Here is a 144,179-nt window from a genome sequence, read left to right as displayed (position 1 = left end):
ACAAATAATGAGACCTAGAAAAATGTGGAATGAACTTAGAAAGCAGTAGATTTCCCCTTCTTAAAGGTTTTCAAGGAAAGACTGAGTGACCACTTGCTGTGAAGAGGATTTTTTTTTCAAATACAGGTTGTACCAGCTAATTACTGGGATCTCTTCCAGTTTAAAATTTGATGATTCTTCAAATTTTCTGGCAGAAATAAATCTGCTTTTATCAAATCCTGTTGATATCATGATTATTTGTGTATCTGATTATAGCTATATAAAGGTATAGATAGCATATCTATATCATGTGTATCTATCTATAGCTCTATATGTCTATCTATATCTATATCTATCTAGCTATATACATATAGAGAAAAAGAGAGAGACAGAAAGAGAAAGAAAAGAGAGAGAGAGAGAGAGAGAGAGAGAGAGAGAGAGAGAGAGAGAGAGAGAGAGAGAGAGAGAGAGAGAGAGAGAGATTGTAAATTCATTCAGGGCAAGAACTACATCTTGGTTTAGAGTGCTCAGGTACGAATAGGTACATGATATGCTACTTGAATTGAATTGAATATTTCCTCTTTATACTTCCTTTCTCTTACCCCATTAAAGTACATCTATTTTATCTTTGAATCTTTTCATCTTTATGTATTCCTTGATGACTTTAAGGTCATATTCAACATCATTTTTATATAGAAATCTACAGGCTATAGTCTCTATGCATGACTATTGTTTAAAGACAATAGAAAGGAAAGCATGATTATCTAAAAAAAAATTTTTTTAAAGGACAATAACAACATTAGGTTGCACCCTTTCTCTTCTTGTATTCTCTTTTTACCTTGTAGATACTCAAGTTTTCTTCCCTTCCTATCTCAGGAAGAATTCTCCTTCCCTTTTAAGGTTAACAATATCTGACAGATGTGAATTCAATGAATTATTAATATTCAGTGTTAGATTCTGCTGGGTGGGAAGAAAATTTGTTGTAATGGAAAAAACATTGGATGTGGAATTAAAAAACCTAGATTTGAATCCCAGCTCAGTCTGGAGTTCATGTATGTGACCTTTGATGGCCATTTAACCTTTGTAGTCCCAAGTTTCTTCATCTGTAAATACAAAGGAATTAGACTAAATTATTTACAAGCTCTCTTATGTCTCTAAAACCCAGAATCAAAAAATACTTACTTCTCTAACATCGTAGAATGATTTCCAAAGTGCAAGATTTCATTCCTGTTAACAAAGACACCTGAGTGCCTCAGAATTCAGAGTAAAACTCATCTATTTTCTAGATGTTTTCATGGGTATCAGTGAAGATGGTTTAGAAGGATGACCCAGTTTAGAAGTAGAAGGAATTTTCTGACCAACTTTGTTACTTACAAAGATAGGTACAGGCTTAGCTTTGCCCAAGGTGGGCATTTGTATAACTTCCAGCATTAAAAAGCAGTTTGCATGCTTCTTTGTGTCATATTCATTTGCTGTTCTAATGATATCACAGTAAAAACTATATCTATTAAAAGCCATATGTATCTAACACAAAGTGTAAATGAAGAATTCTATTTTTTAAATGTAAGATAAAGCCATATATATATCCTTAGCAACGTGGATTACTAATTAACTGTGAGTCTTGCATTATGAATAGAATTGTATTTCATCTACTAGGAACCCTAAAAGTTCAAGTGTAAATAGTTGGATTCTTAGAATTGTAGAAGCTGAATTTTGCACTCTCCGGCCATCAATCATCTTTCTCTCTCCCTTGGAACACCATTCCAACAATGTTCTCAGTCTCTCTAGTACATCTAAGCTGGCACATCTGCTACTGGGTGTTCCAAGAGAAGAAAGAAGCATGTATTAGTGCACTCTGAGTGTCCTGAGGGAGGAATATAGAGTGCAGATATTTCTGAAAAGAACTTTGCTATATGTCATCTTCTATCTTCCAGAGGGTCAAAGTTCATTACTATTGGTCTCCATACCATTTTCAATACCAGGACACTTTATCTCCCAAGTTCATTCAGATTCAGGGCTTACGATCCATTCATTTAATCATATACTGACTTTCACCATCTCTTGTAAGGTATGTAGTTCAGCAAGAGAACATATCCTTTGCATGTATAGGGACCCCCAGTGAGATACCTGGCATTTCTAGCTTACATTGTTATCTTGCTTGTAACTTATACATGCTTATCTTCCCCAACTCAAGAGCTGTGCTTTCTAGTATCTTCTGTAGCCCACCTGTATATCATCTATCAAGTGGTGGGAGTTGGGGTGAAATCAGGGAAACAAGCACACAAGAAATATTTGCCAAGTGCAGAAAAGCATCCCAAGATAACCAGCTATGAAGTGCTAATAAAACTTTATTGTATCCAGAGTTAAAGCCACAACTAAGAATTTGAGAAGTATGTTTTTCTCCACAAATGGCAGGGGGATGAGAAGGATACCCATAATGCATTTTAGAGTAACTACCTCTATGATATAGGAGAAGGGGAGGAGAGAGTGAGAGAGAGAGACAGAGACAGAGATACAGAGAGACACAGAGACAGAGAGAGATAGAGACAGAGAAAGAAACATAGAGATACAGAGACAGAGAAAGAGAAAGACAGACAGATAATAGAGAGGCAGAGACAGAGGGAGAGAGAGACAGATGGGAGAGAAAAGAGACAGAGATACACAAAGAGAGACAGACAGAAAGAGAGAGACAGAGAAACAGAGAGGCTTCATTACAAAGACAAATCAGCTCATTGACAAATCATTGGAGAAATTTTTGTGGAAGATACCCCACCATCCCATTTCAGTTTCCTGAAGTTCCTCAAAGACTGGTAGTGTGTTTAGAGCAGGTTGAAAGACAACTGTCATCTTGGATAGCTAATGAGATGTACCACTGTTTTTAAGCTCCATTTGCTTGTTTTCTCAAGTCCAACTCGGATATAAGCCAAAACCATCTTTTTGGGAAACTTGAGGATAAGCTCACATATAAGGATTCACTTGCATGGTGTCCCTCTCATTTATTTTCATTGTAATTCACTGAGTTTTCATTTTTTTTTCAGCAGTCATGGGTGAGAAAAGGATCTGGACAAAACATATGGGGAAAACGGGTAGCCAAAAGGTTGAATGACTCCTCCATCCAATTAAGATTTACCACATTATTCCTTCAAGGATCACCTCAAGTGATAGAGGTTCTCTGAATATTTAGTAGTTAGTGCTCTACAAACTTTTTTCTGAAAATTATTCTCTATGTAAGCATAAATGTACATGTATATGTGTGTGGGTATGAGTATATGCATGTATATATGTTTTGTATTAATATAGCTATATTATATATATATATATATATATATATATATATATATATATATATGTATGTATATATGTATATTGTAATCTCCTTAAGGTCAAACACTTTTATTTTCATCTTTTTGTACCTCCTGTGCCTAGCACAGTATCTGGCACATAATGAATTGCTCATTTGAATTGAATTATCAAAATCTCTATTTTCAGTTCATCAAGCCAGGTTTTTTTTCCTTTTAAAAAAGTATGTATATTAGAGAATCAACACAGCTGAATTTCACCTAACTACAGTAGCACCTCATGGGTTTCCTTATAGTAGGATTAAAGTAAATTAAGAAGGGAGGAAGATGAAGGATCTACTTTGGAATAGGAGCTACTGATACCCAAAAGATTTGATCAGGAAGAATAAGAGGTGGGAAATGAAGAAAGGTATTTTGAGAATAGAGCCCTTCATCTTGTCTTGATTCAGCTCTCTTCACTCAAAGTTTCTAGAACCAACAGTGAAAAAATTTGTCCCTATAAAGAACAAGACCAAAGGATTGAATGTTAATTATGAAGCTCTAATAGAGAATCCAGCAGTATGTGAATGATCATTTTAAAGGCATTAACAGACTTTTTTTGCATTTAATTGCATTATATTATTTAACCAACTATAATTAGATGATAACCAGGGTAATTTAAGTATATTTAATGTGTTATTTTAAAATTCTTAAGCATTGTGTTAAGAATAATGTTATTATCAATTAAATTAGCATCCTTACCAATTTTGTTATGAATGACAATAACTTTTCAGACTTTCCCAGACATCACCTAGTATTCTCATAAGCCTATCATGAACAAACACGCAGCATGACTATCCCTTCAATTCGTTTAAGAGCCCTCTAAATTAAATGAGTAATAGCTGTTCCTTTTGGTCCTCAGTGTCTTGTCACTATCTTTCTTCTGGAAGTTACCCCCCCTTTTTCTCCTCCATTTCTGCTCATTATGTTTTCCTCCACAGACTCTCTCAGCTCTTAGTATTGTTTCACAAATGGTTTTTCTTCTTGTGATCCCCTCCACCCCGCCTACCCCAATCTGTTCTGTCTTCTTGATTTCAGATCCTTATTAAATGTTGCTTTTCAAATGTTTTTTTCCTAGCTATTCTAAATCGCTTCTTGCAGTCTTTCATTTCTCACTGAGCCAGTTGTCCCTGCTTTTTGTTCTGGTCCTGTTGACCTTTCCTTCTTCCTTTAGCATTTCCCTTTCATCTCTTACTCAAGTTCTTTACTTTCAATCTAGCTCTACTTTACCATACTTTCTTTCTTTACTGAGCAGTCCCCCATATCACCTCATCTTCATTTAGATCCAAGAAAATCCCAGTCTATTTTCTACAGGATCGTGTGTGTGTGCGCGCGTGTGTGCGAGTGTCTGTGTGTTTAATCTCCCTCCATCTTTATTTTAAGGGAAAATGCAGTAATGATAGCATTGCAGAAACTTCCTGTAGCATTAGAACTGTCAATATAAAAAAAGCTCTTGCTTTATTATGAATTTTAATGTGTTTATTCTTTTCCAAATATCCTTCTTATTCAGCTCTTTTGTTACTGGCAAATGAAACTTTTTAAAAGAAGCTACCCAAACTCTCTTGACATAGATCACAAAACTCTATGTCTTTGGAACAAGCAACCTACTTGTTAGTTAAACGTAATTCCCAGAGGAAAATTCTTTCTTTGTGCTCATCTAATGGGGCCATTTTTCCCCCTTGGTGATGCTGTCATCATTTGAGATACTTTTGTTTCATCACTAAATAAAGCACCTGTGTCAGATGCCTATGATTTGGTTCGATTAAAGGGCAAGAAAAAGAAAAGGTCAAGATGAAATCTGTTTTATCCAAATTGGTTTATCTGATTGGTTGTTCTTCTAAATGTCCAGATATGAGACATCCAAACCATTTTTCTGGTGTCATTGTTTGTATTTTTCCCCCTCTAAGTTATATTGATGTCTTTTGATTTTTCTATCTTACTCTCAAATTCAACTAGTATCTTTCCCACTAATTCTTCTATGTAAAAAAGAGCTTAATCAAACCAACTAACAATCTACTGATAATTCCTCACCCATAGTTTTTCCCTTCTTCAATAAAAAGCAAGGGGTTTATTTTCTCATCTTTTCTATGGTATATTAATGTCAGTATTAGAATCCATTATGTAAATATGATTATGTAGTACATACAGTGCATACAGCTAACACCCTAACAGGGATCTGATAAGTTAGTACAAACAAGAATCTAGAACTTAATATTTAATTACATAAGACACATTTAAGAAAAGCTTAATGTAAATTGATTTTTTGAAAATCAAATCCTATTTCAAATGTAATTCAGAACTGCCTTATGATAAATCCTTAGCTTATATCAAAAGTTACCCCTAATCTATCTGTTTAGTCATTTTTATTTTTCACATATCAGATTTGCTTTAAAGTAGCATTGCATCTGTAATAATAATAATCATAGAAACAAAAATATTTATAACTCAATGTTTTACCTTCAGAGAAGGTTGGATTTATAGAGAAGAATTTCTTGTTCATGAGAACCCAGAGCCATTAATGTTGATCTTCCCCCACCCCTTTCTCAGTTTTTTACGAATACAGAAATGGAAGCATAGAAAAGATGACTTTCCTATAGTCAAATAGGTGGTAAGTGTCATAGCTGAAATTTGAACTCTAATTTTCTAATTCCAAATCCAATGTTCTTTCCAAGTAAGTAGAAGTGGTTCACAAACTCGTTTGGTCACCTATCAAGCCTCAGTTACCTTATTGTTATTGTTGTTAACAAGCAGAACTGATTTTAAAAAGACAGCTAAATATTAATTATGATAAAAATTCTATACTATGATAGAAAGAGAATTGGGCTAGCAATCAGGAGACCTGGATTCTATCCCTGCATCTATTTCTAATTGGCTATATGGCCTCAGCTAAGTTTAATGAGTCTTTTCTTCCTGTGTAAAATGGGAGAATAGTTCAAATATCAAATGGAATAATCTACATGAAAAAATACCTAAGTGCCACACAACTGAGACACAATTGACTCACACAGACTAAATCTTACAAGGATGATTTGTGACTTTATGTAAATATCTTCCACTATAGGATTTTCTTCCAGCAATACAAAGCTGACTTGGTAGATTTGTTGTAGAGAGTTTCTTAGGAGCACTAAAAAAAAAGTTAACTATCCATCTAGAGTCACACAACTAATAAGTACCAGGAAAAAGATTTTAACTCAGATCTTCCTGATTCCCAGCTCCTTCTTCTAGGCACTATACCATGGGGACCCTAGAGTCAATAATTTTTAGAAAGGATTGGGGATTGAGGGTTGTGGTGGTATTTAGTTCTATCAATCATTGATATCAAAAACTCCCAGTGTGAAAAAAAAATCCTGCACTGATATAGCTCAATTCTTGCCACTGAAGGTCATAGAAAATTGCCTGTGAGTCACTGAAAACTTAAGCAATTTTCATATAATCATATGTGTCTGAGGTAGAACTCAAATTTGGCATTTGTTGACTTCTCTGCCCATTATGCTAGACTATCTCTCAGATTCAATCATACCATGAGTTAAATCATGTCTTGCATGTACACATGGTGGTATAGTGCATTTTCTCTTATTGCTATCATTGTCTTCTAATTCAAATGTTATAAAAAAATTTTACAGAGCTGAACTAATAACCTCAGTTTTACAAGGGACCAAGTTTAATTAGTTTTTCTTAACTTTCAAAATGTTAATAGCTACTTTTACAACAGTGTCGAATCATTGACCTTTGAAAATACCTTGTTATTAGTTTTATTAAGTCCATGCCTGTAAAATATATTATTTAAATGAGGGGGGAGACAATTTAAATCACAGGCATTACAAAGGAACAGAGCCTTGGATTTTCAGTAAGAAAACCTAGTTTTCTCCCACTGCACCAATATCTACTAGTGAGTTACTTAAGCTGAGGAATTTATAATCTCTCTGACTTCAGTTTCTTCATCTATAATCTTGAGATGATACTTTCATTCCCTACTGCATGTGATATCTTTGAGGAAAACACTTAGTAAACTATTAAGTGTCTCATCACACAAATGTGGCTTTTGATTTTGTTTTAATATTTCTTGTTGCCTCATGCAGTATGAGGCTTCTATGTGGACCATTCTAATTTTTAGGGAGTTTGTTGCTTGGGTCAAGTTCTTATGCCCAATAAAATTGAAAAACTGTGCATATTCTTTGATTCAGCAGTGTTCTACTGTGTCTATATCCCAAAGAGATCATAAAAGAAGGAAAGGGACCTACATGTGCAAAAATATTTGTATCAGTCCTTTTTGTAGTGTCAAGGAACTGGAAATTGAGTAGATCTCCATCAATTAGGGAATGAATGATTAAATTATAGTAAATGAAGATCATGGAATATTATTGTTCTATAAAAATGATGAGCGGCTAAATCACTAATGATCAGAGAAATGCAAATTAAGACAACTTTGAGACCACTATACACTTCTCAGATTGGTTAAGATGACAAGAAGAGATAATGACGAATATTGGAGGGGATGTGGGAAAACTGGGACACCGATACATTGTTGGTAGAACTGTGAATGGATCCAACCATTCTGGAGAGCAATTTGGAATTATGCTCAAAAAATTTGGAACTATCAAACTGTTCATACCCTTTGATCCAGCAGAGTTACTACTGGGCTTATATCCCAAAGAGATCTTAAAGGAGGGAAAGGGACCCACATGTGCAAAAATGTTTGTGGCAGCCCTCTTTGTAATGGTCAGAAACTGGAAACTGAGTGGATGCCCATTAGTTGGAGAATGGCTGAATAAGTGATGGTATAGGAATGTTATGGAATATTATTGTTCTGTAAGAAACAATTAGCAGGATGATTTCAGAGAGGTCTGAAGAGACTTACATGAACTGATGCTAAGTGAATAGAACTAAGAGATCATTGTACAGGACAACATCAATATTATAGGATGATCAATTCTGATGGACGTGGCTCTTTCCAACAATGAGATGATTGATATCACTTCCAAAGAACTTGTAATAAAGAGAGCCATCTACACTCAGAGAGAGGACTTTAGGAACTGAATGTGGATCACAATATAACATTCTCACTCTTTTTGTTGTTGTTCATTTGCATATTGTTTTCTTATTCATTTTCTTTCCTTTTTGATCTGATCTTTCTTTTGCAGTAAGATAATTGTACAAATATGTATATATATATGTGTATATATACATACATACATATTGGATTTAACATATATTTTAACATGTATAACATATATTGGATTACTTGCCATCTAGGGGAGGGGATGGGGGGAAGGAGGGGAAAATTAGGAACACAAGGCTATGCAAGGATCAATGTTGAAAAATTATCCACGCATACGTTTTAAAAATAAAAAGCTTTAATAATAAAAAAGAAAAAAAGAAATGATGAGTAGACTGATTTTAGAAAATCCTGGAAAGACTTACATGAACTGATAGCGAGTGAAGTGAGCAGAACTAAGAGAACATCGTACAATAAGATTACATGATGATCAATTGTGATGGACTTGACTCTTTTCAACAGTGATTCAAGGCAATTCCAATAGATTTGTGATGAAAAATGCCATCCACATCCACAGAGAAGACTATGGAGACTGAATGTGAATCAGCATAAGAATTTTCACTTTTGTCATTATTTGTTTGCTTGTTGCTTTTTTCTTTCTCGTTTTTTTTTTCTCTTTTTGATCTGATTTTTTTTTTTTTTACTCAGCATGATTAATATGGAAATAGGTTTAGAAGAATTGTACACATTTAACCTATTGCTTGCTGTTTTGGGCGAAGGGAGGAAGGAGAGGGAGAAAAATCTGGAACATAAGGTTTTGTAAAGATGAATATTGAAAACTATCTTTGCATGTATTCAGAAAGATAAAATACCATTAAAAGTGAAAAAAAAATAAAGACAGCAGAATAGTGGTACCTTCAATAGAACCAGGTCTGGAGACTGAAGGACCTGATCAAGGTTACACATCAATTTGTGATGAAATCACTGAACTCAATCAACTATACTTTCTCTTGTACTGCCTATAGTATTTATAGATAGAATAGCATTTTTCATTAATCTAGTAAACTAGCAATTTCAACAAGGCTTTAATTGATATTTTTAAAAGACAATTTGATAGTAGAAAGATCTTGTTCTATGTAATTCCTCTATCTAAAAATAAAGAATTTTAACTATTTCCTTTAAAAAAAAAAAAAAAAAAAAAAAGAGTTCTATTTCTCAGCAAGCAAAACAGCTGGATAAGAAGGGGATTTGGAAAGGAATAAACAAATTAAAACTTAAAATAAAACAAGACAGTTTTCCTGATATTGACAGTTGATGTCACAGGAAGTTTCTGCAGTGCTATCATTACCACATTTTCTCTTTAAATAAAGTTGGAGGCAGGGGGAGAGATAGAAAAACAAAACAAACCTACCAGAGATTCCCTAGAAAATAAATCGGATTTTCTTATATCTGAATAATAATGAGACAGTAAGGGAGAATTCCCATTTTAGAGATGGAAAAACTGAAATCAGGATTATTTGGGGGCAGTATGATGGTATAATCAATAGAATGTTAGGACTAGAGTCAGGAACAATTATTTCCCTGAGTTAAAATCTGGCTACAGACACTTTCTAGCTGGGAAAATCTCTTAACTCTGCCTCAGTTTTTTCATCTGGAAAAGGAACAGAAAAAGAAAATGATAAACTACTCCAGTATCTTTGCCAAGAAAACCCCAAATGAGGTGACGAAAAATCAAACATGACTGAATAACAACAAAACCCAATTGCCCAATTTTATTAGGTTCATACCTATTAGTAATAATGATAGCAGATATGTAGTGATTGAAGATTTGTAAAACACTTGACGTACTATTTTATTTGCTCCTCACAATAACCCTGTGTGGTAGTTGCTATAATTATACCCATTTTACAGATGGGGAAACTGAGGAGAAATTATATAATGGTTCCAAGGTCATACAACCAATGTGTTCTGAGGCAAGAATTAAAATCAAATCTTCCTTAACACAGCAAAGCCCCAACTCAAGACAAGACCACATGATTCCCAGCCCAGTATGATTTCCACTGTTCCATTTTCCTTCCAAAAATGGTTTCTTGCTTGCCTTTGTATTTCACTCAACACAGGGATATCCATGGGTCTGAAAGGCGCCCCGTAGGACTATGTTGAAATGTTGAATTGGGAAATGTCAGCAGATGTTCAAATTAATGCAAAGCATTTTCACTTTACACTTAGTGAATGTCCTGATAAAAGTCCGGAAGGTAATCAAGCCAAATCCCCTATAGCTTCTTACTATCCAACGAGACTTTCAGCCTGGAATTGATTCATTAATAATAATTATAATTAATAATAATAATAATAATAATGATATTAATAATGTGTGTATTTGTTGTTATTCAGTCATGTCCGACTCTGTGACCCTTTTTGGGATTTTCTTGGCAAAGCTTCAGAACATTCCCATTTCCAGCTTATTTCATAGATGAGGAAACAGAGATAAACAGGGTTAAATGACTAACTCAGGGTCACACAGCTAGGAAAGATTTGAGACTAGATTTGAATTCAAACTTTCTGATTCCAGGACTAGCATTCTGATCCACCACATTACTTAACTGCCCCAGTTTTTACATAACACTTACTCTGTGCAGATAGTTTGAAATTGGTGTAACAACAATAACAATAATAGCATTTATAGAACATACTAACAACTGCTAGGTACTATGCTAAGTACTTACAAATATTATTTCATTTGATCCTCCCAACAGTCCTATAGCAGAGGAGAGATAAAAGTTATTATTATCAGCATCCCCATTTTACAGATGAAGAAACTGAGGCAAAGAGCATGAAATATCTTGTTCAGGGTCTCACAGCTGGTAATTGTCTGAAGCTAAATTTGAACTCGACTCTTACTAACTCCAAGCCTGACACTCTACCCACTGTACCACCTTATAAAATGACTATTCCATATTGTCTTGAATTAAGGTCTATTCACAATCCCATGAATTCCTCTTTTATATCCCCCGTCTCTTTTTCTTTTCTCTTTCTCACTCTTTCTTTCCCTCTTTTCTTCTCCTTCCTCTCTCTCTCTCTCTCTCTCTCTCTCTCTCTCTCTCTCTCTCCTTTTCTCTTCTATTGTTCCAACTCTTCCTCTTTTCTCCTCTTGTTTTCTCTCTTCTCTCCCTCTTTCTTTATCTCCCATTCTCTTCTTCTTTTCTTCTTATCTCTCTTCCTCTATCTTTCCTTTTTCACTGTCTTTTCCTTTCCCCTCTATCTTTATCCATCTTTTCTTTACCCATCTCTTTTTCTTTTCCTCCTTCCTCTTTTCCTTCTCTCTATTCTTTCTTCCCTCTCCTCATCATTCTGCCTCTCCCTCTCTCTTAGATCTCTCTCTTCCTTTTCATGTTCTCTCCCCTTCCCTCCTTTCTCTCACTTGTGCTCAAAATGTTACATAATACTAATTCCTTTTACTTATTTACCACTTTATTTTGAAGATTTGAATCCTTTACAACCAAGCAATGTTTTCTTTTGATGGCAAATAAAACAACAGCAGAGAAATTGTGACTTGTCTAAAGTCAATTTGTGAGGGATAGAGTTGAAGGGAAAAAATACTCCATCTTTTAGAATACAAAGACAATTTTCACTTACAACAAAAGCATCTGAAGTGAATGCAGTAATATATTAAACACACACACACACACACACACACACACACACACACATACACACACACACATACAACTTCCCGCAGTTGTGAAGGAAAAGGAAGGAAATGAGTGTGTTCTTAATCACCGCTCCCCTCTGGGTAGAGTTTCCTGACCCTTCTTCCTCCCTGTACTCTCCAAGAATTGCAGGAAATTAGGCCTCTAATATGGAAAAAATAACACTTAGCAAAGAAAATTGTAAACATTTCCACTGGGGTTCCATTTTCTGAGAACACATCGATTAGCTTTTCGGGGATGAAATCTCTTGAGAAAAAGCAGAATTAAACCTATTAAACACAAAGCCCTCTAGATCCCTCTGGTTATTCCAGAATTAAGGAAGAGGAGGTTGTCTTGATTTGAAATCAAATTAAATGTGTGAATGAATTTCAGAATATCAAAAAGAATGGAGTAAAAGGAGATAGATTCCTAAAGCATTTAGGAACTTCTAGCATTCCCTGCTCCTACAACCAATGGATGTCACAAGTCACCAAGGAAACAGTTCTTGAAATGATGGGCCCTATTTACATTATTAGACTCCAGATCTAAGAAAATCCTTATGGGATACTAAATAGAATCATAGAACCTAAGTTTCAATTCTGGCTCTGCCTTTTCCTACAAATGAGATTTTGCAAGTTTTAATTTTTCTGTGCCTCAGTTTCTCCATAAATGCATTGAAAAGATTGAACTAGAAGACATCTAAGGTCTTTTCCAAATTTACATCGCTGCTTCTATGATCCTAAATGTCTAAAAGAAGAAATGTTACTCAAGCATAACTTTTTCATGCTATGGATTATATCTTCTCACCTCCCAGAGATTTTATATTATTACAATTTGAACATAATGGAGGTACCTCATTATGGTAGAATTAGCTCTGTCCTGAGAAACAAACATCTGGATTCCAGGGTTCCTTCCTAAATCACACCTTCACTGTTAACTAGTTGTAGGCTATTGGGCAAATTATTTAACTTCCCAGGGCTTCATTTGTCTTATCTGTCAAACATGAAAAAGGGATGCCTAATTGGCCTGAAGGCCAAAGGCCTGAACCAAATGATGCACTGAATTTTCTTCCAGCTCTGAGTTTTTTGAGTTTGACCATATCACCTGGTAATGAAGTGGAAAGAATGACAGACTTAGGGGTGAATGTCCTGCATTCAAATTTTGATCCCAATACTAGTTGTTTCATTGTGAACAAATCACTTTACCTTTCTGAGTCCCAGTTTCTTCACTTACAAACTGGGGATTATAATTTATTATCTATATGACTGGATTTCTAGTGAGTAAAATATTGATAAACTTTAAAGGATTATAGAGATGTGAACTACCATCATCATCATCATCATCATTGTGATTATGATTATGATTACTGAAAAGATCCATGGAGTGATTGATAGGAGAATTTTTATTTGGACTCTGATTTCATTTGTAACTAAAGGAGTTTTGTGACAAGATGTCAGCCATATAATTTATTTCTTCTTCTTTAAAAGATACTCTCACCACAAGACATTACAAAGTGATCCATTACAGGGTGATTCTTCCATTTGCTATCTGTGAGACCTTGAACAAATATTTCACTTAGCTCCTCTGAGTCTCAATTAATGAAGGAGTTGGACTACATGACCTCTAAAGTATTCCTAAATTTATACTCTTAAGATTGAAGACTATTTCTCAGGTTGGCAGGTCAGAGTGCCCAGAGTTTGTATTTAGACAAGCCTGCCAATTTGGGAAATGACTTCTGCCAAGCTGGTTCAGTACCACGAATATTATAAACATCAATAAAAAGAACTTATCTCAGGAGGGCTCCAACCAAGCCTGTGAATTCCATGCCTGAGATTATTCAGTAGGCCTAAAATATTCTGAAGCCTTAAAAAAGATGCACTATTATTAAAAAGAATTGAGTTTTTCTATGAAATCCATTAGAATCAAAGCTGCTCATACATCTCAAATTTCCTATTTCAAGAGTGTGTCACTTTTTATGAACTACTTTCTTCACAGAAATTCCTTATTTCTAAAAAAGAATACCTGGCAGCAGGTAGTAAACTTATGACAGGTAGCACACTTTAGAAAGAAGGGACAAGATGACCTGAGTCCTGAGAAAGTTGGTCAGGATGACAAGGGGGCTTGAAGCTATATCACAGGTGTAATGGTTGAAAGAACCAAGGATATGGAGTGTAGAGGAGATTAAAAGGAGATGATAGAGATGCCTTTAGTTACTTGAAGGATTTGTCATATGGGAGAGAGATTATTTTAACTTGGCCCTTGAGAACAAGATCACAAGACATTACAGAAAGGCAGATTTTGGCTCAATATAAGAAACTTAAGAATCTAAGCTTCCCTAAAAATGGACTATCACTAAGGGAAAAAGTTGCTTTGTTCATTTGGAGGAAAGAATGCTAGATATATAATCAGAAGAACAGTTTCAATTCATATTTTTCTATTTATTATCTTGCATCTTATCTTCCTTGAGCCTCTTGTTCATCATCTATAAAAATAAGTTAAAATGGGCTAGATGATCTCTTCTAAATCGTACCCAAATAGTGAATGGGAAGTAGGAAGTAAGTTTTCTATCACTGAAAATGTTCAAGCAAAGGCTGGAAGATTTGACCCTATGTAATTAATTTTGTAGAGAGAATTCGTTATTTTGGCAGCAATTTGGACTAGATGACCTTGGAGTTCCTTGCCAATTCTAAAAGTTTATATAGATAGATTTTTAAATATACAATGTTATCCCCATCCTACATATGAAAAATCTAAGGATAGGAGAAATTAAATGATGTGTGCAAAATTGTATTCAGAGTTAGAATTTGGATCCTTGTACCAAATCTAGTTCTATTTACAGGTAACTATACCATCTCCCTGGGTTATAAGTTAGTGTTAAAAATCTAAGACCCAGAGAGGTTAATCAGCTTGTCTAGAGATTCCCCTGGTAGAGCCAGGTCTAAAAGTGAGGTCTCCTGATTTCCCTGTTCTATGCCCTTTCCACTAGCCCAGCTACCCCATTAAATAAGGGAGTCTTGGGGGGGGGGGAGAAGGGGAGAGTGTTGTTATGGAAAATTTTTCTTTGTAATTGGTTATAAGGGAATTTTGACCACTTAACTGATATTTCTGCCTTCTCCTTTTAGTTTGGTTTTCATAAGTATCTTCAAGAAGATAATTAAATGGATCTTCTAAACTTTGTGATATGAGGAATAGAAAGAAGCTTGAATGAGTAATAACAATTAACATGTACATAATGTTTTCAAGCTTCAATGTGCTTTACATATATTCCAAGAATGTCTTGTTTTACTGCACTTCATTTTATTTTGCTTTGCAGATTTTACAGAATTCTTACAAACTGAAGGTTTGTGCCAACCCTGCACCAAGGAAGCCTATCAACACCATGTTTTCCAACAACATTGTGATACTGTGTCACATTTTGTGCAATATTTCAAACTTCTTCATTATCATTATATCTGTAAGAAATATTGCAAACATCTTCATTATGATGATCTCTGGTCAGTGATCTTTGATATTATTGTTTTGGGGCACCATGAATTTCACCCATATAAAATGGTTAACTTAATCAATAAATATTGTATGTGTTCTGATTGTTCTACTGACCAATCATCCCTGTCTTTCTCCCTGTCCTTGGACCTCTATATTTCCTGAGACACTAACAATATTGAAATTAGATCAATTAACAATACTACAATGGGGAAGAGTCAATCTGGCAAACTTCATAGTTGTTATATTTTTTTTGTTTTGTTTTTTTTTGTTTTTTTACATTTTTTATTGAAGTCTTTTTTTCTTTTCTTTTTTTTTTTATTATATATATATATATATATATATATTTTATAATATTATCCCTTGTATTCATTTTTCCAAATTACCCCCCCTCCCTTATTCCCTCCCCCCGACGACAGGCAATACCATACATTTTACATGTGTTACAATATAGTCTAAGTACAATACATGTGTGTGAATATCATTTTCTTGTTGCACAATAAACATTAGAATCCGAAGGTACATGCAACCTGGGCAGACAGATATTAGTGCTAACAATTTACATTCCCCTCCCAGTGTTTCTTCTCTGGGTGTATCTACCTCTGTCCATCATTGATCAACTGGAAGTGAGTTGGATCTTCTTTATGTTGAAGATTTCCACTTCCATCAGAATACATCCTCATACAGTATCGTTGTTGAAGTATACAGTGATCTTCTGGTTCTGCTCATTTCACTCAGCATCAGTTGATTTAAGTCTCTCCAACCCTCTCTGTATTCCTCCTGCTGGTCATTTCTTACTGAGCAATAATATTCCATAACTTTCATATACCACAATTTACCCAACCATTCTCCAACTGATGGACATCCATTCATCTTCCAGTTTCTAGCTACAACAAAAAGAGCTGCCACAAACATTTTGGCACATATATGTCTCTTTCCGTTCTTTAGTATTTCTTTGGGATATAATCCCAGTAGTAGCGCTGCTGGGTCAAAGGGTATGCACAGTTTGATAACTTTTTGGGCATAATTCCAGATTGCTCTCCAGAATGGCTGGATTCTTTCACAACTCCACCAGCAATGTATTAGTGTCCCAATTTCCCCACATCCCCTCCAACATTTGTCATTATTTGTTCCTGTCATCTTAGCCAATCTGACAGGTGTGTAGTGGTATCTCAGAGTGGTCTTAATTTGCATTTCTCTGATCAGTAGTGATTTGGAACACTCTTTCATGTGAGTGGATATAGTTTCAATTTCTTCCTCTGAGAATTGTCTGTTCATATCCTTTGACCATTTATCAATTGGAGAATGGTTTGGTTTCTTATAAATTAGGGTCAGTTCTCTATATATTTTGGAAATGAGACCTTTGTCAGAACGTTTGTTTTTAAAAATATTTTCCCAATTTGTTACTTCCCTTCTAATCTTGTTTGCATTAGTATTATTTGTACAGAAACTTTTTAGTTTGATGTAATCAAAATCTTCTATTTTGTGATCAATAATGATCTCTAGTTCTCCTCTGGTCATAAATTCCTTCCTCCTCCACAAGTCTGAGAGGTAGATTATCCTCTGTTCCTCTAATCTATTTATTATCTCCCTCTTTATGCCTAAATCATGGACCCATTTTGATCTTATCTTGGTATATGGTGTTAAGTGTGGATCCATATCTAATTTCTGCCATACTAATTTCCAGTTTTCCCAACAGTTTTTTCCGAATAATGAATTTTTATCCCTAATGTTGGAATCTTTGGGTTTGTCAAAGATTAGATTGCTATAGATGTACCCTTTTTTGTCCTTTGTATCTAATCTGTTCCACTGATCTACCGGTCTATTTCTTAGCCAATACCAAATGGTTTTGGTGACTGCTGCTATATAATATAGCTTTAGATCAGGTACACTTAGACCACCTTCCTCTGAGTTTTTTTTCATTAGTTCCCTTGCAATTCTTGACCTTTTATTCTTCCATATGAATTTTGTTGTTATTTTTTCTAGGTCATTAAAATAGTTTCTTGGGAGTCTGATTGGTATAGCACTAAATAAATAGATTAGTTTGGGGAGTATTGTCATCTTTATTATATTCGCTCGGCCTATCCAAGAGCACTGAATGTCTTTCCAATTATTTAAATCTGATTTTATTTTTGTGGCAAGTGTTTTGTAATTTTTCTCATATAATTCCTGACTTTTCTTTGGTAGATGGATTCCCAAATATTTTATACTATCAACATTTGTTTGGAATGGAATTTCTCTTTGTATCTCTTGCTGTTGCATTTTGTTAGTGATATATAAAAATGCCGAGGATTTATGTGGATTTATTTTGTATCCTGCCACTTTGCTGAAATTTTGAATTATTTCTAGTAGCTTTTTAGCAGAGTCTTTGGGGTTCTCTAAGTATACCATCATGTCATCTGCAAAAAGTGATAGTTTAATTTCCTCATTTCCTACTCTAATTCCTTGAATCTCTTTCTCGGCTCTTATTGCCGAGGCTAGCGTTTCTAGTACTATATTGAATAGTAATGGTGATAGTGGGCAACCTTGTTTCACTCCTGATCTTACTGGGAAAGGTTGCAGTTTATTTCTATTGCATATTATGCTTACTGACGGTCTTAAATATATACTCCTGATTATTCTAAGGAATAATCCATTTATTCCTATACTCTCAAGAGTTTTTAGTAGGAATGGATGTTGGATTTTGTCAAATGCTTTTTCTGCATCTATTGAGATGATCATATGGTTCTTATTAATTTGATTATTAATATGGTCAATTATATTAATAGTTTTCCTAATATTAAACCAGCCCTGCATTCCTGGAATAAATCCTACTTGATCATAGTGTATTATCTTGGAGATGATTTTCTGAAGTCTTTTTGCTAATATCTTATTTAAGATTTTAGCATCAATATTCATTAAGGAGATTGGTCTATAATTTTCTTTCTCAGTTTTCGATCTACCAGGTTTAGGTATCAGTACCATGTCTGTGTCATAAAAGGAATTTGGTAGGACTCCTTCATCCCCTATTTTTTCAAATAATTTATATAACATTGGGGCTAATTGTTCTTTAAATGTTTGGTAGAATTCACATGTGAATCCATCTGGCCCTGGGGATTTTTTCCTGGGGAGTTGATTAATAGCTTGTTCTATTTCTTTTTCTGAAATGGGACTATTTAAGCAATTTATCTCCTCCTCTGTTAATCTAGGGAGCCTATATTTTTGGAGGAAGTCATCCATTTCACTTAAGTTATCAAATTTATTGGCATAAAGTTGGGCAAAGTAACTCCTTATTATTTCTCTAATTTCCTCTTCATTGGTGGAAAGATCCCCCTTTTCATTTGTAAGACTATCAATTTGATTTTCCTCTTTCTTTTTTTTGATCAAATTTACCAAAGGTTTATCTATTTTATTGGCTTTTTCATAAAACCAACTCTTGGTTTTATTTATTAATTCAATAGTTTTTTTACTTTCAATTTTATTGGTTTCTCCTTTTAATTTTTGTATTTCGAGTTTAATTTTTGGTTGGGGGTTTATAATTTGGTCTTTTTCTAGCCTTTTAAGTTGTAAGCCCAATTCGTTAATCTTCTCTTTCTCAATTTTCTTCAAATAAGCCTCTAAAGATATAAAATTTCCCCTTATTACCGCTTTAGCTGCATCCCAAAGATTTTGATATGATGTCTCATCATTATCATTATCTTGGGTGAAATTGTTAATTGTTTCTATAATTTGCTCTTTCACCCAGTCATTCTTTAAGATGAGATTATTCAGTTTCCAATTACTTTTTGGTCTATTTACCCCTAACTTTTTACTGAATGTAGCTTTTATTGCATTGTGATCTGAGAAGAAGGCATTTATTATTTCTGCCTTCCTACATTTAATTTTGAGATCTTTATGTCCTAGTATATGGTCAATTTTTGTATAGGATCCATGAACTGCTGAGAAGAAAGTATATTCCTTCCTATTGCCATTCAGTTTTCTCCAAAGGTCTATCATACCTAGTTTTTCTAATGTTCTATTTACTTTTTTAATTTCTTTCTTGTTTGTTTTGTGGTTTGATTTGTCTAAATCTGAGAGTGCAAGGTTGAGATCTCCCACTATTATAGTTTTACTGTCTATTTCTTCTTGCAGTTCTCCTAACTTTTCCTTTAGAAAGTTAGATGCTATACCACTTGGTGCATATATGTTTAGTATTGATATGGCTTCATTATTTATGCTACCTTTCAGCAGGATATAGTTTCCTTCCTTATCTTTTTTAACGAGATCTACTTCTGCTTTTGCTTGATCTGAGATAAGGATAGCTACCCCTGCTTTTTTGGCTTTACCTGAAGCATAATAGGCTCTGTTCCAACCTTTTACCTTTACTCTGTATGTATCTCCCTGCTTTAAGTGTGTTTCCTGTAGGCAACATATTGTAGGGTTCTGCTTTTTGATCCAATCTACTATCCGTCTCCGTTTGATGGGATCGTTCATCCCATTTACATTTACAGTTAAAATTACTAATTCTGTATTTCCTGCCATCGTATTATCCCCAGATTATGCTTTTTTCCCTTGACCCCCCTGATCCCCCTCCCCGATATTTAATTTACAGACCCCCCTTGTGACGCGCAACCCTCCCTCTTTTTTTTTTTTTTTTTTTTTAATTAGGATCCCTCCCCCCTCCCTCCAAGTCCCTTCACTTATTCCCCTTTTCCTTTTCCCTTTTCCTCTCCCCCCTTTTAATGAGGTGAGAGAAAATTCTCTGAAAAACAAATATGTTAATTATTTACTCTTTGAGCCTCTTCTGATGAGAGTAAGATTCACACAATGATTCTCCCCCTCACTAAGTTCCCTCAGATATGGTGTATTTTCTATGTCTCTTCCTGGGATGTAGTTTCCCTCTTTTTATCACTCCTTCCCCTTTTTCTGAACCGACCTCCTTCCCTTTACTACACCCCCCTTTTTTTCTTTTATATCAGTAAAATCAAATTATCCTTGAGTATTTTTTATATACCCACAACAGAGTTACAGTTCTCAAGGGTTCTGTGTACCTTTTTCTGTTTCTCTTCAGTCTTGTGGATGTAGATCAAATTTTTTGTTTAAGTCTGGTTTTTTTCTTAGAAACATATAGAATTCCTCTGTTTCATTGAATGACCATCTTCTTCCGTGGAAAAAGATGCTAAACTTAGCTGGGTAGTTCATTCTTGGTTGCAGTCCTTGATCTTTTGCCTTACGGAATATCAGGTTCCAGGCCCTTCTATCTTTTAATGTGGAGGCAGCCAGATCTTGGGTGACCCTTATTGTGGCACCTTGGTATTTAAATTGTTTTTTTCTAGCTGCTTGCAGGATTTTCTCCTTTGTGTGGTAATTCTGCAGCTTAGCCACAATATTCCGTGGTGTTCTTTTTTTAGGGTCTATTTCAGAAGGAGTTCGATGAATTCTTTCCACATCTACTTTCCCTTCTGTTTCTATTATCTCTGGACAGTTCTCTTTGATAATTTCCTGTAAAATAGAATCTAGGCTCTTTTTTTGGTCATAGTTTTCTGGAAGTCCAATAATCCGCAGATTATCTCTCCTAGATCTATTTTCCAGGTCTATAGATTTTCCCAGTAAGTATTTGACGTTGTTCTCCAGCTTCTCATTTTTTTTGTTTTGTTTGACTGATTCTTGGGTTCTCTGTGAATCATTCATTTCTATTTGTTCCATCCTGACTTTTAAGGAGTTATTTTCTTCTTTCACAGTTTTTAGTTCTTTTTGTAAATGCCCAATTTCGTTTTTAAATGAATTATTTTGCTCTATTGAATTTTTTTCCATTTCCCTAATTTTTTTTTTTTGAGAATTATTTTCTTTTTCCAATTCAGAAATTCTATTTTCTTGAGACTTTTTTATCTTTTCCAATTCAGAAATCCTACTTTCCTGTGTTTTTTTAACCTTTTCTAATTCACTAATTTTGTTTCCCTGCATCTCCTGTGAATTCTTTATTTTTTCCAACTCCAATTTCAGGACGTTGTTATTCTCTATCATAGCTTCCCTTTCCTTGCCCCATTTTTCTTCGATCTCCCTCAATTTCTTAAGAGCTTCTTCTAGGAGAGAGTTATGTGATGGGGGGCAGGAATCGTTCCCCTTTAGGTTGTTATCTTCTGAATCTTTGCTGTTAACTTCCTCGGGGTTGGATACCCGCTCTTTCTCTGTATAGAAGGAATCTATAGTTTTTCTAGCTTTTTTGCTCATACTTAAAAAATGTTTTGGGGTCTGTCCCTGGGGTAGGAAATTATTTACTTCTTTACCAGCTTCCTCCCAGACCGGATGGATGCAGCGGCCCCTGCGCCCGCGCTAAGAGAGAGCTCTGGGAGAGAGTTCCCCACCCCCTCCCTGGAAGTGCCTCAGAGGTGATTAGCACTGCTGTGCTTTGAGGGCGTAGAATAGTGAAGACAGCAAGAAGCTCAGCCTATGTGTCCGGGTGGGGAGTGGGTGTCTGCAGCAGGTGACGTGAGAAGCCCCTGCGCTCAAACTGGAAGTGTCTGCCAGAAACCGAGGTCCCTAGTTCAAAGGTTCTGCTTCTCTGGGACTTCCTGGAGCTGAGTTCCACTCCCTCCAGCTAAGCTAGGCCGTGTGTGTTGCCTTGGGCCGTATCCACCCACTTGTCAGTCTCTTAACTATTCTCAGGAGGTAGCTGAGGCCACACCCCCTGGTGCCGAGTCTGCCGAGTCACCCCCAGGGTGGGGGGGGGGAAATCTAATCTGAGTTTTAAAATATTTTGGCTTTCTCTTCTGAACTGCTAAATAATTAGCAGAGAAGAGCTAACAGCCTGTGCCAGATTCCTTTACCTCAGTGGCTTCTCTGATCTCAGAGCCCCTCCCAGCGCAATGGGCGCAGCGTGCCCCTACCCCACCGTCTGTGCTGGTCTTTCTTATTCCTCCCCTGAGAACTGACCTTTCCTGTTGAAACTCCAGATTCTCTTCAGCTGGTAAGTCGTGCTTTCAGTCCTTGTGGTATCTATCAGTCCTGAGCTAATTTTGAGACTTAATTTATCTAATTGGTTGTGAGGGAGTGAGGACGTTCACTGAGTAGTGTGTTTCTTCTCCGCCATCTATAGTTGTTATATTTTAAGAAATTGCCACAGCTATGCCAAACTTCAGCAGTCAACTAAACTAGTAGTCATTAACATCAAGGAAGATCCTCCAACAACAACAACAACAAAAAAAAGAGTAAGATTTATTGAAGGCTCAGATGATGGCTAGTATATTTTAGTAATAAAGAACTTTTAATTAAAGAATATGCAATTTAGGGACAGCTAGATAGCAGAGTGAATAGAGCATCAGCCTTAGAGTCAAGAGGACCTGAATTCAAATCTGACCTCAGAGAGTTAGCATTTACTAACTGTGTGATTCTGGACAAGTCACTTAATCCTGATTGCCTCATAGAAAAAGAGAGACAGAAGGAAGAGGAGGAGGAGAAAGAAGAGGAGAAAAAAATTTAAAAATAATATATACATTGTTTTAGATAAAGTATATACATTGTTTTAGATATAATACTATGGCACATTTAATAGACTATAATATAATGTAAATATAACTTTTATATGCACTGGGAAACCAAAACATTCATGTGACTGAGTTTACTGTGATATTTGCTTTATTAAAATGGTCTGGAACCCACAATATCTCTGAGGTGTGCCTGTATTTCACTTATGCTTCACAACTATCACCAGAGGGAAGTAATAAAGTCATTATTATGGTGATTTTATAAATGAGAGAACAGAGATTTGTTGAAGCAATTATGGCCCACTGGAATCAAACAGCTAGTAAGTGATTTCAAATCCACTTCACAAGCTAGTAACACTGGTTAGTGACTTCAGTGTGAAGTGTTTTGGTGAAAGGGGTACATCTCATATGGATTTTAGGACATCACTAGCATGGTTATCTAAAACAATCTCCTCTTTGAGAAACATGGCCCAGACATGAAAGGGCATAAATGATATAGTTCCCTGGAGGAATGTGTATCTTCAAAGGAAGAAGCAGACAGGCTATGCTCAACTTAAAATGGGCAGGTAAATTAATGCCAGGGAGAGGAAGAAAATTATTTGTTGTATAACCATGGGAAAATAAAATTATCTCCTAAGGAAATAGGAAAGGGGAGCAGAGATGAATTAGAGCTGGAGTATAAATATGCAGGACTTTAGTTTACAAAGTCCTTTCTTTAGTAACAACTCGGTGAGATAGGTAATATAGGTATCACCCCCAATTTAGATGATGAAACTCAAACTGAGAGCTTGCTTAAGTGTTTGATCAAGGCCACACGACTGACTACTAAGTGAAAAAGTTGAAATCCAAAACCAAGCCTAATTGACTCCTCCATCTATAAGGAAACATCACCCCCCCCCCCCCCCCCAGGATTGAAGCAGGGAATTTCAGAATTTATCTAATACTTTAACTGGAAATCAAAATAGTACAGCAAAGAAAGAAAATGGAAGCACAGAGAGGTAAGGTGACGATGGCTGCCTTCCAGATATCCTTTTGGGTTACAGCCCAAGCTGATTTGATTTCTACACCCAAGAAACTGATTGCCTCATACTGATTGCATCAAAGTGAAGAAAGGTTGGGAACTGTCCAATCACACTGAGTATAAATCAGATTCCAGGCATTTAAGACTGAACATTCATTAAGAGTCAATTAACACACCTGCTTTGGTTTTAGGTCAAAGCAGGATTTTTAAAAAGATGTTTGCTTTATGTGTTTATGCTTTGAGGGGATTTTTTTTCTCACTAAATGGTTCAGCAATAAATCACCACTTCCTCTTTAGTCAACAATAGGGCAACTGAGTCACCATTTGCATTATAGTTTTATTTTTTTAAATTTGCTCTGCTTGTCTACTCCATGTCATTTTCAGAGCTGAGGGAAAACAGTAACCAGTATATATCCATCCCATCTTCCATAGTGACTGATCACTGGACTGAGCTGCATGTAAGGCTAGACATTTCCCTCTTCCTTGAGAATATTTATTTGAGAAACAGGGAAGCAATGAAATAATGGTTCCAAACTTCTTCCCCATTTTAGGACTGACTCTAGGCTTTTCTGTGTGCATTCAAAGGTGATGTCTTGGGAGCAATGTATTCATTAGAGACATTGGGAGAAAAAGTCAAAAGTCTCTGAGACCTCATCTCACCTCTATCAGCCCTTGTTCATACGAGAGAAATAAATTCCAACAATATATTCGGTAAACATTTACCACAAAACAAGATTTTGTTATATTGATTGCTGGATATCTGCTTCATCCTCCCCTTTCCAAATTAGCTCAGATTTACAGCACTTCTCTGCATATACCTTGAGCTAACTATATCATCCTTCCAAGGCTTCAGGGTCAAAGGAAGGAGAAAAGCAGAAATCTGTATCAGAGTATCTTGGAGGAAAGCTTTCACTATCATTTTGAAAATTTCTCTTTTATGCATTTTTTTTCGTCCTGGTTGGCTTTCCACAGCCCTATTTTTAGAGCTCCTGTCTCAGAATATAGATGTGTCCATATTCTCCTGCTGTCTGACCTTTGTTCTATCTTCTACTTTGGCTAGAATAAAATCTAAGGCTGAAAGTAGGGTTGGCCCAAGGCAAAACAGGTCAGTATCACCATGGTACCGTCTAGCTAACTTGCAGACCCAGAAATCATCTGCTCACAAGCTGATCTTCAATAGCCAAGCTATGATAAATACAACAGACAATTTAAAGAACAAATTTAATTGTGTTCTAATAAAAGATATTATTATCTTATATTTTGTCTAATAAATAATGTTATCAAAGCCTAAATATTAGGAAAGAGGACAGGAATAGAAGTCAGGAGTCCTAGGTTCAAAACTTGCCTCTGATTCTTGTTGGCTATATGAATATAGGCAAGTCACTTAACCTCTAGGAAACTCAGTTTCCTCATCTTTAAAAAAAAAAGGAAAATTTATACTCTTTAAAGTATACAGAATTATCGTGAGAATCATAAAGGATAGAAAAGGGTCTATGCTTATGGTTTCTATCTACTATACCACTCCTGAAAGATGGGATGAAAATATACCAATAACTCTTTTCCCCCAGCTCTGAAAATGGCATGGAATAGGCAAACAGAGCAAATTTTTAAATAATACTATAATGCAAATCATGACTCAGTTGCCCTATTGTTGACTAAAAGGGAAGTGGTGATTTATTGCTGAATCATTTAGTGAGAAAAAAACCTCAAAGTATAAGCAAGATGGTATGAACCTTAAGAGTGTATGTATATGTATATATTTGTGTATTTTTGTTGTTGTGCCTACCTTATGCTTTCATTAGTTTAATAAACACCTTCTGCCAATGCAGATGAGCAACTCTCTGCAGTTATAGTTTAAGGAAAGACCTGGGCTACTGAGTGATTAAGTGCTTTGCTCATGGCTCCTATAGATGGTATGTCTCAAAGGCCAAATTTGTGAACCTATCTATATCTTTCTGACCTCTAGAATAAGTATTCCATCCATTACATCCCCTGCCTGTTGTGTATATTTGTGAGCATGTATGTGTATGTACAATATGGAAACAAAGGCAGGGGAAAGAGAACATTGCATAAAAGTTGCATAATCCCCAGTGCTAAATATAATGAAGCTGATAATGATGAATTTAAAAAAAAAAAAAAAAAGCTCTTTAGCTAGATATGTTGGAGGGAGGAGGAAGATGAAAAAAGATGGATGAGCTGATAAGAGATAGCTGAGTAAAAGCAAAACTACATAATTCCAATTTTAATGACATTTTTTTCTTTTAAAGAAAATGATCTTTGGACTGTGGAGAATAGACTATTGAGTTGACAAAAAAATGAGGGAAGAGATGAGATAAGAGAGCATCTAGCTGTTCTTGTTAACAACTCACCATACTCATACAGACTCTTAAGTTAAGGAGATGTCATTTGCAAACCACTGTTCAAGATATTTTTAAAAACATGGAGAACAGGACAAACTGCAGGATCAAAGTTAATGTTTCGATTTTCAAAATAAGGAAGTAGATAGAATATCACACTATTGATCAATGTAGTGTAGCAGGGGTTCTTTAAGTGTCCTTCCTCCTCAAACCCCCCACACCATCACTACCTTAAGATCATGCTCAGTCATCATTTTTACTGACTACTTAGGAGCTTGCTGAGAAGGCTAGGGAGAAGGCAGCTTCTGATTCATTACTAGATCAAGCTTTTATGATTGAAATCATCACTGAAATTTGCAACTGATACAAAATTTTTTAGATTTACTAAAGGGTTAATCTACCTTTTGATCATTTCTTTTTTCTTATGACTTAAAAACCTGAGGATCACTCTTTGAGATGACTGGAGAGTAGGATTGCTAAATACTCTTCTCCCTCATCCCCAACCTCAAGCTACAGGCACATCCTGCCTATGGAAGCTTGTATCTGAGTGGGGACTGTAACCTTTTATGTATTTTGTTGTGTGGGCACAGGGCCTTGAGGAAACTCAAAACACCTAGACATGTCCAATTACAATGGCAGCTTTTCTCCCTGACAAGATAGCATCTCTCCTGAAGGGACAGTGACTGATAAAAGAAGGGAGGGAGTGGGCAATTTGACTACCTGTAGGAGAGAATGTCTAAAGCTTACCTGGAGTGGGCTGGCTCCAAGGAGGGAATTAAGTTTGGCCTTTTGATCAGATAATGCCAACTGAAGAGATAAAATATGAAATGGCTATTGAGTGGATCTGGATAAATTATTCTATGTCTCAAGGAAGTTTGAATGTTGGGCTCCCAGATGACCAAGTTTGTATTAATGAGTAAACTACTGAATTCCGTTATGATCAGTCTGTACAGCACACTCTGATTCTCTTGTGCTAACCACAACCATATTTAAGTGGCAATAAATCAACTCCTCTACACAATTCAAATTTGTACACTGAGTACCTCTTGTACTTTCCCCCTATTTAGGGAAACCCTAGACTAAAGCTAAAAATAAAATTGTCCTCAGCGTCGCTAAGGTGAAGGTGATGAGTCAGTGAATGTGAGACCAGGGAGCCCATTCCCCAAAGGAGACTCCTAGAGTTAAACCCACAAAAGTAAATAAAAGGATAGGGAATGGCATATATTGCTGACCCTGGAGTTTCAGCTAAATTATTGCCTCTAATCACTGTTAGACTGAATCCCAGTATTCAAGGGATGATTTGTGCTAATTAAAAAAGGAAAATAATGATCACTAAGAAGCAGCATGGCTTTATCAAGAATGGCTTATCTCATTTCACTTTTTGACAGGATTATTAGATTGGTAAAGTACATTGAGGTATACATATACTTTACTTAGTGTCTCAGTTTTCAAGGAAGCTTTAAAGGATGTCATTTAGAGAAAAGATGCAGAGGCTTCTATATCATTCAGGAATTCTCTATACCCATGAAATTACATTCCTAGCCTCTATCTAAATACTTAGATTTTAGGGAATCATTTGACCAGATCTCTCCTCCTTTGAACAAGTTGGATAAATTAGGTTAGATGACAGTACAGTTGGGTAAATTTAGAACTGGATGAATGGGCTGATCCATGCAGAAGGCACAAATGGGTCAGGGTCACTTTGGGAAGAAATCTCCAATGGTATTTCTTTGAGCTCTGTCCTTGGCTCTACGCCCTTTGATATTTCATTAGTGAACTTAATGACATGTTATCAAATCTACAGATAATCCAAAACAGAGAGGTTAAATCTTATGTGATGAAACCTGACAGATAAATGTCAAGTTCCATACTTGGGTTCAAAAAACTAATCTCACAAGTACAAAGAAGAAATATAACTAGACAATGGTTCAGGAAGATAAAAAGATCTTATAGTTTTAGTCATTTGATAGGTATTTGCAAAAGGGTGAATGTGGTAACCAAAAACTCAGTATTACTTTACTTAGACCTTATCAAGAGAGGCATCATGACCAGAACAACAGAGCTAATACTCTCTCTGTACTACATGTGCTCCTTCCATATCAAAAAGTATTATGTTACATTTGGAATGCCATATTTTTAGTAACACATTGACAAATTAGTCCAAGGAGGAAAACTAGAATGAACTGAATTCAGACTATTCTATCTGAGAATCTCTCAAAGGAGATAAGGATGCTTTTCTTGGACTAGAGAACCTTAGAGGATCATGATAGCTATCTTTAAGTCATTTAGAAGAAAGCTAGATTGTTCTTATTATGCCAGAAGATAACTAGAAACAAAGAATAGAAGTTGCAGGAAGGTAGATTTTGGCTCAGTGTGAGGAAAAGTTTCTTAATAATAGTGATCTATCCTAAAGGAGAATGCACTGCTTCACAAGGCAATGAGATGCCAGTCCGAATAGGTTTTCAATAACAGGGTGAATGACCAAATATTTGAGGTGTTGTAGAAGACAATCTGTTCAGATACAGGTCCCCTTCAACTCCACATTTTTGTAATTTAAAAAAAAAAAAAAAAACTTAAAAAAAATCTCCCCCTATAACTTTTAAAATATGATTTCTTTAGAGAGAGGAATGGGACCTATGATTCCATATTTATATAGACCTCCCAAGTGGATCAGCTCTTTCTACCAGTGCAGTTTGGTATTTCTCTGCAACCTAAGAGTCTTAACAGAATTTCCCAGAGCATTGAGGTTAAGTGCCTTGTCCAGGGTCACACAATTAGTATATATCAAAGGTGGGGCTGCCTCAGTTTAATTTTGAAGATAGCTCTCAATCCATTATGGCACATCGCTTCTCATGATGTTTTTTAGATATAACATTACCCAAACAAATCTATTTTGCAAAGAAAGGCTAACCTCTAGTTATAGTGAATGAATTGTGTTGAATGAACTATTTGGGGAATTATCTAAGTGTTTTTCTTGTCATAGCTCTTCCTAGTACTTAGTATGCAAATAGTTATTCTTTGCAAGTATGCACAGTAGTTGTTTGTTAAGCAGTCAAATGTGTGTGTGAAAAGTTAAGGTGGTTTCATGACACATTGGCATTTTTAATCCTGTCTCTAAATGATAAGAATATCAGCTTGTGCCTAAGAGCCTCAGGAAAACCAACTACTACTCAGTATTTTCAATCTTAGATGTATCTGGAAGCAGATAGGTCAAAAGTGGAATCAAGAGACATACATGGTGGCCTCCCACCTCCCAGGAGTGTGGGGAGAGAGAGAAAGTGAGACAGACAGACAGAATAACAGAGACAGATGGTCACAGAGATGAAGTCAGAAATAGACACAAAAATATAGAAATAGAAACAGAGAAAAGAGAGAAAAGGGAGAAGTGGAATGACCAAAAATAAAAATAAGAAGAGATACACAGAGAGATGCTCTAAGAGAAAGTGAGTAAATGGATACTAGATTGATGAGTAGGTTGAACTGTTCTAGGAGCTAGGGCTAAAGCTGACTAGTAGAAAAAGGGAATATAGGGAAATGGTGAAATGAGAAAATAAAAGGGAATAAAAGAGAGGGAGAACAGATAGGAGAAATAAATACATAGATGTCAGGGCAGATTATAACATCCTTAGTAAAGTTTCCAGGGTCAAAATATATTGTTTTCATTTTCTATCTGGACAATATTGGATGATATTGTGAGTATATTGTGAGCCATTAGCACCAATATAGCATATTATAAATATAGAGTCATAAATAATTGTTTCTGACATGTAAAATAATTTTGCAACAAAATTCACAAGCTCATCTGTTTGAGGTAGTACCTGTGATAAATCTCTTGACATATTCATAGGAATGCAACATAATTTACTAGTAACATTAGTTTATCAATATTAGTTATGATATGACCCAAATATATGTAAGCAATTGTAGGAACCTAGGTGAGTAGGGGGTGATGATGGAGGAATCTGTGAATATATACCTTTGAAGTTAAAAAAAAAACAAAACAAACAAATAGTAGTTCCAGAGAAGAACTTATGTGAATGACCATGTCCTGAGAGGGTCCAAAAAGAAATGTAGACTGCATCCTGGATTGTTAGACTTCAGGAAAATGACAAACTTCAAAGCTGTGGCTCCGCCAAGGCATCCATCTTGACATGATTAAGTATACTGGAAAAATTGTCACAAATGTCCCTGATGACTCAGATGAGTGAATGTACCTACTGTTATAAAGAGACCATTTGCTTCCTGCTTACTGGCAAGATTAGAGCTCAAGAAATTATTGCTTTACACACAGAAATAGGCCGAGTCACCATGGATCTGTGATTGATCCATTGATCTGCCATTGACCTGTTTGTCAGCATCTCACATAACTAAAGGCCATCCATTAAGGCTAGTGGCTGTTTTCCCTATGGAATCTTGCAGAATCAAGCTGTTATCCTTTTGATCATACAGATGACTTTGCTTGCAGTCAATACAAAATACTGTTTCAAATCATATTCTTCAGGAAATTCTGTGGTAACTGAGTAGTGGGAGATCAAAGTTCTTTTCTAATGTTCTATGATTCACTGAGTTTAATTGCCACAATCTCTACAGGCAAAATTATATCAGAAAAGGCAGCAGAGATTCTTATCTGATCACCATGCCCCAAGAAAACTGATTATCTAAGGCATGATCATGGAATAAAGAGGTTTGTTACCTTTTCTTCCTACCTGTGCCTTTCCTATGACATATTTTCTTTTCCAAGTGCTTTCTACCTTCCCACTTACATTCAGAAAAGCAGGTGATAATCTCATTCATGAGAGGCAGTTTAAGAAGTGGGCCTAAAGAGATGACTTTGGAGTCAGGAAGTAAGAAAAACTGGACTGTTTCCAATATACATTGTAAATCTTCAGCAAGTCATCTAAGTTTCCACTGAAATTTTAATTTATAAAGAAGGAAAAAGGAAGGTCTTCACTGAGAGGTCTCAATTATGATAAAACTCTTGGTTGTTTTTTTGTTTTTTTTTTAATAGTCTAATTTATGCTAAAGGGAAAGGGACTGATAAGGCACACCTTTTCTAGGCGTATTGACCTTTTCATAGTAAAGGGAAAAAGAGGTCAAAGAAGCTTATTCTTACTGGTATAATTTTAAGAATAAGGAAACCTATGGGAAAAATAGATTATTGGTTTTGGGTTTAGGGTTGGTTGTTTTGGTTTGGTATTTTGTTTGTTTGAACCCTAAATTTTGTTAGTTACTTCAAAGATTAACATTTACTCTTGAAATAATTCTATAAACACTTTGTGTAAGGAAGTGCTATTGCTTAATTATTTTGAGAGAGGTGTGGTGAAATGGGTAGGGAAATATAGTCAGAAAGTCTCATCTTCCTGAGTTCAAATCTGACCTCAGATACTTTCTAGCTGTGTGATACTGGGCAAGGTACTTAATCCTCCGTTTGCCTTAGTTTCCTTATCTGTAAAATGAACTGGAAAAGGAAATGGCAAACTTCTTCAGTATCTTTGTCAAGAAAAACCCCAAAGGGATCATAAAATCAGACTAAAAAACACCCAAACCAAAAAAAAAACAAAAACAAACAAAAAACCAACCTCATACTAATTCAATGCCTAATCTCAGTAATTTATGCTCAATGCTCCATTTATTCTGGTGTTGGGTAGTAGTAACCATCCAAGATAGTCATTCCCTTAGAGATAAATGTGTCCCTTGGAAAGGTAAAACAGTGACAAAAATTATATACTTACTTCTATTATATGCAATATTATTTCTCCTTCTGCCAAAAGTGTTCTGATACCTTTGGAATAGTACAGTATGGCATGGTATGGTATGGTATCTTTATCATGGTACCAAAAGAATCAAATTAGCATTTATTACATCTTTTCATTGATATAACAAAAGATACCCAATCTGGAACTCAGAACAACCTCCCCCTTCCTTCCCCACCCGATTTAAATCCCAAGGAAAACCATGTAGACTAAAAAACAAAACAAAACATGAAGATCTATATAAAAATGTCATACCTAGTAAAAGCCTAATGGGAAAAGATGAGTGGGGGAGACATGATATATTCCAGCAGATTGTTTATAGTGACCTGGTTTATAGATATATAAAAGCATATAGTCAACTTTCAATGATGTAGTCAGTGATTTATCCAATACCTTCAGTTTTTTTTCCCCTCTGGGTACCTTCCTTATGGTCATTTCCTTACTCATGAGTACCTTCAGCAGGAAAATAGATTATGTTCAAATCAGATTTGTTTTCTTTTTTCTATTTGTTTATAAACTCTGGCATGTTTGTTGCCAGGACCATCTAAGTGCTTAGGATAATCTCTGACCCATAGTAAGCACTTAATAAGTGCTTGTTCTTTTCCATCTTTAGGAAAATCTAAAATCAAATTTTGTTAGACATTTACTAGCAGTATGATCCTATATAAGGCAAGTGCCTACCATCTTCAATTTCAGCATTCTCATCTATAAAATGGGTACAATCATAACATCTGCTTCAGATGGTTGTTAAAATCAAATGAAATAAATATATGTGAAGCACATTGAAATCTTAAAATGCTATGTTAGCTATTACATACTCAAACTTCCTCTGTCCCCTTTCCACATATCCTTGCAATCTAGCATCTCCCATCATCTTTCTATTCAAATATTTTCTCAAAGTCACCAGATAAATCCTAACTACCAAATTCAATGACCTTTTTACTATTATCCTCTTTGACCTTTTTCCACATTGATATACTTTTTGATTTACCTCCTCTCTCCCTACACAACCACCTTTATTTGATTTTCCCTCTCAGTTAACTCTTTTTTTTTTCCTTCCTAATTTGTCCCACTCTTTTTCCACTTCCCTCACTTCTTTACATCCTTCTTCTCTTCCCCATACCTAGATATGAGTGTTCCTAAAATCGGTGTTTGGCTCACTTATCTTCTTTATATAATGGATAATGAGATCTAGAGCAGGGAAGAAACTTAGCTATTATCTTGCCCAACCCTTCCATTTGAAGATAAGGAAACCGTGGCTAGGGAGATAGGGCTTGCCCAAGGTCACACAATTATCAGATCACTCTGAACTAGAACTGAGATTCAAACTAAAGTTCTTTGACTTGCAAATCAATGCTTCTTTTTATTATAATAATAGTTCTCTAAGTAAGATCTGGAGACCCCAAGAGTCCCTCAGAAGTCAAAAGTTTTTTCACCATAACATTAACATGTTTTAATTTCTAATATGGTAAATATTAATAGATATAACTCATATGAACAAAAGCTCTTTGGGGAAAGTGTCTTCAATAATTTTTGTATAAAAGGGTCTTGAGAACAAAAACTTTGAGAATCATTTCCCTGCTTCATTTCCTTCAGGGAAATGGGAGTCCCCTTCAGAGTAGGGTCAATTAGCTTAGAAGGTGTATAAAATAGAATTTGCTGACTCAACAAATGGGTGATTCCCTTCATAAATGCCCTTTGTTAAATAGTAAGGGGTGAATACTGCTTGGAGCTGACGTACTAACAAGTTATAGCTGACAATGAGGAAAATAGTAGAGATCCAGGCAACGTAGGGTCATTTAGTACTGGCAAAAACAGCTCCACACCCTTCAATAATCCCTAAGGTCCTCACTCTATTACAATGTAGTTTAACAAGTGATCTTTATAATGATGACCTAAAGTCACAGAAAAATTAGTCAATTATGTTCATATTCTTACATCAGTAAGACAAGCAAACTTTAGGGAAATAATGAAAAAACAAAATTTCAGTAATTTGAAGCTTTTTAAAAACATATATATATATAAATATATATATACACACACATATACACACATAGAAACACTTTTACTCTAACACCAAATCTAGCTTTCTTCCATTCTATTCTCTAAATCCTCTAAAGGATTATTTCATTTTATCCAATTCTAGGCAAAAGAGTATTTCTGTTTATCAGAAAAGTTAAATGACTTATCCAGTGTCTTACAATTAGTTAGGAACAGCAAAGCACAAATCCCATGCTTCTAACTCCTAGTTAGTCAAGCTTTCCCACAGGTAGTTCAGTCATTTCTTAACCTGTAATACTTTCAACTCACATGTTTAATTAGCTTCAGGAGATATTTCAGGTAAAATTAACTTTTCTAGAAACAACTTCTTCCCAAATTTGGCTTTGTCTATTCGATAAGTACAAAGCTTTGGGATTTCTCTTCTATAACTATTTCCCTACTATGCTTCCTTACCTGAGAAAGGGGTGTAGCTTTTGACACCACCCCTGTAATTATAGCCTTTCATGCAATCCTATTCACCTTTCCCTTCTTTCAAGATACTACCTTGATTGTGAATCAAAGTCCAAGGCTTCATTCATTCCCTTTAGTCATTTGCTTCTGATTTAATTCTTCCTTATGAGCCCAGCAGGTAATGATTTGGTCATGTTACCTCCCTTATGGAAAACAATTCATTTCAGATTTAAGTGGAAGTAGAATTCTACCTGCTTTGGAGAAGCAAGTATTAAGGAAAAGGTGCAGAGAATAAAACTGTATACTTCATATTTCTTAATTTAACCCTCCCCTCTAGAAACAGGATAATTCTCGAATTTGTTTTAGGGCTTCATCTTTCCCTAGCCTATAGTCTTTCATTTCTAACACCTACTCATTGTTTTCTCCTTCCCTTATTTCTGAGGTTGATGCCTACTTTTGTATCCCTGTTTTATGATAATAAATCTTTAAGGGGCTGTCGTCTCTGACAGCCCCTCTCCATGTCCCTTCATAATAAGCATAACTTCTATAAACTTTTTCCCTACCTAATCAAGCTACCTTTTCTAAATCTCCCTTCCTCCTTCCATTTAGTCTGGCTCCTTTAATTACCTCCAGAGTGAATAGCCTCCTACCTCCTGTCCCTAAAAGAAACTGCTTCAAGCAAGTCTCCCCAGTCCCCTCAAATAAATAGCTTTCTATAATCTGAGTCAGCCTAAAATACTGCCTTTCAAAACCTCTACTCATTCTTCCTTCCCTCACAGGCAGGAGCTTTTTCCCACCCTCCTTATCTGAGTTTTGAATGATCTCATTGGAACTGATTTTTTTTTAAACTCTCAAAGTAAAAAGACCTAATGTAACCTCTTCTGGTCCCTTTCTGTCCTGGAGAAAAAACTATAGCATGAAGTATATAATATCTCACTTGTGCTTCTATGATTGTTTTTCTTCTAATAAAATGAGAAGGAGGATACGCTGAGCCATTCCCAGGCCAAACACATTCTACTGTTTATTACACATATTACATTCTTAAATAAAAATGCGTCACATAACATTTTTTGCATAGATATCTTACAATATACCAATTTAAAAAAGAATTATGAAACAGACCAGTAACAAAAATAAATTTTTTCTTCATTAATAATTTTGTAACATTAACATACCACCATCATATAATACAAATAATATTTTTAAATCTTAAGACTTTTGTACAGCAAAAAAACTTGACAAAGTAATATATTTATATATATATATATATATATATAAAAAGCTTAAAAAAAATAAAATGTCAAAAAAAGGCAGAACTGAGGGCTATAAGACTAGGTACTTCTGTGATATATTATAAATACCAGAGAAGGCCTGAGAGAATGTGACTGTGGGGTTGAAGGGTGGGTCTCTCCAAATACACTTGTTAGAAATCTGGCAAAAGAAATGATATAGTGCAAAAAACAAATTCCTTCAAGCAGTATCTTAAAAAAAAAAAAAAAAAAAAAAAAAAAAAGGAGGATCAGATGCAATTTAAAAGCAAATAAGTTTGTGCGTGGAGGATTATGGGAGTGAGAAAGGAACTTTGGGGTAGTTTTGATGGTGAAGATGGTGAAGAGGGAAGGACTAGGAAAACCACTAAACATTTATTTTGCCTTAAGTGTTGTTAGGGGAGATCTGGGTGATAATAAGTGGTTGTTTTGTTTTGACCCCTTCTTGGTCATGAAATACAAACGCAGACTTAAAAGAAAAAACAAAACAAAACAAAAAAACAAAACAAAACTCTAGTTTGAGCCTGTATTCAGAGAGCAAATGCATGCTAGAAAAAATAAATAAATCCAAGCCAAGGACCAGCCCATAAGCCAGAAAGCCTTCCTGGGTCTATGCGATTGCAATTATTCTACCTCGAGCCCAAAGGCGTCACAGTTAAAATGTCCCCTCATTGTGTTCTCCTCCCAGCGTTGACTAATTTTAATATACTGGCAACTGTAAGCATGCTTTCCCTCCAAAGAAGATAATAGGCACTGGTGGCTATTCCACTTATAATATTCGCAGCCCAACTATTTCCTTCGGTGAAAGTACTGCACACACATACATGTGTGAATTCCACCCTCAGAATTTTGATGTGGGGCTCATTTTATGGCAGTATACAAAAGCTGGAGTGAAATAAATTGAAGCTTACAGTTGAAAAAAAAATTGTAAAAACAATCCCAATGAAGAATGCATCCACCTTCCCTCACAGTCACTAAGAAGCCCTGTTTGGGGAGGGGGGAGTAGGGACAAAAAAAAAAAAAAAAATTGAAAATACCAAGGTCTCTAGCTTAGGATAGTTGGAGATTGAGGATTTTAGGTGATTCAGATAGCAGTGTTGGGATTTGAAGGATGAATACAGTCAATGATAGATTTTCTGTGATCTTCCAGGAGATCCAGCAAAGGAAGATTTGAGAGAGAATATTTTAATAGCAAGAGAAAACCCTGGAGTCTTAGGCTGTTAGCCACATGGTATTTACAAGCAGGTTTTTGTTGTTGTTGTTGTTTTTTGATGTTGTTGTTTGCTCTGACACTTTTTGTTGCTTCCTCATCTCCAGGGATCCAGAAGACTCTTGGATAAAGGATCCAAGAGGTTAGTCTAGTCTCTATTCCCAGATATTTTAAAAGTTCAAAATAAGGTACCCCACCACATCCATACAGGTGAATCACAACCTCCCAGAACTTGTTCTCCTGCCCTCTCTACATGACAGTCAGTTACTTCTGGGAAATGCAAGCTGGAAAGTTTCAGCTGGTGCATTTCAATCAGATTCTAATTTCTGAAATTTTATTTTATTTTGACAAAGATCTGGGGGCAGGATAACAGCCAGAAAAACTGGCTGTCAGAACAGAGAGTTTAAAAAAAAAAAAAAAAAGCATCTGATTTTCCAGGTGGCATGATTAAATGCTTTGTATTCCTATACATTTTTCCTTCCTGCTTTCTCCTTCGTCCCAAAGGGCAAATAGTGGGAAATGGAAATGGTAAATATTACCCATACCATGAATTTTTAAGGGATGACTTTCACAGAGGGGAAAATTTTTCAAAAATATATTTGAGCCATTAAAGGTAGTTCTCTTGTTTAAATGTCTTGTTAATGGCAAGGAGTTAATATCCTTCTGTTTAGCTTAGCTTTTGCAATGGCATAGCAATATTGATGTCCTTAATATATTGAATATACACATCTGAAGGTTCAATTTATTTCCCCCCTTCAGTGCAAAAACTCCACATGGCTTTCCTGAAAGTTGGGCCAAAGTGATACCCTTCTTTTAAAATCTCATTTGCCTTTTAGGCTTGTAGAGGAATCAGTGCAATTAAACATGCATATGAGTTTCATTTTATCTCCTCAGAATCAAGCCATCCAAAAAAGGCAGGAAGATATGGCAGAGAGGGAGTGAAAGATGAGGGTGAAAGTAAGGGGGCAGTCTCCAGTAGAATCAGGATGAAGTGCTGAAATCAGGAAGATTTGTTATGATCTTTGCTGGGGAAAGCACAAAGGAAAGGGGAGAATAATTGGTTTATGAGATTCAATCTGAGCCTGGGAATATTTTGTAAGATGCTACTATGTCATGGAATTCAGATACCTATTTTCCTGGACATAATACCCTTCACTAGCAGGCCAATGGGCCGTGCCAATTAGTCATTCAAAGGGCAGGAGGTTCTGTGGGATTTGTACACAATGACTGAGAGGCTAATAGCCATGAGCTGCATTATGATTTAGGGGTACCTTGTCTTAGACTTATATTCAGGTGGCAGGGGGAAAAGACACATAAGTAGAAGAGAAAAAGAATCAGCAATATTTTCCATTCTGCAAAGTTAATTGTGGGCTAAGAGCAAAGTGCGTTTGAAAGGTCTCTTACATGAAATAACATGCTGGCACTCTCCTTACATGGTTGGGATTTCCCAACATGTTAGAAGATACTAATTTAAGTGAAGTATTAGAAGAAATTGTTGTTCCAATAGGAACAACTCAGAAAATACTGCTCTGAATACCCAATCTTATTTAATTTCCTTCTCTCTCTCATTTAAATATGTGTATATATGCATATATACATACATATACATAGGCATATATGTGCCCTAGATCTACATATATGTATATGCATCTACATATATGTATATATGTACACACTGAGATTGGTTCCTTAGGTAGGCCCTTAAAAATCATCCTTGAACTTTCTTACCAGCTGGTAAGAAAGGCCTTTTTCAGCAGATATTTTATCTCAAGTTGTTTCTCCCAAACAATAGCATCTAGTTCCCGGTGCCAATTGGGGCTGGTTGAAATTCACAGCTGAGACTTCAGCTTAAAGGAATATAGCTTTAAAATAACATTACATCGCAACTATCAAGTTCTTCAGCAATTCTAATGTTCCAACAAATGAATCAGGAATAAGAGAGTGCCACCACCAAATATCAATGAGTCCAGCTCTGGGAGAGGTCAAGAACAAATTAATTAAGAGTCTCACTGGTACAAGGAAAGATAGAAGAATTACCAAAACATTTCAGACATTCTATGAGTACCAAAGGGCCCTTGTTCTGCCACATTTAAATGAGAACCTGACAAAACCACAAATGACAAAAGGAAGTAAATAATTAATGATTACTCTTTATAAAAAAAAAATGTTATGGGTGTTATCTTTTTTAAGAGCCTTGCATTGAATTGTCAGTTTAAAATTTAAGTTGCCTTGTAGACCCTTAATAATAGTAGCATTTCAAGAGGCAAGAGCAGCTATTGCTCAGGAGAGGACCCTTATGATGTTGGCAGCCCAAGGCCTATTACCGCGAGTGATGTGATGTGTCCATGCACTCATGCTGAAGGCCGCAAACAGAAATGAGATTTTAGGGTGTCTACATTTTCATGTAACGCACTGGCTGGATGCGCTGCAGAGGAATACAGCTGAGGTTCAAGTACACTCACACTCCCAGCTATCACCCGGAAAGGATGCTCCACACATTCAAATGCAATCCCATGGAACTCCGGATGGAATGGCCAAAAAAGTATTCAAATGTAGAAGTAGAGAACTACAGGATTGTCAGCAAGCAGTGCTCCAGGAATTGTTTCTAACTTGTGTTAAGTTTTACATCTTTGGAATAAAATTAATTTTTTTTCTTAAAAAATACCCTCCGACTAATGTTTATATCATTGCCTCCAGCAGATGGGTAGAATTTCTGTGTGTGTGTTGATTTTTTTTTTTCTATTGTAGAGTTTTTACTTGTTTTGGTCCACATCTTAAAAGAAATTCTATGGGCCAGACCTCAAAATCCCTCCCCCTACCCCCCAAACGTCCAAATGGCAAGCCCACAGCATTTGGCTAAAGAGGCTCATTTACTCACAGTGGAGGAATTTCAACATCTCAATGAAATCAAAAGTTACAGAAAGCTGAGGAAAATCAGGTGCCAAAGATCTTGATGACTACTCATGGTGTTTATGTTTAATTATTATTATTATTATTATTAATTATTATTTTAAAGAGAGTTCAGTTTTGCATCCCAAATATGTCTGGGGTGACATTTTAACAGTCAATGAGTCAAAACAGTCAAAAGGAGGGCAGGAGGGTAGCCGGCTGGTATGAAGGAACAGCAACCATTGGTGGACCAAATGACATTTTTGTTTTCTAGATGTGTCTTGAAGGGATGGTCCAAGAATATACAAAATATACAACCTGTCCTAGTGACCACCCCACCTGCTTGCATAGGCCATTTAATGGCCCTAAAGGCAGTCTTTGGAGTTGAGGCCAGTGCCAACTAGCTAGAGATACAGGTATATCGATATCAATTTGTACGTGTGTGATGAAAAAGTGAGGAATCTAAATCTCCTTTGAGCTCCAAAGGTCAAATTTAGCAATGGGCAGGATTTAGCTTGGAGAATAACTGGAGGGCCTCTGCTAGTCCTGGATGCTCTAAGTCCCAGGTCATGCTGGGCCCGCTGCCTGAAATGAGCAATACTTCTCTCCCTTAGACAGAAAAACCCCAACACTTTGCATAAATGCCAGCCCTTCATTCCCACAATGGACTCGGAAAGTGTATTTTTTTTTCCCTTTTAAGCAAGCAGGATAATGTGAGCTCAGTGGAAATGAGAAAGAAGGATTGACTGATGCTGTGTGAAGACTCTGGACTTGGGAGGCATCCTCATTTTTCCCTCCACTCCTGGACGGAGGGATATTTTTGGCTTTTTTTTTTTTTTTTTAAATCAGGTCATAACCCAAAGTTAGGTTAAAGACACAGATGCCCGTTGAGGCTAGAGACATCTATGCTGTAACTGGTTAGTAGGGTCGCAATAATAACACACAACACAATTGGTTGATCACCATGGGCTGAGGCCAGCAACGCCCCCAAGGAGGATATAAGAAGTGTGATGTCGCATCTGATTGGCCACTCCGGGATTCGGGGATCCAGGTGACGAGATAGTCCTAGAGGTTTTAGTCCATGGAGAAAAGATAAAACATTTAAGCTTCCAAATAAGCTTTTCAAGTTTTCATTAGCAAAATCAGAGAGATTAAAAAGAAAAAATCTAGCTATGGCAATAAGGTGAGGCCAAAGGTATACACTGTGATTTTTTTTTTTTCAAGGGTTTTATTCTCTTGGCCACTTTGTAGTCATGCTAGAAGTTTCCAGAATCCCTAGTGCATATGGTGTGCAAAAAGTAAGAAAACAAAATTCCTCCTTCACGAAGTCTACAGAACGCAGGCCAGAAAGTGTAAGGTGTCATTCCACAGTCTACTGCCGTTAAGGCCATTGGTACGGACTTGAAAAGATCTCAATAGCTCAGTCCTATGAAGAACCAAAACAGATCAAAAAGTCTGTGAGGAAGTCTGATGTTTTGAATATTGGGATTTTTTTTTTTCTGACACAAAGGACAAATGAACCGAGAGGTTAATTTTGGCTACCAAACTGGGATTTGGTTTTCTAGGTCATTTTTTTCCCCAACCATTTAAAAAGAAGACAAGTTAGTGCTACAAGTATGCAACTTTAAGATGATGTATTCTCCTATCAAGTTGCATTGAGAAGCAAGTTAAATAAGCCCCTCTTACTGCTGCTGTCCACCTGCAGAGAAGTCACATCCATTTTCTTTGAATTCCATTGCCAACAGCAGGATGCAATTCTGATAGCGCTGAAGTAGGCAGCCTTTCTGCCTTGCTGAGAGTTCACCCGGTTTCTTCATCATCTTCTACCATCTGGCTAGAGCAAGGCATAAAGAACAGACGTAGATATCTTGAGTACAGTTGAGTGCATGACAGAGTGTGTGTGTGTGTGTATGTGTGTGTGTGTGTGTATGTGTGTGTACACAGAGGTTTATACGTGAGAACTCTCTCTCTCTCTTCCACAAGGCAGCAAGTTCTGACCAAATTCCAGCCCCCGTCTAAAGATTCTTCCTTTAGACATTAGCCGGTGCCATGAAGCTCCTCTGGTTATTAGGTTATTTAGATATGTCTCTTCATATGGAGGGCAAGGTGATCAGACCTGGAAAAACACCTAAGGAAATTAAAAAAAAAAAAAATACAATGTGTGAAAGTGGAAAAGACAAGCATCCCTCTTATCTAATAGAATTTATAATTTACTGGTAAGACCCCAAGTTTATAGAACTGTGGTCATAGGACCTCTGATTCAGTCCCATAAAGAATCTTGGCGATCACTAAGAATCGTCAGTAGCAATAATTCCAATGATAATAATAGCTAACATTGATATAGCACTTAAAGATATACAATACTCCATTTGCATATATTATTATCTCATTGGATTTTCATAATATTCTTATGTGGTTGGTGTTATTAATTACCTCTCACTTGATGGGTGATGGTGAGAGAGGTTAAATCATTTGCTTAGGGATTTGATTTCCAAAGTACTCTCTTAACTGCTTTTACAAATGGCTCCCAAAATTTATGTGACTTGCTCAAAGCGGTAAATACAAGAGCAAAGGTACAGACTTCTACCATATAGAGACTCCATTATTTTACTTTGAAAATATATTTCAAGGGGTAGGTGGCGCAGTGGATAGAGCACCAGCCTTGAATTCAGGAGGACCTGAGTTCAAATCTGGTCTCAGACACTTAACACTTCCTAGCTGTGTGACCCTGGGCAAGTCACTTAACCCCAGCCTGAAAAAAAAAAAAATAAAGAAATAAAGAAAATATATTTCAAATACCTTAAATGTTTGTTTTTGTTTTAATTTTCATTTATTAATTTTTTTTTTGTTTTATGGAGTAAAACAATCATTTCCATAGCATAATATGAAAATGCTTGTTTTATTCCTTAAAATAAAATAAAAATTCAGAAAAAATGAATATGTTCAATTTTTTAAAATATATTTTAGATATATTCTTTTTTTTTTTTTTTTTTTTTCAAATAATTCATCCACCTAACACTGCCAGACTACTAAAGGCACTATAAATACAGAATCCACCACTGGTATCTAAAAGCCCTATAGAATATATCTCTAATTTTTTACCACTCTCATCAATGTTAAAAGGAAATTCTTTTTTTTTTTTTTCTTTTTTGCCTCTTTTTCTGCAATTCATAATCATGGGCTGAAAAGCTCTACTACACTAAGGCTAATAGAATGGAGATTGTCCTAATGCCTGTGTGGGTAGTTTCCTATTCTCCCATTTGGCCTCTTTTTTTTTCTGAAGCTTGATGGTTCTCCTGCCTTTGAGAATATTCCCTAAGTTTTTCTTTTCCCCCAAGAAGAAGCCCCCATAGTTAACAAGTAGATTGCATATTTTCTCTTTGAGCTGGGGCCTCTCTCCATTTATGCATACTCTCATATTCTTCACATTTTCTCTCCTTGTGCACACAACCACAAAAATCTATAAATTAAGGTAGAACTATATTCTATAGAGAGCAGATAGAGATTAATAGCTACACTAACTCCTAAAACTACTTGTCAGTACAGGTCAGTGCAGAGATTTTTTCTTTAATTAAGTAAGCAGAGGCAAGTGAGGAAAAAAAAAGTATATTTCTCTCTATAGAACTACAATGAAATTAAAGTGTACAAAATCATGATAAGGAATCTCTTAAAGTCAGTCTCCTGTCACCTGGCAGAGAATTCTCTCATCTACTTTAGACAAGCAATACATGCCTTTCCTAAATAGACACAAAGCTGGCAATAACCACCAAAAGGAGAATGACCATCAGTTCCTAGATTTTGATTCAAAAGGGACCTTAAAGGTATCATTAAGCCCAGGAATCTGAGTCTACACAGAGATCATATATCTAAGGTCACATAAATGTGGCAGAGTTGAGATCTCTGACCCCAAATCAAGCACTCTTCTCGATGTACCAGACAAATAAGCATAATCATAATAAACTGATTATAAGGGATCATAAATTGAGTATAGATTAAAACCTATCTCTAAATAGTTTAATAAATCCTTTACTAAGACCCTTTCTAATGACTCATTATGTCATTAAAGAGTCACTGGATAGTCAAAGAATATGCTAGCACCAGTGTTGGAAGGACTTTGAGTCCAAGTCTTGTCTATGGACTGTGTCTGTCAATCAAAAACCTACATCTCTAGGAAGTGTTTGTGACTTGGTAAACTTTTAAAGACTGGAGGGGCTGAGATTTGCATTAATAGAGGGAACTGATAGAATAACAGATTTGAAGACCAAAAGTAACAATTAAACAAAAGAATTTGGCCAATCTCAGAGTTAATAAAAAGGATATTTGATCTGCTTACAAATCAGCAGATTTCTTTCCAAATGAGCATAATAATTTTGTTTTCTTTCTCAGGTTTTTTTCCTTTCTAGATCTGATTTTTCTTGTGCAGCAAGTTGCTGTATAAATATACATACATATTTAACATGTATTGGACTACCTGCCATCTAGGGGAGTGGCTGGGGAGAAGTAGGGAAAAATTTGGAACATAAAGTTTTGCAAAGGGTCAATGTTGAAAAATTACCCATGCATATATTTTGAAATTAAATAAATAAGCTTTAATAAAAATAAATAAAATAAAATCATAAAAAACAAATGAGCATAATATTAGGGTACATTTTTTAAAAAAGTATAAAATGGTGAGATATAAAGTATAAAATGTCATAGCCAGCTAGGTGGTGCAGTGGATATAGATTGCTAGCCTGGAATCAGGAAGTTCTGAATTCAAATTTGGCATTATTACACTAGCTGTGTGACGCTAGGCAAGCCATTTAACCCCATTTACCTCAATTCCTTATTTGCAAAATGGGGACAGACTAAAGAAGGAAGTGGCAAACCACTCTCATAGCTTTGCCAAGAAAATCCCAGTGTCATAAAGAATTGGACACAACTGAGCAAAAACCATCATGTCACTATATGTAGGCCTTTATGATCTAAGTCTTTGCATATATCGCTGCTGATCTGGTCATGACAGGACAAGATTCAGTAATCAGGCACTAATTTGTAGCCCACCTACTTCCTCTTTTTGTTCTGTTCTTAATTTCTTCTTCCCATCCCAGTCCCATCCTAAAAAAATGCTAAAAGTCAGTTATCATTTTTCAGGTTAAAAGTAGAAGGAAGATGGCGTTAGGCAGATAGATGAGTACCAAGAACAAAATTCTGAATAAATGAATGTCCTGGAAACTGAAATGAGGAGCTGGGGGCAAGGTGAGAGGCCAAGGGGCATGTAAGAACTGAAACAGTAGAAAAAAAGAAGAGGTTTTAATAGTACATCATTCTCAAAGTTAAGTTTTATCAGGAAAAGATCACAAAAGGTTGGAAGATAATCCAATAGTTCTAGCAGTAGGCAAAAAAATTTTCTTTAACCGTGCAATGGAAACTGATTGGGAAAAAAATCAATCTACAGAAGTTTGCTTTAATGTTGACTCTTCAGAAATGTGTCTACTTTGCATCTTTAGGCATTCATTCAACAAGAATATATTGAATGTGCCTAGAACTGTATATTAAGATATATCTGAACAAAACTGTGTTTGTGTTAAAGACATGAAAAGTTTCTGTGAAAAAAGAAAATCAATGAAAACCAAACAAAAAGAATTTTTAAAGCATTGGTATTTGCTTTAATGAAATTTATCTTATTTGTTGGCCAGAGCTATTCATCACTATTACATATTGTTCAAATTATAAGCACTATACAAGAAAGGTTGGGCGAGCTTCCTATCTATTGAACTTATTGTTCAACAGAGCATCAATATACTTAACCATTATTAACTAGTATCTATTGGACTCGATTAATAAAATGGAGAGTCCTGTTTCTATCTCTATTCTTTCTTATTGAACATAGATAAGATCACAGTCTTAGACCAAAAAAAGAACCTGAATGCTGATTAGGACTAACCCATGATACTAGGTAAGTCTGCAATCCAGAAACATAAAATCCAATTATTCAAAGAGGATAAGAAATGTATACAGCTACCAGAAGACTGAGTTGGAAGGCTAAAGTCCTGCTTTCAACTGATAATAGCTGTATGAGCTTGCATAAGTCACTGATTTTCTCTGAGTCTCACTTTGTAAACTTTAAAAATGCTATATGAGTGTAAGCTGTTTGTTAATAATGATAATATAATTATGATATATGCAATATTATAGACAATATAATATATAATAATGTTGTATGTATAAATAGAAATATAGAATAAAATTATATATAAATATATATTAAATTTTACATATATATCTATATTCACCTAGATAGATATCAATATAGAACTCTGAAATTGTCCTTGTTCTTCCTTTGGAAAGAGGTAAAGATGGGGCAGGGGGAAAAGGAGTCACATAGTTATTAAAGACATATGGCTGCCAAAACAAATAGCCATCTTCTTGAGCACCAAAGGGACACACACCAGCTGGCATTTCTACCTAATACTGGGCCAGACTGAGAACTCCAACGATCCATTCCTTTCCTCCCAATGCCCTGATCACTTCTTGCATCCCCTGTGCCAGAAGCAGCCTTCTTGGACTCATGCAAGCCTGCTGAGTCAGTGGTACAGTAACACTGGCTATTAGTGCTAATGGGAACAAAGCACTGTTTCCTATCAGCAGCGTCATGCTATGTGAGAGCATTTCTGTAAACAAAGAAGCCTGGTGCCTCCCTCTAGCTCTTCCCTCTTGCAGCTGGCGAGAGTGGGAAACATCCCCATCAAACAGTGAGGGGGTTATCAGTTAGAGGGCCAAGAAAACAACATGGCCTTCCTCCATCAGACCATGGCGAAAGTCAGAGAATGGGAAGAACTCAATGAGACGTCATCAAATCCATCCCTACAGCTCTACACACATGGCAGTTGAGTCACCGCCACCAAGCTCATAGAAAACCCTAATCCAAGCTAGAAACTCAGTAGGATGGCACCAGATTAAAAGTAAGAGAAGGCTTAGATTCCCATTCACTTCCACTCTGCTAAGACTGCTGTACTGTGCTGCTACGGGTATTATGACTGTCTTTAAGGTGAGACTCTCTGTGGGAGGTCAGGAATGGTAATCATCCAACCGCCCAGGGCTTTTCTCCCCTACGACTTTGTGCCATGTCAGCTCCCTCTCTGGTTCCCCATGCCACATCCCAAATGAATGCTATTCTTAGCACATAAATGCTGATTGAAAAGGAAAGTGGCTTGCCAATTCAAACTAACCCTGGCATTTGTGTGTCCTGAAGCCTCAGCACAAACTTCAACCCCTGGATTCAAGGGTACCTATTGTTTGCCTGTGTCATGCTTGCTCTTTTAGTTGGGAATTTGATCTGTTTATACTTTTCCAACACATCCCAACCAGTCATCTGCAGATCTCCAGATCCAGATATTTTAGTATCTGATGTGTGGACCAGATACTAAAATATCTTGAAATCAAAGACACAAAATATGATTGCAATGATTTGGTCCATCTCTCCTCAATGCATGAGTGGATACATTAGGTTCTAACATATTTTTTATAAGAAAGTTGTAAATACCCCAATATGTCAGGTGATGGGAGTTAGAAAGTGTATATAGCAATAATCTCCAAATGTCTCCTTCTCTTTCAAGTATTCCATCATCCAATATGGCCATATCCTCACTAACTCTAATTCAGAGTCTGCATTGTTCTTCAGAAGTGGGCAGCTTTTCACTGGGACTGGATTACCGACTAATTAAAAATATATGAAATCTTCCAAAGGATTTGTCCTTCTGGGATACACAAGAAGTTTATATGACATAGAGGTAGCTAAAGATTCAGTTCCCCCTCCCCAAAGAGGGAAGATTTAAGAGAATAAGAGACATTAGGGAAAAAAAAAAAAAAAAAAATATATATATATATATATATATATATATATATATATATATATATATACACATATCCTCAGTGGCAAGACAGCACTTAGCTGATGTCAGCTCAGTGAATTTGGAGGCAGGGGCCTTAAGGCAAAAGAGTACTATCTCCTAATGTAGGAAGGGCAGACTCAGAGAATGAGCAACTTCTACTATACTTCTTTATGTCCTTATTGGAGGGGGGGGAGGAAGTTTATTTTTTTGGTTTTAGAAAGCAAAGTTTTAGTTAATTCTTAAAGAATGATGGTAAAATGGGAGATTTTTAGAAGGGGCCCCTTTTAGAAGGGGAAGACATGGGAAGAGGAAACCAGGAACCAAAACCCATGGATTCTCTTTTACAAATATCTAGAGAATGAGGAAAAGATCTCCTTTTGCAGGCACAGACCCGGCTTATCCTGTGTTTCATTTGAAGCAAACAAAAAGCGAATACAGGGAGAACAGGCAGAGGAAGCCTTGGTGAAATGAGCCTGGAGAGGGACATCAGGGCTTGGGAAGACAGGATACGAAACTGATCGCATTTCCTTCCTTCTGAAAGCTGGGCCTTTGTTTACATCCTGTCCACCCCCTCCTGCCTTTCTGCAAGCTCTCAGCCAACTCAGAGAGCCCAGAGGCTTTCAGTTAGCCTTTATTGTATTATAAGCATTTTTCTTATCACAACCGAGACCCTTAGTATTGCATTAAAAAGACAGTTAATTTTCTTAAGCTTCTTTTTTAATACAGAAATAGGATTAGAAGGATAACACGCTCAGATGCAAGCACGTTATTTGATTATGTCTAAACCTAATCCTGGCTTCACCTTGGTCTGCACAGTCTCCAGTTTGGGGGTTTTATTGGTTGATAATGTCAGCGCTGTCAGATATTATTACTTGGGCAGTGTCTGCTGTTACTTGTCCTTTCCTCCACTCCAAATTCTAAAGACTTGAAATTAAATTTTAGAATAATTCTTTGAAACCTCTCCATCTTGCAACTCTTGGGCCTTTCTCTCTCATTTCATAAGATCAATAAATCTAGAGCCGGTCAGCTAATTCAACTTCTTTGCTTTAAAGATGAAGAAACTGAGATCCTGGAACTTGCCTTTGTTACTTAGGTAGTTTATCCTAGGTAGGATTTGAAGCCAGATAGTCCCAGTCTATATAGGAATATAATCAGAAAACAGACCAGGCTTCACAGGAGGCAGGAATTTGAAATCGCACTTATTCCAGCTTCAAGGTCCAACTGAAGTTTCACTTCTTCCCACTGATGCCAGAATGCTTTCATAGCACCAGGTGTCCCCAAAGTCTTAATGCCATTTCAAACTAGTCAGGCTTATAACATCATAAAGACTTTGGGACACCCTTTACTTTGTTTGGATTTCTGTTGCCCACTTTCAAACTACCCTTTGAATTAAATATTTTGGTGTGCTTAGCTTGCTAAAAACTTCTAAACTGCAAGTTTCCTCAGATCTGAGACCCTGCCCTAGTCATCATTTTTAACTTCATATTTACTAACATTCTTTCCAAATAACAGGCATTCAATAAAATCTTGTTAAAGCAAATTTTGGGTCTTTTCTCTGTATTCCCAATGCCTGGCATACAGTAGGTGCTTAGTAAATACCAAGTGAAAAAAAAAGAGTGAAATTATTAAGGAATTGCTTTTAGGGGAAAGCATTTTGTATTTATAATTCTCTCTCTCAGAAAAGGAATCTATGATTATGGGTCCCTTCAGAGGCTCATGACTAAGAGAAAGCAGAAAAGGGAGGGAGTGGTATATCAAACCAAGGAGTTGTTTCCTTCCTTAGCATAAGACAGAGTGACTAGGGAACTTAGAGCTGGCAGAGTAAAATTAAAATCCCAAATCATGTTTTCAGTCTTCCCATTTAAAACTTCCTTGGGAGTGCAATTCTCTTAATGACAAAGCTAAAGATATACATGCTTTGGGAAAAACTTGTGTTTAATCCTCCAGACTGATCAATCCACACTCTTCTCCCCTCCATCGATTCCCCAAATCATCTCATAAACCACTTTACCTGTCGCAGTGGTTGCATTTAAAGGGCTTTGCACCCGTGTGTTTCCTGTAGTGCCTTGTAAGCTCGTCACTTCGTGCAAAACGCCACTCACACCCTTCCCATGAACACTTATAAGGCTTCTCACCTGAAGGAAGAGATGAAATGAGGCCTGTTAGTAAATGGCAGCATACCTGCTCCATCACACTTCATTATCTCGATGACCAATATTTTGGAAAGAACTACTTAATGGGTAAAACTCCTTGGCTGCACGGGTGGCAAAAACTAAGATTAAAATGGATCTCGATAGTGTTCTGACAAGGTCTCTGCATCTGGAAATCCTATTTTGGTTCCCAGAGTTAGGGCATTTCCTTCAACTTGTAGAATAGTCATTTCTTATCCCAGGAGGATGCTCACCCCCACTGCCTAAGCAGGAAGGAAATGTGCTATTTTCATTAGAACCACAAATGCTTCTAATTCTATTTTCCACCAGAACCTACGGTAATTCGCCATTTCTGGCTTCTTGGTCTCCCCCTCCTCCTCTCTTTTTCCCCCATCACCACAAACTGTAGGCTTGTGGCTGATTTATAAGGACAGCAACTCACGACTCCAAGAGTGACTACTCCTTCCAGTAAATGCAGGTGAATAAATAGGCAAGAGAAAGAACCACAATCTTAGGGAGAAGAAGGCAAATAAAAAATGTGAAAAGTCTCAGGTATCCATGTTATCTTCAGCCATTAAAATCCCTGCTTAGCAAAGCTGAGAGTTCAATGCTAAGCTATGACGCATACTGCTAGCAGAGCTTTCAAACCAATTTGTGAGATATGTTTTAGCCAGAATGGAGTTCTTATACGGATATGTCTGAAATTATAGCATTTAGGGTTCCCTGAAAAATGTTCCCATACAGCAACCATAGAAATATAGTAAAAAGAAGATGTTTTTTTTTAAAGTCTCCTTATCCATCACACCTAACCCTAGACATGACACACATTTATATTTTTCACTCTATAGAAGGACAATTTGAGGGACAAAATCCAAAAGATGACAGTTGTAGACAGTGATTTACTATTGATAATAGCGGATATTTATAAAGTACTCTAAGGCTTTCATAGAATTTTATATTCTTTATCACATTTGAGTCAAATAACAACTAGATGAGATGGTTTCTACAAGTATTTTCACCATCCTTCTTGTCCCTCCCATCACCCATCATGGGGTGAGGGAGTGTATTTCAGTTCTATATTTCAGCTCAATATAATCAAACTATTGGTATGAAACTTTCTACTACTGATGAGAATATCAATTTTTTTTATGACTCTCCCATTAGACTGTGAGCTTTTTGAGGGCAGGGTCTGTCTTTGTATCCCCAGGGTTTACCTCAGCACAGTGCCTGGTACAGTAGGCACTTAATAAATGTTCACTGATGGACTGGCAATCTCAGAATTACCTGGAGACATTGAATAGATAAGTGATTTGTCTATGATCACACAGCTACTTTGAGTTAAAAGCAACTCAGATCTAGGTCTTCTTGATTTTTATCCATTATGTCACATTGTCTCTTATTATATTATATAGCTGAAGAACCTCAGACTCAGAGCATTTCAGTAAAATGTCCAGTCATATAACTTGTAAGAAATAGAGGTAGGATTAAAATCTATGTATTTTGTAACTTCAAAGTCAACACTCTTAAAATCTTAAATAGTAGGAATTTGGAAGGTTTTGAGGACAAAAATGCTTATTGTTATTGAAATCTGGTTGGTTGTGCCATTATTTCTACTTTCACAACCTAAATCTATTCCTTCCCTTTGAAACATTAAGAGACATTTTACTGTCCAGGCACAACACTTGACCTGCTTTCTTCTTCCCATCTTTTCCCTCCTCTTTAAAATACAATTATGAAAAAGATGATCCTTTTTCAGTCTAACACTAAAACTAAATCTTAATGAATGTCTTTTTTTTTTTTTTTTTCTTCATGGTCACTGTGAGCAAAAAAAAAAATTCAATATAGATATTTTCTTTCAAACTCTCTAAGAGCTTTTGCATGAAGATCAGAAGCATGGGAAAAAGATAGGACATGGATATATCAAAAATCAGAGGGAAAAATTTATTGATTATTATCAGGCTAAATTTGGATATTTAAGTAAAAATTTCAGAAAAGATACACTAGTGCAGTATAACAAACAGCTTATAAACATTTAACCTATAATTTGACACTCTGCAAGTAGAAACAGAATATTTAAATAGATCAGGTTATCTGGTCTCATGGAGCTTATAGTCCAATAGGGAGATAAAATACTAATACAAACAGCTATCTCCTTTGTCCTTTTGTTAACTGCTAAATAAATCCCAGGTAAAAGGGAAGCATCAGTCTCTCCTTTCCTGTCTCCCTTGTTGTTTGTCAGTTGTGATCCCTTTTGAGGTTTTCTTGGCAAAGAAAATCAGCTCATTGGATGGATGAATAAACTGAGGCAAACAGGGTGAAGTGGCTTTCTCAGACCCACACAGCTAGTAAAAGTATAAGGTCAGATTTGAAGTCTTCCTCACTCCAGGTCCAACAACCACAATCCCAGGTAAAACGTGAGACACCCATACCTTTTCTTTCCTATCTCACTATCTATCCCCACAATCTGCTCAAGTGACATTTACATTCAGGCCACCCAGGAAAACTTTTATTATCCTATGTGATAAGATACCAGCAAGTCTGCCCTTCGGTAAACTTTATTCCCAGGAAATGCAAGATTTCCGTAAGATTTCTGCATTTGCTTTTAGTATATTAAACAGGAAATGATAAGAAAACTGTATTCTCTTTGTGCTTATGGAATGGAATGCTTGAGGGGAATAAGTAAGCTGTATCCAAGAGAAGGGACAGAAGAAAGCAAAAAGCTTCATATTGACATCTCCTGTCATTTACCAATGTTATTAGTCATCCAAAAGTGGAAAATTGGGTCCAAACAAAAAAAGGGCAGCATTGGTGATTATCCACTGGACTTCAGAAATTCAAAATGTGTTTTAGTCCCAAAAACAAATAAATAAGACACTCAGAGTCTCTGGGACCAAAAAAAAAAAAAAAAAAAAAATCAAAACCCAGCAGTAAGGTGTAGAGGAAATTCTATGGAAGGCTGTAGCTGTGAACACAAAAAGCTAAATCTCAGAAATCAATCCATCTATCCAGTTGGCCTATAATAGGCTGTATTATAAAGGACAAAGGAAGGGAAAGAAGAAAAGAGGAAGAAAGGAAAGCTGAAGAAGTTATTCTTTAATTCAAAGCAAACATTCCCACTCCCATTCCCTGTACTTAGATTTAGTTATTTATTAAATAAGTTTTTTCATTGATGCACAATGAAACATGCTGGTACACTCATGATAGATAATATATGTATTGAGTTACTCACCCAGCAAGGATACCCCATCCAACTTTTCTAGGTCTCTCTAGGCTGTCCTAATATATACTGTCTCCAAGTACTACTATAATAACTTCTGGCAATACAGAAGTTTTAGATAGTTCAATTATTATTTATGAATGTTATCACTGTATAAGCTTTAACTGCTCTTAGTGTGGAAGGTGCCATCTAGAATATTTAAGCGTGGTTCCTCTGGATCTTGAAGGTATCCTTCTTGGTTACATCTTACAATTTCATAAAGATATCTTCCCCAACCCTCTAATTGGTTTGGTTATACCATGTCATGTCTAACGGAAAATATCAAAGTAAAATGAAAATAGCAGAAAACCAGGGACTTTTATCCAAACAACAGGGACTTGTGTATCCCAATCAACCTTGTCCCAAATCATGCTGGCTCTAGATATCAAGGACCTGAACAAATACAGGTCTGTCCCGAGTTAAATTAGTAGAAAAGAACCACAGACAGGGATGGAGGAGGGCAGGGGAAGTTCTTTTAAAACTCTCTTATCTACTTTCCAACCACCATAACTCCCCAAGAATGGAAGAAAGAAGAATCTTCTGCCAGTGTGTGTAAGTTTATACCTGTGGAACACCAAATAATTACATGGGTGACCTGGGGAACAAAGCCCTCAATATATTTGTTCTCATCCCGAAGTTTTTGTTTGTTGTTTTAATAAAACATTTATTTTGTAAGAAGCTATGTCCTTTCCCCTTCAAGAAACCAGTAAGTTGGGTCATAGCTGAAGCAGATTGTACAATAAGAACAGCCTCATAGTGTGGAATAAGCACTGGGTTCAAGACCTGAAAGCAATAAGAGCTCTAAATCCATGGCTATTTAACCCAAGCATCTATTTCCTTATTTGTAAAATAGAAATAAGAATCCTTATATCACCAAATCCTTAAATTTCTTCTCTTAGAACTTTTGTCAAAACACACACACACACACAAAAATAAAACAAACAAACAAAAAACCATACACTTCATAAACTGTAAATAAGTAAACAGGTATGAGTGCAATTGATTATCATGGTACAAAGACAACAATGAGCATTTGGAACAATTTCCTTTAATGATCTTATCTCCTATTTGTCCTGAAACCATTCCATTTCCTCTCTATTGAGAAGACTATCCTCCTGAGAAAATGCAAATGAAATTACAGTAAGGATATATCTGGAATAACACATAGACTTATCTCTAAAATGGTATGTTTAGACTGAAAAGTCCTATGATTCATTCCAGTTCCATATTATGATGATGATAATTCTTCTTCCCTCAAGAGAATCTGGAAAACATCCATAGAAAAGGGCAACTAAATTCACCAAGACAGATCTATGTGTATGAGGGGGATGGGAGAAAAGGTGATAAAGAAGATGAATCCCTAAAAAGCAGGTTTCCATCTAGAAAGAAGACCAGAATTTGTAAAAGTCACAAAAGGTATGAACAGGGTGATAATATTACTGTTCACCATGGTTCAGAAGACTAGGCATTATGTTACCTTAAAATTTTCTGGTAATAGTTGTAACAACCAAAAGTTGTATCATAAGCTTTGACAATTCCCAGACTTGGGATGAAAAATGGCATCTGTATCCAGAGAGAAAACTATGGAGACTGAATATGTATTGAAGCATATTATTTTCTCCTTTTTTTCTTGTGCTTTTTTTTCTCATGGTTTTTTTCTTTTGTCTGATTTTATTTTTTTGCACAAAAATGATAAATATAGAAATATGTTTAAAAGAATTGTACTCAGAAAATATCTGAACTCAGACCCCATTACTCTTTTGAGGTCATTCAACATTTCAAAATCAGAACTCACTCCTCTACCTCACTTGAGACCTCTTACATGGCCGTTGGAAGAAGCTGAAACCCTAGAAGATGGTATAGGTTGACTACATAAATAGATTTATGTTATAATGACTCATAAAAGATTATTAAAGGAAGTTTGTGGTACAGGCCTAATTGGATGGGGGTTTGGGGGTTGGGAAACAGGGAACGGGAAGACTGAATCATAGACAGAATTCATTCTCTGACACATACACACAAATGTTATTGGTAGAATGACAAAGAACATATAGAACTGAGTGGACTCTGGTCCAACTAGTGATATTATCTCTGAGACTTTTTTAGATCTAGAAGAGTACAGATTACCCACCCGATTGGTGTTTAGAAGACTGGAAATTACTCTGATTAGCAATGCTTCTTTGCCCAACTACTAGGATCTTCCCAGATTATTTCTTTCCCCAGTGTAATAAGAAAGGAAAATGGATAGTTTTTACTTGACACACTGCTTTGCTATCCCCAAGTACCTCAAGAGAGTCCCTAGACAATGGCTCACGCCCCCACTCCCAGAAATTGCAGACTCCCCCATTGTCCTCCAGCCTAGACAATGAACACCCCTACATTTCCCTTAAGACTCTGATTTTGTGCCTGATAACACAGTACTCTTGGGTATCGCTCTACAGGGACAGCAAGTGCGTCATTTTATGAAACTCATTGGTGCAGCTGCTTTCCACTGATTGGATTTGATGAATGTGTAAGTGCTATTTCAAATATATTGCGTTTTCATTTTTCCCCAACAGGAACTGTCTTCTTTAGCCTAATATTGCATAGATAGTAATACATAGGAGAGATGTAATTATCATAGTATCTGTCACTCAAGGATCTCCTGAATATTATTGCTAATATAACTTACATCATCATTAACAGCACTGATCCCAATGTACAGATAACAAATTAATCATAAATAATATCTAAGTTTTTGGTCCTGCTTGCAGAAAAGGTTACTTAGAAAAACATAAAACTTTCCTTCCACAGTCTTGAAGAGGCACTAGATATTGTCATCATGCATGTCCAAGAGTCAGAAGACCTAAGTTCAATCTACTTGTATCACACTGAGCAAGTCACTTAATCTTTACTTGCCTCAGTTTCCTCAATTATAAAAAATGGAAAATAATAGCATCTCTCTCCCAGGGAGCTAATGAGATAATTAATATTTGTAAAGTGCTTAAAACAATGTCTGGCTATATATACATTACTTATAAATGTTAGTTATTATTATTATATACATGCCACGTTTCTGCTCACCATTAAATAAAATTCTATGCAACATTAAGCTAAAAAATGGAAAAATAAAGAAAAATTCAAGACAGATTGATTTGGATGGGCTTATACTTAAATGTGTGCATGGATAATAATAATGAGAAAATCTTTTTCTTCCATATTATCCTCAGAGACAAGAATTTGATGAATTTGATGTCACATTGGGGAGGAGAAGGTGCAAGATAATAATAATAATAATAATAATAATAATGATAGCTAGCATTTGTATATTTATAGGCTTTGCAGTTTGCAAATCACTATACATACATACATATACAAATACGCACACACATATAACCTTTGATCTTCTTTGTTTTGGAGACATTGATGGTGACTGTTACAAATAATAAGCTAAAGCATAAAATAACAGCATCTTAGAATATTGTGCCTGTTAAGAGTTCAACTTTATTACAAAAGATTATTTCTGGTTATGAGAAAGGAGAAAGAAAGAAGATTGCTTAATCATTCACTAATTTGTTCAAGTATTATTAAATTTAGTAGGGAACCTGGCACTGAACACCTAAAATTTGCTCAGCACTCTATAGAAAATAAAAACAGTTTCTGCTCTGTGAGTTTAGAACATTTACTCAATAAAAATTGTTTTTGGCATTAAAAATAAAATTGCCAAAAGGATAAATGGTTCAGAAAAACTCTTCCCAAACTAGAGCACAGTCTAACATGAATATAGGTGGGAAGTTAGAGATGAATTGCTTGTATGTGTGTGAATCACACAGTCACTTCTTAAAATTATTGGTGTAACGCACAATTTTTGTCAACACTCAAAGTTCCTAGTCAAGGTGAGATGATGGAGACATTGTGGGGACACTTTGTATTAATCCTTATAGTCAAAAAAAATCAGGGCCACACCTATTTATACATATTCGTTGTGGGATTCCCATAAATAACCCTCTAGTACTACAGGTAATTCTAGGACCAGAAATTTGAGGGAAAGTATTGATCAGCAAAGGTAGAGATAATATTCTCATCAAGGAGTTACCTAGACTAGTGAAATTGTAGGTCTAGTGCCTATCACTGTCTTCTATATAACTTTAGTTCCAGCTGCTCTGAAGGTTGCCCCAGATTCTAGCAGAAATTTAGCTGTAGAAATTTAAAAGGTTTTGTCGTATTCAAGCAGTGAATTCCAAGCATAATTGTGAGATATAGCAGTGTTCGTAATTATCTGAAGATACGCCACAGAATTTTTAAAATCCATCTACTTTCATATGCCTTAATTTAAAAAAAAAATGAATAACACTCAAGCTTTACTCAGGTGTCTAGATGAAGGGTGAAAAAAAATTAGGGTGATGCAATTCTGAAAAAAAAGGAGAATTGGAACAAATATGTAATCTTTAACATTACTAAATTTCTCTTTTCTAGGTTATAATTTTCTAGGCTTATAACCAGTTAATACTCATGGCTACGAAACTGGTGAGCATAAGAAAGGCTGTGTTTTGGGGAAGAAATAGGGAAGAGAGTGTTTTGAAGGCCCCAAGATTATTTGATTTTACCTTCTCTTTTATTTATATTTATATTTATATTATTATTATATTATATATATTATTATATATTATATACTATATAATATAATATTATATGATTTATATTTACTGGAGTTAAATCTGGAACAAATTTAATGCACTTTAGTATTTCAGTCAAAATAATCTTATTTTTCATTAGCTCTCAAAAATAAAACAGATGAAGATGAGAGCATTCTATTACACAGGAACTAATCTGCTTTTCAGGAATGAGAAGGGACAGTATTTTTTAACAGTTTGCAATTAATATATATTTTCCTTTCTGTTTTATGAAAGCAGCCTTCATTTTTACAATTCATTAATAGCATTTTTCAGAGGTTCATTTTAGCCAATAACAGAGATATGACCTCTTACACTTCTGAATGCACCATAACACTGTGGGAACTTGAAACCTGAGAAATATAATAACCTGATCCGAAGTATAACCTTAATTCTAAATACTCAAAACCCACAAGAGTAACATACATCATATCAAGTTTTATGACTATATATTATGTAAGAATGCATAGAGCATATGTGGGAACATCAACTATTCATTGTAGATGATGAACAAAAATTTATTTTCCTTTGCATCAATTTTAAGTATTTAACAAAAAGAGACAAATGTTAGCAGAATGTTTATTTCATTTTTAAACATCATAATGGTTAATTTATATTATGACCAAGTAACTCTGCTATGTAGCAATCTTATCTTTTATTTAACCTGATGACTACTATCCATCTCTCTTCATGAACTACAATGATACTGCCAGAAGTGATCTGGAAAGTATTGCTCACTTCCTGCTCAGTAGAAAACTGAAGACCTTAGGAATGAAGGTATTGCCTTCAGGACTGATGTCAAAGAAAAGTGCTTCAGAATAAAGGTCAGATTTGAGCTTGTTAAAGAGATTATGCATGAAAATTGGTTTTGTATTTGGGGCTCAAGCTTAAAAACTGAGATAAGCAAGAGTGAGGGGTGGAACTTATCTTCCTCAAGTTCTACAAATCTAATCAAAAGATTAGAAAACTAAAAAGAAAGCTAGGAGAAAAAAATCATCATGTATATCCAGCAAACTAGAGAATAGCTTAAAAGAATAACTAATGAGAAAGACAAACTACTTGGGATCTCAGTTACCTATACAGAGATGCATAATGTATGGGTAACAAACATTTGAGTTTAGAAATCTTAATGTAAGGAAGAAAAGCTGGTCTCATCCATATCACTGCAACTTGGTGGTCTGAGACCCACACTTGACAATATGACTATTAGAGAGTAGACCTATTTGAAGGATAAGCAAAAGGAATTTGAATAACACTGCACAAAAAGAAGACAAACTGATGAGATTTATCACAAGAATTTGGGGAAAAGGAAAGATTTTGATGAGTTTGCCCTTCTGAGAGAAAATTGAAAGAACAGAAATAAAAGAATTATATCCAAAATATACTACAGACCACTTAGATAGAAAGGGAAAATTAAATGAAAAGTTCACACAAACCTGGCATGAAAATACAAATAGAAGATTTCAATTATCCAACACATGCTGGAGTTTTTTCTCTCTGCCAAAAACAAAGTTGCTAATAAAATTCTTAGCTTGGTTTACTGATAACTTTACCTTTTGGAAGAGGAAAATGTTTATTCTGGGCATGATTCTCACCAAAAGGGTAAGACTAGTTGCTGAGGTAGTAATGATATAAACATTTTGGAAAGCCACTAATCATCCTAGAGTTCATATTTTTCACTGACAATATTCTATCTCCCATCTTCATGACTTTCTATGTGTCATCTCTCACAAGTGGAATGGATGCCCTTCTTAAATTCTGAGTTTCTCTCCTCCTCTGAATGAAGCTCAGTTACCAAGATTTTCCTAATCCCTCCTAAATGTTAGCACCCTTTCTCTCACAGTACCTTGTAATTACCTACTTATATATTTATCATTATATTTATACTGTATACATTTTGTATGTACTAGTCTCTCCCATGCGAATGTAAACTCAATATGAAAAGGGATAATTTCTTTCTTTTTACTTATATCCACAGCACCTAGTACTTGACATGAAGTAGTTGTTTAATAAATATTGGTTATTGATTAAACAATTAATGATAGAGAAGAAAAAAGAAAATGGACATTATCTGACCTGTGTTCTATATCTTGAAAGAACAGATTTCAAAGAACAAGGAAATGATAGGATTAAATACCATATATTAAAATTCTATAAGAGGAAACCTTCCTAATAGGAATAGGAAGCTCTTCAGAATGAAAATCTGAAGACATAAAGAAAATTAATTTTGGTGAAGATAAATGAGTAAGTTCACCTATTCTTAAATCCTTATTAGCTATGTGACTCTGAGAAAGTCAGTCACTTAATATCTGAGGCTCAGTTTATTCATCTGCAAAATGGGAATAATATACAGAGCTGTGGTTATCAAATGAAACAACTTATGTAAAACTTTTTGCAATCCTTAAATTGCTACATGAACATCAATGACGTTAATGATAATGTAATCACTGAGAACCGTCTGATCTTTTGAGAAATCTTAGAAGCAAAAACCGGTTTAGACCAACACGTGAAACTATATAGTAGAAGTTCCAAATGATTTAAATGTAAAAAGTCACCTTGTTTTAAAAATTCAAGTACAATGGATGGAGGCATCTCTCAGAAAGGAAAATTCTTAATCACATAAGGCATAGAGGAGATCAAAAATACAGACAATTTTGGTTACCTGAAAAAAAACATTTTTTTTTTTTTTTTTTTTTTGGCTTGAACAAAATCAATTCAGATAGGATAAGAAGGGAAATTGTTGATGGGGTAGGGATCTTTACATTAAAAATCTCTACTCTAGATTTTAGATCCATAATGTAGCAAATTGGCACAAATACATAATAATATGAGCCATTCCCCAAGAGATACAAGTTCTCAAAAGAATTGCAAATTTTTTTAAAACATAGTAAATGACTCCGTCACTAATAACAACAGAAATAAAAATTAAAACACACCTAGAAAATTGTCAAAGATAACAAAAATGGACATAGTCAATGTTAAGGGACAATAGGAGTTATCAGTTTCTATTTCTTGATCATATACCAATTGATGAGATGGGGGATGTGCCTCCAGAGAATGTGGTTCAACAAGAGAAAGTTTAGCTTTGGTTAAAAATCAACTCCTGACAATTCACAAGAGTTAATCTTTACACAGCCAGTTGGAAAGCTGACTATAAGAATAAATGCAGAAAATATCTCTAGATCAGATGTCATATGAGTTCAAAAGGACATGATATTCCTGCCCTCTGGAAGCTTTTCTCTAAGCCCAATTAATAATAGTTCACCACCTTCACAAGATAAACACCTCATCACAAACCTTAAAATACAGTAGAATTAAAGTCAATAAATAACCAGTTTAAAAACAATCAAATTATTTTTAGGACATAGCATTTCTCCTTAAGTTAAAATCATACACTTAAGCCATCTAAAGATTGGAGATATACTGGTCCTGAACCTGGGCACAGATCTCAGTTTCATTACATACTAAGTACTTAACTATAGTTTGCCTCATAGATTTGTTGTAAAGAAACTATTTTATACATTTAAAGGCATCATAGAAATGTGGAATAGTTATGGAGAAATTTTCACTTTCTCATTTTGACAAATGGTAAATCTTATGTGGCGGGTGACAGAACCGATGCAATAAATACCTATGTTTCTCCCTTCAAGTCTTTTTTTTTTTTTTAATTTTCCTTTCCACTACACTAGTTTGCTTTCTTATTCTAACCACAAAATATGCTTCCAATTCCCTGTCTATCTGAAACCCAGTTCAAATCCCATACTTCTCATGAAGACTACACTCACAATCCATTCTGAAGTTATCTGCTTTCTCTGAACTGTTTGAGAGTAGGCACTCTCTTGGTTTTTTTCTATTGTAATTCCCCAGCACAGAATTTGATACACAATGATAACCACTTTGCAAATGCTTTTTAAAAAAATTCATTCACAGTATATATTAAATCTATCTGGTATTTTGTTCATTTTTTGTTAATAATTTTGTTATTCATATTGAATAACATTTTGTTAATTTTGTCAGCATTTTTTGAATGAACACTTTGATGATCATTTTTTTTTTATAGGGATAGATCTTATTCTTTTTGCCCAGAATAAAACCTTCTCAAGGGGAGAAATTGCTTCTTAAATTTATTTTCACTTTAGCAGGGTGCCTTTACACTAAGAGGTCCTCAATAAATATCTGAAAGCGAACTTTTAAGACTTTCAAAGTTGTTTTTCTCTACAATGTTACTGAGCTTGAAACTGTTTTAATGTTACTTGATTTGTTCTCTTCACTTAAAATAAACCAGATCTGCTCTTCAAGTAGAAGACTTTGCATTTCCACTTCTAAACTCTTTTTTGCAGAGGGCATAGTGTCAGTTCATCCTCAATTACTCAGAGTAGCACAATCTCCTAGTACTTTTGCTTGTTCCACGGTTGTTAAAGCCCCAAATTAGAGCAATCCCTTCAACATTACTTTGATCAGCTCATCTTCACCTCATCTCCACATGCAAAAAATGAGTTCATCCACCAGAAAACAGATACAACAGACTGTAATACATGCATTCTTTTCCTTTCTCCAAATCTTTTTATCATTTTACACTCCCACAGCTTCCCCTACCATTCCATGCTAGGAATACTAATAATGGGAAGCAATACAATATAAACCACCCATGGAATAGATATCTAGATTCTATACACACACACACAAACACACACACATGCACACCAACCCACACAGAAACACACCCTCTTCCCCCTCCCAAGTTAAAGATCTGCCAACAATTTGGCTCCAACATAATGGCACCCACATATGTGGCTACACCCCCACACAGCCTGTCAGTATATATACTCCTAACCTCAAATACTCAACATATCTGTACCAAGCCAAATAACCCCCAAATGATTTTTCTAGTTGTTCTAATATGAAAAAAAATACACATATTCAAATCCCTCCCTCAGATACATGCAAAAGCAATAATGAAATAAAACAACTACCTTATGCATCCTAGGAGAAAAACATCAGTGCAATATAAGCTTATGTTCTAAAAACACAAAGGGTCATGACATGTACAATTGTGTTTGACCTGAATTAAACATTTGTACACAAAATCATTAATGACCCATTCAAATAATGCAGTATTTTCATTAAATGCAAACTTTAAATTCTTTTTTTTTGTACCATTAACTAAATTTTGCCTATTCAGTCCTCTCTCCTCTATTGCCCAACTATGCCCTCTCTTCACTTACCTCTCCCTACCTTAAATGTTCTGGTTTTCTAACCTTAGACTTCCAAAGTCCCAATATGTATGTTTTCTCTTTTCCCTCAGCCCCTCATACCTACATCCCTAGCATTCAACTCAACTCTTCATGAGCCCATTTCATTCTTTAACTTCCAGCCTTGGACTGCCAGTCCTTAAGAGAGTGGTTCTCAAACTGTGATCCAGAGAATCCTGGGGGTCTCTGAAACACTTTCAGGGGGTCTACAAATTCAAAATTAGTTTTTATTTCCAATATGGTAAACAGCCATAAATACGATCCACACCAACAAAAACTCTTCAATAATTTTTTATATTATAAAGGTATTGAAAATATAAATTTGAGAACCACATCTCTAAGATATGTGCTTCGTTTTAATCAAACATTCTAGGTGCATCAATGCTACTTCTCTATCCTTTAGTTTAAATCGATCCCCAGAAAAACACCCCATCATGAGCATCACTTTGCCAATAATAATTCTTCCCTTTCTCATTCAGGAAATGTTTATTAAACTCCTATGACAATGTGTTTGGTTCTGGGGTGCAAAGTCTATAACCTATGCTTTTCATTTTTGACTCTTACTACAGAGGTCAAATCAGTACTACTTTGGCAAGGCCATGTCAATTGCTTCTCCTGTGGCTCAAGTCATCCATCCTGTCATTTTCCTCCTCCAGTAGACTGTAAATTCCTTGAAAGCAAGGACTACTTTTTTCCCTTTATACCCTCTAGTATTTAGCACAGTATCTCATAAATTATACGTGTTAATAAATGCTTGTTGACTAGTATAGTGACTCATGGATCAATTCATTTTTTTTGGCCACTATTGTTCCATAGTTTCTTTCCTATTGGAATATAAATTCCTTGAGAGTAGTCACATTTTTCCATTTGTAGTTCTTTTTTATTCATTCTCAGTGATTTCTCATCTTCTACAATACTACAGGTTCCTAGTTCTCCTTTTTCTGGCCTTCCCCAGTTCATCATCATTAACTTTATTCTCTAAATATAAGAATTTTTCCAAGGTTCTGGTTTTATTCATCCTTTCTCTCTATGCTTTCTTCCTTGGATATACGATTTACTCTGAGCTTCAACAACTACATCTCAATAAATGTACCTCAGATCGGTATTTCTAAATCTAACTTTCCTAGAACTATAGAAATAGCCACTTAGATGTCTAACTGGTATCTTAAACTCAATCTGTCTAGAATTGATCTCATTATTGTTCCTAAAAACATGTAATCTTCCAACTTTGCTTTTATTATGACTAAGATCTTATCATGATCTTATTATTATGATAGCAACACCCATTATTCCAGTTGAAACTTTGGAATTATTTTTTGACTCCTCTCTCACTCAATTACCAAATTTCATTAAGTCTAGTCTATGATCACAATTTGTCTTGTATATCTTTTCTTTTTTATTCCCAAAGCCATAAGTACAGTTTAGGCTTTTTCCCCTTTTACATGAAAAACTCTAATAGCTGTTAATTGTTTTTCTAATTTCCAATCTGTCCTAGCTCCAACATATCCTACAAAGTAATCACCCTGACATGTCCATATAACCACAATACTGTACAGCCCAAAAATCTTCCATGTCTCCACATCGTTAAATAAATATAAGATTCTTTAGTCAGGCATTTAATCCCCTTCCCAATCTGGTTCCACCCTACTTTTTCCAACTTGTTTTGACATTATCACCTTTCACATTCTCTATAGGGGATGTCCCCAAAGTCTTAGTACATTTTTTATCAGTTAAAATGGCAGAATATAAATAATAACATATTTATAATATATGTGTATAATATTAGATGTAATGTGATACTAAGATAGCAGGATATAATAATAATAATTAGTAGAATTTAGAGACATGCCCTACACTACTCCCCAAATATATCTCAAGCTTTCTTTCTTCTGGTTCTTGGCATATGACATTTCCTAGGAAATGTTTTTGCCTCTCTGTATCCTTGCCTCTTTCAGGGAGTTATCCCTTAAAAATCTAGCTCAAAGGCTATCTAACTAAAAAGCCTCTTCTAAAAGATCCCCTCAACTGAAAATGATCTTATTTTCCTCTGATCCACAAGTTATATTTTACATCCAGATTGTATTATACTTGGTATTATGGTTGTTGCTGTAAATGTCTTATTTTTTCCTTACTAGGTTTTAAGCTTTTTGAGGTAAAATCCATTTCTTATTTAGTTGTGAGTTTCCCTCCACCCTATTTTCTTATTGGTTACCACTGTAAGAAAATATAGCAAGAGCTTAATAAATATTTCTTGAATTACCTAACTCATTTCAGAAATTTTTGGCATCCATAGAAATCCAGAGTTTATATGGCTATTTTAGTTTTATGGAATTCCAGCAGATCATATATTAAAAATACACCAAGAGTCATGCTTACCACCTTAACAATTTAGAAATTCAGAACCTAAGGATATCACAGCAAAAATTTTGTAACACAGACTAATATAGAATCATCTTTAAGGCCAAAGGTCTAAATAGACTTGGCACAATGAAAAAAAAAAAAAAAAAAAAAGTTAGATGTCATTAACACTGGATCAAAAACTTCTAATATAAAATCATCTTATACCTCATGGGAAAAATTTTTTATAGCTACACAGGATCTTATTGCTCATTCAGATCAGCTATTGTAAAGTGACTATGGTACAATGAGAATGTGATTAGCTGAAGGTCATACAGTGGCAATAGCAAAATCCAGATTTTCTGATTCCCAGGACTACAGACACTACTTTATGAGCCACTACTGTACTTTGAAAGGGTACTTCAAGAAACTACTCACGACAATCATGTCATATACGACACTGTCTATATGAACAGATCATTAATGGTAAATACAACAACTTGTATTTCTGGTGAACTTGATTTTTTAGAATATAGAGTTCATATAAGCCAAAATTGTAGACTGCCTCTGTCAATTTTGATTTAATCAACACTGAAATTATTTACTTAATTCCAACTTGCTGGATCACAAAATGTTACACTGGAGCACAGTAGATAAGAGTATTGGTCCTAGAATAAGGAGGATCTGAGTTCAAAACCAGACTCAAACACTTGACATTTACTAGCTGTGTAACCCCAGGCAAATTAGCTAATCCTGATAGCCTTACAAAAATAAATAAATAAAAGATCAGTGTTCCACTGGTTTTAAGAAAACAGATGCAAAAGTATTGCCCACTGAGCCTGATGATCAGCATTCAAACTTTTACTTGTTTCTTTTGTGATCCTGAACAAATAATTTTACCTTGGATGGTCTCAATTTTCTCATTTGGAGAAATAAAAGGAGTTGTATTACATAAGCTCTAAATAGCTTCTTTAGAAGAAGAAGAAAAAAAAACAAAAACAAGCTAAAGCCTATTCTATTTTTAATAGCTAGTTGATGAAAATCAAAATCCTGGTTAACTGAATGACTTGCCTTGGATTATGTAAGCCAGATATATACTAACAAGCCAACTGTAGGAAAAAGGACAAATGAGAAAGGCTTAATGCAAGTTTGTCTTTAAAAAGATGATGCTGCAAATTGTCCTAAAGGGCCAAGATTTGTGGACCAATTCCACCTAACCACCCACTTCCACTATATAGAAGTGTTTGAAAGCTCTAAACAGATGCTCATTTCAGCATGAACAATTAAAATACAAGAAATGCTTCTACCCACTTTGGAAATATTTGCTGGTGAAACAAATGTTTCAACTGGAAAGAATGTCTGGGGCATTCAGATGCACCCAAGTATAGATGTACTTATTGTTAATTTAAAACATACTTGCCTACCTAGACTGTAACTCAAAGCTTATAATTTCCAGTCCAGTGTCTGCTCAACTTTGCCTTGGCAAAACGCAAAGATGACTCTGACATATAATATTAGGTCTTACTGTATTAACATACTTTCTTCCTTGAAAGGAAAGATTAGATCTTCCCTACTTATCAGTACTTGTTAGTATTAGTGCCAAGTCATCAAGGTAAATGTTAATAGTTGCTCTACTTTCTCTCCTCCCTTCCCCAAATCATTCTGTTTCTCTATCCACCCTCTTGAGAGCCATCCAAAACAGAGAGACTCCCAAAATGATGGATATGATCACTTCAAAGACATGAGGAAAAATGAACACAGCACAAGGCCAAACTAGTTCCTTCAGCGCGAATAGTATATCTTTACGAAAAGATCATAGAAAAAGTGCTGGAAAATTGGCAAAGATAATAAAAGACAAAAATAGTAGGAAACAGCTGAATAAATTGTGGTATAAAAATGCAATGAAATATATCATTGCACCATAATAATAAAATGAAGGATTCAGAAAAACTTTGGAAGATTTTTATAAATTAATGCCAAGTTAATTAAGCAGAGGGCAGGCAAATGGCACAGAAAATAGAGTGTCAGACCCAAAGTCTGGAAAACTCTTTCTGAGTCAAATCTGGCCTTACTGGCTTACTAGCTGTGTGATTCTGGGCAAGTTATTTAACCTTGTTTGCCTCTGTTTCCTCACTTGACAAATGGAATGGAGAAGGAAATGGCAATCTAGTATCTTTGCCAAGAAAACCCAATGGGATCACAAAGAGGCAGACACGACTGAAACAACTGATTGACAACAAAAATTAAGTAGAATTAAGAGAATGAAACCCAACATTACTAGAATATTGTCATGGAAAAACAAAGCTAAAAGAACATTAGAACTCATATCAATGTAATTCTTGATATTAGAGGACTGATGAAAAAATAATAGATAGCAAACTATTAGTGTGAACTAATACATTGTCAGATTTGGTCAATGTATTAGCTTCTTTGCAAGAGTTTTTGGTAGAGATTATTGGGAAGTGACCATGTAAAAAAGCAACAAACTTTTTTTTAGGACTCTGAATTTAGAGTCAGTATAAATTATTTTTCCAGTATGTGAGATGCTAACTATATTAATGTGGCTAGTCTGGGTCACAGCCTTAGAATCACAGAGAATAGGGAATTTACTTGGGAATGTGAACCTGGGAAGGTCAGTTAATCTCTTTTCTAAGACCACAATTTTGAGAGAAGATGTTTTGGTAGAGGGATTTTTCTTATGTGGGAGTTCTCTATGCAATTGAAATCATTAAGACAGTTCCCATACCTCTCTGTATCACTATGTGCAAATACAGCCTAAATGCCACAACGAGTATGTAGTCTTTTCTGTACCCTTAACATAATAACTGCTGCGTGTTTCAGGCTATAACCATAATTTCACAGAGCTCTAGTATTTTAGATCATCTTCAAAGCTAAGTGCTATTTGCAACTGTCACTTCACCTCAGTCCATTTAATTTCATTGGAATAGGCTTTTATGGAATTCAGGAAATTAGAAAAGAAAAATGAAAAAGAAGCACATAAAAAAAGAGAGAGACTGTTCTTTTTCTGAGGGTTGTTATAAGGCAGCAGTAGTTAAAAGGCCCAAGGAGAAATAGATAGGATTAAAACAAAGGTATACCCCACTGTAGAGCCTAAATTCTACTCTATTTTGACTGGTATGCCTGATATTTATGGTATAGTTATCACATTTTCCAATGACATGATGACAGGAGGGATAACTGACCTAATGGAGGACAGAATCAATACCCGAAAAGATCTCATCAGGATTAACCTTCTAAGTTGAATCTCAAGAGACAGAATGACATGGGCAAAAAACTGTCAGATTTGAAGTCATAGAGAAACAGAGTTCAAAACTCAGCTCTCTCATTTTCCTATCTTGGGCAAATCATGGAGACTCTGGGACTCTGCTCCCTCCCTCACAAAATTGGGAGACTTTAGATGTTCATTAAGGTGTCTCCCTGCTCTGAAGGTATGAGGTAAAACTGGCTAGGTAATAAATAAATAATTATAAAATCTTACACTTGGGTACAAACAATAATCATCCTAAATACAAGACAGAGTATAACTAGACAGCAGTTTGTTTGAAAAAGAGCCAGGGGCTTCAGTGAATTGAAAGCTTGATATGAGTTAATATATTGTGATATGGCAGTTTAAAAAAAAATGTTAATCTGATTTTAGGCTGTATCAAGAAAAGAAGCTAGGCAGCACAGTGTATCAATAGAGCACTAGGTTGGAATCAGGAAGACACAATTTCAGTTCAATTGGCTTCAGACACATGTTGTAGAACTCTGGGCAAGACATTTAATCTTGTTTGCCTCAGTTTGCTCATCTGTAAAAATGAGCTGGGAAAGGAAATGGCAAACATTCTAGTATCTTTGCCAAGAAAACACTAAAATGGAGTCACAAAGAGTCAGACATGATTGAAATGACTCAAGAATATCCAAAGCAACAGTTGTCTCACTGTTTTCTGCCTCTGTCAGATAATATCTGGAGAAGTCTGCCTAGATCAAAGCATCCCCTTTTAGGAAGAAAATTAATAAACTAGAGAGTATCCAGAAGAGGAGAAGGAGAATGGTGAAAATCTCAAATCCCTGCTTTATGGAATCAGAACTGGGAATTCATAGCCTACAAGAGAAATCATAGTACCAGGACAGAATTCAAACATTCAAATATTTAAAGAACTGGGTTGGGAAAGATAGATTAGACTTAATACTACTTAGCCCTTAGCCCCAAAGAGCAGAACTGGGAACAACAGAGGAAGTTGTGGAAATGCAAGATTTTTTTGCCAAAAATATCCCTACCCCCTATCCCTCCATATATAATTTAATGGGAATTTTTGTACTTCTTTGTTGATCTACAAACACTGGAATCTAAATACTTCTTTATAGCTTGTGTAGGGTAATTTGGTATGTTAATATGTATAGTATAGATGACATAAATACCAGCTAGAATCCAAATAGAATGTTTTTATGATCTATTAGATTCCTATTTCCCATTATCTGCTTTTAATAATTCTTTCAATAAATGATCATTAGCCTTAAAATGCACACACACACACACACACACACACACACACACACACACACACACACACAAGATTTAAGCTCAATGTAAGGAAAAACTTTGCAGTAGTTAAAGGTGCCATGAAATGAAATGGGTTGCTTTTGAAAGCAGGAAGTTTCCTCTCCCTAAAATCTTTCCTTTCCTTTTTTCCTCTTTTCCTCTCCTTTCCTTTCTTTGTTAAGTGACTTGCCTAGGGTCATACATCCAATTATGTCTGACTGAGGCAGGGTTTAAACTTAGGTCTCCCTGACACATGGGTCAATGCTTTATCCATTGTGCCACCTAGATGCCCCACTCAAGATTTTTTAAGCAGAGACGAGGAATACTTTATGGATGTGTTATAGAGATCAAGAACAGATTGCACAAGATATTCTCTCTGATTCTTTTGACTTGGAGATTCTTCAATATTGTGACATTTCAAATGCTGAACTCTGCTATAAATATAACCTGTGTAACCTTGGATGATCAATCAATAGATCAATTGCCTAAGGGACAAGCAATAGAATGCCCAACATTTCTGGGTTTTGTTTCTGGATCAGATGCACTTAAAAATCTCTCCTGACTCTAAGATCCTATAAACTCTCATAACTGTACAAACATAAGGCAGCATTGTTATTAGGCTTCAAGGTTTATATCAGTTTCCTTGGCTAAAATTTCATTTCTAAAATATCCCCAGTGTCTATAAAGAATTTCAAAGGGAAACATATTTTACAATGATTTTATATTATACCATACAGTATGCCTAGAAGGACATTCAGCATCTCCATTTTATAGGAATCTACTTTTCCTCCACAGCTACCAAGAAGATAGATCGCATCCTATATAACTCTGAGGCATGGCTATAGAGAATATATATATCACCCATGACCTCTGCCATCTGAGCAACAGGTCTGTGAGGGGCTCCCTTTCCTAACCACAGCTGGCTAAAAGCAATGACAAATTTAATAAAGTATAAAAGGCTAAAGAAAGCTGCCATATATTGGGGGGTAGTAATATGGTGTTTTTATTCTGTTCTAATCCCTCTTTCCCAAAACCTAATCAAGGATAGGGAACATCCTTTGTATACCTTTATGTAGCATACAGTAAAAGGATAATTTGAAATATCATACAATGACCTCAGTGTCAAATTTCAAGTCACCTCAATACCAGTCACTTTTGTGAAATGTGAACATTTCAGGGTCAAGGCATTGAAGACCATCAAATCAGCCATTTGGGGGAAAGAGCTCACAAGAACATCTAGGGCAATAACTGTTTAAGACTAGGATAGTAGAATAGGGCAGCTGGGTGATGCACCAAATACTGGGCTTGGAATCAGGAAGACTCATCTTTATGGATTCAAATATGGCCTCAGACACGGACTAGTGGTATGACCCTGGGCATGTCACTTAACCCAGTGTACCTCAGTTTCCTCATCTGTAAAATTAGCCAGAGAAGGAAGTAATAAACCACTCCAGTATCTTTTCCAAGCAAGTCACAAAGAGTCAAACACTATTGAAACAACTGAACAACAATAATATAGAATAGCTTGGGAATCAAAAGGTCTATTGAAAGAATGCCTCTGTCATTATGACTCTGGGCACTAGGCTTTGGTCACTTCATTGGTGAAGTGGGGATCACAGATTTTAGAAATGGAAGGGTTTTTAAAGACTCACTACTCCTTTCTCCTTTTTTGCCAATGGGGAAACTTAGGTTGAGATTAAGTGATTTGCTCATGTTCATACAGGTAATAAGTAAGTAGGAGAGCCAGTCCTCTAGCTCCAAACCTAGTATTTTCTAATACTTTCTTCCTATCAGTTTTGACATGTTGGAATGAGATGATTGATGATAAAGAGAAACTGTAAAGCATCGTACAAATATTAATAGCAACTACCATTTTACCCAGTGCTTTAAGGATACTTTGATATATGATGTAGATGATTATTGTCTTCCATTCTAGAAAGAATGAATCTACATAAACATACTATCAAGTTTTTTGCAGCATCTTAATAACTGCTAAATATAAAACTTGCTTGCAAATGCCACGAACCATGAAACTTTGTATGCTTAAGGAATAAATCAACAGCAGCATAAGTTTGTCCCAATGTGTCTTTCCTCCTGAAAGCTCCCCAAATATTTTCCTTTCTTAAAATTTCTAGAATACTTAACTAAGCATAAAATTGAGGCAAAGGGCATTTTAGAAAGTTGTTAATAATAATGGTTGGAAGCTGATTCAAGACAAGGATATGGGCCAGATGAAAAGGTCTTTTTTTTCTCTTTGTGGGTCTTTGCTTCTCTCCTCCCTAAGGAAACACAGGTATTCTTAAATGCCTTTTCCCAATTCTTGCCTAGGAGATGTGGGATTCATCTTTAAAAGCACCTGCCCACACACCTCAGTCAGTGGTGACAGGTGCTAAGGGAAATCAACACTTCTCACCTTTTGAATTTGAAATCATCACAGAGCTTATGAAAAAACCAACCAATATGCAGCAACTTTAGTTCTTCTGCTTTACAGCACACACTCACACAGACCATTTGCCTAGTTAAATGGGAGGCGTTATCATGAATAATTAAAACTAAACTAAGCTTATCAAAATAAATGAACAAAGAATGCTTCTGATGTAGCAGCCGTCTTAAAAAAATTTTTTTTAATCATTTCCCCCCAGTTACTGCTCTACACAATTGGATAATCTTCAGTGGGCCTCCCTATCAATTTGGGTAAATTAGCTAGATTCTATTTGATATCACACTAAGGCAGTAAATCATATATATGAGTGTGTGTAAAATTATATAGTATAGACCCAGTGTAATAAAAAACACATTTATATTTTATAACGGCTGTTTTCTCAACATTCAAGCAATTTTGTTGCAAGTGCTCCAGAGATTTTTCTGAAGTACTCCCGATTTGCTGCTGTAACTGAGTCTGGCTTTGTTTGCAGATTCCTTCCCTCTCCATCATAAAACGTTATCTGCCAAATGTCAGACAGGGCCTCATTGTGCTGCCAAGAATCATGCCTGCTTCCAGTTCTCTGGGTAGCATTAACGCAGAAGCAAATGAGCAGGTGACCTTTCAAGCCGTGTCAAAAGAGATCCTTGACCCAGAGACCTCAAAACTTAACTGGTTTGGCTTCCTAAATCACCCAACTGGAAAGCACCATGTTTGCAGACAAGGATTGTGTTTACATAAAGATTTAACGCCTCAATAGAGCAAAAGCTGCCCTAACTGTTCATTTTAATTATAGCTTTATTCACCCTACAATGGATGAAATAATATTTTTTAAAATCTCTTAGTAATTGAGCCCACAAGCTGCCCATGGTCTTGCTAGCTCACTTAATGACAGTAGTTGGAATGACTTTATAAAAGGCTTTTCTCAACTGAGAGGATTATTTCCGGATCCTCCTATGCTCATTATGCAAGAAAACCATATAAGACTTTAAGATTGGGCTGAATGTAGTGGGAGTAAAAGCAGGAAAAAAAAAATTTAAACCTCACACAGGTGTGTGACACAGCCTTCTGAATGCTTATTCACTGTTGTCAAAATTTCTGCAAGTAGAAAAAAGCTAAGCTCAAGGTTGAAGAATGCATCCAGATCATTCTTTAATTAGGGTTATTTTTTCACAGCTAGAATACACCAAGAATAAAGATAGGTTGCAAGAGCTGAAACAAAGAAAATCCTAGAATCTGACCCTTAAGACTACAAAGCTGTCATGGGTCATGTGGTCTACTTCTCCTCACTTACCTGGCTGTACAGAATGACTCCAAATAACATGTTTTCCAGCACTGCAACCTTCTAAATCTACAGATCTGTCAAAAACAATGGGAGTTACCACCACTGGGATACCCATGGAGAGAGTGCCATTTGGCAAGATAGGTTCTTGGCTTGTATTAATGCAGAATACACTTTGCTTTTCTTATTTCCTTATCTTTCAAAATAGCCATGTGAATTGCTCAGATTTTTTCTGATCCATTAACAAGTTGATAACAAAACCACCTATATTTATAAGTCCTTTCCCCCCAAAAAAAATTCATCCATTAAGATCTTCACACAACATAGGGAAGAGATGGAGAAAATAGTATAAACATTATCTTCATTTTTTATATTAAGAGAATTGAAAGTACTAAAAAAAAAAAAAAATTGCCACATTCACCTAGTAAAATTAGAGGCAGAGCTAGGGTAGAAATTCCCAATATAGATTATTTTCTCTTACCTATGGAAATACTAAAATTTCTAGGGTTTATTTTCTTAAAAACAATTTTATTTCCCAGTACATGTTCAGCTGTATTTTCAGATTTTCTTATGTCATAGTAAAAACTCCAATGAAGTAATTATTCAAATTATAATTTCTAAGTACATTTCTCAGAGATCTTAATGCTCCAGTTTCTGTATAGATCAGAACTCTTACATTTTTTCCACTCGCAACTCCTTTCTTTTTGTCCAAGAAAATTTTACATGTCCGCAGGCATATAGATATATAAATCAAACATTTGCTCATAATTAATCATAATTTTATCCCACACTTTCAGTTATGAGACCGCACAGGGAATCATGAGCCATGATTTAAGAAGTGGGGGTGTAGATGAAGAAATGGAGTTCTAAAGAAATTAAGTTACTTGACAAAGACTGCTTCAAACCAAACCTCTGACTTGAATCCAAATCCTAATTCTAACCTTATAGTGCTATACCTACTACCTATTCCACAACAGTATACCCATTCCCTTAAGAATGCTATAAAACATTGGCACATTACCTCAAGAACCAACAAGGATCCCATTCTTTTTCAAGGTAAATTTTTAAAAATGAAACTCTAGGAATCTGAAAATAAGTAAATGAAATTAACCAGAAAAACTGGCATTATTTAGCTGTTTTCCTAGCAATTTTGAATTTTTTATCATGATAGTCATTTAGGCATTAACTCTGAGTAACCTGAAAAATATGTATACATGACAATATACATATTAGCATTTTCCCCTGAAACAAAATAACTGAAATTATATTTAATTTCTATTATGTTAGGCTTAACACAGGGGAAGTTAGCATTGAACATCAAGCACAGTATCCTGATGTCTTAGGCTGTTCCCAGCATATCATAGATGCTTAATAAATGCTTGTTTAAATAAAATGAATATTTGAAAAAAGAATCTAGATTACCAAATCAGATGTATTCAGAAAATTCACTAAAATATATATTCAGCCATTCTTAGGGTATACATTGCAATTACTCAGCCAATCACAATGGCCAAATGCCATTTTATCCTCTCTTAAATTCATTTTTTCTAAGTATATCTAAAGGTATCTTTCAGTGCTAGGTCTGTGGGATAAAAATGGCTACTCATAACACTATTCTAAAAATTAAGATACTAGGAATAAGTGCCAATACAAATATGCTATCAACTGTAGTTCATAACTATTAATCTCTGCAAGGGGTGTGTGTGTGTGTGTGTGTGTGTGTGTGTGTGTGTGTGTGTGTGTGTATCCCCAAGAATCAACAAGCATTTATTAATTGTCTATTTAAGGGACAACACTAGAAATACAAAAATGAAATGAGAGACCCTTCTTTCTATGAGTTTACACTGCAATGGGGGTGGAAACGGAGGAATGGGAACATAAATAATTATGGTACAATGATAAATGCAAAGAAAAGTATTATATGAAATTTAAGGAAGGAGAAGGATAATTTCACATTGTGACAGAATGAGGGATGGCTTTATAGGGGATAGAAAAATTACTTCCAAAAGAGAGGAATGAGGGGGTTGTATTAGACACTAATTCAAAAAATGTGGGAAACTGACAAATTGGAGATGGGCAGGATAGGATGAAAATCACAAACGCACAAAAGTCCAAGAAGTAACCTGATCAAAATAGAATGTATGCAAGAAATAATGTCAGCAGAATTCTCTCTCAATACTAAAGGCAATGTAACACACACTTATAACAATGCATTATTAAAATTTGTGTCCAGAGATGGAACTCTTAACTCTGTTGCCTTCTATTTATATTAAGTAGAAGAAAATGACCAATATCTAACTAGAATGGGCTCTTGGTATGAAGAGAACATCCATTATCAGGTTCCTAATGTGTACATAGGCACAGGAGGTAATCCAAAGACAAGAGGTTTACCATTCTGGATTAAGGGTGGATGTCCCATGACGTCTGGGTTTCTAGTTCTGATTTTCCTCTTGCATTACTTTATGGTCACAAGATTATTTATCTAGAGCCAGAAGGGGCCTTAGAGAACATGAAGGCAAGGAAAAGCACTCAATCTCAATTTTGCCAGGATATAACTCACTTTGTTGTATCTTTTATTTGGCTCACACAAATGCCATAAGAAAACTACTGCTGGATGTGTGAAGTACTTTGAGTTCTGAAGGAGAAAAATTTTCAATAAACTGCAGGGGCTCCTTATTTCTTATAGAATCAAATAGAAATTCTCATTGGCTCACAATCTGGCCCCAACCTTTCCTTCTGGCCTTCTTATGCATATCTACCTCCATTTGGTCAATAATCCAGTCAGACTAGAATTCTTATCTCCATCTCTTAGCATTGGTTGTCCTTTATTCTTTCATCTTGACCCCAGAGAAGTCCTGCTCTCCTTCAAGACTCCCCATACATGCTACCTTCTGCTTACACAATGGCTAATTTCTTCACTTACAGACTGCCTTGAATCATTTTATATATATTTATATATAAAAATACATCTTATGTCCTTTGAGGCCAGAGATTTTTTCAATTTTGACTTTGTATTTTCAGTGTCTCTGACAGCATCTGATTTTTTTTTATTTTAGCTAAAAAGAAAAAAAAAAATCTTATCCTTGCAGAAAGACTCAAGACCATGGATTCAGTTTTCCTACTTTTAAGGTGTTAGGTGAGGCCAGAACTTAGCACTGAATAGATAATTAGTATTTCCAAGATCTTCTTCCCATTCCATCTTCTTTCACCAATCTTAAAAAACAATAATCCCTGACCTGAGGGTCTCTCTCATTTAAGAATAACATATTACAGATTTCCAATCCAAAGATAACCAAGAAGTAAAAGAAGCAAATGTTTCTCTTGGTGTTAAATGGTACTTCTTCAAAGTCCCAAAGAACACACACACACACACACACACACACACACACACACACACACACACACGACTTTATAGATCAAAAGGAAAAAAAAATAACTAAAAGCTGCCCTCCAAGAATAACAATAAAGGAAAGAGGTATGTACAAAGGTTTATTTATAGCAGAGATTTCTAACCATTGCTACTTTAAGCAACAGGAATGCCTATCCTGAGAGCCCGCCTCTGTGTCTAACATAACACGCCCAATATTATTAACTTTTACTTTACTAACTCTTACTTTAACTAACAATCTACTATCTCTTAAAAGATTTTCAAACATGACCACACAGGCCAGAGAACAGTTCCAACTGGCTGTGAAATCATGACACTAGATATCTTTTTTTTTCTTTCTTTCTTTCTTTTTTTTTTTTTTTTTCTATTTCAATAATGTTTTTACTTTCTGGACCATAGATTTTTCATTTGGACAATGAGGGAGGTAAACTAACGAATCTCAAGGGACCCATCCAGCTTTACCATTCCATGAATCCATGGACCTTGGAAATCATCTCTAACCCAAATAGAAAGTTGTCATTTTGACAACTGACTGAATTAGACTGACATGGATTCTAATCCCATCTCTGACACTTAGCAGTTATATGCTCTTGACCAAGTTTTGCAAACTCCTTGAGCCTTAGTTTCTTCATCAGTAAAATGAGAGACTAGAGTCTCTCCCAGCACTATATCTATGATCCTAATTTGATTGAAGGGAAAAGAAAGAAAAACAAGCAAAATTTGTCAAGTGTGGGAGATATTCAAATTTTTTTTAATTAAAAAACTAAAAAAAAAAAACAAACAAAAAAAAGCCCACAAAAAACAAAAACATCACTGCTTCCTTTAACCAATACAGAAACAAGGATATGCTCACCTCTGAGGTTCAATATCACTGTCTAAATGACAGGAACCATTAGATAATTCATTTTCCTAAATCTTACAGCTAAATTGTTAGAGTTTCATTTCCATGTGGAACTAGAACTGAACATGGCCCATTTTTAAGATGGGGGACTCTTTGTATTTCCCCCTTTTAATTGTACTTGGGGGAAAAACAGTTACAATAACATTGAGCTTGATCAGTAAAAAGAACTTTTTTTACTCACATTATCTACTAAAGCTTTGTAACAGCCTTGTAAGTTGGGATCTGAAAATATTATTTTTCTATTTTATAGATAAAGAAAATGAAGCTCTAAACAATTAAGTAATAGCTAGAAAGTAACAGAGGTGATTCCAAACCTAGTATTCTTTCCACCAAACCATACTGCTAGAGAGCTGGCCAAATCTTTTTTCTTCAGTTAAAGGACTAGATCCTTGAGACAGAGTTTTTACTGCTCATGTTTTGATGGGGCTCAGATATGGAAGCAGTGTGTGAGAAAATGGCACTCTCAGTGAGAGCTTAAATAACAAGTTACCTTTCCAGGGACTGACTTACTGCCCTTATGTACATTCAATACAATAACCTCAGACTTCTCTATAGAGAACAACTTCCCTCTATTCACTCTCTGAGGGAGCCAAGTTAGGCACAGTTTCTCAGCCTTTTAAAGTGAAACTATTCTAAACCTTCCCTATTTTTCCATTCTTTTAGAGAAACTTCCACTGCCCCATGCTCTACCACTTCTTTAAAAGATTGACTACACCTATGGAAAATAGAAAATCTTATTTAACATAAAATCCTAATTCTTTTCTTCATGATTTTTCTTTTTGAAAGTAAAATCAATCTCATAGTCATTCCTATTTATGACATCTGACAGAATGTTTAAAACCCACAAATATTATTATATAATTGTGATAACACATGTTATATATTATATTAATTTTGAATAACACATGTTACATGAACAGACATTCATCAACCCTGAAAGAACACAGAATATGTCGTCAGCCAACAGAGAAGATAATTAAACCAATAATAAGCTAATTCTTATCAATGATTGTAAGAAAGAGATTTTTCCATTTTCTTCCTTATTTTGAGTTAGCAGTCATGTGATACACACAAACATAATCTATTTGTGGTTTCTTTTATTTGTTATCTGTGATCCAGCACTGACAAAAGGAACAGTTTTTGTTGTTGATTCTAAGAAGGCACTGGTGTTTTTTGTTTTGTTTTGTTTTGCTTTTTTTAATAAATAAAAAGATGGTAATATCTTAAAGCAATGAGAGTAAATCCTCCTTGTAAGGGCATTAACAATTTTTCTACATATGTTTATTTTGTTAGTATTTGTGTCAAATATGAACAAAAGGCATAATAACAGATTAACTCCTTAAATAGGTGAGAACCATAATTTATATCTTCAAAATCCTCCTTTCTTTTAGAGTACCTCCATAAGACTAATTAAAGAAGAGAGCAACTTCAGGATTCTAACATTCATTCTAAGCTGGAGGGTTTAACAGAGAGAATGAGTCTAGGGGACGCAGGTGCCAGACACTGTGTAGAATTTGCACTTATGCTCCATTAATCGCCTGCATATCTTCCCTTCTCCTTTCCTTTCCTCCCCCCAACTAAATCCCTCAGGAGACAGGAGAACAGCAGAGCAGCAGGCCCAGACTGGTACCCAGCAGCAACACCAGTAGCAGAAGTAGCCAATTAGCCTCTAGAATACAAAAGAGGGGGAAAAAAAAAAATGATGCAGTTACCTAGCAACCAGAAAGAGCAGAAACAGCTGTGGTGTAGCAGGCCCAGGCTGGTACCCAGGCAGTAACAGGATAGCCAATTAGCACACTGTATTTAATGCTGATGTGGTTTCCTAGTAACAAGCTGTAGAAGTCTGTCTGTTACATTTTCTCCCTCCCTTCTTCACATTTTCCTCAATCATACACAGCATTACTATTTGCCCTAATTACTGTTTCTCTACTGCTTCAAGCTGCCATTATTTTGTCCCCAGAGAGATTGGAAGAACTAAAAAAAAAAAAAAAAAAAAAAAAAAAAAAAAAAAAAAAAAAAAAAAAAAGATAAGAAAGAAAGAAAAAGAAAAAAAGTCTTCCAAAATAACAGTATTTAGTTTCAAATTCAGTTTAGTTGTAAGCCTTCAGATACCTTAAAAAAAAAAAACCTTTAGCCCCCCCCCCCCCCATACACATAGACAACAGCCAATCATGTGCTGTGTAAATGTCTAAATAGCCTGTGACCTTCCTTGAATGTTTGTATTTACATCTGGTCAAGGAAAAGGGTATTAAAAACATATCTTGCCATTTTAAACACATACTATATTTAAATTGAAAGCTCTATGCCCTTGAATTTGTACATAATGATTTTCTGAACCTTCCATCTGAAGTTCTCTACAAAACCACATAATATTTTATTATTTCTATACAGAAAGGAAACCTAGTTATGTTTTGGTTCTATGTATTTATTTAAACATAAGTACAAGATTCAGCAGTTCAAAAGCTCAATGAGCTGAGAACTCATTGTTTCCTTGGCACAGGTAAAACCTTGAGAAGAGTAGACACCAAATTCTGTTGTATTTAGTTGCAAAAGGGCTGAGACCACCAGGTTAGATTTATGTCACTAAAGTAATTAATTCACTGGGGTGGCATTATGTTGGGAGATGTAAAGAGAATGAATACAAAAACTCATAAATGCATAACTTGGCAACAATTGTGACATAAGGGTAAGAAATTATAGATATTCTAAAATATTCAGCATGTTTCTATGGGTAACACTGTGATTTCAGATTGCACAAGTCAGTTTGTATTATATAGTTCATATTTTTGTAGCATTTTACCATTTACAAAAGCATTATTTCCACAACTATCCATGAGGTTGGGAATATAATCCTTCTCCCCTCCCTCTACTTTCCCCCTATGTTACAGATTTAAAAAAAACAAAAAACAAACAAACAAACAAACAAAAAAAAAAAACTCAGGGTAAGGGGCAGCTGGGTAGCATAGTGGCTAGAGCACTAGCCCCAAAGTCAGAAGTTCAAATTTGACCTCAGACACTTAACACCTCCTAGCTATGTGACCCTGGGCAAGTCACAACCCCAAGTGCCTCAGCAAAAATTAATAAATTAAAAATAAAAAAAATAACTGAGGGTGAGTGGTTGGGTGTCTTGATCTATGATTAAGAAATTAAGAAGTATCATGTGGGATTCAAAACCAGTTCTTCTGCATAAACTCAGGGTTTCTTCCTCTTATTTTACATAGAGAGACATTTCCCATATTCCTCATAGGGAAGCCAACCTGTACAATATTTTTCTGAACAAATTCAATTGCACATTTTATATGATAATCTATGCATTAGACTCCTGGTGTGTGGGGAACAGCTCTCACTTAATATTAGTTTCTATACAGGAACAATCCATTGAGCTTTTGAGTAAAATATTATATGTCTGAAAAGCAACATAGGCTAGATGTTTCAGAAGCAAAAGTTAAACAATAACACACATAACTGGGCAAAATTAAACCCTGAAGAAAAATGTCTCTCACAGATGGTAAGAGGTCTTTTTGTTTTCCCTTATGGAAAACAGACTGGTATCTATTATTCTCTTTATTTGGTCTAGTAAACAATTGCGGTTTTTATTATTTAGGTATATTTAAGCCTCTAAAAACTATGTTGTTTGTGAAAAAAAATATATTAGCATATCCCCAAAGTCTTAAATTAGTTTTAAGTTACTAAAACTTAAACAATTTGGACTAAGACTTTTCAGATATGGTGTGCTATCATTATTTTAACATTTTCCATATTTTAAATATGGAATGTAAATTATAAGATTAATCAAGAAAATGCATTACAATGGAAAGGCTTTATAGAAATATCATTATCAAAATAGAAATGACACAGAAGGCAATGGATGTATTTCAGGACATCAAAAAGGGGTGATTACTATAAAAAAATATAAAAATGTTTGTTAAAATAATATCAAATGTGTTACAAAGCAAAAAAAAGTCTTGGATTTTGAAACTAAAGGAGATAAAGAGAGGGGGCTGACCTTTGTTTAGAGAGGAAAAAGGGATGGATAGGTAGAAAGAAAATGAGGACATAGAAAAGTGGGGGGAAAAGGGATATGCTAAAATAATAATAGAGTAGGGCATTTATTAAGTGCCTACTATATGTCAGTCACTGTGTTAAATGCTGTACAAATATTTCATTTGATCCTCAATTAGATCTTGGGGAGAGAAAAGAGGAAGAGAGAGATAGGAGACAGAGATAGAGACGAGAGATAGAGACGAGAGAGAGAGAGAGAGAGAGAGAGAGAGAGAGAGAGAGAGAGAGAGAGAGAGAGAGAGAGAGAATGCTCCCAAATCACACCTTTCCTGACCTGTTTGCTAATTGTAGAAATTCTCTAAACCACAATAAATCCTTTTCATAATCTAATATTGAAATACAAATACCCAGTTAAAGTTACAGTACACCAACATGTAAATAAATCAGAAAGTATATGGGCAGTGGTTCTGCAACATACTAACTTTCCTACTTGTGTCAAAGGATAGGGTACAATTGGATGACCTTTGAAGTCTCCTCTAGTTCTAATCTAAAATCCTATAATGTCCAATACTATGTCCTTTCAGTTTTAATAGAGGGAAAAGACTAGAAGTAGATGAAGAGAAGTTGTGACAGGGATGAAAAATGGACACAGAAGGAGGAAGCTAGAACTAGGAAGATAAATTTTTTACATTCAACAACTTTGCCAAGGATTTGGCCTATTTAATTTAGGCTGTGCACATGCCTATAGAAATGGGGAGGTGGAATCATAGATACAGACTTTTATAAGCGCTAAGGGAAAAAAGGGATCTTAGAAATCATTTAGTCGTGTCTCTTCATTTTACATTTGAAGAAATAAACTTGGTTATTTTGGTTGCTTTTAGTTTTGAACACTAGCATTTCAACTGGAATGTTTAATTTATAAATATTGTTAATAAGGGCCAACTTTGTCCCCGAAGGTTTCATTAATTGAATTACCTAAGTATTTTTTTAGACTATACTAAAGATTCTTTGAGGTGTTTCAGAATATTTTACACATATTCCTGTGTATTTATTAACTTTTAAGATTGTGAATCACATCAAAATTTTAAAGTGACAAAGATTTTCTCTTATCTGTTAGGACATGCTCAAGCTTCATCTGCTTTATCCAAATAAAATAATTCCTCTTTTTATTATTATTTCAACTTCAGGTACTATAGAAGTAATACTGCTATCTACCTGTAATAATTTACCCCCATTACCCCCTCCCTTTTCTTTCCAAACTACAACTCATTTTACTTTCCTCTTATCCTCAAGAAAACACCCCAAGCAAAATGTATAGGATAAAAATTAGGTTGCCATACTTCGATGAATACAGTTTTTGTATAATGTACTTATTGTTCTCTTGTTAAAGAGTAAGGATGCCTTCTGATACCATTCTTTGACTTAGGGCTCTCTTTCAGAGCATCTCTCTGCTCTATTTCAAATAAAGCCAACCTAATCTTTTTAATCTTTTGTACATGAAGAAGGTTTCACTTCTGCCTTCTATCATTTTTCACTACCCTTCAGGAACCCCACATTGTTAAGCTAGATCCTATTTTGAGATCAGATTTCAACTCTAATAGCATTATTAAATACCTTGCTTGGACCTATTTAATCTTCTTTACATTAAAATATAAGGTCCTTGAGGACAGGAACTATTCAGTGCTAAGTATAATAAACTCTTGATAGATCTTAATTGGTGATTATTCAATACCCATTAACCATATTTTTTTCCTTTCTCCTCCATCTCTTTCATAACATATATTTATTAACTTTGTGACTAACAATTATGCATTATAAATACCTCTGGAGTGAGTTTACCCTAATGCCAATATCTAGTAGATGTTACAATGCTAAAAAAAAAAAAAAAAAAAAAAAAAGTTCTTTTTTTGTCTATGTGCACCATTTATGTTAGTCTGTCCAATATCACATGGTCCACTTTTCTCAACATTCTTGCTAATGAAAAATGACTCTAACTTGAAAAATCATGTCATCTAATTTAGAACATATTCTTTCTTCTATGTCTTTAAATAACATACTGAGATCAAATCTTAGGATCTTACTATTAAACTTTTATGGGGCTTTTTTGGATTGACTATTTAACTTTATTCAACTTTTTCTTCTGTAATCAGGTTTTAATGAGTTTCTCTTACCACATGGATAAACTTAATTAATGAACCTCATTAACAGCTCAGCCTTGTGTTAGCATATTAAATGTTCCTTAACATCTTAAATTTATCCATTGTATACACTCAATTGTTCCCTTTCTGTAGTCCAGGAAATAGAAGTGCCAGATATTTGCCAGACATATCATATTGAAGTATTTCATTTTTTCCCCTGGTGATTGATTTTCTGATACTGAAATAAATCTACCATAACTATAAATAAGGATATTATCATCCATGGCATCATTTTGAAAGACAAGCATAACATCAGACACCACCCAGTTCTACAGGAGAAATGGAGCATTTCATCACAAGTCCTTCTTCTAGCTGAGGTGCATTCTATTACTCCATCAGGTATTTTCTATCACCAGCTCACACATTTTCATCCATACTGTCTCTGACATCCAACTGCAAAGATTTACAACCATTTACTCTCTCACTTTCATAGACTGTCTCTTCCTTGATCCATACTTTCCCTTCCTTCTTTCATCTTTCCTATCTCAAAAAGACCAAACCCACTGAGAAAATAAGAAATGAGATGTTCTATAGTCAGGAGAACTGAATTCAAGCTAAACTGCCACAAATTTCCCAAACCCTGGATCAAAATTTAATTTCTCTGGCTAGGCCTCAGTTTTCTCAGCTTTGACTACAGACAAAAATGATTACTTATTTTTAGGAACAGAATATAGAAATATGATGTCATTTTTAATGTAAATTTGCTTGGGGATTTTACAGGAAATCCCCTATATGAATTCAAGATAATTCTTAGCAGAAACAGCAACAACCCAAAAGGTAGAGACAGGAAAACAGAATATGACATTTCTGTAATCTCCTTGAATTAATTACAGCTTTTGACATCTGGGGCTTTTTAAGACCTTTCCCAATACTTCTTTTGGCATACAAATAAAGTGGCTACCATTTACTCCCTTTGACTTTAAACTAGAAACTCAAATTCTCTTAATACTTAGTTGTAAAGGGGAAAAAAAAATCTATTTAACATTTCTCTCTTTCTAAATTATTAACATCTCTTTAGTGTTCCACACTGAAGTATGTAGCAAAGAGAATTAACCAAAGATTGTTTCGGTTTCTACATGAACTCAAGAGCTCTAATCTGTATTAGGTACTGTGATCTGACCTACAACAAGCCTCATTCCTCAAATGGTCTTCTGGACTCCAGGAGATAGAATGTCCCACATTAGCTAGTCTGGTAGCCACAAAACTGGTCTATAAAAAGGTAAATCGTTAGTTCTAAGTAAACTTAATTGAAGCAAAGAGCAAAGAGGTAAAGGTCAATAAAGTGATAAAATAATTACCCCTAATAATATGACAAATATATTTCTTATTGTCTTAAATGTCTTTAATTTTTATAGAGAACTTGTGGTCTCTAGATTTATCTTGAAGTGATTAAAAGTTAATTTAGGTTTTTTGTTAAGGTACCCTATAAAAAAGCTTAATTTGGGAGGAGGTTGAAATGATTTACTAAGATTTCCATTTTCCATGCTGCCGCTGTATTCACTCTGGAATGTATAGACATGGCTATAAAAAACTTCAAGCCCTAGCTTCAAAGCCCACCTCTGATGCCTATTACCCATGTGAGCCTGGGCAAATCACAAACTCCATGTACATCAAATTTCTCATGTTTAAAATAAGAGTTTAGACTGGATGGCCTCTGAGATTCCTTCTAGTTTTAAATCTATAATCCTATCATCTTTAAGGCCTGTGACTATAAAAAATATTTTCCTGTTATTATTTACAGTACAATTGCTATGGTTTCCATGTTCTAAAATGTTTTCCTTCAATACATAAATTCAAACAAAACGCACCCATCTGCTGATGAGAACTTAGATTTTAGAGGTGGGAGATGGAATGAAAGGATCTTCCCAGGATCTCTTGAATTCTATTAGTCTATTATATATCATATATATATTGCTCCTACATTAATATGAATTGTCAAATTATGTTTAAACTGATAATATATAAAACGCTGATTTTAAAATAACTTTTTATTCCTAATTTAATGAAGCATTCAAGAAATAGCAAATTTACATTTCATTTTCAGTGAGGGGAAAATGACATTCTAAAACACCACTTTGAGGTGAGATAGGATACTGGAAATAGGCAAAAATAATTTTAGTGAAACTATAACTAGAAGTAATGCTTGTTTCACACCCCCATAACAAAAATGTAATGAAAGGAAAACAGAAAGAACAGCACAAATGCTAAAAGGGGTGTTCCTAGGATATATAGGCACTAGAGTTTTAAAGGTTGTATGTGTGTACTTATGCACGTGTGTATGTTTTATGTTGGAGATAAAATAAATCATGTCTCCATTTTATGGACTTTATTTTACAGAGAACTTATTATTTTACCTCTTCTGTTCCATTTCTGACCTTGTTCCTTCACCTTTTCCTTTTCCTACCTTCCCCCATAGTATTAACGCCCAGGCCATTAGTTTGAACATATTCCTAACTTTAAAAATCATTTAGTTTTATTGTCTGGTCCCTCCAGGGCAGAGAGTTTGAAGGAATCAACCTAGAAGTAGCTTGCCACACAGAGACATTCCTGCCAAGGTACTGAACACTATCTTTATGGAGATGAAAACAAATAGCTCTTAAATCTCCAAGGTAAGCAAATCAGCAATATTGGCGATTTACTGGAACCCTTTGTTTGTACAGAGGCCAGGGAAAGCCTCACAAGCCTTTATTTATTCCAACTTCTTCCTGGTTCTCAAGGCTCAAAGTATATGCCATACTTCTATGTACTTCTAGCAACTAATCATAAACTTCTTTACCATCCCCCAACCTCTCCTCTTCCGGGATGGCCCTCTCTGCCTATACTTTCAAGGGAGGCAGAGACTGGAATTGTCAATATGGAATTTATGATAGCCCTGGGTTAGAGTGGCTGGATTAAACCTCCACCCAACCAGAACCCATCTATCCTGCTCAGCTTTTTTAACCTCCTCCAAACATTTGGTCAGCAGCTCTCCCTGTATTTCTCACTTATATCAGCAGATTTTTTTTTTCTCTCTCTCTCCAGAATCCCCCTTGCCATGTACTCTTATCCCTCTCCCCTCCAAGTTTTACTCTTTTTTCCCCGTCTATGTTTGGATTTAATTTAATTCTATCGTTCACACTTCCTCCATTATTCTTGGTTCATCTACGCCACATAAATTACCACCTTTTTTTCAGTTCCCCCTGTGCCCCATTCACACCAAATCCAAATAAATACTTTGCATTCCCATCCATTTAGTCTGAATTAATTCTCTCTCTTTGCTCTCAGACACCTATCTTTCCTTCAAAAGATTTTTTTCCCCCTGAGGAAGTTTTCACAGGCAAACTGTTTCTCCAGGACACAAGGTGATAACTTTCTCTTTTCTTCAGAGGATAAAGCCATCAATATCACTGAGGACCACAAACAACTTCAAAGGACCATTAATATGTATCAAATACATACCAATTAGTGATCACTCTCTCACTTATTTTCATTGGCCAGTCTAGCTTGTGCCATCTTCTCCCACTCAATTTTTACTTTTCAGGGGACAAATTGTGGGAGGTGTTTGGGTGGGGAGAGAGAACAACTTCATTTGAGCAGACAGGATTTTACCTGGGTGTAGACAATCCTGCCATCTTGTTGTGTACGTACTCTGGGTTCCAAGAGGCATTTCTAGCCTCAGTAAATACTTATAATCCTTAGTTTATAAGAAAAACTTCCTTAGTTCAGTCTCCTACTGTGGGATGTGGCTCCTGATCTAAAGTATCAAGATAGGTAAGTAAATTCTGAACCTCTGAAGTATGTGTTTGTTTGTTTAAGATCACTGATGGGGGAGAAAAGGATCTTTACTTTCCAAAGTTTTCTTGAAGACATGACCTGACAGGACTGGTATTCAGAGGATTTTACTGGAGCTAGATTCATAACCAAAGATTCTGCTCATATAAGGGAAATGACCTATACCCTTTTCCAACTTACTCCTCCAACTTTTCCTCCTGCCTTCTTCAGGTCATTGAAGAGGAAGCAAGATGAGAAACTTAGGAAGCCAAGTTATCTAACAATTCCATGTCTCCTCAATATTTTAAAAATCATTGACTAAAATCTAAAAAAATTTAAACCCACTTTTAAACATAAAGGTGCTATAAGAACAAGAGATATCTCAGAACAGTAATAGATTAAGAATCAACAGAGATAGGTTTGGCTTAGACAGAAACAAGGTCAGATTCTGAGATCTAGTGACTAAAAAAACCAACCACTCAATTGCAATATATGAAGGTCACTATTCTGATGAGCCTACGGCATTATAAAAGTATGCCTCACGAGAAGATTTACACCAACCGTGAGCCATATGGGAAATTAAGATTTTGACTTAAAGGGGCATATGTCTTAGTCCTTTGCTGGCAAAGGAACAATATCAGATGTGGCTCATCCTAATTCCCAGCCTCCTGTGATAAAGATTTAGAGGTCAAACATTATGGCTGTATCTTACTTGTATTGTGCCCTATCTCATTCTTTAGAACTTTTAAAAAATATTCATATTCTTCCCTTCCTAAAAGCTCTGAAAGATTAATTTCAGATAAAAGGTCAGTGTCATTTTGGTTGGGATAGGTTCTGTAAGTCCCAAAGCCACTTCTTTGAGATTATGTCCATAAACCACCAAATACTTTCAAGAAAAGTGATCAATACTTATTGACTTCAACTTCCTCTGAGTTGGCCACCCAATTTTGACATAGAATTTATCTTGTTCCTAACCCTCATATTGTCTCAATTGTGACTATCTCAATCACAAAGACTACAAATGATTGCCTAGAGCAATCATCACTATATCATCACCACCACCCGTACTGATTACAAGAGTCATGAAAATACACCCACTACAAGATTTCAACATTTTCTTTACAGGAATAAATGCACTCTGATTCTGGGCAGACTTCACTAAATTAGTTTAACTCCATGATGCTCTTTGGCTTAAAAGACTGATCTGGCTTCAAGTCTTCTATATCAAGGAGGTCCTAAAGAAACATACAGTCCCTCCATACCACACACATTGCAATGCAGGCACATGCTAGCAATTTTGTAGTAACAAGCTCATTATAAAGCTATCTTACCATCTCCCAGAAATGCAAGAACCAGAGAACAATGCAAAAGAGGAAATGCCAATTAATTACTGAATGATCACATCTAATGAACTCTGAAATTCCCCTGCTGTTGGTGAGTGATAAAAATCAGAATTGCTGGAGGAACTAGGGCTAGTAAAACCCTAAGTCTATTTTAACAGTGAATACATGGAAGGATGCCTCCTATAAAAAAAACAACAACAAAATATAAACAAAATAAAACCAAACCAAACACAATACCCAAAGTTCTATAATCACATACACATGAATTAATGACAAAAGCCTAAATACACAAAGAGCTCACAAGATGGCAGGCAGATGCCTACAGTGGCCTACATAACTAGATTGCTGCTACTTTCTTTTGTGGAAAGGGTAGATTACCTAAATCCCATCACAAAGAATAAACTTCACCAAATTTATAAAGGTACTTCACTGTCAATGAACAGCAACCTCCTAAATGACCTCAGAGACCTAGTGGTCCAACCTATATCCAAAAGACATCCCTTCTACAATCTTGAAAAAAAGTCATTTCCATTTGTATCTCTTGGGAAGGGATAATTAGTACCTCTGTATACTTTAGGACAGCCCTAATTTTAGGAAATGCTTCCTAATACCAAGCCTAATATCACCTCTAGAACATATGACATCTTGAAATCTGATATCAAAAAACCAGCCATTCCTTTCCCCTCACTTCCCACCTCCCACCTCCCACCGCCATATCCTTCTTAGAAGTAGCCTATGGAGTAAAACAAGCTTCAGAGGAGTAGTGGGTCCCTTCCCCTGTGGGTCTAAAGGGGGAAAAAGGAGAGAAAACACATGTGTCCTACTTGTACCACTACCTGTGTGAGTCCTCTGGTGGGCCTTTAAGTGGGAGCTTTTTGTATAAACCTTCCGGCACCCGTTAAACTGACAACGGTGAACCCTCTTCTTGTTTTCTGGGGAGGCATCAGCCCCCATTCCTCCTTGTTCACTGTCACTCTGTCCACTCTTTACAGTCCCAGCAGATGCCACTGCGGCTGCGGCCGCTACACCTCCCACCTTTACTGAACTAAGCGAGGCCTTTTTGGCCACCAGTTTCAAAGTCACTGTGCCATCTACAGCTGAGAGAGTCTGTGAGGTTTTGACCAAATGGCGGCTGAGCTCGGGGGAAGAAGGAGGCGTTAATGAGGTCACTGCATTGAGTTGGGCCTGGTTGACTGCTGTGTAGCTGTCTAAGGAGGAACTCGGAGGCTGCAGGCTGAGGCAGGTCTCAGATAGCAGCTTGTCCCGGGAGAGCAGGATGTCCACTGCGGAGCTTTTCTCACACGTGGATGCTTCCATGGGGAGCAGGAGTGGATCCAGGCGCCGGAAGCTTTCCTCAATGCTGGGGTGGGGAGTGGCATGAAGGAAGCAGTCCAAATCCTCACCAAAAGTTTCTGAAATCCTCCTGGGCTCTGTCTGCAAGTAGCGTTCCAATTCGAGGCATGTCTGCAAGAAAAGGAAAGAAACAGCCATCAGAAGCCAAGAACACCAGGAGCCTACTTGCTGGCAGAAGGTGAAGGAAGAAATTACAAGAAGGCATTTCATGGTCAGAACCAGGGCATCAAGGCATAACATTCTCAGTCTTCTCATGGGATCTTACGCTGATTCTCAGAGGCTTATAACAGGTCAAATACTATTACCCCAACTAGCTGGATGGGAAAATGGGAACTCAAAAGTGGGTGCCTAACGACACGTCAGAGATGGAGGAGGACCCACAAAAGACAATCTCCCTTCTCCTAACTCAGTTCAAAATACTCAACCATTATTTTAAGGTGGCGCAGTGGATAGAGCATCAGCCCTGAAGTCAGCAGGATCTGAGTTCAAATGTGGCCTCAGACACTTGACTCTTCCTAGCTATGTGACCCTGGGATAAATCACTTAACCTCAATTGCCACAGGGGGAAAAAAAAGAATCACCAAACCAGCACTTTGAAGCTAGAAGAAAGATCAGAGATCAGTTAATCTAAAAACTTCATTTCACAGCTGACAATTTTACATATCTGTAGTACTGTATAGAATGTTTGGAGTTCAAAGAGACCTTAGAGATAGTCTAGTTCCAACTAGCCCATTTTACAGATGAAATAACTGCTCAAGTTTAAACCAGTTTTAGAGGTGACTCCCATGTGAACAAGAAATAGGGAAATCAAATTATAAACCCATCCTAGTAAGAGTAAGCCTTCCTCTTGTCTGATATTCTCCTTTCAAGTAACTATTAAGTAGGCAATAAAAATAAAAATCAAGTTTCTCTGCTCTCTCCCAAACATTGTCGTATTTCTACCAATATTCTTTAACTGAAACACAGTATCTCTGGTAAACAAGAACTAAATCATTTTTATAAGTACCTCTTGCAGATAGTATGATAAGGATAGCACTGCTACTGTTTCCAAAAACAATTGCAACATGCTTTGCAACAACCTTATATGTGAATCCTGTTACAATTGTTTAGAGTCCTTGACCACATTATAAAGTAGCTTCATATACAGTTAAGTTATCTGGTAAAGATATATCTCAATAAAATCCAAAGCTCCATTTCTTACATGACTCTCAAAAGTATAGAAAAGAAAAGTCCAAAATGTTCATCACATCTGAAATTCTTGAGCCATTATTAAGCACAAATCTTTGGAACAGCATGAAATTGTCTTCTAAGGCATGTTTGACCAAATAAATGTCATTAAAAACCCTTCTTAATTGTTATTGTTTTTAAGGACTGAGGAGAACTCAATGGAGAAGCATTAGGATAGTGCACAGAAGGTTAGTTCTTCTAGTGAGGAATACCTACGTGCAAATCTTGCTTCTGACACGTATTAGCCATATGATATGGGCAAAATGCTCAGAGCAATCATGTAAGCTATCAGTTATCAGAGATGAAAGGAGTTTTTATTTTAGAAAGAAAATGAAAATTTTCCAAATAGAAAAAGTTCTGGATTTGGAATCAATTAGTCCTAAGTTTAAATATGAGTTTTATAGCTTCCTATCTATATGGTCTTGGGCAAATCACAACCTCCCTGGCACTCGGTTTCTTCATCTATAAAATGAGAAGGTTGAGCTATACAACTTCTAAGGTCCTTTCTAGCCCTTTAATTGTCAGTAATAATTCAGAACCTTCATGTCAATCTGTTCACACTTGACCAAATGTAGAACAATCACAGTCAGATATTTATAACAAAAAAACTGGAGGGAGAAGGAAGGAGACTACCACTGTATTTCCATATTACTGTTTTCAAATCTATTTTTTAAAATCAGATGTTCTGTCTTTAGGCTTTTATTCTCAATCATTTATCTAATCTGTAATGTACCTGTCAACAAGTTAAATATGTCTCTATTTTTGTGGCATTTACAAAGACAGAACAAAAGAGGGAAATCAGCCTTCTGGTAGAACTCTGCATTATTAGATAAAGAGACCAGATTTGAGCTTTGAGGTGCCTTTGGGCATCACTGTTACTTAAAAAAAGAGATTATGCATAAATAAGTGATTCCAACATTCATTCAACACCAGCAGAGTGCACAGCACTCTTCTAATATGACTATTAACACTGGTATTAATAATATCACCTTCAGGCACTTGGAAGGAAGAAGTTTAGAGAGAAGGAAAAAAAGAGATCACTCATTCTTCTCTTTAAAGGGCTTGGGATCCAAAACTTTACATATGTACAGGGGACAAGTTTAAGCAATGAGAATTGAACAGAGATTTTCCTGGTGACAAAACAGCATTTATTCTACTTTTGGTTTGTTGTTTTTAATCTGATCCTTAAATGCATCTATCTACCTCTATGAGTCATCATCAGTGAAAGTTAAACACCCTCTTGGTTTCTAGGAACTGTCTTCTTTAACTTTTCCTCCTCATTCTGTCTGGAATATTATACCAGAAAATTCTACCTATGCACGCTGCCAAAATAGTCCTGGCTATTTTTTCCAGTAGTCACATACCTAATACTACTGTTCTATTATAAAAAATCTTTTTTTTTTTTTTTTTGGTTGGTCTGATCATCTTAATCTAAAACATAATAGGTGACTCCTTTGTCTCCTACCATCTTGATCATACCAAGGCTATGTATGTCAAAGGGCCTCTAAGTTACTTGCTTTTGAGGACCATATGCTGATTGGATCAAGCCCAATATTCCCTAAAGACCTCAACAGTACAAGTTTTGCTGATGTCAACCTATATTTCTGTAAGTGCAAGGGCTCTGTTGGGAATTATACAGCTCATCCCTTCCATCCCCAGCTTAAATCAAAAAAGCAAATTTCCTCAGCTTTCCTATTCCAAGCAAGAGGTAACTTCTCTCTTTGAAAAGGGGAATAAAATGAAACAAAGCAGAACAAAATAATTGCCATCCTCTCCCACCATCCAAGTTTGTGTACTATAAACACCAAAAAGCTTCAGTTTAAATTTGTATCTATTTCACTATAAATTATAATTATTTTATGTTTAAATTTTCTTCACCAAATTCCCCAAACATCTTTATTGTTATCCCTCTAGCTTCCTTTCATTTTCTATGTTTTCCTTTACTTCTTCATTTCTCTTTCCTTTTTCTCATACCAATCTACCTGAAAAATAGTCTGTTAGAGATCAGTTAATCTTCTCCTCATTCATATTACAAATTGAAACTAACTTCTCTCAGAAACCCTTCCAAAGGTCATGGGTGACAGTACAATGCACTGATATTTCCAAAGCACATTTTCAAAATCAACATTAAACATTTCTGCTATTTAATACCTCAAGATTATAATCTCTTTAAGAGTTGTCCATGGGGGCAGCGAGGTGGCACAGTGGATAGAGCACCAGCCCTGAATTCAGGAGGACCCGAGTTCAAATCCGATCTCAGACACTTAACACTTCCTAGCAGTGTGACCCTGGGAAATCACTTAACCCCAGCCTCAGAAAAAAAAAAAAAAAAAAAAAAAAAAGTTGTCCATGGATTTTTAAAAATTGTTCTACATCAGATGTTCAATCAATGTTGACTGAATAAACATTTTTCAGTCACTTACTATGTACCTAGAACTATGCTTGATGTTGAGGGAGATATCACAATAAAAAAGACATGACTCCTGCTCCTGATGAGTAAGAGAAAATGATAATTGCTTAAAGAGTTACAAATGAGATGATGGAGAAGTTCTGAAGGAAAGATCATTTCTGAATTGGGGGGGGTGGAGATTTGCAAAAGATTCCATGGAGAAAGCACCTCATGATCTAGATCTTGCAGGATGAGTAACATTCAAAGATGTAGGGAAAGGAGGGGAGGAAGTGTTCCAAGTATAGGAAATGGTAAGTAAAAAGTGAAGTAATGACTACCTAAAATAAAGGTGAAGATACAAAGGTAGGTTGAAAGTTCTTCAATGCCTGGTTAAAGAATTTCAAATTTATGTATTAGGAAATAAGGATTTATTAAGCCTTGGGAATCATTGGAATGATACAATTTGATTTATGATTTATAATCTAAAGGAAGCATAAAGGAAAAAGAAACTAAAGAAGGGAGAAATTGTTTAGGAGTTGAAATGAGAGCCTAAAATAAGGTGAAGAAATGGACTTGATTCTTATTTTGGAAGTAAACTTGATAGTACTTGGCAACCAATTGTATACCGTAGGTGAGGGACAAAAGGGGGAAAAATGACATGGATTTCAAAGGAAATAGGTTTTAAGTATAGGTAGCTACTTGAATGATGGTGCCATTAACAGAAAGAAGAGGGAAGAAGAGTCACTCTTGGAAATATACTTGATAGTAACTGACAAATGATTAAATGCTGGGGGTAAGGGACAAGAAGTTTAAAAAAAGAAGACAAGTTTCAAAGGAAATAGGCTTTGGAATGAGTTAGAATTTAAATGTTAAATTAACAGGTTTTTTAAAAAATCTTTTGCAATTGTAGTCAAACAAAGAACAGATAGATATTTTAGACAAAAACAAGATGAGTTCTAAAATGTATTGGAAGTAGGATAAGGAAGATTTAGCTTAGCAATCCCTAGAGTTCCAAAAAGTATGGGGGGCATTGAAAAGAGAGGGAGCTTAAGAACAGTTCCCTATGTTAGGGAAAAAAAATCTCCTATGTTAATTGAAACATAAATGTGATATTGCCTCAGATTAAATATTGACATCACAAAGCTAAGAAGCAAAGCTAAGCTTTTTGTAATGGAAAATAACTAAATCACCCTATGTTACCTCAAACTAGGCATGTGTGAAAGTCAAGCAGAGACCATTGTAAAAATTTTCAGCGTGAGTATATATTTATACTTCAGAAATTGGAGAGTGCACAAACTGAGGATCGACTTAATATTTTGCTAATTCTTTAGACTTCAGAAAGTGATAGATAAAATGTTAATAATGAAGATTAAATTTAAAAGTGTGGCTTGCATATATATATATATATATATATATATATATATATATATATATATATATATATATATATATATATATATATTTTTTTTTTTTTTTCCTGCAGAGCTGGTTGTTAAAAAACAACTTATCCCTGTTTCTAACTTTCCTGGCTCTCCTCATTTGATTAGTGTAGTACTTGAAACACAGAAATTTTCAAACTATTCAAAGCCCTATTTGATGTAAAAATAGCCTGCAACCTGACTGTGTCCACTCTAAAAAATATGGTATATTTACCTCTGTGCTTTTCAATAGAGATACACAAGGTGGATTCAAAGCTATTGTTCCAATGTTGAACCAGGTTCATTAGACCTACCCATTAAATCAACAGTCACTCAATCAATAGTTGAACAATTTCTATTCTGTTGAACTAAGGAAGTGCCTTACCTGAAATATGCCCAAGTGGGATGCTCATAAATAAAAATCAAAAGAATTGAATCTTACTATTGAATTTCACTGAAGTAATCCAGAGTTAATATAGCAATAGATCCATCTAACCAGTGTCTGCAATTTGTAATCAATCAGCAGTTATCTAGTAGCCCTTTGGTGGAGTTCCCCCAGGTATTCCCACTTCCACATATTCCCAGGTAAAGAAGTATGATCCCAAACCCTAGGACTGCAAAATATCATTTGGGGCAGTTCTAGGGAAATGAAAGGGTATGGAATATAAGGGGACTGATGATATGGTCTCTTAGTGATTCTTGATCACTTAGATATCCTATCCCTCTTCTCAGATCTGGAACATGATTGACTTAAAAACACATTCAGCAAAGATGAATAAGGCATGAGCTGTGGTTCCTAGGCTGAATGTTAGCCCAGATAATTGCACTTTGCCTGAGTAAACAGCACCTGAAGATTTGATCTCCCAAGGGATGCCCTTTTCTGTCCTTTATTACTAACAGTTCTGCCCTGAGTGGTTAACCATGGTGCCACAACCCCAAGTGAGTCTGAAATACAGAAACAGAGGGACTAATCCCTGGTTTGCCCATACCCTTTCTCTTGGGGTTGTTATCATGAATAATTTACTTTTTTGTGCTTTGAGATCCTCAAGGGCATCTTAAAATGGAAAGTTGAAATTAACATGGAGAACCAAATGTCAGCCCTCAAGAACTTTGGGGTTGCTATTTACTAAAATCTCAGGCATACTTTTTTTGGTTTCTCTAACTCCTATTTGCCAATTTTTCTATTTGCTTATTTTAAACCATGGGTTAACCTTTTTTTTTTGTCATAAATCCCTCTTCAGAATAATGTTTTTTGAATAAATGAAATGCTAAATTAATGATAGGAGATTAATGAAAATAAATATGTAATTACTTTCCCTTCCAACTTCCAACTTCATGGAATCATTGCATTTACCAATATGCCCCTTACTTGACACACTTATTACAATCCATCTGGTTTTTGCCTTTTAGATCCTCCTTGAATTCCTCAAGAAATCTAAATTGATGAGATCATAGAAGCCTACTTCACACACCTCCCTTCGTTTGTACTCTGGCATTTGCAGTTATCAGAATTGGAGTTGAGATAGGAAGAATGGTCAATACTTGTTGAGGTCTACTACCATTTTCTTCCAAAGGGGAAATTTTAAAATATGCCTAAATGATCCTTCCCACAGTTACCATGGTCTTCTGTCACAGAACTATACAGTAACTTAGATACCTAGACCCTGAATCCCAAAGATGTTTAAAACTAGATATTTAATTGAGGGAAAATGTGATCTTTTTGTCTCAGGTCAAGGATTTTAAAATGGGGTTAGGCGACAAGTGGTCTTAATACTGGCCTACATCATTTTATATATACATATATATTGTGTATATATATTTGTATATATATATATATATGTACACATATACATATATTCCCATGTATAATATATATCCATATATTGTTTATGTGTGTTTATATTTTTCATACACACACACACACACACACATATATACACATTTAATCAAATATATACACATATATATCCAGAGAGAGAGAGAGAGAGATCCATATGTATCATATATCCACATATTATGGGTATAAATTAGTTATAATAAGCTATTCAAAAGTTAGGAATCATTTTCTGAGATGTTTTAAAAACCAATAGCTAAGCAACTTTTCTTTTGACTTTCATTACTAGAAGGTATTTGAGTGGAAGGTCAGAAGTAAATGAAATTCCTTTAGGAAACATGGATAAGCAAGTAATATCTTAGTGAGGTGTTCTTCTTACTGCATTTTTTAAGCAATCAGGTGGGAGGAAACAAAGCCATCTATAGTACACCCCAGAGGTACAATAGTATTACACATTACTGTCAGACTTGCTGAACTCCACAGAATAACCAAAGTATTGTAACCAATGTAAGACTTCATTTCTTCAGATAGCTTCTCACATCAACTAGTTGCTTGAACTGAAATTGAATTTACATTTTCCCTTTAGTGATTTGCAAAATCTGAGAAACAATGTTGTGAACATTAATTTAGTCCAATGTAAACATGAAAATGCTGAAATTTATCAAAGCTGTTCCAGAGTTTTCTTTTCCCAGAACTGTTTTCAAAATTGTTATTGTGGGTTTTGTTCCCTTTCCTTGGGTTGGGAGAAGGGGAGAGCAGGGTAAAAAGGGAAACTATTTATTGAAAATATTTTTCTAACCTGGTACAAATCAGTTTCTTTTTTTTTTATTTAAATAGTATTTTATTTTTCCATTTACATGTAAAGATAGTTTTCAACCTTAATTTTTAAAAAAGATTTTGATTTCCAATTTTTTCTCTCTCCCTCTTTTACCTCCCCCAAACTGCAAGCAATTTGATATAGGTTATACATGTACAATCAACAAATCAAGTTCTAAATAACCGTCCCATTTCATCCTCCGAGATTTCATAGCATCCTAAAGCCTGGAGCTCATCTAATTTAATCCTTTTACTTTTAGATATGTGAAGCTTAGGTTCTAGAAAGAGAATAATGACCAAGGTCATACCTCAAACATCCAGCTAGGACTACAACCTGACAATATGTCTTTAGCTGCCACTGTGGAGCAAAGAGCCTGCATTAGATATTGGAGTAAGTTGTAATGGCATAGAGTTCTGACCAAAACAGGAAGCAGCAGTTTTAAAGGTTTAGATCAAGCCCAAATTGGTATTTTAATTTTCTTTGCACTTCAACATATATTCAGGTGGTTTGAAGGGGTAGACGGTTTCTTTCTCTATTCCCCAAAGACACTTGAAAATTAACCCATGTTCCCCTTTTGTGGGATCACAGATTTGGAGCTGGAAAAAAACTTAGAAAACTATGGGTCAACCCCCACCTCCATCACTTTACAGATAAGGCAACTGAGGTACAGAGCAATTAATATGTGCCCAGCATGAAACCTTGAAATGGGATTTATGCCCAACCTTCTCCAGTCACTACTCCAATCTGCTTCTTGCTTCTCTGCATTTCAGAAATATACGTTAAAAGAATTGGCACATTGGCTAGATGTTCTCTGAAGGACTTAGGGGAAAAAATGAACAAGACTTTTCCTAGGAAGAAAAGTGCATATGTTTTAACTTTAGTGGTACAATGAATCCCATGTCAGTAAGACTAGATCCATAGAGGGATCACAGAATCTTAGTAAATAGAAATATGAGGAGGGGTGAACTCACACCAATAAACCCACAGATTCATCAATGTGTATAATAGGAAAAAGTCCACTTGGGAGAAAAAGACAGCCCATTGTCCTACACAACTGTTCCCTCATCTGGTTCACTGTTCTTTTGGCTGTGGTTTTCTAGGTGATGAACAAGAAAGGGTTCTCAAATTCTTCCCCATTCCTACCAGTCTACAAATCACAAAGAACAATAGTCCCTCACTGTTATTTAGGATTAGGGGAAAAAAAAAAAAAAAGATTCCAGGTGCTGGATAGCTTAACTAATTCCAGAATTCAAATCATGAAAAACTATCACTGGTATATATGATTATAGATTATACTATTTCTGAGAAAAAAGATCGGATAATATCCTAACCCAGAACCAACCCCATTCTCTACTTAGTATGAAATTTAGGACCACTGGAGCATAGACCCATCTGTTACTATCCAGACAAAGAAGGAGTCTGACAATTCTCTCCATCTTTTAACTTTCCTTTATATTTGATGAGGCAAATACAGTATAAATATTTTATTTTAATGCAATAATTCATCCTAAGAAGAATGGGGGGAAAAGTGCCATGAGAAAATAAACTTAATCTTAGATCTGGATGGGAGGGAGACAGAAAGAAGGCAGACAAAATGTGGAAGGCAGAGAAAGTCCCAGAGGATGAACTCATTCAGCCTAATGACAAAGCCAATTGGTTCTGGCTCCAGAAAGAGAGGACTCTATCTTTCCTCTTCACTCTGGCCTAAAGACTTCTGAAGAGCCGATCACTTTAAGGAAGGAAGACTACCCAAGAACAACAATGGCCCTGACCAGCTTTTTGTATGTAGTAGTTTTTTTTTTTTTTTTTCCCCAGCTTCCCCATTAATTTTCCATAAAGAGCAGTTTTCTCGATGAGCCCTTGTCAGGCGAGGCCTGATGCTTCAGAAACCTGTAATTATTCTTGGTTCCCCACCCCCCACAGCCTCTGCACCTGTGTCAGTTCAAGACACCAGCTGGCCACATCTTGCCTCCTGCCTTGGAGGTGGGGGTGGGGAAGGCAGCCCTAGTTGAATTTTCCAACCAGCAGAGCCCACCACCCTCTCCCAAAATGGAAATCTGTATTTGACAACAAAAATAAAACACATGGGCACACTCCTCACCAATCTCCTCCCATCCCCCACTATGTCTTGCCAAAGGAAATAAACAAACATTAATGGCCTTTAAAATCTCCATTCAAATCAACTATGTTAAAAACAAACAAAAACAACAACAACAAAAAAAACATTAAAAATGGGGAAAGCTGACAAGGGGTTATTAATACTCTTCTTACTACCCTTACGCTTTTTCCCCATCCCTGCCTGCTGCTAACTTTTCAAGAAGCCGAGACTCTTTCTTTCACACACATACACACAGAGTTCCCCTCAACCCAACTCCCCAAATCCCTTTGCACTTAACTACTTAGACAAGGGGGAACATGCCGAACACATTACATCACCTCCCCTTTCCTCTTCCAAATCACTAGTAGGGGCTGACTCAGGCTGTTGGTATTTTTTAAATAAGCCAGTTTCATTCACTCCCTCCCAAGATATTGTTATTCCCTTTTTGGTTGGGTTAATTAAGTACACATTCTCTACCTCCTCCTAACTTCCCTCCTTCCCCCACTCCCATTCTCCCCCCCAAAAAAATTACACATACAATTTCATCCTCACTAAAAACACACTTGTATGTACACACAAAAATTAGATTTCCCAGGAATAACATGTTCCAGTCCCAAGAGACCTTTCACGGCAGAGGTAATTTAATGGGTAGTGATCTTCTCAGTGAGGCTTTGTGATCCCTACTTATATTCTTGGTGAAATGTCCAAGATAAAAAAAGTTAGAAAGGGGGCATAGAGTCAGTGGATGTCTATAGGATCAACTGAGCTCAAGACACCAAAAAGTAGCCAGTGAGTCACCAGTGATTATGCTCTTTTACAAAACAGACCTGATTTGTGTAACTTAGAATCATCACTCTCACATGCACCCACTGCACCCACAAAAGCTCATTTAAGTGGGCCCAAACAGACATATTCAGCCCTAGGCTGCTAGCTTCAGCTGCTGCTGCTGTTGTTTGTCTTTCATTCTTGAAGAGGATCAAGACATCAGGAAAGCAATGCCATGACTTGCTTCTGCTAGAGTAGCTATCTTGTCCCTTCCTTATCTAGAATAGCCAATACTACCACAGACTTACATAGCAAAAATAAATCTATAAACATTAATAAGCACCTACTATGTACCAGACATCGGGTTGAGCATCTAAAATGCTTCCAGTAAGTGGGGATCTATTTAAATTATTGACAGAAGCTATTACTAGAAGAAAAAAACACTAGCTTGGGAATTCTGGGAACTAGCTTTGCGACTTTGGGCAAAGCTAGCTTTATCTGCCTAACTCTGTTTCCACCTTTTTAAAACAGGGGAACTGGGCCAGAAGATCTCTAAGGGTCCCTTCCAGCCCCAGGAATCTATAAGCCTTTTAGTTAAGAGGAAAGTTCTTCCTGTGAATTCACAATTTCAGAATTTCACATGGCAATTACTAACAAAGGATCACTTTTTTTTCTTTGTGATTTCATCATCTTAGGGAGCTCCCAGTAATTCCCTTTACCAATTTTCTGGCCAGCTCCTTCTCTGCAATTTAAAATCTTGAAAAGTTTCTGGGGCACAGAGAGGTTATATGACTTCTCTGTAGTTCCCCAGTCAGCAGTATATGTCAGAGATGACATAAACATGGCATCTTTCTGCTTTGTCTGCTGTGTTATACTGTGCAAAGGAGCAGAGATGGGATTTTTTTTCTGTATTTTAGAGGTTAATATTTTTAAACATATTAAACATCTTTCCATTATCCAAGGATATGGTAAGTATTGCAAAGGAAAAAGAAAGAGGAAAGGGTGAGGGAGGGGGAGAGATGAAGGGGGTAGAAAGAGAAGGGAAGAAAGGAAGAAGGGGAGAAGAAAGGAAAAAGAAAAGAGAGAAGGAAAGGGGGAGGGAAGATGAGAAAAAGGAAGCAAAGAGAATGAGAAAGCAAGAAAACAAGATCTCCAGTGTCTAGCACAGTACCTGATATATTATAAGTGATTATAATATAAACATTTGTTGATTAGTTGCTATAAATTAGTCAAAGGATGAATAAATGCGGATAGCTGGGTGGTGCAGTGGATAGAATGCTGGGCCTAAAGTCAGGAAGATTCAAATATGCTTCAGACACTTCCTATCTGTACAACTCTGGGCAAGTTACTATATCTTTTGCCTCAGTTTCCTCTTCTATAAAATGAGCTGTAGAAGAAAATAGTAAATCACTCCAACATTTTTGTAAAGACTCCTCCCCCAAAAAAAATACAGTCACAAAAAATCAGAGAGACTCAACAACAATTGTAGGGACAACTAATTGGTACAGTGAATAGAGCAACAGTCTTGAACTCAGGAGGACTTGACTTTAAATTTGGCTTCAAACACTTAACACTTCCTAGCTGCATGACCCTGGACAAGTCACTTAATCCCAATTGCCTCCACAAAAACAAACAAACAAACAAACAAACAAAAACAACTGCATATAAATGTTACATTATGGAGTCAAAGGAAGTTTGCTTTGGAGGAAGTAAGGAACAGTGGACTAATCCCATCAACAGTTATCAAATGGTTCCCAACATTTTGGGAGTTATTTTGGACAATGCCATCCTTTCTACCCTCAAAGTGCCTCAAGACCTATTGAAAGTAAGGTAAAATCATTTTTTGATTACTTCATTACATTCTGGAAAATAACAAAAACATATGGAGATGTCAACATCCCCTCTCTTCACCATTGTCCCTCTCATTCTCTAAAATGGAAAAAGGAGAGAGGATTGTTGATAGCAATAGATCAGACTTTCCTAGAGATAAATGGAGACTAGTTGTCATAATTTCTCACCTAAAACTTCCTGCCCAAGAAAAGCTTTTTACCTTCATTCATATAGAGTGGAGGGAAAATATTCACTCATTCACACCCATTAGATGTGACTAAAAATGGAATCATCTCTCAAAACAAAGTTCAGTGTATAGGACTGAACCCAAAGGTTCACTTTGAACCCAACTGCTTCACTTCAAGTAAGTACAGAAGTCATTTCTTCATAAAAAGTAAGTATTGCATCATGCACTCAAGGTGTTCATGTATTGATGGGGAAAATCAGAATGCACGAACACATACACACACACACACACATACATGTACACATACCCCGAACCCCTTCTCTTCTTCCCTAGACCCTAAGAGCTCATTACTCTATATCTTGAGGGACTCTTGGTAAAAGCTCAACACAACTTGTTGCTTTCAGATCTCCACAGCATTAGCCACCTATGACCTGTAGATAGCTATCTATGTAACCCTGTTTTTAAACTTTTTTTTTTAATCACAAAAGCAAGGTGTATGAATCAGAATACTCTCTCCATACAAAACAATTCTTTTAGCATGAAAGACTATTTATTCCAATACAGACATCAGGAAAGTTCTAAAAACTTCCAAATTTTACTAACTCCAACCCTGAAGGTTAATTCAGAGGTGATCCTTTTGGAATACTTTTTTCTAGCTTATTCTGATGACTTTCTCATAATTTTCAGATAAAAGAGGGTTTCGTTACATGTTTTGAGTTTGACTTACATAAGCTTTTCTGTTAGGAGGAGGCTACTTATTTCAAATCATAATCCCTTAGATGCTATGTGACCCCAAGCACTGAATCTGGAAATGATCCAAAATCTAATTAAGAGGATATAACACTTGAAATACATTAGGATAGAAGGTGAATATACTAAATATGTGCTTAGGTGGAGCCATATCAATGGGCTGTTTAGTTTGTTTTCATTAACTACCAGCAGTGAAATTTGGAAGCTATTCACTGGTGCTTGAGATGTCTTCTGCTAAAACCATCATTAGATCCTTGAGTCCCCAAGCTCTTCCCTTTTTTGCTCATTGTAAAGAGTCAAAGAAAACCTTTTTTTTTTTCCATGTTGCCTTGGAAGAGGTGTGAGAGAAAGGAAAAAGCTGAGTATTCCATCATGTCAAGAAGAGTAAATTGTGTCTGCCCCACTTCTGAACCACATTGCAATGCCGTGGGATTTCAAATTAACAATTCAACTCAACTTGACAAGGGAGTTATCATTCATTGGACTAAGTAAAAGGAGATCTGGAAGTTCTGATCCCAATAGCTCTGTAACCTTACTTAACCCTGAACAAGTCTGATGATATTGGCTGACACTCACACCAGAAGAAGTGCTACACTCTCAAAGAGAGAGACACTAATTTGAATCATCACTGCAATTCCTCTCTCCTTTGTTCCTGCCTGAACCAATTTTCATACACTTTCAAAGACCATCACCCCACACTAAGGGGAAATCCCAGAAGCATAAGGACAGCATTAGCAGCATGAGGAAGGAAATCAAATTTCCAATATAAATGGGGATTGTAGTTTTGACCTCCAAGGAGGGTTAATACATATGCATGATAGAATTTAGGTTAAAGTGCACTGACCTGATTTAAAATGAACTCTGAAGACCGATGAAAACAGTGACCTTAAGCACAGAAGGACAGTTATGGATGCTCTAAATCTGATCTGGCCTCAATCGTTACATCCACCAACATATGTTAGGGAACATTCAAACATAATAGATTTTTCTCTCTGAACTTTGTAGCAAGGTTGGGGATCCTAGGTGAATTCAAAGTTTAAAGGAGTATTTGAATTTGGGATTAATTCAGAAATATATATATATATATATATATATATATATATATATATATATATATATATATATATATATATATATATATATATTTGCTCTTTATACTATAGAGGCATTTATTTCAGTTTCCCACATTGGAAATTCCTTTTTGAATGGGATTTGCTAAACCCATTCTGACTTTTCCCTAATGTTCTGCTTACTGGAATAGAAACCATGGCAAAACACCAACCTAACTATATCAGTAATTAACCTGAATCAGATACCGGAACACCTTGCTAATAGAGATTCCCTGTAAAGAAAATGTGTTTTATCTCTTGAGAATTTCCCAGCATGGGAGCCCCAGCAGAGACAGTGCCTAGAGCAGAGTTTCACTGCCCACACCAGCATCTGCTATCTTCATGAGCTTCACGGTCATGCCAGGCTCAAGCATCCTCCATAAACAGAGCCTCTGGCATAATGTTAGTAGGACAGGAAAGCCAACCGTGTTGCATCCCTCAGGCTTAATTCGGGACCAACTGTGCGGATGAAAGGAACGCTATAAGTCAAAAGACATGGAATACCCTTTTATCACACCCTGTAAAAGATATACTACATTCTCTAACCAAGATTCACTAGGCAAGACACTGTAGAAAAGACCTTCTCCAGAAAGCATCCAGAAAAAAAACAAGACAAAAGGCAGGAGTCTATACTCCATAATTATAGATAGCATCTTATTGATTGTCCAGTTGGATAATCTACATGGAAAATAATATGGGGATTATGCTTCCTACAAATGTCCTTTCCCGAGATCTGAAAATTATCTGTCATATCAGTATTTTTCAAGGTATTCACTAACATTAATATATTTAGATATTGACTAAATACTTTACACATATTGTATCATTTGATGCTCAAAATTTGATGTGAGGTAGGTATGATAATTATCCTCATTTTACAGACTAAGAAAGGGAAATGATTTGCCCAGAGTCATTTAGTTAGTCAGTGACTGATGAAAGATTTAAACCCAGATCTTTTACCTCCCTGTCTAGCACACAATTCATCATACCACCACGCTGGCTCTGAGATATGAAATATTACAATCCCAATCTTATTTATTGCCCATTCAGGTAAAATGTAACACTGCCCCTCCACACACAATCCCTATCACCATAGTTCATAGAGTTAAATCATCAGTATAACCTAGAACACCACCCAAATATTTTTAATTGCTCATAACCCACCCCTATTATATCCAAGAATCTCAAAATATTCAATAAATTCAACAAACCAATGTCCCTCCAACTCTACTTCCCACCAATTAATCCTCTATTGCTCTTATACAAGCAGATATTCTCAATCAGGAACAGAGTTGACAATACAATGCTGAACCCCAAGCTCTAGCCCATTTCACAAGACCACATTTTCTTTAGGGAGCCTCTATCCTACCCCTGGATATGCCAGCTAGCACTCAGCATATGCCTTTATTTGTTGGGGGATGGAGCAAAAAACCTAAGTCTCATTTTAAACGCTTACTGCTTTGCTCCCTTCTGTTAATTCTCAATTTTTCACTGGCTATTTCCTCTTTCTTTCAGAGGGGAAGTGGGTGGTCAAGATAGCAGTTCCCTTCTACACCCCCAACCACTTTTTTCTCTTCCTTATAATTGCAGAGAAGGAAGGGAACTAGACTAGCCCACAGAAAGCTGCTCTAGTAAGTTGTATGAAGTGCAGGAATTTTAAAAGGCAGAGAGAAAGGTGGGAGGGGAGACAGAGACAGACAGAGTGGGGCAGAGGGGGGGGGAGAGAAAGAAAAAGAGAGGCAGAGAGACACGGAGGAAGGGAGGGACAGGGAGAGAAAGTTGGAGGGAAGCAGGGAGAGGAGGAGGAAGAGAGAGGAAGAGAGAAAGGGAAGGGAAGGGAAGGGGGAGGCGAAAGGGAGGGAGAAAAGGAGGAGGAGGGGGCAGAGGGAGAGAGACAGAGAGAGAAACTTCAAATTTGTAGCTTATTAGAAGCCCTTTTTGTTTCTGTTCAGTTAAAGAAAAATACTTGATGATAGGAATTTTGATGTGTCTTTTCTTTAAGACACACTTTTAAAAAGACATTTCCCAATTGAAGAAAACATATAAATAAAGTTAGACTAAACCAGCCTCTATTAAGTCTATCTTGGGACTAACCGTTCTTAGTTGATTTTGATCATCTCAATATTTTCTATCTCCCATCCATCTTCATGGCTCAAAGAGAAGGAATCCAGTCACGCAAGATGTAATAGCAGCAGACGAGGAGGTTCAGAAGAAGGAAAAACAGCAGTAGATGGGAAACAGACTAGCAGTAATCAGAACTGGAGTATTTACATAAAAACATCTCATTCCTGTATGCAAATCCTGACTTCTAGGAGCAACTAGTTACCTCAAATAGAAGACATATAGAGAAGGGGACCTATCTCTAAGGGCAGCATATTAACTTAAGAGCAAAATGGATACTAGGTGGTAGTGCTATTCCTCTACATTAGAGAATCTGAAGGTCAGACTGTAAATATCTTTGTGTTTGATGATCTGGCAAGCAATGGTCTGAAAGGAATGTAGTACATAGACTCCTATATCTCAAATATGCTTGTATTTTTAAACAAATCTGTCTTAAAGGGGAAATAATAGATGATTGAAGGGGACTATATTATGCCTTGTCTTGGTTTTATCACTGATTCATCACGTGACCTTGGATAAATCGCAGTTCTGTGGCTGTTTCTTTGCTTAGAAAATGTAGTTGATATTAGCTATATTGTTCACGAGTACATTGCCATGATATAAGGTTGGCTGACATCCCTGAAGATAGTTTTTCTAAGGGCAAAAGTTCTAGGAATAATACCATTAGAGAGCCAAGTGAGAGACATGGAAGAATGGACTAGGAAAGGTTCATTTCATAAGTCACCCTCAACAGCACTGGTTGCATTAGATAAAATGTCCTCTGAGGGTTCAAGATAGAGTGTGAGTGAATTTAGTATCTGCAGAAATCTCTCTCCCTTTTTTTTGGCATTGGAGAAAACCCAAAACAAAAATAAATGAACTATTAAATACATAGGAGAATTGAGAGCAGATATTATAATGTCTGCTCAAATAAGAAATTAGCCTGAAAAAATAATCCTCAATCCCCGACACATACCTAGACATACATATGTTTTCTATGTTCTCTAAACTTAACATTTATCCCAGGTTACTTTTACCTTCTGCATCCAATTCTTCCTGTGCAACAAGAAATTCAGTTCTGCACACACATATTGTATCTAGGATATACTGTAACACATTTAACATGTATGGGATTGCCTGTCATCTAGGGGAGGGGGGAGAGGAAATGAGGGGAAAATTCGGAACAGAAGTGAGTACAAGGGATAATGTAAAAAAAAATTACCCATGCATATGTACTATCAAAAAATTATAATTATAAAATTAATAAAAAAATAAACTTAACATTTATAGAATCCTAGGAGGTCTCAGAAGCCATGTAATCCAGCCTCCTCATTTCATAGATGAGAAAATGAGACCGAGAAGTGTGAAGGAAATCGCTTTTCCAAGGTAACATAGATAGCAGGTGACAGACCCAGAATTCATCTTCTGACTTCAAACACAGTGTGCTTTCCATCATTCCATGCTGCCTTAACTCATCTCAGTCATTACCATGGGTCTTGACTCTAAGGTCAATGGAATAATCACTAATAATGAAAAGAATGGAAGCTAGAAGCATCTTAAACATAAAATGATACTCCATAAATGGTAGTTAATGCTCAAAAAGATGGATTATATTATAGGCCCCTCTTAGTGAACCAGCTTTGTGAATGCCAATGACTACTGAATCAAGACATCCTCAATAGTGTCGCCAATAACCCTTTTTTCAAAGTATAGAAAAGTCAAGCCTGGATGTTATTCTAGCATTACCAAATTGAATTCCTCGTGCCATCCTTCTCATTTCAACATTTCGTTAGATTTTTGGATCTCATCAATGCATAGTCTCCCTCCAACACTGTAGATAACAACCCAATAGCACCCACTTATCCTGTGGGACACAAATATCCTGACATTAGGTGAGTTCCAAATCAAGGTGAGCAATATAGCTACTACATCTTGCATGACCCGATTCCTTCTCTTTGAGCCATGAAGATGGATGGGAGATAGAAAATATCAAGATAATCAAACAGATAATAATAATACTTCACTCTGGTGACTACACCACTAGGTTACCTTTCCTAGTCATTCATTTATACATATATACATATATATATATATATATATATATATATATATATATATATATATATATATATATATATATATGTTTTAATGACATCTTTTATGTCACATAGTACATGCATAATGTACATTACATAATGTGTAAGATTCTGCAGTTCACTCATGTCCATTTTGTATAATCTCCATTACCCTCTGGATGAACTGAGATTTTGATTCCTTGAAGACATTGGTATTTCAAGATTTGTAACCACAAAACCTCAGGAGAAAAAAATTGTAGGGGAAAAAAAGGATGTATTTTCACTTTAAAAAAATATATATACACAAATATATGTATGTATATGTATTGTGTACATACATATATAATGTGTATGTAGACACATACACACTAAATAAATAGAAAATTAACATAGATATAGACTATGAACCAGGGATCAAAGGATATAACTATTTTCCAAAGAAAAACCAGCTAGAAATATATGAAACTATGCTCCACATCACTCATAAAAGAAACACAAGTTAAAAAACAAAACATCAATGCTTTATTTCATACCCGGCATATTGGCAAATATAACAAAAAGACAAAAATGTTTAATGCATATATCCTGACAGTATGTGTGTACATGTTTATGTGTACAAGTATGTATACAGATATATGTACATGTGTATGTATACATATAAAATACTTAAAATGTCTGCATGTGTACACACAGAGATAGACCAGCTCAATGGGCTGTTCAAGTGACTTTAAGTCAAAATGTAAATGCCAGATATTCCTGATTCACCTGGCTTTTCCTTTGTATATAGATGGGCTGAACTCTTCTGGGATATTTTCTGATGATACTTTGCAGATTCTCCAAAATTATAGAACTTAATTCAACCAGCATAATATCACTTGCAAATCCAAGCATCTAGAGGACCTCATCATTTATATAAAGTACCTCTCTTCCTTTGGGACCCTGAGCAAGACATCCTCCCTGACTGTGATAAGCACCTCTGATAACATTGTGCTTCTCTGTTTTATAGACTGGGTGATATTTATAATTAGATTGTTGACAAAAGTATCATTTTTGATATATCTAACAGGGAATCATATGATTGTAACTTATGCATGGCAGATATCTTTCTGGAGAGAGCTGTTAAGACTGCATTTTGTGGTCCTGAATCTATTTTTTTTAAATAGTCAAAGAAAGAGTAAATTACACAGAATCCTTTCTTCTCTGCACCTTTTAGTCAACTGTGCAACTATAAAGATGAGATCTGCTGTGGAATGTAATTTGTGAAATCTGTTTATTCGATTCTCATACTTTTAAGAGTGCCCTTCCCATCTATATAAGTTATTTTCAGGAATACTTATAGAGAGAGAAGGTAAGCACATGAAGCAGGAGGCCACCAATCTCCTCTTGGTGACCTGTTGGTAATAATAATGCCCACGATTATATACTAACAAATTACTCCCTGACCACATGGAAGAAACTCGTTCAATTGTAAACAACAGGCAAAGGGATGAGAAGCAAAATGAAGAATATATTAAAAGGGGGCAATGGAAGGAAGAAGAAACAAGATGATAAACAGACCTTCTAAGTAGACTAAGCTGCTGAGGGCAGTGACTCATTTTTTGTTCATATGCCTCCCATTCCAGAGCCCAGATCTGTGTATACAGTGGGTGCCTAATAATTGCGTGTTGGCCTGATTTTCTAAAAGATCCAAATCCCTCAGTAAATTCTGTGTGAATTTTGCTGGCAAAAGGTCTCCAAGCCTAGGTATATTTTTCTCACTAATAACCTCTCTGTTGATGTTTTGCTGGCTTTCTAAGCAAAGAGGAAACCTCACCCATTCCTGTAGGCACGAGTTTATAACCAACCACATTCCACTGGCCAACAACACCCACTAACTAGCTCCTTGAGGCTCTGCTCAAGGGCACCGAGTCAAGCAATTGGATCTGGCTGCTGCCCGGGTAAAAAGTTGGCCAACTCTGCGGAGGTTGGGAGGGCAGCTCTAACTCAGGAGGAACAAAATGTGCAGGTACATTTGACCTTCGGAAATCTAATGCTCCTCTAAAAATCCCCAGAAAACCAAAACATAAAATAAACCCCACCCAGTGCTCTTTACTAAAAGGAGGCCTGGAAAAGGCATTTTAAAAAAGCACGCAGCTAGAATGGAGCCCAGCCCCCTCACCCCAGGTCCCCAGTGGCGGAGAGACTCACAAAAATCAATAAAGATCATTATTAGCTCTGCAATATCATAAAAAAAAAAAAAAAAAAAAAAAGGCTGCACTCTCCTGCCTTTATGGATTGGAGAGATGGGGGAGGGGAGGAAGATTTGCACTGCAAATGGCTCTGAGGGAAACTATGCATCATTAAATTGTTAGCTCTGGTGAGACAATTGCTTGGTTAGCTAGAGAGCACTAGCCTTTGATAACCTCCAGTTTGAAAAACAAAAACAAAAAATTATCTGCCTCTGGTTGCCACAACAGTGATCCCAAGTTCAGGCCAGCCAAACCAGTTAAATTCTGACTGGGGAAAGTTTTTTTGGCCTATTCTTCCCAGCTCAGCCCAAATCCCAGAAACCTCAGTAAATAGGCCCATCAGGGAAACTAACCTTAGGTTAGAAGGAAGGGGGAAAATGGAAAAAAATAATTTTTTTTTAAGTCTTAAAACTAACTCTTCAAAACAATGTGGGCCTACAGATTTTTTTCTTTTGGAAGAGACATAATTTTAAGTTGTTTTTTTTTTTTTTCTTCTTCCATGTGAACAAAATGAAATACTCACAAATTCTAAATGCAAGAAAGCAGAGAACTTTCAACCCTTTCAAGTGCAGAAGAACAAGGACAAATAGATAGATCCTTATTGTTCCTTTCCACCTCACCATGACATTTGGCATGATAATCTGGGCTTGTAGTCCATTCCAGACCCATTAGTGCCTTGCCATATGTTTTCTAATGAAACAAACAGTATCAGGTCTTGTGACCCTACTAGGCTTTACCACTGGGAGGAGGAACCATAAACCACAAAGCAAACACTACCCATGGGTAGGGCCAGTTAGCAGGCTGTGTCAGTTTTACCATGAAAATATAAAAGGGGCTACTTCCTTTTTTTTCTTCTCATTTGCCTTATCACTCATTGACTCTCTGCAATGACAAGGACTATTCTCAAAGCCTAGCTAGTACAATGGATAGAGCCTGGGGGCTGAAGTCAGGAAGATACAACTTCAAATTCTCTGCCACATCTGTATGATCCTGGGCAAGTTACTTAACCCTGTTTGCCTCAGTTTCCTCATCTGTGAAATCAGCTGGAAAAAAGAAATGGCAAATCACTCTTGTATCTTTGCCAAGAAAACCTCATGAAGAATTGGATATTACTGAAGAAATGAAGAACAACAACATTCTCAACATTAGGATCGATGTTAGGTACAGAGGAAGAAGAATAAACCTTGGAGTCACAGGAGTTGACTTTGGAACATGTAACATGCTACCTTGTGATTCTGAGCAAATCATCTGAGCTTCACATTTTCTCATCTAAAATCCATCAGATAATCACTAAGGTCTCTTAAGCTCTAAGATTTTTGATCCCACAAGTAAATCTTCAGGTTGCTATGATCAGTTAAACTTAGTCACTTAATACATTTTGCCTCAGTTTCCTCATCTGTAAAACAAGCTAGAGAAGGAAATGGCAAAAACTACTTTAGTATTTCTGCCAAGAAAACTTCAAAATGGCATCAAGAAGAGTCAGACACAACTCAATAATAACAACAAATATAGCATTGTCCCGGAGCCAGTTCTAACTAACTCAAGAGAGCCGATTGTTAAATTTTCAATGTGAGCTTTGAAAGCTTGGAAATTAGTAAATGTTACAAATCCCAGCTGGATTTATTGTTTTGTTGATTGTCTACAATTGAGAAAGGAAAAAATATTAATAATGCAGATTAAACTTAAAGTGTACCATATATATAGCAGTTTGTTGTTTGTTCCCCCTCCCGGAAACCTAGTTCAATATTTACCAACCCTCTTCTGCTTCTATGTGCAAGATGAAGAGATAGGGATACAAAGACATGACCTAAGAGAGCCCCAAATCTCACAGAAGGTAAGCTTGTACTCAAGAAAGTAAATTACAACAATTTCAGGAGAGAGAGATCACTCATAGCTAGAAGAAATCAAAAAGGGCCAACTAGTCCAGACTCAACTTATTTATTGGTCTTGTTCAAACCTGCCAATTAGAGACTATTTCTACACACTTGGTCCAGTGGACAGACTTTTGCATGCATAAGAAATAAGACTTCGTATATGCTGTGATTAAGGGGAAAAAAAGCAACAACTGCAAAATGCAACACATGGAAAAGATTGATGATCTCTGACTGGCCATAGCTTTCATGTGTCACCAGCTTTGTCAGGTTATATTGTTTTCTATTAGAAAGGAAATGCTGCCTTAAGGATGAAATTGAGTTTAAATCAGCATGCTACCAGTTTGCTGTGTGACCTTGGAAAAATCAAGCAGGGGATCTGTGTAGTCTCCTCAGTATGCCCACTTTGCAAATGGGAGTGGATGTTATTATGATCCTATTAGTAATGCTGAGGTTTTGGGTTGCTTTTTTAAAAGTATTAACATAAATGACATCTATTGAATACCAACAATGGGCAGATTGTAACCTGGATTATAGCATTTGGCTTTAATTTTTTTTTTTTTTTTTGGCACAGCAGGCTTAAGACTCCAGCTGGAGGGATAGAAAGGTAGAGATATAAAGCCCAAGAACACTGGGTCAGTAATCAAAAGAAAAAGACAGGTGGCCAAAAGCTGAAAATATCCTCAGCATCTAGAAATGTCAAGTCCATTTCAGGGCTGCCTTTAGATGACAAAGAAAAGACTTCTAGGAAGATTTTCAGGAAGATTTGAGGAGAGCTATGAAGCAGCTTGTCAGGACCAGAAGGGGACAAATTCATATTTTAAGAATGGTTTAAAGAAATGCTCAAAAAGTAGGTAGAGGAAATTCAAAAGTCTAACAAGAGAATCGGAGGGAACAAATAGGCCAAGTTCCCTATAAAAGCTTCTCAAAACCGTAGTAAATTCAGAACTGATTCAATACTGAACCTAGTCATCATATCCTGGGGTTTTCCATACTTGTCAGATTGTAAATATATAATTCATTTGGGCATTCAACAAAGGACTGAGTCAAAGACTCTGAGGCCTTGAAAACAAATGAGTAGTCTAATACAGTTTGAGCAAACAGGAAGTAGACAGATGATGCTGCCCCAGCCATACTGAGGAATTAAAGTATTTTCCCCCTGCCAGCAGATACTGGGAAAGAAGAGATTCTGTCTAATAATTGTATCATTTAGCTAAACCTACTAGCTTGGGTCCTTCAACTCTGTTTACACTTTTGCTTGTCTGAAGTAGGTTTCACCAAGTACATCTGTGGTCTTCCAAAACTTTAAAAACTCAGTTCTTTTTCCTTCTTTGCCATTTTCTAGTATACAAAGGGTTCTTAACCTGATGTCTAAGGGCTACAAGATGTCCAAGAATACATGCATAGATTTCAAATGGCTTTGGAACTTCTAATACTCTGGTAACTGTTTCAATATAATATATATGTATATTTTTTGTATTTCAATACATAAACTTCACCTGATTCCAAATGAGTCCATGATACACAAAAAAAGGTGAAGGAGCTCTTTCAGATTACTTCTTGGCTACAAAGGGTGCCTTCATGTTCCTTGTGGAAAACTCTCTCTTCCCCCACAGGACTCATAGCCTCCAAAGTCTTTTTTTTCTTCACTAAATTAACTTGAATTCTCACTCAAGTAGCCAGAGACATTGTGGTCAATTCCCTCTCCCCCTTATGGGAAGGAAGGAGAGAAGGAAGGAGGGAAGGAAGGAAGAAAGGAAGAAAAGAAGAAAAGAAGGAAGGAAGTTAATTATTGTTGACAAAGCACATGAAAAAGATGTGTTCAACAATAACATCAGCAGCTCTTGCCCCCATTATTTCCAAAGTCAGCTGTCTGCAATGGTTTTAACTTAAGGCCTGTCTCAAAGTACTTTTATTGTATGCTTTTTTGTTAGCAATAAAACAGAGTTTTCAAATAAAGCTATTGGCTGCAATAAATCACATCACTTAGCCAAAGAGACTTGGAACCCAAGAGCTTGATCAAAGCTATTGCTTCTTTTAGTCATTTCTTAAACAGTTATTTTTTAAATAGTTTGTGTCCTCTTAAAATAAAAAATGTGTTTACTTTTGAGAACTGGTTGCGAATCTTATAGGGCAAAGCTTGGCTAACCATGTATTTAATGGAGATCTAATTCATGGCAGCAAGTGTCTTATTATTGGAATCATGCTGCATGGTTGATTGAGAAAACTAAAACCAAGGCTCGGCAAAGTGTGCAAATGCCTAGGGAGGCCACAAGGGAATGTGTGTGTGTGTGTGTGTGTGTGTGTGTGAGTGTGTATGTGTGTGTCTTTTTAAAAACACACATACCAGAAAATCCCATTCCTCATGGCATATAAAAAGTTTCAAAGTTTCTTGTAAATAGGAACACAGAGATGTCATAATTTTCCAACATAAAGAAGTGCAATTCCTTTCATAAGTACATGACTCCAGTCCTAATAACTGGGAACCACGACCTGCCTATATGTCCCTGACTTGACCATATTTTCTGCTCCAGATTGAAATTTCCATCTGAAGCATAAAATCAGAAGTATAACCTAACAAATGCATTCAATTCCATTTAAGGAATACAGTAGGTAATTACTATGTAGTTGTCAGTAAGCAGGGCAGAAGAGTCAAAAAGAAAAATAACTCAGGCACTCAATACCTTACAACTTATTAGGATTTCTTCCTAGAAGCTTGGGGAACGAGGGCAAAAGTGGAAGCAATGGCAACAATAGATTGACTAACTTTGTAATGGTGCCAGCCTGGTTCTCCCTACGCATTGCTGCAAGCACTGTGCTTATCAAATCACTCACTACAAGCCTAAACTGGTGCTTTGGTGGGTATTTAGGGTTAGAGAGTATGGTAGAGAATAGTCCGAATACTAATTAAGGAAAGTATAAACCTTTTGCAAATCTGGTTTTAGAGGTTTCCTATCTCTAGCCTTTTAGGATTTCCATCTAAAGTCTTAGTTCCTGATGCTGAGTGAAATGAGCAGAACCAGAAGATCGCTGTACACTTCAATGCTGTATGAGGATGTATTCTGATGGAAGTGGAAATCTTCAACATAAAGAAGATCCAACTCACTTCCAGTTGATCAATGATGGATAGAAACAGCTACACCCAGAGAAGGAACACTGGGAAGTGAATGTAAACTGTTAGCACTACTGTCTTTCTACCCAGGTTACTTATACCTTCGGAATCCAATACTTAACGTGCAACAAGAAAATTGGATTTACACACATATATTATATCTAGGTTATACTGTAACACATGTAAAATATATGAGATTGCCTGTCATCTAGGGGAGGGAATAGAGGGAGGGAGGGGAAAATCTGGAAAAATAAATACAAGGGATAATGTTATTTAAAAATTACTCATGCATATATACTGTCAAAAATGTATAATTATAAAATTAATTAAAAATATTAAAAAAAAATAAAGTCTTCGTTCCTAAAATATGACTTTTTAAAATTCAAAGTAAACACTAAGGCAGAGTGAAATGGAATCAGAGTACTCAAGTTCTAATCCCAAATCTGTCAATACCCATATGATTTTAAGGAAGTCTCAAACTATCTGGGTCTCAGTTTCCTCATTCACTCTCAGCTAGCAGTCTACAATCTTATGATCTGAATCGCTGAAAGTATAAGATTTGTTCTCTCTAGTTAATGATGAAGCAGAGACTTTTCCTTATGAACTCCTTACTACCATGAAATTGAGACAGAGGATTTGCTTAACTCCAAAATGTTTGTTTGTGCCTTTTTCCCAGATGGAACTTCAGTGCTAATAGATTTTAAGTGAAGGCCTGGGTTTGAGTGTTTGATCCACTACTTAGTAGCCTTATAATCATTAGGCAAATCTCTTAACCTTTTTCAGCCTCAATTTACCCAAATCTTACCCTTTAAATTACTCTGGCTATATTTTTGCATTTTAAACTTTTGTGTATACATTGTTCTTTCCTAGCAGAATGGAAGTTTTTTAAGGGCAAAAATTGTTTCTTTTTTTGTGTGTTTGTATTTCTAGCGCTTCGCACAGTGCCCAGCTGCTTAAAAATGATAGTAGAATTGAACTGAATTTTGCAAAATGAAATAATATTTACACCACTCACTTCACAAAGCTTTTCAATGAGCTCTGTAAATGGGTAAAAGGGTAGTGTGTAAATGCATGAGTTAATAATTATTATTACTGCCTCTACCTCTCTCCTGCTTTGGTATATTGATTTGCTAAAAATAAGCAAAAGATTGATGTACATGCTCTCTTCTATGACGCATGGTTCCTGTGTGACTATGGGTGTGTGCATATATGTGGGTATGTGTATATATGTTTGTGTGTATGGAAACAGGTGTTTAGGATCCTCCAGAGAGAATAATGAAACGTAATTTAAAACAGAAAATCTGTCATTTTGTCTAAACACAGTTGTGTTGTCTCCTAGGGTACTTGACCATTTCTTTAAGCACTTATCACTACCTTGATTCAGCAAAGGTGTTAGACCAGCATGGGGGAAGTTAGCTCTGGTGCCTGTACTCCAGGCTTGCCCAAATGTGCTTAGCAAGAAACTTCCCATTCTATTTTGCTGGTCCATAAATATCTAATACATAACTTCACAGCACACCAACAGGGACTGTTACTTTTGGTTACTACAGGTCAGAAAGATTCAGAAACAAAGAGGGAAACAAGAATGAATGGACATGGGAGCCAACTTTACTCTACCTATGTCTGAACTAAAGCTTTTGTCTATGTAGTAGTACTATAAATGTGATTTTTTTTAAACAAAGCCTATGCTTTCTAATAAAACCTTCAACATCAAGAAATGAATAGTTCAATTCAACAAATACTGTCACTCCTCCAAGAGCTACTAATGGCTGCCTTGAGGCAGAAGCATATGGGAATGAAATGAGCTCTCTCTCCAAGATGAACAGGAGATATCCTAGACCCCATGTTGTGGTCCTGGACTTAAAAAAAAAAAAGCAATGGTACAAATTCCATCTGAGAGATGGCAGCACTAAAAAGGGGAATCACATGACCTGAATGCTGAAGGCTTCTGAGGTCCAATCTCCAATACAGAGAAAGGCGGATTTCCTGGGTAGCACAAAAACACAGCCCAACATTCCAGTGAGAAGAAAGGGTATTTCTGAGCAGCACCAGCTTCAGAGGAGTCACTTGTAAACCTCATGTTCAAGGTTTTGGGGCCTTGGTATTCCAGGGACACACTATATTAAGAAAACGAGGGCTGTACATGTGGCCTCTATAGCTAAAGAAATACCAAGAGACTAAAGCAACAATAGCAACAGCAAAAGACTTGGTCCTTTTCGATTACTGTGAATTTTTGGGCACTGGGTGTCAAAGGTATCAAACTCACAGCACATGGGGTCTGGAAAACTCCAAAGGGCATCCTGAACCAGATTAAAATGTAATTGGGAAATGTTTAATAAAATAAATAAAAATACAATAAAACATCAAAAATGTTAATGTTCCCTGCAAGGAATCTATTTATATTTTATATTTTACATCACTGCTGGTAGATCATATTAGGTTTGTTCACAGAAATTTCCTAATTAATTCCTTATAAGCAGACATTACAAAGATTATTTTTAATAAAATCCAATTACTTAAAGACAATTTCTAAGTAACCAAAAATAAAACATGATCTAAAGAAATCTTAATTAAAGTCCTCCATTTGTAAAAATAGTTTGAAATTTTTTCAGTGCTAAGCTGAAGGGACAATTTCATTGAGAGGAACCAGAAAGAATTAAGTACATGAACTTTGATCTAACTTTTTAATTGTAAAATGAAGGAATTGGACTACATGATGTCCAAGTTCCTTTCCAATTTTAAGCCTACAATTCTATGAATCTTAAGGATTAAAAAAAAAAAAAAACTGTAAGAAGAATGAAATTCAAGAAATTAAAAAAATTTGTGGGAACTGGGATCTATGGAGGTCCTAAAATGGCTTTAAAAATAAAGATCCAAATCAAACTGACTTGCCCATCTCTACATATAAAATGAAACTTGACCTTAATGGGCCTCAGTTTCCTCAACTTCAAAATGACAGGGCTAACTCTGTCAAGATTATCCCTAAAGTTCTTTCTGGAACCAAATACTATGATCCTTTGTTCTTAGCTTCTGTGAGTAGGGGGGAAAGAAACAAAGGAACCAAGGATATAATAGTTGGATATTGTAACAAAGAGACATATTTGGGCATGAAAATAAGTAACCTGTGTTTTTTCCCCTTTCTTCTACAAACAATGTTTATTTCATCTTGTAATTTAACATATTGTAAAATGATCACCAAAAAAACCCTAAAATTATGCACAAGACAGAGGAAAGAATTACTTTGGACAGCTATAAACATAAAAAGAGAATGAAAATATGTTCAGGTTTCCAATAAATTGACAACAATCAAATAATTTTAACATTTCAGGAATTGCCCAATGAACTTTCCTGAGCATCTCAAGTGATACATCAAAAGCAAGTAAGTATTTTAAGTGATTAATTTCCAAAAGAGGAAAAAAATGAAAATAACTCTAAAATGACTACCTGGTAAGTCTAAAGAGGGTACCCTCCCAGGCTCTCCCTGTTAAATTCCTATTCATCTTTGAAAATCCCATCTCAAATGCCACCTTCTTCCAGAAGACTTCCTTGATCTACTCAATAAGCACCTTCTTTCTTAAATATCATGTAGCACTTTGTTATTTAATTCTTTGCTGTAGCAATGTAATCGTATGTCTATTAAATATTGTGTTCATCTTCTTCTACTGCAAACATCTGAAGGGCAGAGACCTTATATTATCTAAACATTATATATTCACCAGCGCCAAGTACAATATTGTATAAACAGTATAGGAAGATGCTTAATAAATGTTTGGTAAGCTTTATAATGGATAGCCAATACAAACAAAATACCAAAATGCCTAATGCAGAATAGAAATCTAAGAATATTGGAAAATGAATGCAATATGCATCAGTGAGAAAGTTTGAGAAACCATCATGACAAAGGTCTAAAAACAAGAGTTCTTAAATATCAAAAAAAAAAAAAAAGTAATTATAGGTTCCTGAAGTTTTCTCACATTAAGATATTATCTTGTAGACTAAGTCATGTAAAACAGCTCCTCAAAAATGAAGCATCTGTAGAGATGGAAAAGAGCTTAGTAAAAATCTGCACAAAGTTTCCTTCTACCAAATGAAGGAAGCCCAGAAGAGGTTATATCCTTTATCTGGGCAAATACATGACTACAAAGGAAGTTGCTTTTACCCACCCACCTCTATTACATATCCTCAAATAGTGACACAGTCACAAGGTCTAAAATCTGGCAGAAAGAACAGTGACAACTGGCCCTCTCTTTAGTTGCAGAGATGTCTAATAGACTAGGGAGATTATTGTTAGGTCTTGTCCCATTTAACACCCACTTATGACCAAGAAGAGACTGCCTGCTAAGGAAACTCAGTAACTGATTCCAAATTGGAAAATGTTGCAAATACCAATAAGGAATGAACATTATTAGAGCAACTGCTCAGCCCAGGCAGGGGGATGAACCAGATGGTCTTTTCCATCCCAGATTTCTATGATCTACAACAGAGCCTGGATGACTAGGAAAATGTGAGATCCAATTTGGAAATTATTTCATAAAAATGAATCCCAGACAAAGACATTCAATGAGAAGGAGAAATCAGGAAAGTAAATCATGGAGGCTTAGGGCTAATTGGAGAAATCAAACCAGTTTCAAGAGCTTCTGATAAGATAAAATATCAAAAAAAAAAAAAAAAAAAAAAAAAAAAAACCAACAATATAATTGTCTTTTAACTTAGAGAAAGAAGTTCAAGATCATTTAGTCCAATACTCTCATTTTACAGATAGCAAACTGAGACCTGGCAGAAGTTAAATAATTTGCCAGAAATCACAGTAATCACTGATAATTCCTTATGCTTTTATATTTCCTCACCTATTCACTACCTAGAATACCCTTCTCACTTTCAGGGAGAGAAATATAATCATAGATCTAGAGATGAAAGGAAACTAAAAAGCCAAGTAGTCTAATCTGTTCATATTACAGGTGAGGAAACTGAGGTTAGGGAGATTAAGTGGCTTATAGAAATGAACCCAAATCCCTTGCCCCCAAAGTAGGCTTTCTATTGTATCCCCAGTCTAAATCCTATCACTCAGATGCCACCATTTGTTTGAAGACATGCCTGACCACATACATTCACTCCTACAAGAAATCACCTTCAGTCCTTCCCTTCTCTATGTTCATGTAGCATCTTTGTACAATATGGTGTTGGACTTTGTGTTATGATTATTTGCATCCATCTCACCTCTCTCCACCCCCAAAATTTATAAATAAGCAGAAAACTACTTAATATTGTCTTCTGCACTAACTAGCAAGCACACAATTTTATGCAAAAAAGGTGAAGGGTTACCATGTTTTTATTGAATTCAATTAGTTATAGAATCAGACCTGGAATCCAGATCAAACTGCCAAGCAGAGGTATATGCCCATACTTTCAACTACACAAAACTGAGCACCATTAACAAAAAAAATCTTAATAGCCCAATTCTAGGCTATTAAACCACCTCCTCACTTACGAACTGTGATTTCACTCACATAGGGAACTTCCAAGTGAAGAAATTCCACCAGTACAGATTAATATCTTCTCTGAAACTTATAGTCTTAATGAGTTAGCTAGAACAGCGAGAGATACATGGCATGCTCAAAGTCACACAACCAGTGTGTGTCAGAAGCAGCACCTGAACTAAACTCTATTTGACTTACAAATCAGCTCTCTATCCCACTCTACCAAGTTGCTCCTCACCTATCTAACTAGCTTTTTAAAAATTTAAAGCAAACAAAGCAGACATAAAAGTTAAAGACCCACTAGAAAGGAAGCTTTCTTGAGGGCAGAAATTATTGTCTTTTTTGCCTTTGTATATGGGAGCCTAACACTGCCCTTAGAACACAGTATTTGCTTGATAAAGGCTTGAATTAGAAAAAAAAAATAAATGAGTCGATGTGATGTCATAGTCTAGACAAATTTATGAGGAGAGATTAGGGATTGTTAAACTTCAATTTGACAACAGAAAGTAAAGTTAGAATCTCAAAATTAACCAAACACCCTCAAGTTTTTGGGTTATACAAAATTTTCTAGTGGAAATCTAGCCCAAAGTGATGAACAACATTCTCATCACACTGTTGACTGTATCATGTAGGGCATGCTACTACTGTTTTATAGGCATGGCTGATAAAGCTCTAAAAATATCATGCAGATTTTGAGGAAAATGTGGAGAAAGGGGGGAAAGTACACATACACACACACATACATGTGTGTGTGTGTGTGTGTATGTATATATGGGTTAAGAGTCCAGGGTTCCAAACTATAAACCTCTTAAGTAACAAGTTAAGAACAAAAGCTTCCTAATATTGGAAATGGCTGAAAGAAGTGGGATAAGCTTGAATTTTTTTTAATACTAAATTCTGGGGTGGGAGGGTTGTGGTAGGGGGGTGGAATGTTAACCATGAGATACATTAGCATGAGAATTCTTCCCAGGGAAGGAGTCAGTTAATCCAAGGGAAGCATGAGAGCATACTCTCTTGGGACATTTGAAACTAGAGCAGACAAAGGAAGGGAAAGGATATTTCATGGAACCCTCTTGAAGCAACAGGGATTTTCCTTCTCTTATTTTCTCTAAAGCTATGAAAATACAAAACATACTGAGCTAAGGAATAAGTACAACTTCAGGACCAGCATCTCAGAACATAAAATAAATCTCTCAGTAGGTGATGTGATCAGCCTTAAATACCTGGAAATCATCTTTTGGTTTTATGGTAGTGTATGTGTTTCTTCCCCGCCCCCCCAATACACTCCAAACATGAAAAACCATATCAAATTATTGCTTTACAGAGGCCAATTCTAGAACTCCCCATTTTATCATGGAAAGAATATTCCTTGTGTATGTGAGTGCTTCCATTATGTCTTATTTGAAGGGGGGAAAATGAAATAAAAATCCTATCCAAGATATTTATAGATCTCATAAAACCTTATTCACTCTCATAAGCCAATATAAGCTCAGTCATCAGGTATGGCAGAAATAGCAGGTGTAGTAACCAGCACTACATTATAGTAGCTATGCTTAATTCTGACTCTAAAGGAGAAAAAAAAAAGAAAGAAATCATTTTCACATTGGAAAAATAGAGTTAGTAATCACTAAAGCTCAAAAGAAACAGAAATGTACCTTCTGTAGACCAAGCCCGATATCAAATCCAGACTGAGATTCCAGAGGCAACAGACCATTGCTGTTCTCCTCCCGGTCCCAAGAAAAGTATGAGAAGTTACTTCATCACAGTTTACTGTGATAAAGAAAATAATAAAGTCATGCTCTCACCCCAACAATCTGCTCCCTCCCAGAGCCACAGAAACTCCTCCAGTCTCATGAGACTGCTTATGGTTAGAAGAGGCTCTGAGATTTTTCAATGATGGTACCATCTGCTTTAAGAGATATAATTTCATCAACGTGGGTATTCCTAACACACCTAAGTCAATGGAACCATGAACTGCAGAGGCCAAAAAATTCATTGTCAGGTAATGAAAATCTCTGGGTGAGATTTTCTTTTTCAACATGACCTCATATGGAAAAAAAATCCCAAAGCTTGTATCTGAAAGTTTTCCAGCTAGGTAAGACCTGACCTGAGCTTTGAATCTACTGACATAACCAAAAAGAGCCCACAGTCATTTTTGTCTTTTGATGAAGCAACAGAGTTGGATAATAATAATAATGCATGAATTACCAAAATATATAGTGTTTTAAAGTTGGCAAAATGTTGTACATATATTATCACATTTGAGACTCTGAACAACCCTGTGAAATAGATATTTCAAGCACTCTCCTCATTTTAAAAATTAAGAAACTAAGGTCCAGAGAAGTTAAATGGTTAGACTAGGTGGCATTTAGTGGTTGAATCAAATGTAGTCCTTTCTAGCACTAGACCTGATCATGGTTACACAGCCAGTAAGTATGAGGGACAAGATTTAAATCTGAAGTTTCTATTCCAAATCTAGTACTCCAGATACTAAATTGCACTAACTCCCACCCAACCCTTTCTCTCTGTCTCTGTCTGTCTCTCTTTCTCTCATCTGTCTCTCTCTCTCTCTCTCTCTCTCTCTCTCTCTCTCTCTCTCTCTCTCTCTCTCTCACACACACACACACACACACACCCACCCACAGTACCTAAACAATGGAATATATATATATTCCAGATGGAAAGATGATTGGGCTGGGAGGCTAAATTCTATATGGACTGGCTCTGCCTATAATTTGCTATATAACTTTAAAAAAAAATTATTCTTTCTCTGTCTCAATCTCGTTACCTGTAAAAGGTTAACACTGGAATTCCTTCCTCCTCCCTAATTACAGGGAAGACGTGTTAATGAACAGGAACTGAGTAAAGCTTTCTGAGCCCTTCAGGAGAAGGGCATGCTAAGAATGTTTAATATTCCCTCATAGTAACAAACAAAAACAAAGCTTTGAGCTAGCAGGCTGATCTTGCCCCAGAGTTCATATGCATTCTTAAAGAGTTAGATATGTAGAGACAATCTGAGATAGTAAGAAGAATGCAAGATTTGGAATCTGAAGGACAAGAGTTCAATGTTTGGCTTTCACATGTATTACTCAGCAAGTAACAATCTCAGGATACCTCAGTTTTTATGTCTTTAAAATGGGAGGTAATAAAAATTGGACTTTTGTGAGGGAAGTGCTGTATAAGTAGTAAAGTGCTATTATAAATTAAAGTTCTTGTTATCTTATTAACCTAAGAATGCAAATTCCATGATCTAGTTTTAGTCAGTTACACCGATATTACTCAGATGAATTACACAGAAATTACTCAGGGCTTACAATACTGGCAGTGGCTATGGATTGTAAATAGGAACAAAGATAACAGATTAAAAAGTAGGAATTGGAAAGATTTAATAAAAGCCCCTGCTCCTTCCATGCCAGCCACAGTCACCCATCCTTCAAACTAGGTGCCAATACCAAGACTATTCTCTATATAATCCCTGCTAACCAGGGTCTGAAAGGTGAGTGAAGGTTCCCTGCAATTGGAGTAGAGGTCACTGGTGAAGAAATATACCCAGAAGAATAATTTAGCCATGGATAATTGCAATTTTTATTGCTCTCGTGAACTTCCCAAAAAGCATTATTTAATGTTAAGCACTCCACTTCCCTCATGATGTTTTCCCTTGCCAACCATACAAAAAATTCTCTTAAAAAGGGGGAAAGAGAGGAAGAGATAAAGAGAGAAGAAAAGAGAAAACAACGAGGGAGAAAAGGGGAGAGGGGCAGGAAGATGGAGGCAGACACAGAAATATATAGAGAAAGGGAGACAGAATATACAGATATATTACAGTAGAAAGAACATTAGATCTGGAGCTCAGACCTCACTTTGCCACTTACTACCTTTGTAGCCATGGACAAATCAATTAATCTCTTTAGGTCTCAGTTTCTTCAGATGTAAAGTGAAGGATTTGGATCAGAAGATTTTCAATGTCTCTTCCACCTATATCTAAATCTATGATCCTATGTGTTTGGATAACCAGCATCATTTAAGGAAAAAAGGAGAAAGGGAAAAAAGAATATTCCAATATTTTCTTTACTTCAGTATCTGAACCTATTTTATCTGAAAACAACCCCATTTTAAATCTCTCTCAGTGGATTTGTTTCCTTTATGTTAGAAGGAAAACTTCTTCAAGCTCAGCCTGCTTTCAAATGAGTACAGCTTATAGGAATATGGAGATGCCGATCAGCCACCATCTGACAAATATCTGTATAGAAGTCCATTACTTTAAAACCTCAAAGCAGTCTTGGGAACATGAAAAACCAGGGCTGAGTGCCCAAAGAATGAATTATCTGAACCAAGTCAGGATAGGAATGCAATTCCGAACAACACATGGGTACCAGAAATGGAATTTGATCAGGTTAAGCAAACCTCTGGGCACCCTTATTATGAAATAGGGGACAAAGAGATCTACCTTTAACTCTTCTGGGGAGAGCGAAACAAAAAAACTGATTTAATACTGTTTGGATAGTTCCTTTTAACCAATGGGCTAAGTCAAAGGCCCTTGGACCCTTCCGAAGCTCCCTTATTCTAAACAGCAAGTTATTCACAAGATCTCTTGTATGAGATGGATACCTGCAAAAATGTTCACCTTCTTTTCACTCTTTATACATTTAGGCAAAATCCCTTTGTTAGGATTTCTTTACATCTTATTGATCCTAACAAATCTGGAGAAAGGAGGAAGGGACAGGAAATAGAGAACTAGTCTGTCACCTAAATCCAGGAAACTAACTATTCTCCCAAGGGATAAATGACTACATGAACCAATACTGCATCATTTCCAGACCCTAAAACTGTCTTATTAACAAAGAGAGCTGGAGCTTTCTCTTCTTTGTTGGTTGCTGCAAAATATAGTGAAATTGGGGAGGGGGGTTAGATTCTCTTCCCCTCATTTTAAAAATTTAAACAGCAGAGCCTTGCCACTCCTCCAACCTACTCAAGAGTTTAGAAACACTTCACAAAAGGTTTTCATGAACTGGCACGTGGATTTCCATTAGAGCTGCAAGCTCTGCTGCAAGCAGGTCAAAGACAAAGCATTTTCTGGATTGAAGCTTTCTATGTGAAACACCAGCTCTATCTTCTATCCAGAACCACCCCCAACCCAAATTCTACCCCACCCACCTTTCCAAGTATTTCTCCCCCATACACAATTCCATATTACTCACATGGTGGTGATTACTTACTGTACTAGACCTGTCTATTCTTCTAGGTAACATTAATTTTTTAAAAATTATGTAACTAATTCCCAAGATTTTTTTTTCATCTTTATATTAAACATCAAGGAAATCACCTCCTTTAAATGAAAAATAAAAGGAACAGGAAGAATTAAGAGCAATTCTGAATCATACTCCATGTAAAAAAAAAGTGGACTTTGATCTGGGAACTGGGAACATCTAGGTTCTAGATCTTAATCTTCCACTGATTAGCTACCATGACCTTAATCAAGGTACTTCCTTTCTTTGGAACTCAGTTTCTTCATCTGGTAAATGAGGTACTTAAATTATATGATCATTAAGGTCCCTTCCAGATTCAAAATTCTATTGATTCTCCTACCTTTGGTTTCCAAATCAGGCCCCTTATGCACAAGGACTTGACTCTCAACATGCTACAAAGGGATTTTTGACAAATCCTGTATATTTAGTGACAGATGGCAGGCAAATTGCCAGCTCTAACCACTTCTGAAAGAGGGCTATTTCCTGGTCTGGTATGGCCAAGGAGATTATACTAAGTAGAAATCATACTACATATGAATATTTGTAACACCCTTATCAGCTTTAACTATTCTAAGGAGAGCTTGAAAGGTGCCTATTAGAAACTGCACCTGCAATGCCCCATGGCTAATCTGTTGCAGACCTGACTAAGCTGTAACAGTTTGTAACCATATCTAGACACCAATTATATTGCAGGTAGAACAGTTTTCATTCATAATTAATTGGTGCCAAATACTAGCCTTAAAGATTCCCTTATTTCAACATAAAGCAAGAATATTTTTAAACAAGTATTAAAAGATACCTTTATCACATCAAACAGGCAAGATTATCACCATACAAACCACATCTGCATCTAGGGTTTTGATATTTAACCAAAAGACCAATCTTTATCATTAACCAATAGTTATAGCACTTTTACATAGTGGCTTGCCATTCAGAAATCTAAATAAATTAAAATCCCCAATAAGGTAAAGTTCTTAGGACACACACACACACACACACACACACACACACACACACACACACACAAACACACACACACTCACATGAAAAGCAAAAAGAACCCACATTCTATGAAGGCAATCCTGTGGATAAACAGGCCCCCAAACTGAAAGCAAGAACATTGGATCACACATACCTTGATTAAAAAGCTTACATTAGCAGTGAATTTCTATCCTGAGTGTGGCTCTTAAGAAGACCAATGTTGTGAAGTTCACAAGGAATTCTTCTCAAGTGAGTATGTGTGTTTTCAAAGATGAACATCTACCCTAATGACAATATGTGTGAATATAGCAAGATGAAAAAAGATTAGCTGCAGCAACCTTATTCCCTCCCCAAATCTAACATAAGATTAACAGTTATGGACTATAAGAAGGAAGCATTCCTCCTGTCTGACTACCAACTCTATCAAGCTTAATCAAAGCAAAGGCGCTGATGAATTCTGGAAAGTAGAAGTATATAGAGATGAAATAAATCCCATTCCAAATCAAAGCTACTTAAGATGAGGAGCTGTCCTAAATTTTCAGCAAACTCCTGCCCTACCTATCTATACACACACACACAATGAACAAAGTTACAATAAAAGCACAAAACAGTTTGCATCAGAATAGTACACTCTAAAACAAAAACTTAAATGAAGAAAGAAGAGAAGGAAAATGAGCAGAAGGAGGAGAAGAAGGAGAAAGAAGAAAAGGGAGGAAGGAAGGGAGGAAGGAAGGAAAGAAGGAAGCAAGGAGAAGAAGAAAGAAGAAAAAAAAGAAAGAAGAAAAGAGGAAGAAGAGGAAGAGGAAGAACAACAAAGGAAGAAGAAGAAGAAGAAGAAGAAGAAGAAGAAGAAGAAGAAGAAGAAGAAGAAGAAGAAGAAGAAGAAGAAGAAGAAGAAGAAGAAGAAGAAGAAGAAGAAGAAGAAGAAGAAGAAGAAGAAGAAGAAGAAGAAGAAGAAGAAGAAGAAGAAGAAAGAAGAAAGAAGAAAGATCGTCCTTAATGAGTAAAATTAGAGAGACAGGAGTCATTTAGTGACCACCTTTGCTATAAGGGCAGTTAAGGATGTCAGTATATACCAACTAGGACAAACAGAATAGAATGAACTCTTTTCTCTCCAGCAGTAGATATAAATTGACAATGGAAGGACTCTGAAGGAGGACTCAGTAATGACCATTTCCCAGGTATATAGAGAGTTTAAAATATAGAGTGACAATTCAATTTTCTGGATAAGAAGGGATCTGGAGATAGAGAAAACAGAGCTACTATTAAAAGTTCCCTGTGATTCAGAGATATGGTCTAAGCAGGGAAATGATAATGATAATAATGATAATAAATGAAAATAACAATAACAACAGTAACATAACAATCTTACACTTGAATGCCTAAGGCCCCTGACATACACATATAAATCATTTCAGAGTAAAGCTGTCATACTACATCTTCTTCTCTGTCTTTTTTTAAATGGATGGAACCCCAATGTCACTCTCTCCTCTAGGATAAAAAAAATTCAAAAGGATGGTATCTTCTTTTTCTTGATAATAAAAATGGGAATAATGTCTCCCAATTATTAATTACCAAAAATGAGAATTTTCTTCCATATGCACTTTTCTTAATAACCTAATAATCCTTCTCATTATTCTCCCAAAAGTTTGGCTATCTTTAAAGCAAACAGTTCACCTCATTATAAAACACCAACAGGGAAATCTAGATTGAACAATAGTAAAGACACTCTGATTTTGCAGATTCCTTCTTATAAAAGAGAATTTTGATACATCTGCTAATTTTTAAAAAGACCAAATACTAAATTCTCTCCTTTGACCAAGGATTCTCATTACTAACACAGATATATTTTAAAAAAGAGAAATCTAGGTAAGAGACATATTTCTATTTTTAAAGAAGATATAGCCACTCTGCTTCAAATGAAGAGATACATTTACTGTATCTAAAGACCACACAAATCACACACAAAACAAGCACTAGATATTTTATGCTTTCAGTGTGGTTTGCAAGGCTCCTTTGTGTCTACAAATTCACCCAGCCAATGCTGTTGCCAAGAATTATAATTCATAAAAAAGGGTTAGTTTGTTGTTTTTTTGTTTTCTTTTACAAATTGGGGAGCAAAACAAAACTGAAGATGGGGAGACTTGAGCTTGCTTTGTCCTTTTTTGTAACAGCACTTGGTTTTTAGGGCCCAGAGAAGGCAGCTTTTCTTGCTATGTAGAGCAAGAAGAAGCATGGCTCAAAAGCCAAATCAAGTCTCTTTCTCTACAGACTGTTCTTGGAAGGCAACCATTTCTGCAGGTTGTCCCCTAGAGACACCTTGTACCAGAGGCCCTTCTAAAAAGTGTTTCAGGGTGGCTGGAACTAAGATGAAACTGCAATATTATTAGGATGCTTTAGTTCTTACAGTAGCCAAGTATGCCATTAGTCTAAAACAATGAAGCATGGGGGAAGGGGAAAGGAATGCTCTGATTTATTTATTTGTTTCCAGTAGCAGTGGAAAATTTTCTCCAAGTAGAAAAGAGGCCTGAAACTGACCCCATCTGCCAATTATGAATCAGCATTAACAACTAACAGAATTTCAAAATGGTTTTCAAATAAACATGCCATGCTCCTAATGGCATGAAGCAAAACTGGTTTCATATAGGACTTACAGAGCATTATTATGTCCTTTCCTCTGCTTCTCTTTCGACAATGAAACAATACAGATAGACCAAGAATAAATCTTAGTGTTCGCATTTTCAGCTTTGGAAAAAAAAATTCTGAAAGAAGTGCCCCCATGAGCTAAAACTATAAGTCACTTTTTATCTTGGAAGTGGAGGCTAGGTCTAGAAAAGTCACCATCCCTACTGACAAGGAAGATGAAAGATCTTGCTATCTTCTTTCCAAAAACTGGAACAGGACCCTCAAATCCACACCAGCATTCTCCATACCTTTGCCTTTCCCCTGTTTTTTCAGAGAGTTATCGGAAATTTTCTTGCAAGTTTTCAGAAATCTACTTTGGGGACCTTAGGAGTTGTGTGTCAGCTAAATTCCACAAAATAATAGACCACATGAGCACAGTGTAATTTACCGTTACATGATGGAGAGAGATGCTGTTACTTGGGCTGCGATCCTAAGTGTGCTGAGACTAGGGACGGTTAATAGCTAAAGTGGGGGATTCATTTTTATTTTAAATTATAGGAAAGTCAATAGATAGTTTTCTAGATTTGGATCCCTTCATGGCAAGCTCCCTTGCCTGAAAAGCCAGTGTCAAAATTCTTATCCTGATGTTGTGCATGTCCATCATTGATGTGAATACAAGACTCACTAAAGATTAAGCAGAAAAATCACTCCGTATTATCAGCATGAAATAAAATATGGAGATAACAAGAGTCCAGATTCAATCCTCAAATACACAGCTATTTTGGCCTTGAAAATTTAACCCCTATTTTCTCTTGAAATTAAATCTGATTATTTGAGTTTCCTCCTTTGGTTTAGGTTTTCTTTAAGACTAGTTACCTTTCTTAGTATCTGAGTAAGAATACTATCTAATAATTACCTCCATTTAACCTCTAAATTTAACCATTTAACAGCCCACTTCATGTCACAAGAAAGCTTCCTCTTGCCTAGGTTCTTTGCAGATGATGGCAAAAGAGTTGTTTTTTCTCCCCAAAGGGGAGTAGAGAATGGGGGTGGAGAGTAATGGTGCTGTTGTCAGTATTTAGTAATACCTTTGAACTGTCCTGAGCAATCAGTATTCAAAATTTCAAAACCTGAATGGTTATCTGGGCTCAACAGTTCCCTGCAACTGCCTTTGGTACATTTCATTAAGAAACAATAAGGCAGAAGATCAGACAATATGAAAAGCTAAAGGAGTTTAAGATAGTATCTTCTGTGATCTGGAATCAAGAGACCTGAGTTGAAATCCTATATCAGTATCCTAAAGGATACCTTTTTATAGTCTGAGTTAGCTCATTTGTAATAGGCATAATAATAGAAGGAATATAAACTTTGCAATCCTTTATATGTAATACGTAAGTAAAATCAATAAAATGAACATCATAATACAGGGGACAAAAACTGCATACCTTAAAATGCAATATACACTAAAATCAGTAGTATAAGAACTCCTTTATAGGTTAGAGCCACATTTATATGACTTTGTTGAGCCTGCAAGGCACAAAACCGAAATACTAGGAGGATGCTTTTTTTTTTAATTATAAGCACTCTCCTACAAGTTAAATCTAACTCTGACTTCCAACCATGTGGTTACAAGTACCCTGGTAAAGAGGTAAAAAGTTAGGGGTTCAGGGTTTGTATCAGAACTAGAGGAGAGTCTGCTTCCTGTTATCAGAAACCCAATTAAGAGACATTGGTGGGGAGGGCAAAGAGGAGGAGGGAAGGAGTGACTATGAGGAACAATGGATCTAATACTTTTCATCACAGTCAAGCCAAGTATGTTTGGATTGTTTGTTTTCACACACTAAGGCTGCTAGCTACTAAAGAGTGAAAGAAGCAAGCTTTACTCAGAAACTGCCTTGGGCTTCAACATTATTACTATGAAAACTTCAAATACAACAAAGTTGCACAATTAATCATCATGCAATGTTGTAACAAATAAAACTCACTTTCCTTCTATAGGACTGTACCAACAAATCATATATAGACATGCTAGGTAGATGATCGAGATTGCCTTCCCTTGAACTTGTCTAGACTGTGGTTAATATACAACTGGTTCAACATTACTAATCTAGTGGAATAAAAGCTTTCCCTTTTTTTTTTTAATTGCGAGATTATATTATGTTTTTCAATTTAATTAGCTTGTTGGAAAATTAAAGAAAATTGGGGGGAGGGAATGAGTCCTTTTTAAACCAGATATTATTAATGACAGAGGGAGAAAATGCATTTAATAAATGTCTTATGACAGCCAGTTATAAATTAAACCCTAATAACGTGTGAAAACATATTCATTACTGTCACAGAGAGGTAAAATAAAATATATCTGACAGAATAGTCACACTGGCATGCATATGTGTGTGTACACTGATACACACAGAGAGAAGGGAGGCCAAAACCTTGAGGAAAGCTCCTACTGTCTAATCACTGCTTAGCTAGGTAACAATGGTACAATCAAAGAGAATCATCCCCATACATGCTCCTTGTGCAAAAAGCTCACTTAGTAGAGAAATAACTTCCACATCAGCTTAATGCTGGCAAATACTGCTCTGTATCCCTGCAAAGAGGAAATCCAGCAGTTCATTAGTCTTAACAAGCTGCTGTCATAGAGCTTCGAAGTTACCCTAGCAGCCACATGCTGTTCCTCTCACGTCTATTACCAATGGCAAAGTGGATTCTTGAGAAGGGACTACAAGTTAATATTGTCAACAGGAGAAAAAAATGTGGATCCTATTCTTGAATTTGTTGACCTCTACTCACACACATGTTGGGGGAAATAGTGCAAATTGAGCCAGGATCATAGACTTCCCTGAAAGATGCCCCCACCCCCACCCTCACAATTTCAGAAGGGTTGGTGCCGGGCAGAATCAGGATTTTTAGCTATCCACACTTTCTACTGACAGTTTCTTTATTTACTTCTCACAGACTTAGAATGTACTGTAGCACTGAATGGGTCTAAGGAAAACTAGAAATCAACCCCACTTTTCCGTCCTCCAGACCACCTGAGAACCTGGTGGGGGTCCCCTCCAGCATCATACCAGTTTCTGAAAGCTCCTATTCTAAATAAGATAAAATAAAACACAAAAACACACCACACCCCTTTCTAAGCAATGTGTGGCTGCCAGCACGAACCAAAGGGTTCTCAGGAATGAGAACAACAAACAGTAGCTGAAGGGGACTGGGTTGCTCTCCCCCCCCCCCCACTTCTCTTCTAAAGGCATTTGACTCCATGGGGGCGGAAGCTGAAAATACATTATAAATCTAAAACAAATGCACTTTCGTATCCCACTCATGGATATTGCTTAGTGTCTTTTGTTACTGGTTCTCTGCTTTCTCCTTGCCCACCCTTTCAATACCCCGGAATGAAGCTTTTTATTGTTTGTTTTATGGACACATACTAATTAGCTGAAAATACCTCTCCGATCCCTTTTCTACCACCTGCCAGTTGTCAAAATCAGCTGAAAGCGATCAACCTGACTTAAGTTACTAAGCAGGGATAAGTAATATCTATAATCCAATACATGCACATATCTCTATAGATATATCGTTATCAAATCAACCATCCCTACCCTACACCGAGAAGTTAAGCGGATCTCTACAACGGAATGGTCTGCAAGGCTACGAGTGTAAGGATGTGTGTTTATGATTGAATACAGACAGCTCTGACCCGACTGCTCTGTTTGGCAAATGGGGGGGTAGAGAGGAGGGGGAGGGGGAAGGGGTTAAGGTTAGAGTATGTATGTTTCAGGAAATATATTAAACAACAAACACACACAAGCAAAAAAAAAAAAAAAAAAAAAAAAAAAAAAAAAAAGGAAAGGAAAGGAAATAAAAACCCTTAAAAAAAAAAAAAAAAAAACAACAACAACCCTTAAAAACCCCAAAGCCCGCACCAACGCAGCCCCAGCGTCTCGCCGCTACAAGATTTACACAAGTAATTTAAATCATTCACCTGCTGCCAGTTCTCCTCCAGGGATGGCAAAGCTGAGAAGTAGCCGGTGTCGTGGACAAGTTGCAGCTCCTGGAATATACTATAACTAGCCAACACGTCCATGCTGCTGCTGCTGCTGGGCAAAGCAGGAGGAGAAACCCTCCCCCTTCCACAGTTTTGTTTGTTTGTTTGTCTATTTGTTTGTTTGTCTCACCCCCCCAAAAAGGCATAAATCCAGGGTCCCTTTTGGTTTTTTTTGTTTCGTTTCAGTCACACTTAAAAAAAAATCAATGCGGAGGAGAAAGGGAGAGAGGAGATGAGAGAAGAGAGAGTGAAAGAGGATGGAGAGAGGCATCCAACATGTACAGTGGAAACGGCTGCCAGGAAAGGGGTACTTCTCCACTGTAGTAAATGCAATAATTCCCTTCCAGGGCTCTAATCACTCCAGCTCGTGGACCAGGAAGGGGGATGCAAACTCACTGACACGAAGCTGCCATCTATTTCTGCATTGCTGTTCGCTCCTAATGCAATCTTTGCTCTTTATTTTGGGAGGTTGCATTTTTTTTTTCTCGCGATCGCTTCCCCCCCCTTCCCTCCCCACCCCCCACCCCATCCCTGCTAGTTTGTAGTCCTCCCCCCCCTCCCTTTCTTTCCCCTCCTCCTTCTCCTGCTGCTGCTCCTCTTCCCCCTCCCCAATCTCCCTCCCTCCTCACGCCTCTCCGCGCAGTCGTGGGATCTTGGAAGAAAGCGTCCATTAAGGCAACGTGTGACCATGTAAGGTAAACGAAAGGGGGGGCTCATGAAGTCACTGAGGACCAATCGGGGGCAGAGAGACGGGACCTGGGGCGGAGCTTGGCAGCCAAGGGGTCTGGGGATTGGAGCAAGCCTGATCTCCCTTCTGCCTTACAAGGCGGTGTAAGGCGAGCTATTTTTAGAGAGCTATATAAGGGGCCGGAGCCGGCCGGCCGTGCTGAGGCCTGGGAGAGGGAGAGGGAGAGGGAGAGGGAGAGAGAGACAGAGAGACAGAGAGACTGAGAGAGAGGGAGAGGGATGGGGCGGGAGTGGGACACACGGTGAATCTGTGAAGCAGGGCAACTCACACATACACATACACATACACACACACACACACACACACACACACACGATGGAGTTCGGGTGGTCTGGAGTGGAATGCAAAACCGGGCAGGCCGAGGGAGCTGGGCGTCCCCAAAGTGCGTGAGCTGGAGAGGCGGTCGCCGTTTTGCCCAAGTTTCGCTTTTGCAATCCACCTTCCTCTTCCCGGGGTGAGGGGGGACTACGGCCCAGGCTACGAGAGGTCCAGAGAGGAACCCAGCCCCCAGGGAGCCCCAACCTTCCGCGTCCCCGGATTGGGATGGACTGGGAGAGAGGAGGATCAGGCTCGTCTCTATTGACCATTTTGAGCAGAAAAATGCTGGCACGCGCCCCTACACTCCGGGGCAATACAGATCTAGGTTAGGCTACCTAGGCGAAGAGCCCCTCACCTCGACCACTCCCGCCCCCGCCCCCACGTCTCCCGGGGGAGGAGCTGGAGGGGGTATCGGGAGAACCGGCGGTGTCGGCTAGGGAAACAAGATGGAATCGAAAAGGAAAAGAATCCAACTTAGTTTAAAAAAAAAAAAAAAAAAAAAAAAAAAAGCAAACCAGCAAATTTCCCACAGGCGGCCGGGGCTGGAGAATAGAAAAGCAGATGCAGCATCAGAGGGAGAAAGAACAAAGGAGGAGGCGCTGCTTAGACCTGTCCTGTAAGGAAGGCTGTCTTTGGCTCTGCTCCCAGCCTCCCACCCAAGATGGAAACACTTCCACCTACGCCACCGACCCCCCCTACCCTACCCCCCCTACCCTTTCTGATCCTAAATGGTAGGGGGGAGGGTCCGTAGCTTTTATAATTTTTTAAAAATCGGATGTCCAGACTGACTGAAAGGGAGTGATTTTGCCCGATGGATTTGTTACAAGCAGTAGATGGGAATTCAGAATGAGCATGTGAGCCATGTTGCAGTAGGCAGCTTGCCTGAGAGTTTTAAAATGATGTACATACACCATGTGGTTTCCTCGTGGACCTGGAGAGTGCTTTGTGCAAGCAATGCTTGGTGAAAAGCAAGATTTGGGGAATATCTGGCATCATATAAGCCGATGCAGATGTGCGTGTATATACATTGTACATGTATGTATACATACACGCATGTGTATGCATTCTGAGGGCTATTTCCATACAAATAATATGTATATGCGTACATTTATGTATACTATCTTACAGTTTTTGAATACCTAGATACATATGCATATAGATACATACACATACATAATAATCATATAACCTGGCAAAGCAGGTTAAGGGTCATTAAAATGAGTGCAAATATATGTAATATGTCTACATGTGCACCATATTGTACACCTATGAATATATACAAATATACTATATATTTATCTTCATTCTGATATCTATATGCTGGGATGGGGGAATCTGGCATGATACATATATATATATATATATATATATATATATATATATATATATATATATATATATATATATGTATATGCTGTTATAGTTGGCCAATCAATTATTAATTCTTAAATAGCGATTGCAGTTTAAGTTCCCCAAATTGCATTGTCAGCTGAACAGAATGATACTTCCACTTTCGGAATGATTTCAAATTGTGCAAATTCAGAGAGAAGACTCTTCCCCCTTTTTAAGGTTAAGAAGAAAACAATCCCCATCTTAGCGCTCTCTCTCTCTCTCTCTCTCTCTCTCTCTCTCTCTCTCTCTCTCTCTCTCTCTCTCTCTCTCTCTCTCTCTCTCTCTCTCTCTCTTCTCTTCCTCTCTTCCTCCCTCCCTCCCTCCTCTGGCTATTTCTGGCTTGATTTCAAACTATTAAAAAGTTAAATCAGTGATTTTCTAGGTGAAGTTAAACGGTAAGCACTGGAATTGGAATTGTGTCTGTGCATAAATCTATCTTATCTATATTGGGGGGAGGCCAGCCCTGTAATTGTCTCATGCAGGGAAACTCCCACTGTGAAAACTCTCTATTACTATAAGGTTAGACTACATACAATCTAAGAGATACAAACAGTTGTAACTTGTAAAGTCTATTTTCCTATATGTTATAGAAATAGTACTCCTTTTAAAAGAAAATCATGTATTAGAATGCAGTTTTGTTCCAACAAACTGTAGAAAAAAACATTGTTCTTAGAAATAAGACATTGTTCTAATAGGATCCATCTGTCATTTGCAATAATAAACCCCTCTGCTTAGGATTCAAGAGAGATCTGTCTTGTAAGTGAACTGAATTTTGTGCTCATGTAATATAGAGGATCCAAGGTATTATGAATTATGTTTATATAATCTGAATCATCATTATGGATAGGTGAAAGGTTACAAAGTAAATTTGAACTCTTGACTTGGGATTTAAATAAATAAATCATTAGGTTATGAACAAAATGATCAGTATAGAAATAACCTACTAAATATTATCAAGAACTCAAGTCACTGACTTAATAATATTGGAGAATGCTGGGAGAAATATCTGTGCTAAGGAAAAATTGAAATTTTCACAAGATCATATGACTTGGAGCTGCAGGAGACTTTAAAACATCTATTCTAGTAGTTCTCAAACTTTGGCCATTATATCCTTAGAATTTGAGGATTTATTTATGTGGATTATGTCTACTTAGTTTTATTATATCTGAAATTAAAACATTTCAGCATTATTATGAAAATAGATCTGGCCTCATAAATCCATTGAAAAAGCTGTGGGGACCCCCAGGGATCCATCTGACCACAATGAGAAGCACCACACAAGTTGTAAACAGGGATGAGACTCAGAATCATATCCTTTGAATCTAAGTCTAATGCTTTATTTTATTTTCATTATAATAGAAACATACTTCATGTTATTTAGTCTTACAATCTATATAGCTATTACTGCACAAAGATATTTGGATAGCAGTAGGTAAGTATCACCAATTACAATACCTCTCAAAAAAAAGTCTCATAAATAATCATTATGGAACAAAAAGGTGGTATGGTGAATTCTAATACATGAATTATAGTGGATAGAGCATTTGCCCTAGAATCTTGAAAATCTGAGTTCAAATGTAGCCTCAGATATTTACTAGCTGTGTTATCCTGGAGAGGTCATTTAACCCTGATTGCCTCAAAAAGAAAAATCACCTCTGATATTAAAATTAGAAGTACTTGGTTTGAGCTAGAGGAAAAACTCAAATCATAGAAGTTCACTTAATTAAATTTGTTACTCTAACAAGTTTTAGGCCTCATTGCAGCCTAGTGGTGATCCTGGCTATACAAGGGTCTTGCTCTTTTGGGAGACAGAGAGGAGAGGAAATTTTACCTTTTTGAAGACTATGAAAAAGGAGTGAAAGCTCTGGCAGTTCCACTATGGAGAGGGTGCTTTAAATACTGTCCCAGCAACAGATTTCTAAAAATCAATTTAGCTAAATGTTATCACAGAATAGTCACTTAGTGATGAATTTTTTGGCATTGGCTTGAAGTAGAGAAAACCATAAAATGATCCTCATTATTGTTGCATCCTACTTCTACATGCATGGTTGCAGAAGGGCAGAATAATGAAAAAAGATTCTGGGAATCACACAATTTTTAGATTGATATATACATTATCTTATGTTTATACCTGAAATGTGAGATTCTTGTCCAATGACATACTACTGGAGAAACCAAACTTTATCAATCTTGACATTCCTTTCAAAGGAAAGAAGTTTCAAGGAAATTGTAGTTCAACTGAAGCATGACTTACAGCTTCTCTTTGAAGTATCAGATAAAGGAGGAGCTGAAGCTGGTTTTATCATGTATCCAAAGACAATTTAAATCATAGAATTGTAGTTATATTGTTACCATTTCACCAATTCCTTATTTCATAGGACCCTGAGTCAGCCCATAATGTTGTATTGAGAATTTTTTGTTTGATGATTTTCAATCATGTCTGATTCTTCATGACCCCATTTGGGGTTTTCTTGGCAAAGATATTAGAGTCATTGCAATTTCCTTTTCCATTCCATTTTGTGGTGACAAACTGAGGTAATCAGTATTAAGTGACTTGCCCAGGATCACACAGCTAGTAAGTATCTGAGGCCAGAATTTGAACTCAGGCCCTCTTAATACTAGGACCAATACCCTATCCACTGTGCCACCTACCTGCTATGTCCAAGATAAATATTTGTAAAACAATCCATGAAAATTTTTACAGCTTATGTATATATTCTAATATTATGAATATATTCTGATAGAAAAAGAAAAGGTATAATCCTATTTAAAAGAAAAGAAAAGAAAAAAAACATGGCAAGTTTATCCTAATTATATAAACCTCTATTCTTATATTCAACGACTTCAAAAGAAAGGTGGGTGGGTATGAGGGAAAATTGCAAAAAGTATGTTGGAAAATATGGTCCAAGAGTAAGGAATGAGAGAGGCCAAGAATTTATATACTGTTGAAGCCTTATATCTATATATCATGAATACTTTCTTCAAGAAAAGATTTGGAAGATTTTAGACATAGTGAACACCAAATAACATCATAAAAGATGAAATTGATTATATTTTAATGGACAGGAAATGACTCATTATTCATATCTGAATAAACTGTCTCTGTATGGTCAGGCCACAGACTTTAAGGGAAAGACAAAATTAATATGAAACTTAAAGAATACAATGAAAATGTTATATGTTCCCAAAAAGATGACCAAAAGGAAATAAATAAATAGTACTGTGTGTGGCATATAGTAAGTGCTATCCCTAATGTTACATGTTTTCATTTATTTTTCTGTTATTTAGTGGATTGACTATATAAAATTCCCACACATTAAAAGAATTCTTGATGAAAGATGAATCATCTTCTAAGAATTCTCTAAGATTATAGTCTGTATTGAGATAGCAAGGATATCATCTATAGGATTCAGAAAAGACAGTTGAGATTGTGAGTTGATAACAGTGGGTCATAGGGTTTGTGATATTCCATGATAGACTGCATCTAGAAAATATAAAACCCCCCCAGGATATTTTCTTGCATTTGTTGACTTTTAAAAAGGACATTTTAAAAAAAATCAAAACACTGCCTTCTAGGTTTTCCTCTAACAAGACACCTCCCCTGCATAAGGCAAACTTTAACAAGAATTTTTGAAAAATAGAAGAGAAAGAACCTTATTCAATGATACATAGATTCTAATGATCAAACAAGTAATAAAACAGGGAAATGCTAGCCAAATCTGACTGACATTATCAGAGGCAACCCAGTGTGGCCACCAATTGAAGAGATGACAGTTTTCCAAATATTTCCATCTATTAGCAGACATCATACAGATTGCATTAAATATTAGCCTATCATAGAGTTTTCTAGATGAAATTAATAATCCACTTAAAAGAATTTGGCCTAGCTCTCCAAATAGGGAAAACGAAATGGATGAAGAATGTCAATTGTCCAGACTATGATATGCAATTGGATGGACAATTTATAGAGATCATATACTGCAAATGAACAGTTAAGAATTGAACATAAGGAGGAAAGTAAGTTGATTGCCTTTAACAAAATGCTAAATTGTGTTAAGGACTCCAAACATGTTCCAAACATGTTTTATAGTTCCTTTTCTGTGTCTCAGTTCATTCATATAATTTTTTCAATATTACAAATGTCACAAATCTGCATAGTGTTTTTTTGTTTGTTTGTTTGTTTGTTTTTTTGTTTTTTTGCCTCAGCCCCTTTCATTGTGCTACCTTCCTAACATTCCTAACTCAACTTTGTAACATATTCTTGTGGTTGTGTTGCATGGCTAGTAGTCATGGAATACTTAAATTTCTGAAGACTTGAAGTTGTTGATGAGCTGAGGAAAATCGAATGACAAAAATACATACAAATCAAGAATTATGAAAGAGGAGTCATGCAAAGGAAAGGGACAAAGATTAGATCTGTGATTTCGTTGGTATAGGGAACGCTTAATGGAAGAAACTTCTTCTATCAGTGCAGGTTTCACTTGAATAATTTATAATTTATAGATTTAGAAGTTATGTGAATTCCCTAGGGTCACACAGATAATATGTGTCAGAGACTTAAACTCAAGTCTTCTCAGCTCCAAGGCAAATTCTCTACCAATTATCCCATATTATCATTTTTTTAATTGCCCCATAGTGAAAACAAGGGGCACTCCATGGCACCATTTTGATACTGAGAGAACATAAATCCCCAGAACATTGGATAGACCATCCAAACTTTGGGGAGGACAGAGAAAAGTTACCCAGGATAGGCAGGTATAGATGAATTGTGACTTTCATCACAGAGAGCTATAATGGTGAGATGACACATCCATTGGAATACCAGAGAAACTTCTTATACTTTAGGTATTTCTAACCTTTAGTGGCAACTGAAAAGAAGCTAAGATAATATAGGACCTCAAAAGGAGAGTGAATCAATGTCAATGGAACAAATTATGTACTGGGCTAGGTTCTAGAAGAGAATTAGATATAATAACCATCTAGAAGATCTAGCATAGATTGTCAAGGTCTATGAACCTTCTTTTCAAAAGATTGTCACTGTTCTATCACTCAGAACTATTCTAGTATTTTCTATCCTTGGAAATGTTTCTCTTTGTGCTTCAATAGCTCAGTTGTTCCTCTATTCAACTTATAGTTATGAGCAATTCTCTTCTAACTGACCATGCTTTATTAATTTATATCGCTAATTAATAATAAGTAATAATAAGTAGGGCTCTAGAAGAGCACTGGAGTAAATTGATTCAAATGGATGGACTACACTAGCTAAGTAACCCACATTACCTTTTAATTTGGAAATACTTAACAGGAAGAGGTAGGTCCCTTTAAGTCAGGAAATAATACCACCATGAAATGTAACTATATTAAAAAAAGTTGCAATCTTGGAAATTGTAACATATCATGAAGTGATGTTGTAATGGCAAAAGTTTCCAGTAACCAGGAGAGAATCATAAAACTCAGTTCCCCAATAGCCTAGTGAAATGATCCCTGGACTGTGAGATGCTCATCCTTAATATCCAACTGATCTGAAACAATCCATCTTTGGATAAAAGCAAACTAGAGTCTAGGATGGTTATACAGGAAAACTTCAGCTGAGAAATAGAGAAGGAAGAGTAAGAAACAGAGGCATAAACAAAGTCAGATCCAGAGAGATAGATAGAGATAGAGACACACAGAAATGGAGACAAAAGGACAGACAGACAGACAGAGACAGTGACAGAAAAAGAAAGAGAGAAGGAAGAAGACAGAGAGAGAGACAAAGAGACAGAGAGAGAGAGAGAGAGAGAGAGAGAGATCACTTCACCTGGTTGTAACAACAGCTCCTTTACAAGATTACATGAAGTAATCTTAAAGTTTTATAGTTGCTTTTCTGTGTCACTTCATTCATATAATTTTTTCAATATTACAAATGTCACAAATCTGCATAGTGTTTTTTGTTTGTTTGTTTGTTTGTTTTTGCCTCAGCCCCTTTCATTGTGCTAACTTCCTAACATTCTATAGGCCGTATACTGGATTTTTTTCTACTAGAACCTATGTACATATGTATGTACATATATGTACATGAATGTGTAAGACAACTTCTGAGAATTTTTTGGCAATCTTCCCTTTCCTGTTATTTTCAGATTCAAGATACTCTCTTCAGCTGTGCCCTTACTCACAGGAAACCTTCATTTCCTCTAAGATCTTATTAGCAAATCACTTAGAATTCATATCATAATAAGGGGTAAGGATGATTTTCTTTAAATAGCAAGGATTGCAATGAAAAGAAAATATCTTATCATCAAGCACTCAACTCCTGTGCCGCTCATTTAAACTATCTTCTCTCTTCCCAATCCCAAACCTCATTCTACACTTCAGCTTTGAAAGTCAAACTAGGGAAACTGAAAACATTGGAGTAATAAGTTGCTTACATTACAAGAAAACCAAATGTTCAGGATCTTAAAATAACTAATTTTTTTTTTTTTGTTAATGATATTAAATTTTTTTCAAGGTTTTTTTTTTCTCCATCCTAACTCCCCCTTCTTTTCTGGAAAAAAAAATACTATCCTTATAACATCAAAATATAGTCAAATGAAACAAAGTCCTATATTGACCATATATCCTAAATATTCATATTTTACTTCTTTGTAATGAGGTAGTGATTCTTCATCAAGAATCTTTGGAAATCATATTTGATCATTGTATTGATCAGAATTCTTGTCTCATAATTGTTCATTTTTACAATGTTATAGGATAACTTATTTGTATGAACTCCATATAAGTTTATATGCCATAATTATGGACCGTAGTTTTCAATCATTCCCCCAAATGATGATCACATTTTTAGTTTTCAATTCTTTTTCTCTACAAAAAGAGCTTCTATGAATATTTTCATATGTATACCAGAGGATTACTTTATAGAACTAGGAATAAATTAATAATAAAATTCATATAGAGCAACTAGAGGTCAAATATCAAG

At 36.1% G+C, this 144,179-nt stretch overlaps 1 protein-coding gene across 4 annotated transcripts; it reads right to left on the bottom strand.

Moving 5' to 3' along the window:
• Positions 1–41,079: 41,079 nt before the first annotated feature.
• Positions 41,080–135,451, bottom strand: KLF7 (KLF transcription factor 7). Of its 4 annotated transcripts, none has more exons than XM_074298908.1 (4): positions 134,704–135,451; positions 90,060–90,690; positions 49,762–49,885; positions 41,080–42,004 (listed from the first exon to the last, which is right to left on the bottom strand). In XM_074298908.1, the coding sequence occupies exons 1-4, from the start codon at positions 134,803–134,805 to the stop codon at positions 41,953–41,955; spliced, it is 909 nt and encodes a 302-aa protein (XP_074155009.1). In that variant the 5' UTR covers positions 134,806–135,451; the 3' UTR covers positions 41,080–41,952. The 4 variants fall into 4 exon arrangements, with proteins under 4 accessions (XP_074155009.1, XP_074155010.1, XP_074155008.1 ...); XM_074298909.1 differs by having other exon boundaries at positions 90,063–90,690; XM_074298907.1 differs by having other exon boundaries at positions 90,051–90,690; positions 134,704–135,274.
• Between the last annotated feature and the right edge of the window lie 8,728 nt (positions 135,452–144,179).

Source organism: Sminthopsis crassicaudata, chromosome 3 (genome assembly GCF_048593235.1).
Source record: "Sminthopsis crassicaudata isolate SCR6 chromosome 3, ASM4859323v1, whole genome shotgun sequence".
In the NCBI taxonomy this organism is placed as follows: Eukaryota; Metazoa; Chordata; class Mammalia; order Dasyuromorphia; family Dasyuridae; genus Sminthopsis; species Sminthopsis crassicaudata.
Note: the sequence above shows the minus strand (reverse complement) of the source record. Positions and strands in the feature narration are given on the sequence as shown.

What these genes read in the sequence shown, in the direction of transcription:
- KLF7 (XM_074298907.1), bottom strand. Translation starts at nt 134,805, where the DNA reads ATGGACGTGTTGGCTAGTTATAGTATATTCCAGGAGCTGCAACTTGTC. An exon ending in TCACACAGGTAGTGGTACAA is followed by an intron (nt 49,886 to 90,050) that starts GTAGGACACATG and finishes CTCTTCCTTCAG; the next exon opens with GTGAGAAGCCTTATAAGTGT. An exon ending in AAATGCAACCACTGCGACAG is followed by an intron (nt 42,005 to 49,761) that starts GTAAAGTGGTTT and finishes TAATTTCCTTAG; the next exon opens with GTGTTTTTCCAGGTCTGATC.